The sequence below is a fragment of the Thamnophis elegans genome, chromosome 5 (genome assembly GCF_009769535.1).
Source record: "Thamnophis elegans isolate rThaEle1 chromosome 5, rThaEle1.pri, whole genome shotgun sequence".
In the NCBI taxonomy this organism is placed as follows: Eukaryota; Metazoa; Chordata; class Lepidosauria; order Squamata; family Colubridae; genus Thamnophis; species Thamnophis elegans.
The window spans coordinates 80,608,627-80,752,805 of NC_045545.1; positions in this window are offsets into that span (position 1 = coordinate 80,608,627).

Below are 144,179 nucleotides of genomic sequence, written 5' to 3' on the forward strand. Positions count from 1 at the left end.
AGAGAGGGAGGAAAGAAAGAAGGAATGAAGGAAGGCAGGCAGGCAGGCATAAGCTTTAATTGTTTATATGGATTGCCAGTCTGGAGAAAGCTGGGAGAGAATATAGACTCATGATTCTTAAGATAGGTTGCAAATCATCATTGGTCATCCCAGTCACAATATTTTGGACAATGAGAAAGAATAGAGTTCTGCTTTTATGCATCTGGGGACGTAGTTTGACTGGAGAATTGGTGTGAATCAAGCCATTTATCAAACTATGATTTTGGATGCTCAAAGCCCCAAGTATCCAGTTCAGGTTGTGTTGAGATAACAACTGTTTTCAAGCTGAATGCAACATTAAGGTCAAATCTGATATTTGTAGAGAAGAACAAAGTGGGTATTAAATGTCAAATATTGTCCTCAGCACTTTTTCCACTTATAATGAGAGAAATTGGGTAGTAAAAAAATGCACCGCTGCTCCCTCTTCAAAATGTTTCGATCTTGCAAGGTGATTGCGATGGATGTAATAAAATACTAATAATAATACATAGCACTTTACAATTTCAAAGAGCTGTAAAACATTAAACCAATTAAATCTCCTGGGCCAGTCCTGCTGTGAAGTGAAAGGCTTTCTCTATAGTTCTTCCTGCTTATCTTTGGACATATCCAGATTTTCTCTGCAGTATATTGTTAAGTACTTTTTCCAAAGTCAATTAGATCTTACCTTGAGTCATTTGTATTTGTCTCCCTGCCTTACTCTTATTATTTTCATTTTGAAAAAGTAAGGGGATTTTTTAAAAAAACAGTAACATTCCACCTGTCAATCTGGAACTTAATTCAATTCATTTGCACAGTACCCCTCCTTTTCTAAAGGTAGTTATTATATGCAGGGATATGACAATCAGCTACCCATTGTCAACTTTACTCAGATCAGACTCTGCAAATGAAGATGACAGAAAGAAAACAGAGAGAGTTTGCTAAGATCTGCAACAAGTGATCATTATGAGGGTATTGGTGAACATTTTCATTGCTGACTGATTTGGCTGCAGGAAATTAATGAGGATAATGCCCTCCCACCCAATTTTTTGTCTTAAAGCTAGGCGAATCTGGAGATTATTATTGGAGGTTATTCTGAAAACCAGAAATGAGTCATATACCCCAGTGGTTCTCAGCCTTTTCTTCACTTTTGTGGCTACGTACCATGGCCATGGAACCCCCAAAACCTAACTCAAGATTTAAATCATAATATTTCTTCAAGCCTTCCTGGACCACCTGCAAAGGTAAGCTTCAAAACTTTTAGCAAGGGGTTCTCTGCCTGGTTGCTGGATGGCCGTGGCCATTGTGGGCATGGCCTAATCAGCCTCTTGCACCATGGTGGGGGGCTTTGACCTCCCCGGGCTCCAGAAGCTTTCCTCGAGCCTCTGAGAGGGCGAAAGCAGCCACCCCAGGCTCAGGAGGCCCTCTGGAAGCCAGAAACAGGCTCATTTCTGGCCTTCCCGAACTTCTGATAGGCCTGTTTGTCACCCTCACTGAGCCTCCGTATATACTCTGCACTTACCTGCATCCAAAACACCCTATGTAGGGACTCCTAGGTGGAGCGGGGTGGGGTGGGTGGAGCCAACCAGGAGTAGGATTTGCACAGAATCTTATCTAGAGATTCTCCCAAATCCCCATGAACCCACAGCAGCCCACTCCTGAACCTGGGATGACATTGTGCCACCCCAGGGGTTCACAGACCACAGGTTGATGACTGTCAATATGCTCTATATAGACAGGGATTTCTCTCTACTAAGTTTTTATTTCAGTCAACACTGTGCTAAAAATCTAACCTCTAATTTCCCAAAGCCTTTCCTCCAATTCTGCAGCATTTTCCATTTTAGTACTTTCAAACAACTTTTGATTTTGTTTCGGGGGTTGTTTTCTGGGCTTTTCAGTTTACTTTAGCATTCTGAAGTGGTACAGGGTGCTAATAATATTAGAGCTTTTTGTTTTTGTTTTTAAAAGTGGATTGCACGTCTCTCTTTCACCTTGGTCATCTTGATTGCCTCAGATATCAATTTGAAAGAGGCCTCTGGATGAAGTTTCCTCCTGAAGACTTGTAATCAAATGGAAGATGGAAGTGTGAGAATCCAAGAAGATTGGAGTGAGACCTCGCCGAAACGTTGCCAAGACAATCTCAATCTTACATGGGAAAAGACCCGAATACAACAAGACCAGCATACCTACACCCATGAAAATCTATGTGTGTGTGTGTGTGTGTGTGTGTGTTGGGTTGCTGCTGGCATTGCTGTTGGTTTGGTACCTCAAAATTTTTACGCATTTGCAAATAAGAAGGTCTGTGCATGTGCAAAACCTTAAAAAGTGAAAAAAAATTGCCACTGAAAATTGTTCTGTGCATGTGCAAAACCGATAAACAAGATGGCAGCCCCGTAGGAGAACCGGTTTGGGGGCATGGCAGGCCTGATTCGCTGTCATTCCAGCAACCTAGGCCACCAAGTTACTACCGGCTCAGCTGAACTGATCCAAACCGGTAGGAACCCACCTCTGATATAAGTGTAGATAAAGTGTAGTGGTGTGAGTACATTCTGTTCTTGACCTATTTATTTGTTTTTTTATACAGCTGTTTCTTTCTGGGGGGGAGGGAGGGAGGAAGGAAGGAAAGAAAGAAGGAAAGAAGGAAGGAAAATGCATGGAAGCTAATGAAGAAAACATGGGACTATCCAATTTTAAGATAATGGAGCTGACTGAAACCTTGCTACTTAAACAAGTTAAATGCTTTTCTCCAGTTGGTTAAACTTCACTTTCCCCAAATGCAAATCAAACTTCATCTCAAGTTACTTGACAGTTCTGATGTATTTTAAAATAAAGCTAGAGAGATTTAATGATGTGAAAGTTCATGACTCAGTAAAGATTACTGTCAAAGCAGGGTCTTAGGACAGACACCAATACAATCAGATTATTATAATCACATGAGCCTGGAGAAAGAAAGAAAAAAGGGCATTGTGATGAAGCCTGTCCAGGAAATACTTTATTTATCTAGTTATGAAATCAAGAAATGTGTCATACAGTACGAATATTATTCAATACCCCCCACCCTATTATTTAGTATTACTAGAGACAAATGGGAGACAATAGGTTTATATGTGCTCAAGAACTGCTATATCATTGTTAAGAAATCAACACTTCACCATTTGATTGCATATCCCAAATCACTTAATATGGATAAAAGGAATGCTAAAGGAATCAGTCTGGCATGAAGTTAGTCATTGAGCACTCAAAATATTAAGGAATGAATAAAATCTGAAGAAAAAATTCATGAGATTTGTTCAGCCGCTTGATGCTTCAGAACTCCTACCCATGAAATCTCATGCAAGAATGCTGAAATCGGAATGGCTGGGGGGATTTTGTGTGCGCTTATGAAACTTAAAAAACAATAAGTCAATATTCTTCCATGAAGCACTACATGAAAAAGTACCAAAAAGCTCATGAGTTATTTTTTTGAATAAAAACATAAAAGTAAATGGGGCTCACTACAGCTTCCTAATTCATTGCTTGCCTACATAGTGTTGGAAGAAATCTCCATCTGGTTCAGTTGCAAGCTGGGAGAAAGACACCGGAAACATGGAGGCTGATTAGAAAGATGGTTTAATGATGAAGCAGAAGCACATAGGTGGTTCTGGGGAGCTGACTACAGGGAGTTGAGTGTGTGTTTGTGTGTGTGGCGGGGTATTTATAGCTTCTCTTGGGCTTTGAACTTGAGCTTCCTGTTCCTGGGCAAGAACATGTATTCTATTGGCTGTTTTCAGACTCCCATAGGGCAATGTACAAATTCTAGCACTTTGTCTGAGCTCTTGAAATACTATTGAAGGACAGTCTCAGGTTTAATTAAAAAAATGTTATGTTTTGTCACCCATGACCTTGAGTGGGAGTCAAGACACTTACAATTATTTGAATTAGTGAGTAGGTTAGGGATATAGTTGATATAGTTGATATCCAGGTTGATATAGTTCACACCAAAGTCAAGGATGGGCAGAAAGAATTTCAACTCAACAGGTGCAGACCTTTTACAATTTGTATTGTATTGTATTGTATTGTATTGTATTGATTGTATTGTGTTGTGTTATTACCAGGGATGGGCTTCAAAAATTGCAGCAACGGGTTTGCTTTCCATTTGCTGGGTGGGCGTGGCCATGGTGGGCGTGGCCTACTCAGCCTCCTGCACCACAGCGTGTGGCGGCAGCATTTTTTGCCCTTCCCAAGCTCTGGAGGCTTTCCTCAAGCCTCTGGGAAGGCAAAACCTGCCTCCCCCAGGCTCCCGAGGCCTTCTGGGAAGCCCATTTCCCCCACTCCCCAAGGGTCTGTGTGGGCCCTGCACTTACCTGGCATGATGAATGAGCCGCATGGAGATTCCTGAGAGGGGCAGGGTGGGCATGGCTAGGGGTGACATTTAGGGGTTCACTGAACTGGGCAGAATCCTAGCTTGACAATCACGCAAATCATGTGAACCCCCACCAGCCAACCCTTGGTTATTACATTACATTGCATTTCATTACATTACTTTATAATATTGTTACTGTACTAATAGTGTACTATACTACAGTACACTATACTATACTATACTATTGTATGTATGTATCCTTGAAACTGAATGGCTTTTGCAAATTAAACAAGTCTCAATGCATGGTCTTAAAAAGTTCTATTCAGAAACAACTTCTTCAAGTTTAATAGAATCTACTTCCCAGAAAAGGTGCTACTAGTCAATTCTTAGCCATTTCAGTTATGGAATACCCAGGGCATTCACAAAACAGTCTGGTACAGTGATTTTCAATCTTAGCAACATTAAGATAAGTGGACTTCAATTCCCAGAATTCCTTTCTGAGGCTGGGGAATTCAGGGAGTGGAATGCCACACATCTTAAAGCTGCCAAGGTTGAGAAATTCTCATCTGGAGATGAAAGAGGGGGCTGAAAAGAGATAAAGAAGGAAGGAAGGGGACACCTTTAAAAAAAAAACAACCTTCTGGCAATTTTTCTTTTGTAATGAAGTGAAAGAAAACTCCATTAGCTGAGAGATGTTCTTCCACATTTGATTCTCCTGGCTTTCCCAAGGCTTATATATTTTCACAGCTACTTTTTTTTCCTTATCCAGCAAGCCAGATATCCCCAGATGGATAAAAAATAGCCAGAAGAGTCCAGATCAATTTTTGGTGCATTTTAAAATGGATTGAGAAGGCTTGGAAGATGGAGAGGCTAGTCATTTCAAAGCATTCTTGGTTTCAAACATCTTCAGGGACATATCAGTTAAAGGGACCCGTCACTGCTTTGCAAAACCTTTCCTGTTCATTGAGGTATTTAATCATCCCAGTTATATTTCCGTCCATCTTCAAGCGCTTCTATTTTATTTGTTATATTTTATCTGATGTATTTTGGTCGGTGACAGTAAACAAATACTGAACTGAAGTAACCTTTCTGACTATTTGTTTTTAAATCTTAATACACCACCACAGTAAGCACAGAGAAACGAGCATTGTGATGCTTTAGCACTAGATTTAAAATATTTTTTTAAAGTATAGGCTTTTTTGTTTTTCTTCTTAACAACTTGTATATTGTTTCTTTAAGCATTTCCATTTCAGAATCAATATTGAAGAAAAAGTAAATGCTTAAATGGATATTTGCTGATGATTTTATTTCATGGAAAGGCCACACAAAGGAACTGGATATTTTCTGTTACATCTGAGGAACAGGATACAATGGAGGCACCATAGAATTACTTAAATATACTAATAATATGGAACTTTACTTTTTATAGCCCAGCTCTCTACATGTCTATTTTGAAGCAGGTCCCGTTGTGTTCAGTGAGGTTTAGTGCCAAGATGCTGATTGTAGCCATAGTGAGTTAAAAGTGGAAATGGTTATAAGATTCATTGGCTCCATTGATTTCTTGCTTATATTCTTTTGAATTATATGCCAACATTTTGGAAACTAAAAAGGAGAACAGAAGGAAGTAATGCACACTTATAAGATTGCAATCCTGCCCCCGCTTCACTATTACAAGGCTGTAAGAACACTAATTTTCCCATCAATTTTAACAATGATTTGAAGAAGTCATCTCTTTTTTCCCCATTTGAATTAACCTGCTATGGCTGAGAGTTCTTTTTTTTTTTTAGAATTTGAAATGGATGTACTACTTCATAAGCGCACTTCCCTATATTTGTTTCATTGTCAAGCAAATGGACCGAATTATTAATTATTTAATTACACTACATGATATTTATTTTTATTTATTTATTTATTGGAATTTGTCAAACAAAAACCAGAACAAGAATTGAATTTATGAATTTATGGATAGGAGTTTTGTAATAACTTATAGTGTCTCTTTAAGCTGTGCTTTGTCTTAGTTAGGGCACGTAATTACAATATTTTGTAAAAAAATTGTTTTTCTTATTCAGTCGTGTTGAGTTCTCGGGGACTGCCTGGATGAGTCCCTGAAATTTACTTGACAAGATTTTTTAGAAATGGTTTGTCCTTGCCTCTTTCCTGAGGCGGGAGAAAAAAAGACTGACTCAAGATCAACCAACTGGCTTCATGCTTAAGGCAGGATTAAAACTCATAGTCTCCCAGTTTCTAGCTTTGATGCTATATCCTTTCCTTTCCTTTCCTTTCCTTTCCTTTCCTTTCCTTCCTTCCTTCCTTCCTTCTTCCCTCCCTCCCTCCCTCCCTTTGATAATTAATGCTATATATTAATTATATACAGTAGTACTATATCATCTAGACATCTAGATTGCAGTGAGATGGAACTTCTCAAACTCCATTTTTGTGGTAGTATATGTATAATAGAACTTCAGAAAATTATGGAATAGAATAGAATAGAACAGAATAGAATAGAATAGAATTCTTTATTGACCAAGTGTGATTAGACACACAAGGAATTTGTCTTTGGTGCATGTGCTCTCAGCGTACATAAGAAGACAAGATACATTCATCAAGAATCATAAGGTACAACACTTAATGATAGTCATAGGGTACAAATAAGCAGTCAGGAAACAATATCAATATAAATCATAAGGATACAAGCAGCAAAGTTACAGTCCTGCAGTCATAAGTGGGAGGAGATGGGTGATAAGAACGATGAGAAGACTACCTAATAGTAATAATAATGCAGCCTTAGTGAATAGTTTGACAGTGTTGAGGGAATTATTTGTTTAGCAGAGTGATGGCATTTGGGGAAAAAAAACTGTTCTTGTGTCTAGTTATCTTGGTGTGCAGTGCTCTATAGTGTCATTTTGAGGGTAGGAGTTGAAACAATTTATGTCCGGGATGCGAGGGGTCTGTAGATATTTTCACATCCCTCTTTTTGACCTGTGCAGTGTACAGGTCCTCAATGGAAGGCAGGTAGGCAGTAATTGTTTTTGTTACAGTTCTGATTATCCTCTGAAGTCTGTGTCTGTCTTGTTGGATTGCCGAACCAAACCAGACAGTTATAGAGGTGCAAATGACTGACTCAATAATTCCTCGGTAGAACTGTATCAGCAGCTCCTTGGGCAGTTTGAGCTTTCTGAGTTGGCGCAGAAAGAATATTCTTTGTTGTGCTCTTTTGATGATGTTTTTGATGTTAGGTGTCCATTTTAGGCCTTGATATATGATAGAACCTAGAAATTTGAAGGTCTCTACTGTTGATACTGTGTTGTCTAGTATTATAAGAGCTGGTAGTATAGGAGGGTTTCTCCTAAAGTGTACCACCATTTAGTAGGGCTTCCAAGAAAAACTTCAGATGAAAACTCTCTAGAAGAACCAAACAGGATTCAGGAAGCATCTCCATCTTCTCTCTTGCTTGTGTAGGAAAACAAAGACCCCCCCCCAAAATTGGGGGACTTTATAAAACAGAACAATGGGACATGAAAGGCTCCTCAAAAAAAACACCCAATGCTTCTTATGAAGTCTAAGAGCCCTCTGTGACCCTCTCAGGTACTTTCTGCTCACTTCAATCCCCACGCTTTGTTCTGCCCCACTTTTTGTGCCTTTCTTGTGTACCTGCACACTTCTCTTCTTCCCTCCTGCTGTCTTTCAGATTGCCCTCATTCTTTGTGTAAATGGTCTCTGTCTGGAATTTCCTCACAACTTTCTTTGTTTCCTCCCCCTTCGCCGATGATTTCCACTGTGTCATCAAAAACTGACTCCACTCTGTCTGCCAATTAGCCTCTGCCTGTCAGCACATTCATCAGTAACCCAAAGACTGATGGTGAATGGCAGAGCACACAAATGCTATTTGAAATGCAGCTGTGCCATCTTTGCAGAGAGAGAGGTGCCGTTTCTGATGAAGCCGGAGATGGAGGATTCAGATCTGACAAAGGACACACTTAAACTTCTGGTAAAAATCAGGTGCAATTAACCACGAGGAAGAGGTGGTCCTTGACTTACGACACAATTCAGCTAGTGGTGGCATTCAAAAATTGTTTTACTGCCAGTTCTGTGGGCGTGGCTTTGTGGGCATGGCAGGGGAAGTATTCTGTAAAAATCTCCATTCCCTCCCCACTCCAGGGGAAAGTTACTGCAAAATCTCCATTTCCTCCTGATCAGCTGGGACTCGGGAGGCAGAGAATAGATGGGGGCAGGGCCAGTCAGAGGTGGTGATTTGCCAGTTCTCTGAACTATTCAAAATTTCCGCTACCGTTTTTCCAGAACTGGTCAGAACCTGCTGAATACCACCTTTGAATTGAGCCCAACGTTTCTGTGGCTAAGCAAGATAATTGTTAAGTGAAGTTTGCCCCATTTTACCCCCTTCTTGCAACAGATGTTTAGTGCATCCCTGCAGTTGTTAAGTTGGTAACATGGTTGTTAAGCGAATCGGGGCTTCCATGTTGACTTTGCTCGTCAGAAGGTCACAAAAAGAGACCACATGACCCCAGGATAATGCAATGGTCATAAGTATGAGTCAATTGCCAAGTGTCTGAATTTTGATCATGTGACTATACAGATGCTACAATAGTCATGTGAAAACTGGCCATAAGTCACTATTTTCAATGCCGTTGCAACTTCAAACACTCACTAAATGAACTGTTCTAACTCGAGGACTATCTGTATTGTGATGATTGTGACCTAGAATCATTTGATCACTATTTGTGACTTTCTCGGCTGCCTTCAAGAAAAGCAAAGTCAATGGGGGAAGCTGGATTCCCTTAACTATCACATGGTTCACTTTACAACTCCTTTAGTTAACAGTGGGAACTCTGGCCCCAACTGTGGTCCTAAGTTGAGGACTATGTGCACCTCTCTCTGAGGCACCTGGGCTATCTGTATGAACTTCCTGCTTTCTCTTTCTCCCATCCTGGGAAAATGTTCAACCTGTAATCATACTGGGATGGCATCAATGTTATTTGTCTTTCTCTTGTCACCAGATAATTTATTATGAGCTTCGTGGAGGCGTCAGGCAGCAATGCATCATTTTCTCCCCCCTTGTAGGTTTCCTGCAAGTCTTAACTTTAAAATATTGACTGGTAAGCTGACTGGCGGTCTTACATCATAACGCTTGAGTGTTTTTCAAACTCCCTTCATCAATATTGACTTGATCTCATCCTCCGTGTCTTTATCCCAAATGAGGACGTACAATGTGCTTTAAACACCTTAAATGAAAGCGAAGGCCACTGCCTCAGGCTTTAAATTGAGTATATAAAACTGTGGAGAAAGTGGGCAGAGTAGTGACATCATTTGCTACTGTTTTGGAAAACATGGTTTGTAGTCATACAACTCCTATAATAATGGGAAAACAAATATAAGCTCAACTGCTTTTGCAAAATTCTGTGAGGTCCAAGGTGGAAGGTTCATTTGAATCCGTCTCCTCCACCTTTGAATTCTTCTTTGAAATTTGAATTCTTCTGTTCCTCTTCTTTTTTTTCTCTTGCTGCTTTTTATATCCACAACATTCTTTTTGTTTTCTCATTGAAGTAAATGGCCAGGAGTGAGTAGGGAATTCCCGGATGCTTGACATTCAGACAAATTAGCCATCAATGGACACATAGAGATAAACAACATTTATACACCACTCAAAAGAGACAATAAAAAAGCTAAGATAAAAACAAAAGGAACAGAACACATCTGATAGAAGAGAGTATTTGTAGCTCAGGATTGAATTGTGGGTACTTGGTGCTCTCCGAGCTTGGTTGCTTTCTTGCAGATATTGTGCTACAAAACTAGGTAACATTATCAGTGCTAGAAGGAAGTGGGGTTGGTTTCCTTTTATATACTAGTGTCTTGCCCTGTCAGTGTTATTTGGAGTGGTGTTGGTTGTTTAAGCCAAAAAGGAAACAAAAAGACCAAAACACCTAGTCACCAGCAATCAACACCCAAATAAACAGAGATTAACACTAGACCAAAAGTCAAGAAGTAAACAATACTTCCAGTAAACAAAACTACAAGTAAACAATCAAGGATTTACCAAGAAAGATAAACATGCTAACAGTAAACAACAGCCTATACACACACAAAAAAAAACCCACCAACAACCAACAGGGCAAGTCTCTAGTATATAAAATGAGAGCAAAGCCAACTCCTTTCTAGCAGTGATGTTGTTAGCTAGTTTGGTAATGAAATGTCTGCAAAAAAAAACAAACCCAGAAAGCACCAAAGACCACACAGAACACATCTCTCCAGTAGCCAATACCTCCCCCCCCCCAAAAAAAACAACCCCAGAGAGCACCAAGGACTCCATAGAAAGCAAAGTTTTCAAGTAAAAATATGTCCAAGGACTTAAATTTTTAGATCCATTAGAAGGTCAACAAGAACAGTCAAATAGGAGAGCCCCAGGCAGAGGTCCCTGTAAAATCCAATGGCTTCATCCAACTGACGAAGTGAGCCTTACAACCAGTGGTGGGATTCAAATAATTTAACAACCAGTTTTCTGCCCGAATGACCAGATGGGTAGGTGATCATGTGATTGGGTGGGCGGGCCAACTCAACGTCACTCACATCGATGGGCGCTTTGCCTTAGCTGTTACAATGTAATAAGGGTTAACCGGAGAGGCAGTTTCTGTAAGCAGGTCAATAAAGATTAGGCTAGAAACAACACCAGAATGTTTCCCTCCTGCCTTCCTTACAGGATTAGCCCTGAAAAGTGGAAAAAAACAAAATGAGATTTCTTCCAACAATTGCTTCTCTGAACTACTTAGAAAATTACCAACCAGTTCTCCCGAATAGGTGCGAACTGGCTGAATCCCACCACTGCTTACAACATGCAAATGACATTACAATATAGATACAAAAGCAGTGGAGTTTGCATCACAGAGCTCCTATATTTGTTTCATCTATTGCTGTGATGGCAAACCTATGACACGCGTGCCACAGGTGGCACATGAAGCCATATCTACTGGCACACGATCTGTCAGCTCCAGTGTGTATGCGTGGGCTGGTCAGCTGATTTTTGGCCTTCTGGAGGGCCGGGAGAGGCCGTTTTCACCCTTCCCAGGCTTCAGGAAAGCCTCCGGAGCCTGGGGAAGGTAAAAAACTTTGTGAACTTCTGGCAGGCCCGTTGAGCCTGTTTTTTGTCCTCCCCAGTCTCTGGAGGCTTTCCTGGAGCCTTGGGAGAGCAGAAACTGGCCCCCTGGAGCCAGAAACAGATCATTTCCGAATTTCCTTTAGGCCTTTCCTGAAGCCTGAGGAGGGTGAAAACGGCCTCCCCTGGCCTCCCTGGAGGAAATACCAAGCTCAGCTTGGAGGCAAGCAGTGCAGCACATGTGGGGGGGAGCATGTGGGTGTGTGTGCGTGCATGTGCATTTGGGGGCATGCTTTGCATTATGGGTGTCAGCATACACATGTGGTATTGCACATGCACACTTGCATTTTTGGCCCCCAACAACAAAAATGTTAGCGATCACTGATCTATTGCCTTCCCTCTCCATCTCGGGTGCTTATGGTTCTTACCATGATTGAACTACCAATGAAATGGTTTTCAAGCTTCAGGAAAGAGATGTGGTTAATACCAACAGCTTCAAATCAACAAATAGGAGACAGGACCATGTGGCCTAGAAATTGAAAAAAAGATTTACATATGTACCAACTGAAGAAAAAAGATGCAAAAAGGCAGGCAAATTACTAATTCTCATCTGAGCAAGGATTTGCCCTACATAGTGAGACGAATGCCAAATAAACCATCAGGTTTTAAGAAAGGCAGAGGAAAATCGAGATCAGATAGATAACATAAGACAGCTAATGGAGAGAATATAAAACAGGGGGTTACCCATGTTTTATTGACTATAGCAAGGCCTTTAATTGTGTACATCATGCCAGAATGTGGAATATATTAAGGCTAATAGGCATGCCAGAACATCTGATTATTCTTCTAAGGAAGCTTAATGATGAACAAGAAGTTCCTGTAAGAATTGAATTTGGCAATATTATCTGCTTAACTTACATAGAGGGTATATTATAGGAACAGTAGGATACTTAACAAGGAAGAGGTGACATCAAGAAGCACAAAATAGTAACAATTTGAGATTTTCAGACAGGTTCGCTCTTGTAACCAAAACTCAGAAGGACTTAGAAGATTACATTATAAAAATGAAAAAGGAAAGTGAGAAATCTAGCTTAATATTAAACATTAAGAAGACAATGTGAGCCAGTACATTTTTTTCAGCTTACTGCTGATGAATGAGAAATAAAGGTAACATTTTTAAATGAACAGAAATAAAATTATTCAGCTTAGGTACACTAGCTCATTATTTTTCTGTGTTCAGTGTTAATTTTCTGTCCACTTTTTAGAACGTGTTCAAACATACTAGTTTCACCTGCTTGGAATGGTGTTTGTGTGTATGCCTGTTATGGTCTGTTGAGATATTTTTTGACTCCTGGTCAAAAACTTAGATCGGGGGTGTCAAACTCATGGCGTCATGTTGTTGTCATGGGTCATAGCACAACTTTTCCCCCCTTCGCTAAAATGGCCAGTGCGTGTTGCATCCGGCCTGCGACTATGAGTTTGACATCCATGACTTAGATAAGTTCAAACATTTTTGTGCAACTTTTTTTTTGAAGTTGCTTGCCAATGCTTTCTTGCTAGGGTTGAAAGGGAGTGGCTGGTCCGGCAGACTTTCTGCCTAAGGGAAGATTTAGAATTTACATTTTGTTACTCTTAGTCCAAGGCTTTTTAGTTTTTTTTTAGGTTTTATTAAACATTTATAGGCCGCCCTTTTCCCTGAGGGGACTCAGGGCGGCTTACAATAATAGGGGAGGGGAGTGCAGAACAAAACACAAAAAGAAAATGTGAGTAAAAATAATTAATGGTAAAAACACAACATTCATTCAACATTCGGGAGGGGCGAGAGTAAAGTCTTATCCCCAGGCCTGACGGGATAGCCAGATCTTGAGGGCTGTGCGGAAGGCCTGGACGGTGGTGAGGGTGCGGATCTCCACGGGGAGATTGTTCCATAGCGTCGGAGCTGCAACTGAGAAGGCTCTCCTCCACGTAGTCGCCAGTCGGCACTGACTGGCGGATGGAATTCGGAGGAGACCTACTCTATGCGATCTGATGGGACGGAGGGAGGTAATCGGCAGAAGGCGGTCTCTCAAATAGCCAGTCTCTCAAATAACCATTATGTCCGACCTGTTTGCTTGAAATGGTACTATTTGTCATTTTCCATTTTGAAACGAAATGCAAAATTGGGAGCCTGGTAACTAGATATGCTTTAGTGTTAATATAAACTCAAGTTTAATACTCTTGATTTTGGCACCTTTTGATATTCTTATTTTATTAGAACACAGTTTTAGAATTATATGATTTAGAATGGAAAATATTTATTTTATTGTATGATATAGATTCCCATTTTAGTCCTGCACTGGACTTTGCCTTTATGCCTTCTCCCCCTAGTTAACTTCTGTAACTCATATTGAGATAGGATATATAGCTGATCTTGGCATGTTTTAGCTGCCCTATAGATGTCAGTAAGCATCTCCAGAACTGATTCCCCTCCAAACCTGAGAATTTATGATCAGTGCTACTACACAATTTACTTTGTATATTCATTCATTTTAAAATATTGAAATATAGCTGATGGCCTATGGGTCAGGTTTGTCTTGAACCTTTTCAACTGATTCATTCACTGATAAATTATAACCTATAACTCAAAAGCAAACATCTCTTTCACTACTCCTCATAATATAATACTGTGGCATGCAGGGTGGACCTGACCTAACATAGTCTCAACTGTAAATGATTATTGTTGCTGTTTCTTAATGTAAGTTATGCCGCTACATATGATCGGGATATCACATCAGTTCAATACAACACCCAAATTTCTATAGGTCCTACTAGCCGATAACCCAGCATTGTCTCGGTATTTATTTATAGGGGGAAAATGTCCAGACCAAATGTAATTTCTAATGTTGGATTTTGCCCCTTACCAGAAGGAGCACCCTTGTGGAGTACTGTGAAGCCATTACCATGGCAGCTCCACTGCGCTGCACAGTAGAAGCCATTTTAAGGCACAACAGGCTGCATCAGAACACACACCCCGGGTTTTTTTTTTGGATGTCTTACCCCCACAGTATTTGTTTCCAGAGAGTAAGTCATCTGTGTACCAAGTTTGGTAATTTGGTTCCTTCAAAATTAATTTCATGTCCTGTAGCTTTAAGGTGCTGGAAAAGGGAGGAAGTTTTTTCTTCTTTTCTTACTGCGTTCTTGTGTTCTGCGATGTGTGCATTTATTATCCTGTTCCTTTGTCCTATGTATGTTGCAGGGCAGATTTTGCATGGTATTTCGTAGACTCCTTGGTTTTCTAGCTGGATCTTGTCTTTGGGGTTTCTTCAGATGTTGGCTATTTTTCGGTCAGTGCTGAAAGCTCTCTTGATATTGGGCTTGTGGAGAATTTTGCTGATTTTATCTGTGGTGCCTTTGATGTAAGGGAGGAGGGCGATGCCGTTGTCCTGTTCTGTGTCTTGGATTTTGGGGGGAGTCTCCCTTTGGATTAGATTGGTAATTGTTTTTCTTTGGAATCCGTTGGATATTAATACATTTGTGAGAGTGTGTAATTCAGTTTTCAGGTTGTCTTTGTCAGTTAGGCGTTTGGTTCTGGAGATGAGGGTCTTGGCTACAGAGTTGATCTGTGCAGGATGGTGGTGTGATTATTCATTTAAGTAGCAGGTGGTGTGTGGTTTTTTTCCGGGAGATGGTGTGTCCTAGGGAGCCATTGGTTTTTTTTGTAAATTGGGTCATCCAGAAAGGGAAGTTGGTTGTATATAACTTCTCACTTGCTCCCCACCCTGTTCACCTGCCAAACAATTAAATTTTCTGCAGGAATGAGAATCAATAATAGCTATGTTAATCAAGAGAGAGAGAAAAAGCAATATTTTTTTTGGCTATCTGAAGTTTTACACAATTTCGCCGCCCTGAGTCCTTGGGAGAAGGGCAGCATATAAATCTAATAAACCTAAACCTAAACAATTGTTCCAGGGAGAAGTTAGAAACCACAATAATGGGGAGGTGGAGGAAAACATGACTGATCTTTAAGTCATGCCAGTATTAGTTGAAATTCCTTGACTGACTGAAGGAGAACCGCCATGCATAGAAATTGGGTATTACCAGGTGCAGAATAGTGTAGGGTTGCACTAGGTGCCTGGAAGAAGAAATGAAGCATGCGGTTATTGCATCTACATAGTTATGTAGCCATATGGGATGCTCATACAATATGACGTGAGTGATAGCACAGCCCGTATTAAGATGGATGAATCCCTCCCTTCCCACTTAGATTGGTATTTATTCATTTATAAGCCCGTTTTGTCCTGTTTCCACATCGATTACTTTTAAAATCCATGCAAAAACCAGCACTTAAAAATATACCTTTCCTCATCACTGATTCCTTTATAAACACAAGTCATCTTTCCTGTTTCCCCCAAAATAAGAGCTCCCTGGATAATATGTCCAACTGGGCTTTTGAGCACATGTGCTAAAATAAGCCCTCCCTTGAAAATAAGCCCTCCCCAAAAATATTGCAACACAGCAGCAGCCATAAGGTGATCACACTCGCTGCCTCCTGGACCTCAAAAATAATAAGACCTCCCCCAAAATAAGACCAAGTACTTATTTCAGGGGTCAAATGAAAATAAGACTCTGTCTAATTATAATTAGACCCCGTTTTATTTTCAGGCAAACATGATTGTGCTACAGGACAAAACAATGATACAAGGAATAGAGAGAAAAGGAGGAAAAATACCACCACCCTGAGGTTGTGCCAACTTGTATCTACAAGATAGAAGTGGAGGACCACATCTCTCCTCATTTTTCAACTTTTCAAGTCAAATGGTCCCAGAAAAAGACCATCTGTGAAGATGGTGAAGTTCTTCCTCCATCCTGGAGCCATGCCAAGACCCAAGAATTCATGGCTCCTTTGGCCTTCCCCTGACAAGCTATGCATTTAGTGTCAAAAAATAGTGGTCCTGCAAGACAGATTTTTTTAAAGTTGTTTGTCCTTCCTAGAAAGTTTCTGCCCTTAGATGAAGAAGATTAAAGAAAACACTTTTATGAACCCCTGCCTGCTCTCCCAGGATCCATATGTCTCAAGTATAAGTAAGGTTTCTCCTCAAATGATTTCAGTACATCTTCAAGAGCTAAGCACCACATGTTCTTAAAAATTGGACACCTGCAGTATCTGAGGGATAATTGCATCTGATCCAAAAGTTTCATGTGAGGGCACAGTGTGCACCAAATTCTCAGCAATCTGGTCCCTCAAGCACTTCTCTTTCATCTACAGTATTATTGCATTTCTGATTATGTGAACCAGGAATCTGAATATTCATTAATGTTGAGAAAGCTTAATTAGGGTAACTGCAAGCAACAATGATCATTTTTAAGTTTTTGTGATTTTTTTTTGTTATTTTAACTGGAACAGTTTCAGATGGAAAGCAAGGAGAGAGGTGAAAGGTATGGCTTTGACCCTCTCCAGGTTGCTTTCACAGGAGCCACTTGATCTTATGATGAACTTGACGCTCATGAAGAATGAGACTAACTTCAAAGAAGATAAAAATAATGATTCAGAAAAAGAAATTTTTTTCAAGTAAGGGTTAGATTATCATTAGCTCATTATTCACCCATCAGAAAGTTATCCGAAGTTACCTATTACGCTCCCCCTGCTCCCTTTTTGAAATACAATTGATAGCTGGAAAGAAAAAGAGCTTTTACTATCCCACCTCAAAATAACCTCCAGTTTACAATTGCAAGAGAAATGCAACCATTTGTGAATAACACATTTTGGAGAAATTCCATCGGTAATTTTTCTTGGGCTAGGAAACAATGAAAAGAATGAACAACTGCTCAGGGAAGAATGAAAATCACCAGGAAGGTGATTTTCTTTGCCCTTAAGTCAAATTCTGTAATAATATTGATGAGAATAGCCATTTCCACCACAGACAATGCTACAAAGGAAAAATTACAATGAAATTACTCAAGAAAGTAAGACAGGTTCATAATAAAGGATTGATGGTAGAAGTGATGCAAACAAATTTCATAGTGCTGTCTTGCATTTTTGACCTATACAATTGTATTGGAACATAAATATCAGTGCAGTTATTATCCCTTGCATAAAATGAGGTGGGATGCTGAAGACCTCGTTCTACATGGGGAGATGAAGCAAAGAGGTGATCCATCTCGGGGGCTGCTGTCCCCTCAAACTATGGAACAGCACTCCTCTGAGCTGTCTGCCCCTCTCCCTGCTTTGTTATAAATTGAAATACCCTGATACAATTCTCTCCAAGTTCATTTTTACTCCAGTAAAAATAACATTAAAGTATGTTAAGACATGGCAGGGATAAGGAAGCAACAAAACAACAAAGATAGACCTGTCTTGATCCTTCAGATCTTCCAATAAACTGTGTTGCTGCAGTAATTAACATGCCCGGTTTCGAGCGGACCTGGACTCCACTCTTGCAGAGCCAGCTGAGACACAGGGGAAAGACTTGGCAAACCATCTCTGGGTTGAGTTTCAGGAAGTTGCCTCTGGGGATGTGGACAAGGCTATGCGAGCTGTGAGTACCTCCACTTGTGTACTGGACCCGTGTCCCTCCTGGCTGGTTGCCAACAGCAGTGAGGTGACACGAGGCTGGATCCAAGCGGTTGTTGTGGCATCTCTTCGGGAGGGGTACTTCCCCACCGAGCTTAAGGCAGCGGTGGTGAGACCCCTTCTGAAGAAACCGTCTTTGGATCCAGCTGTTCTTAATAACTACCATCCAGTCTCCAACCTTCCCTATGTGGGGAAGGTTGTTGAGAAAGTGGTGGCCCTCCAGCTTCAGCGTACCTTGGAGGAAGCAAACTATCTTGACCCCTTCCAGTCCGGCTTCAGACCAGGTTACAGCACAGAAACCGCTTTGGTCGCATTGACCGATGATCTCTGGAGAGCTAGGGATGGAGGCTTTGCGTCCATCCTGGTTCTCCTTGACCTCTCAGCGGCTTTCGATACCATCGACCATGGTATCCTTCTGCGACGACTGCGGGAGGTGGGAGTGGGCGGCACTGTCTTGCAGTGGTTCTCCTCCTACCTCTCGGACAGGTCGCAGTCGGTGTTGGTGGGTGGGCAGAGATCATCCCCGAGGCCCCTAACATATGGGGTGCCACAGGGGTCGGTCTTGTCCCCCCTCCTATTTAACATATACATGAAACCGCTGGGCGAGATCATCCGGAGGCACGGGATAAAGTATCACCAATATGCGGACGATACACAATTGTATCTGTCCGCCCCGTGCCAACTCAATGAAGCGGTGGACGTGATGAACCAGGGTCTGGAGGCTGTTAAAGACTGGATGAGAGCAAACAAACTGGTGCTCAACCCAGACAAGACCGAGTGGCTGTTGTGTTTTCCTCCCAATAATTTGACCACCGTACCATCAATCAGGCTGGGGGGACAAAACTTATACCCCTCAGATAGGGTCCGCAACTTGGGAGTCCTCCTGGATCCACAGCTGAGTTTTGATCACCATCTATCGGCTGTGACCAGGGGGGCATTTGCCCAGGTTCGCCTGGTGCGCCAGTTGCGGCCCTACCTGAATCGGGAGGCTCTCACGACAGTCACTCGAGCCCTTGTGATCTCTAAGCTGGAATACTGCAATGTGCTCTACATGGGGCTGCCCTTGAAGAGCACCCGGAGACTTCAGCTAGTACAGAACGCGGCCGCGCGAGTGATTGTGGGCGCATCTCGGTTCGCCCACATAACACCTATCCTCCGCGAGCTGCGCTGGCTGCCTGTGGATCTCCGGGTGCAATTCAAGGTCTTACTTACCACCCATAAAGCGCTCCATGGTAGTGGATCTGACTATCTGAGAGACCGCCTCCTGCCAATAATCTCCCTGCGTCCCATCAGATCGCATAGAGCGGGCCTCCTCCGTATTCCATCCGCCAGTCAGTGCCGACTGGCGACCACCCGGAGGAGAGCCTTCTCAGTTGCTGCTCCGACGCTATGGAACAATCTCCCCGTGGAGATTCGTACCCTGACCACAGTCCAGGCCTTCCGTACAGCCCTCAAGATCTGGCTAGCCCGTCAGGCCTGGGGATAAACTCTTCTGCCCCTCCCGAATGCTGAGTGAATGTTGTGTTTTAGTACTTTTTAGTTATTTCACGTTTTTTTTTCTGTATTTTGTCTTTCACTCCCCTTCCCTTATTATTGTAAGCCGCCCTGAGTCCCCTCAGGGAAAAGGGCGGCCTATAAATGCTAAATAAAATCTGTAAAATCTGTAAATCTGTAATTGAGAGAATACGTCCTACTGAAAAAAGAACATTCTCCCTCCCTCCCTCTCCCCTCTCTTTCCTAATCTAATCTATTTTTTTTATCAAATTTATAATTCCTAATTCCATAAAGACTCCAGGCAGCATTTAATTCAAACAGTAAGAAACAATATAACAAAGAAAGGAACAATTCATATCAAGAACAGATAAACTATTCAGATTAAAATCACACAAGAGTATAAACTAAAGCCTAGAGGAAAAAGCAAGTTTTTAAGGACCTTTCAAACATATGGTCTATTGGAATCTCTAGAGGGATGCTATTCCAGAGGGAGACACTGTTTCAGAAAAGGCTTGTTTCCTAGATCCCATGGGATGACATAGTTTCATTAATGGATTCAGAGAATTGGACCACTCTGTCCAATTCTACAGGACAGACATAAACTATTAAAGATAAGTCAGATGGTCAGGCCTTATGCCACGAAGGCCTTTATAAGTGGTAAGAATATACAGTATGTATGTATGTATGTATGTATGTATGTATGTATGTATATAAATATATATGTGTGTGTGTGTGTGCACGCACGCGCACACATATGTATGTACGTGAATATGTATATGTATGTATATATGCTGATATAGGCTTCCCCAGCAGTGCACAGCTGAGTCCTCATCCCAATAAACCCTTTTTATTTAATTTATGGTGAATTCCCCTCCAGCAAAGTCCTGGCCCACAGTCTTTCAAGATAGTTCACAATTACAAACCTTTATCAGGCTTGGAGTGTGGCCAGGTCAATATTTTTCAGACACCGCAATACTTGGCAAGAATAAACTAATTGTCTCCTGCAAACTCCACTCCCCTTTTGTTCCTCTTTTATTTCCTCTGGGAGGGGCCATTCACTGTCCACCTGTGGCTTTACTCCTGAGTCGACCCTTGTTCCTTAGCTGTTCCCTTCGTTTGGCAACTCTGCGCATGCGCACACTGGGAACAGGATCCAGCTATTCATCTGTCTCAGTGATGTCTGATTCTGAAGGCAGCTGATCACTGTCAGACGGCCCTGGCTCCCTCTCTACCTCCAACACAGAGCCCTCATCAGAGACTTCCCCAGACTCCAGGACTGGCCCGTGTTCCTCCCCAACCCCTCAGTGTCCGAATCTGGTGCAAGCTCTGTTGGCTGCTGGCGGACCACAATAAGTATATACAATTATATACTTCTACTGTTGCTAGACATGTTGCTAGAACAATAACAAATGCTCTAAGGATGATGATAGAGATGATGATGACAATGATGACAACGATAATGCTGATATTCGTTCAGTCCAACTCTTGCCATTCTGTGGGCCAGGTCTTTCCACATTGTGGCACGACAAAACCGCGCTCATCAAAATAGCGGTGATAAAATCGTGTTGCTAAAGCCGCGACATCATCACCGCGCGTCATCACCGCCGCAACAACAGCGCGGCAACAGAAGGGCGCTTTAAAACGGCGCCGTGGCAGAAAGCCAATTTCAATTAAGGTAAGGGTTAGGATTAGGTTTAGGGGTTTGTTTTAGGGTTAGGTTTAGGGTTAGGTTTAGGGTTAGATTTAGGGTTAGGTTTAGGGTTAGGTTTAGGGTTAGGTTTAGGTTTAGGGTTAGGTTTAGGGTTAGGTTTAGAGTTAGGTTTAGGTTTAGGGTACTGAGTGCTTGGGAATGCGCGGATTTGCCCTCCGCGATTATGTCATCGCGGTAGGGTTGAGTTTTTCCTTAGCACTTCGAATGGCGCAAATTAGTCTTCGCGCTTATGTCTCTGCGGATAAGGGCTTCGCGGATTTGTGGTGGAACCTTTCCACATCTTCCGATCTTGCACTACTCCTTTGAGTTTTTCTATGCTGTGGCTGGTGTCAGCTTTGATATGTGCAGCCATTGTGTTCTTTGATGGCCAGGTTTCCTTTTACTGCTAGGGTTGAAGAAGTTTTATTCCAAATTCCCACTAAGAATGGAGAAAACAATGGGTAGTGCCTTAGGAATTTTGGAAAAGGATACTAGTCAGAAATGTAATAAATAGGCTATTGTCTTAAAAGTGTTTTACTCTTTTGTAATACATTATAAAGAAGATTATTTTTGCACTTATGGCTTATGTTCAAGGCATGGAAACCAGAGGTGGGTTTCTACCGGTTCGGACAGGTTCAGCCGAATAGGTAATAACTCGGCCTGCCACGCCCCGAACCAGTTCTATTGTTGGCGGCGCCATCTTGATTTTTGGTTTTGCCCATGCGCAGAACAATCTTCATTGCAAAAAAAATATTTTTCCCTTTTCTAATGTTCTGCGCATGCACAACCTTTTTAGCTGCAAATGCACACGGATAGATTTGTTGCCCGCCGAACCAGCAGTAATGCTGGTATCAACCCACCCCTGATGGAAACTTCACTAAAGTAACAAAGAATATGGACACCATTTTACACGGACAGTAAATCAACAAGTGTTGGGTCCTAGTGTCAGGCCTGGAAGCCATCTTTTACATTGAGCCTTCAGGCCTGCCACATTTTCTGCTGTGGTAAAACAGGAGGGGGGATTATATGGAGTATGAGAGATATATCGTCTAAATAACATTCCTTTCTCAGAGAGTCAAGGACATCTTGCCCTGTACCTGCAATGACGTGACTGGGAGGCATCTCCAGTTGAGATGGTGCCTGATTGGACCATGTGATGGACATGTGGGTGTTGGGCAGGGACTTGAACTTTCACTTGGGTGGGGAAAAACCTGGAAGCTTTCAGATTCAGGTGTTCCCAGATGTGCCAATATGACATTTCTAATAAAATGCAACTTTGAGGAAACTCAAGCCTCGGAGTTTTCTTTAGTTGGGGGTGTTACTTGTAACCCTGACACATAGGAGGTTGGTCCCTATAGAACAATATCTCAGGACTGTAAACAGTATTTATCTGTAATATAACTTGCCACCAGACTTGAAATGCTGGGCTTAGGCAACTTAGAACTACGCCGCTTTCTGTCTGACCTAAGCGTAGTACATAAAATTATCTACTACAATGTCCTACCTGTCAATGACTACTTCAGCTTCAGCCACAACAAAACACAAGCACACAATAGATACAAACTTAAGGTAAACTGTACCAAACTTGATTACAGAAAATACGACTTCAGCAAGAGAGTGGTCAGTGCCTGGAATGTGTTACCTGATTCAGTAGTTTCTTCTGCAACCCCCCACAACTTTAAACTTAGACTATCTACTGTTGACCTCACCCCATTCCTAAGAGGTCTGTAAGGGGCATGCATAAGCGCACCAATGTGCCTACCGTCCCTGTCCTAACAATCCCATTTATTCGTATCCATTTCGTGTATTCATAATCTTGTATGTACTTATATCTATTATCTTATAAATGCTTGACAAAACAATCAATCAAACAAACAAACAAATAAAATAAAATCACCAGAGCACTGAATTATGTATCCACTAATGCTCCATTCTTGAGCCTTCTAAATATTGCAATATATGCAATATATTATTCAGCCAACTTCTGGGCATGTCATTGTTAGAAACAATATGAGGGAAGTGACCTTGATAGGCATTTGGTTTAAACAGCAAGGAAACCTTTATTTCTCAAGCATGAGCTATGTGTCATCTAAAAGTTTTGGATAATAAAAGAAAGCAGCATAACACAGATGTTGGTTTACCTTAGCAGGAATGACTCATCCTTTTCCCACAATTTTGGAGGGGTGCACTCTAATGCAAAACAGGCATCTGCTTTGACAGAAGGATACAAAACTAAGAGAAACGACGAAATTTGTATTGGCAGCTACCATTGTGTTGTAGTTATGAATAATACAATATAACTTGAAAGGACACCAAGAAATCAAAATAGATTATGGGTGCTGGAGACCTGGGGGAGGGGGGGAGCAGGGAGTGGGGGAGGAAGCGAAGAAACAAAAACCTAGTATTTTTTAACAAATCTGGTTTTTCTCTATTTTATGAAGCCTCTGGGTAATAATTGCTATAGCTACATTTTCCCTGCATTATTCTTTATACTATTGATTTTATTTAATGTGTAATTAGATTTCATTTGTTCACTGTGAACACACTTTGTTTGCCTCTTGCCCAAGTTAGCCTCCTATAGTTAACTCTTTCGTTTAGCTCAAGAGTGCAGGGTTTTTTGTTTTTTTTTAGACAGTGGCCAAAAGTAAAAGAAACACATTGAAAATATTTTAGTATTTAATATTTTATTCTTTAAGCAACCCAATGCTTAATTCTGTTGTAACATATAGGAGAAAAGCATTTGACATTCTAAGCAAAGCAGCTAGAAACATCTTTTAAAAAACAAGGACACTGTGTGTGGCCTTAATAAAAGCTTTGATTTAAAGTTTGGATTATCCCCCATAATTTCTGTGCAGAAGTAAAGAAATCACAATTTTGATTTTACAGTAAGCATAAGTAGCAATAATAATTGCAAAAGACTTATATTCAGGGGTAGGCTGCGGGGTGGGTGGGTTCATATGGGTTCGGGAGATCCTCTAGCTAATGATCTGCCCAGTTTGGGGAGCCTGCAAATCCCACACCTGACTGCCCCCCCCCCCCCCAGGTAAGTGCAGGGCCCATGCAAAAGTCTCCAGGAGGACGAAAAACGGCCCTCCCGGAAGTTCTGGAAGTCCAGAAATGGGGCTGTTTCCAGCCTCTGGAGGGCCTCTGGAGACGGGGGAGGCCGTTTTCACCCTCCCAGAGGCTCAATGAAAGCCTCCAGAGCCCAGGGAGGGTGAAAACATGCTCCCCACCATGATGCAGGAGGCCGACTAGGCCACGCCCATCCAGCAACAGGGCAGAGAACCCATTGCTAAAATTTTTGAAGGCCACCCCTGCTTATATACTGCTCCATAGTGCTTTACACCACTCTTTAAGCAGTACCCCACACATCTGTACTCAGGGGAATTGAATGCTTTCTTGGTGCAAAAACAAACCTTCCAATCTGATGTTTGGAGTAAATAAAATGTAAGATACTTTGTGGAAGTTAGTAAGTAAACATGACAATATGTCCAATGTATTCAATGTATTAAAAAGAATAAATACTTTTACTGAAGCCTTCCTCTTTCTAAAGAAACAGTATATTTGATAAGCTGAAACAAATATTCTACCCTCTAGATAAATTTGGAAAAACCTGAGCCATTCTGAAGAACTGAATAGAATCAACAAACTGAGTATGCCTGAATATGTCCACATCACATTAGATTGATTTTCTGAATCAGTGTGAACATTTGAATCAAATTAGATTTGATTTCTATACCTCTGAAAGGAATATATAATTCACTGTAGCCAACAAGTTTCATGGTTTTTTTTCCCCATAAGCCTTACTGTGTGGGTGTATTTCATCTATTTAACATTTGAAAGCTTAATATATTTTGTTAAAATAAAAACCTGGTTTCAATTCTTGAATTCCTTAATTAGTTCAACCAAACTGTATATACCTAAAAGCAAACATATTGGGCATATTTTTTGTTATTTTAAAAGTGGATGTAGCCACACAAGGATGGGTGGGTTGAGATAGCAAATAATCCAAGGATTGCATATATCCTGGGGAGCTAGATTTATTTCAGCCTGCCTCATATATACATATAAAATCCTTTGTTAATTTATTGGATTTCATTTAATCCTTGCATCAATGTTTCTCAGTGTTTACAATAAAAAGGCAGGGTGAGAAGTCCAAATGAAACTCTGAATATTAGAAATGAATGAAAACAAATACAAAATAAAAGTCTCTCAACTGAGAAATGTATTTCAAGGTGGAGAAAAACATCAACCACCTCAGTTCTTCAGAGCGCGCCTTCCAAGATCTGGAACAAATGCAAAAAAAAAAGGGTGGCTCAGTGGTTAAGACGCTGAGCTTGTCGATCAAAAAGTTCGGCAGTTTGGTGGTTTGGATCCCTAACGCCACGTAATGGAGTGAGCTCCCCTTACTTGTCCCAGCTTCTGCCAACCTAACAGTTCCAAAGCATGTAAAAATGCAAGTAGGAAAAATAGGAACCATCTTTGGTGGGAAGGTAACAGCATTCCGTGCTCCTTTGGCATTTAGTCATGCTGGGCACATGACAGGGAGATGACTTCAGGCAGTGCTGGCTCTTCGGCTTTGAAATGGAGATGAGCACCGCCCCCTAAAGCTGGAAACAACTAGCACAGGAATCTTCATCTTTACCAAGCCTGGAGGTTATAATATTAATTATTGTCTTTCAAGGAAAGCGCAACTGCAAAGGTTCTCAGTTCTTCTAGCCTGTATTCTGAATGGTAGAAATGTTTTCCTTGCAGAATACCGCTTCGAGGTGGCGCAGTGGTTAAATGCAGCACTGCAGGCTACTTCAGCTGACTGCAGTTCTGCAGTTCGGCTGTTCAAATCTCACCGGCTCAGGTTTGACTCAGCCTTCCATCCTTCCGAGGTGGGTAAAATGAGGACCCGGATTGTTGTTGGGGGCAATATGCTGACTCTGTAAACCGCTTAGAGAAGGCTGAAAGCCCTATGAAGCGGTATATAAGTCTAACTGCTATTGCTATTGCTATTGCTATTCTGTGCTATTAAGCATTCACCATCCATTCTGGACCAACCATATAGAAGATGACGCTCAATTTATTGGCCAGATTTTGAGATGCCATTAAAAAAAACACAATCTAACAATTATCACCTCAGTTTTTGGACAAGAAGAGGCTCTTCTGGACTGTCAGCCTCAGGCAACAAACTTTCCTGAGTCATCTTTTTCTTAAAATAACTTGTTTTTTTTCCTATTTGAGCTGACAGCTTCAGAAAAATATTTGGAGGTATAAGAGGGGAGGAGGGTTAGATCCCCCCTCATTTAATTTCACAACAATCTTTGATTCTCCATTGTTCACTCACCCACCCCCATTTAAAAAAAAATACAACAAACCACAGCTGAAATTAGACAAACTTTTTTCTTACTTTTTCCATGAAAGACAGAAATTGCTTTCTTCTGAAGGGGAGGCTTTTTCAAAGAAAAATAAAATTTTGTGAATTGCTTATAGGAGGGCATAGAACTCTTGCACACTTTTAATTACAGAGGTGTGTGGATGTCCTGTCTTTCACTGTTTAGAGTTCTGCAGGTTTTCCTGCCATCCTTTCTGTCCATGAAAGAAAGACACCATGAGGAAGTTGATCTCATAGGTCTTTTTTAGAGCTCATATCTTGAGCAATCAAGGAGAGATGTCTGATAGAAAACATAGCAATGTATCTTTAATACATAAGAACCTCATTGATTGATTCACTCATCACATTTCTACACTGTCCATTTCACCTAAGTGACTATAGGGAGTTTACAATAAAAAGATAATAGGTAAAGGTTCTCCTCGCACACATGTGTGAGTCGTTCTAGCACACATATTCACTGACTTGAAGGGCAGTGCTCATCTCTGTTTCAAAGCCAAAGAGCCAGTGCCATCCAAAGACGTCTCCGTGGTCATGTGGCCAGCATGACTAAATGCCAAGGGTGCACAGAACACTGTTATCTTCCCAACAAAGGTGGTCCCTATTTTTCTACTTGCATTTATACATGCTTTCAAACTGCTAGGTTGGCAGAAACTGGGACAAGTAATGGGAGCTCACTCCATTACGTGGCATTAGGGGTTTGAACTGCTGAACTGCTGAACTGCTGAACTGCTGAGCTTTCTGACTGACAACTCATCATTTAGCCACCGCATCCCTTTTACCTTTAAAAAGATAATATAAAAGCATAAATAAGAATAGTTATAAACAGCATTTAAAAAGTTGAAGTTAAGATATTAAAGAATTAAAAAGTTAAAAAGGCAGAGAGAACATCACAACATCAACTGTCCTCAAGGTTACATATTATGCTTTGACCCTTATGCCAATTGGCAGAACCATCTCTTAACATTCTTTCTGAAGGCTTGGAGAATGGGGGCACATCACATCTCTGGGAGTAAGGTGTTCCAAAGGGCAGGGGCAATGGCAGAGAAGGTCTTTCCTTGCATCCCATTAGTCCCACTGATTGGAACAGGTTGATCTCATAGGTCTTTTTTAGAGCTCATATCTTGAGCAATCAAGGAGAGATGTCTGATAGAAAACATAACAATTTATCTTTAATACATAAGAACCTCATTGATTGGATCACCCACTGGAGAAAGTGGGTGAACCAACACAGAACTGAACCTCCACTCCCAACTCTGATATCATGGTTGATGTATCGAAGTATTTCAGTATGGCCCTGAAGAGGAATCTTGGAGTCTAAATAATGAATGAAAGACTTTCTTGGGACAAGCAAATCTTCAGTTTCCTGGAGCTTTCGTGTCCTCAAGCAAACCATGCACCTGCTTGTTTGGAGAAAAGGCATTATGAAATCTCCCAAGGTCCAGTTGCCATGTTTCCATAAAGCCATGAACTATTCAGAGAGTTACAACAAAACTGTGGATAACGTTGCACTGGATTTTTTCTTCAGTATCCTGACTTTCTTCTTTCCTTCTGAAAGAGGCAACGTTTTAAACCAATGTCTCGGGAAACTTTCTGTGGTGTTTCCTTAGATGTTCTGAGGTTTCTTTTATCATGCCAGTGCAGGCAAAGCATGGGTATCTGTTGCTTTACTTGTTTTCTTTAAAGCAATGAAAAACAGCATTGTGCTATAAAGTCCACCTTTTTGTATGTATGTGTTATATTATGGTGCATATGCGCCAAATGAGACTTGCATTGTGGTGGAATAATGTTGCTTTTAAGAGAATGAGCAGTTAGGCCCACCCAACATCCGGCAAAGGGTCAACATCTTCAAGATGATAGGTACAGCATTACTGCAACCTACTCCTTTTCTGCACATAGGACATAAAATAAAGCTGAAGACGTCTCCGTGGTCATATGGCTGGCATGACTAAATGGCGAAGGTGCATGGGATGCTGTTACCTTCCCAACAAAGGCGGTTCCTATTTTTCTTCTTGTATTTTTAAGTGCTTTCAAAATGCTAGGTTGGCAGAACTGGGACAAGTAATAGGAGCTCACTCCGTTACACAGCACTAGGGATTCAAACCACTGAACTGCCAACCTTTCTAATTGACAAGCTCAGCATCTTAGCCACTGAGCTGCCACCTCCCTTCTGTCTATTAAGTGTGAGCAAATAAAGAAATGGATTTGAGTGGATTTCACAGTGTCATCTCTGGGATTGGCCCATAAATGGAGATTGAATTGTGCTGGATTTCCTCCTTAAGTTTTTTTAAAGCTATCATTAATAGGAGGTCTTCCATTTCCAAATTAATCAAGAAGGTTCTCCTTCCATTGCTAAAAGGAGGAGGAGGTTGGCAGAAGCTGGGACAAGTAACGGGACAAGTAGGTACCGAGGAGAGGAACAGCTAAAACTATATGTAAAGGACAGGGTTTGATTATGACACTATCACACAAAGCATTTATTTAAAAATAATAATTCTATCAGGATCTCTTATGTTTCAAACACAAAGTAAACTATTAGAAAGTGGAGAACCTAGCCTCTAATCAATTATTTAAATAGCCTAAAAATAACAACATCGGTTTAGGTATGGAACAATTCAAAGCTAACTTTGATTTGGGAAAAACTCTTTTATTCCTATTCATACTCAACTACTGTGTGTAGTCTCATAGTTACATTGGAATAGCATGGCTTTATTTTATGTCCCATGTGCTGAAAAGGAGTAGGTTGCAGTAATGCTGTACCTATCATCTTGAAGAAGTTGACCCTTTGCCGGATGTTGGGTGGGCCTAACTGCTCATTCTCTTAAAAGCAACATTATTCTACCACAATGCAAGTCTCATTTGGCGCATATGCACCATAATATAACACACACATACGAAAAGGTGGACTTTATAGCACAATGCTGTTTTTCATTGACTCTTCAGCTTTGAAATGAGATAAGCACTACCCCCTAGAGTTGGGAACGACTAGCACATATGCGCAAGGGGAATCTTTACCTCCTGGGTAACCCCCTTGGTTTCTCTATATGACAAAGATTGGCTAGTCTACAGTGATGACAGATGAAAGCATTAACAAATGTTCTTGGATCAAGAGTTATGATTGCCTAAGGCTTCCAAAACCTACTTGTGGATTTCAACATGTCTTATGGGCTCTTATGATAATCCTTCCCCCCCACCAAGTATTATTGTTGTACAACATTAAATCAGTCAGATTCATGAGCAACAAGAGGTCAATGACTGATTGAAATTCATAAGGTCAAAAAGGGAAACTAAAAATCAATTTATAAGGTATGTAGATTTAGATTCAAACTATATCTACAAGCAATAAAATTTTCACATCCATAAATGTAAGAAATCAGTTATTAAAGTTAGATAGGGATGGGGGGGGGAAGACTTATTAAGTTTGACGCACATGTAAGGCAGCTAACACATAATTTTAGCAGACATTACTGAAATCCTGTGTGTAATATAAGAGATGATGGGCTAAAATGCTAAATGGTTTAGCACTAAATTATTAAGTGATGCATCCCTAAGGCATTAAAGGATATGAAATGCAGAGCAGGTGTGTCTTCTTACAAGATCTTGATCACTAGTTTAAGTGCACACTGATAACAAATGCACTTTGGAGACAAAATAGCATTAGTAATATTTTTGCTGCATGATAGCTGGATGTCATAATGACTAAAAGCTTTTTCCTTGACAATGAAATATACTCTTATTTCTTAAGGAAGCCTTTTAAAACTTGGCTCCCAATGGACTCTAAGCATAGAAATAAATACAACAGATAGAGATCATATGTGCATACACATATAATCACAGTTTAGATTAGAAATTGTGTAACAGTATACATGGCTCATGAGAACATTTTCTGCACTCAAAGTAAAATAAAGCATTATTAGCATGAAATGTTAATTTAATATAATGGAAGTCTTGATGGGAAAGTATAAAGTACAAACAAGGACCTAATGCAACAACCACTATGTCATTGTTCATGGACAACGACATCTGAGGAAGTATTACAGGTAGTTTTATTTACTGACCACTCATTCAGTTACTGTTCAAAATTATGACACTACAAAGTAATTTTATGGGCAACTTATGACTATTTATAACCTTTGCAGTATCCTTCAGTCATGTTTGCCATTACAGCAAATACAAATTGTTCTGTGCGTGATCTGTGTCCCTTCCCCTTTTGAAAGTAAAGTGAAGAGGAAGGGTTTTCAAAGGAGTAAGTTGTTTGCTCTTCTATACATTAAAGCATGCCTCAAAGTTTTCCAATAAAAAAATCATGATAAATTGGAAAACGTTTTGGAAGTCTCTAAATCTTCAGTCTTTTTTAGACATCTAATAAAATAAGATGTCTAACATGTTGGCAATTTGTAAAAACGACGGAAAAAATAGCAATAATACTTAGACTTATATAGCAATAGCAATATCAGTTAGACTTATATACCGCTTCAAAGTGCTTTTACAGCCCTCTCTAAGCAGTTTACAGAGTCAGCCTATTGCCCTCAACAATCTGGGTCCTCATTTTACTCACCTTGGAAGGATGGAAGGCTGAGTTAACCTTGAGCCGGTGAGATTTGAACTGCCAAACTGCAGCTAGCAGTCAGCTGAAGTAGCCTGCTGTACTGCACGCTAACCTCTGCGCCATCTCAGCTCAAAAGGTTAGAATAAGAATCCCAACTTAATAAATCAGTAGTCTTGTGTTTACAAGCCAGTTTGATATAATGGTTAAGGCATCAGGCTAGAAACCAGGGGGCCTTGAGTTCTAGTCCCGCCTTATGGACAAAAACAGCTGGATTACTTTGGGCCAGTCCAGTGATGGTATTCTATTTTCTTTACTACCAGTTCGGTAGCAGGAGCACATGTCTGTGCGTGCGCAGAATCTTCTGTGCATGCAAGAGAAGGTTCTTGATGATGTCAGGATGAGTGGGTGGAGCCTCGTGCCTCCACCACTACTGGTTCACCAAAACCAGTGCGAACCAGCAGCATACCACCTCTGGGCCAGTCCCTCTCTCTCAGCCCTAGGAAGAAAAAGGCAAGGGAAAATCACTTTTGAAAAACTTTGCCAAAAAAATTGAAGGGACTCATCTGGACACCCACCAGGAATGGCACAGAGGTAAACCTCCTTGTGTTTTAAATAGTATCAAATATGATTTGGAAGATCTTCAGATGAGATTAATGCACCAAAATACACTTTTTTTCCACTTTACAAGTATTAGATTCAAGACTAGGATGATGGGTTGTGCTTCATTTGCAGGGCATACAGACACCCTTACCTGATAAAGGAAGATTATCTGATAAATTTTTAAAGCTCATTTACTGCACAAGATAAACATGAAATTTTGTTAGCATCATTTTTTAAAGTTTTCTTCTCAAGTTAGCAAGATGGATATGTATATAATTTTATAAAAATATATTGCTCAAAATGATTGAGAAATAGATGGGCCATTTTTGCATGAATCTCAAGTAATAGGAAACTAATAAAATATAACATACAATTAACATGAAGAAATCTAGACACTGCAATGGAACAACACATTGAAGCCAACTGTATCTATTAAAATAAAATTAAAAATCTATTAATGCCATAAACCAACTTAAAACTTCTCTTTCCATTCCAAATTACAAACCATGAAAGCTTCCCAGTGCTCATTTGAATGATAAAAATGAAGAAATACATTAGTGCAGGTTAAGATCAGTGTAGCATCTGGCTAGAGAAGCTCTAGAGAATTATAAAATTTCATGCTTTCATAATAAAAGGATGAAAGATTTGGTGGAAGACTTGGGGAAGTTAAAATAAATGAACATGAAGGAGCCGTAGCAGCTTGACATGACAGAATCCAAGGATAGAAAGACCAAAGGCATAGTTTGGAAGGAAAAAAAAAGGATTAAGAGGCCCAAATTAAATGCCACATTAATATGACTTGTACATTAATAGAAATTCACAGAAGGTAAATGAATTCTGCTTGGGAGTTGCAGAAAAATATTTTTAGAGCTTATTATTTTTGTCTCCCCAGCTGTTGCAAATGCAAAGGTAAAAACAAGAGGCACTTTTAAGCATGTCATGGAGTTTTAGTCACCCACATAATAAATAACTCTTCTGTATCCCAACTTCTACGATCAATTCCAAAGAAATTGTTCCTAAATTATACTTGAACATGGATACATAGTGAGCTTCCAATGAGCTGAATTAAAAGAGACATTTAAAATATAGGAAATGGAAAATTGGTGTAAATGTGTTAAACCATTGCTTTCTCTTCACTGATGATGTAAAACTATTCAACACCACCAACAATGCTGCTACCCTACAAAAAGTCCTTGACTATGTGTTAGAATGGTCAAATGATTGGAACTCCAAATCTCAACCAACTAATGCTCTGTCTTACACATTGGCAAAAAAATAATAATATCAGAACACAAAATACAAGTTGGGCGGATATGACCTCGTAGACGACCCCTTTGTCAAGGACCTTGGAGTACTCATCTCAAATGATCTAAGTACCAGAGCTCACTGTATCAGCATTGCCGAAAAGGCATCAAGAGTTGCGTAGCTTCTTCTCCTGTAATATTGTAGGTAATATGCCCAAATTAGGGCATACAAAACTTTTGCTAGACCAATTCTTGAATACAGCTCATCTGTCTGGAACCCGTAATATGCCCAAATTAGGGCATACAAAACTTTTGCTAGACCAATTCTTGAATACAGCTCATCTGTCTGGAACCTGCAGTTCATATCAGACATTAATATAATTGAACGAGTCCAGAGGTATTTCACGAGAAGATTCCTCCACTCCTCTGCTAGCAACAGAATATCTTCCGCCATCAGACTTAAAATTTTGGGCATAGACAACTTAGAACTTTGCTGTCTTCGATCTGACCTAAGTACATTACATAAAATTATCTTCTACAATGTCTTACCTGTCAATGAATACTTCAGCTTCAACCACAACAACACATGAGCACACAATAGATATAAACTTATGGTAAACCACTCCAAACTTGATTGCAGAAAATACAACTTCAGTAACAGAGTTGTCAATGCCTGGAGTGCATTACCTGACTCTGTGGTTTCTTCCCCAAACCCCCAAAACTTTAACCTTAGACTGTCTACTGTCGATCTTCCCCATTCCTAAGAGGCATTTAAGGCCCGAGCATAAGCATACCAGCGTGCCTAACATCCCTGTCCTAATAGTCCCTTGTATTTGTATTCATTTCATGTATTCATAATCCTGTTTATACTTATATCTGTTATCTAATTCATGTTTGATGAAATAAATAAATAAAATAAACCCACTAGGAGATACACCAGAACACTATTATATAGAGGAAATGAGAGCAATGAAGAGGCTTCTTTGTCTGCAATAGAAAAAAGAAAAGGAACTGAGTGAGCTGAGAGAAGATCCATGATAGTGACAGGTGAAAGGGAGAGCACAGGACTTTTCAACACATTTTCTAGTTTGGTCTTCTCTAGAAAACCTAACTATGTTCAAATGGATTAAAGCAAAACAATTGGGAAAATAAGGGAATGGTAACCAAAGGCAAATTAAGAGATAGCATGGAGCATCTGAGTAGCATGATAAATTTTTCTCTAGGACCAGACCAATTACATTGCAGTTTAGATTTCAAGGACTCGAACCACTCTGCTTAATTTTAGGTGTTCTCAGATATCATCTCAGAAACTGTTTCTGTATTGTTTGAGAATTCATGGAAGACTGGTTTGGGACAAGGATGGAGAAGGGCATGAGGAGGAGCAGGAAGAAGAAGAAGAAGAAGAAGAAGAAGAAGAAGAAGAAGAAGAAGAAGAAGAAGAAGAAGAAGAAGAAGAAGAAGAAGAAGAAGAAGAAGAAGAAGAAGAAGAAGAAGAAGAAGAAGAACCTGGCTAATTACAAAGCCAATCATCTTAACAATGTTATCATGCAAAACTCTGGACCACTTTGTCCCAAAGGTGCTTTTTCATGAGGCAACTGGGCTTTCTGATTTGTCTTTGAAGACATTTCATTTCTCATCCAAGAAGCTTCTTCAGTTGAAAAGGCTTCTTGCATGAGAAGCGAAACATCTTCAAAGAAAAATCAGATGCCTCATGAAAAAGGTAACAGTGTGGAGGTGTTTGGCCACTGATTCTTCTGGGATCTTCTACCAACCCTTCAGGTGAGCCTCAGTGATATTCCATGAATATATTTTGCTTTTTTCAGATTAGTTGTACTCAAAAATTACAGAGTATGATCAGTACAATGACATTTTGGCTTGGTCCATGTTTTTAGAAACCTTCTTTTAGAATACTTCATTCCAAAAGTTAGTAAATAGTGATGCAGCCTCAAAATACCAAAACTTGATTTTGGGGTAGGTAATATTTCAGTGTACATAGATTATTGATCCACAAAGAAGAAAATAAAAGGAGATATCAATAAAAGATGAATATTGAAAGAAAGCAAACCTACAAATATCTGTTCTGAAAGAAGATAAAATAATTCAGCTTTAGAGGTAAGGGGACCAATAATTCAGAATGAACAAAGGAAGCTCAAACCTAAATCATATATTTTGCGCTTTGGGAAATATAGAAAGTATTAGACATTTAACTGTGTAACAGTTGCAGTTGGATGTGTTCAACACTGCTGAATTATGAGAGAAGCAAGGCCTTCTCCAAATGTCAGTCATGGAATTTGGTACTGCAAAATTCAGTGCCCATTGCTAAGTTACCTTGCAACTGAGACAGCCTTAAAAGGACTATCTCAGAACTGCTTGTGTCTGTCTCATGCCTGTGCTCTGCATTTGTTTGGTACCACTCTGCCATGAACCCTGGGGTTCAATTGAATACTCCTAGCATTCCCTAGTTGGCTGGGGAATTCTGAGAGCTGAATGCCATACATCTTCAAGTTTCTAAAGTTGAGTGGAAAATAAAATAAATAATGCAATCTATATTATCTAAATACCCTTTCAAAGTCCCTGTTCAAAACATTACCATTATCAAGGACAGTCACAAAGGGAGTGGCCCTTGGTTATTATTACAGTTTTAACCCCCTATCTTTACACACAGGGTAGTAGCCAAATAGAGATGGAAAGTGGGCCACCAGGTGATCTCTCCTCTATTCTGCATCATGAAAGAAACATTTTGTCGGAGGAAGATGATATATTCAACATTTACCTGAAGTGAGAACTAGACCTGCAATAACATTTAAATATGTTATTGTGGAGAGGCTTTGTACTTTGAGGTTTTTTTAAAGAAATGTCTTAGAATTCATTGATAGGCTTAACCTGACATTAGTAAAAAAAATCTTTTTGTAGAATTTATTACTCTATATTTCTTGCTGCATCTGTCTTTCCAACGTATCTTTAGATAGATACATATTTGAATAAATGGTAATTCAGGAACATATGCCTAATTTGAAAGCACTGTCCAAATTGCAAGAGAAAGACGTCTTTTGAGGGCTCACTGAAATCCATAGCTTAATTACATCCTCTGAGTTCCTTGAACTTTAGCTGTCTTATGCTCCCTTTAAGTCTTCTAAAACTATATCAGAGGACTTCACAAAGGCCAGAGCCCTCTGGCAAGGAGTGATAAGTCATGCACCATTGTAAATATCATCAAACTTAAATTCAGGTTTGAACTAAAAAAAGGAAGACCAATTCCTGATCAACAGCAATAACATTTTGCTCAGAATAGCTTACGAATTTGGAACTCTCTCAAGTCAGCTCCATATACGGATATCACAGACATGTATAACAAGTAAACATCTTTGCACTTAGAGTTTCATAGTCACCCTACACTTGAGTAATTTAAATGACACCATCTCAAGTTGAGAGAGATTTAACTTCATCTAATGGTTCATCTAATGGTTATTTCAATTCTCAGTAAAATATGTTGGAGGAAATATCCTTCTGGGATCAGTTCCAAGTGGGGAAAAAGATACTGAAAACATGGAAGCTTCTTGGGAAGATGGTTTTAATGGTGGACAGAACCACATGGTTGGAGGTCCTGAGGAAAAAGGTGACCACATGCTTCAAGATGTTGGGTGAAGAAAAAAAGGGCTGAGATGCTGAAAGTCCCTGGTTTTATGCCCTCTCTGATCTTGATCTTCTATTCTGATTGGTTGTCAGACTCTGATGAGCCCATGCAGGGGCAACTCTATAGGCTGTGCTTTGAGTCCAAATTTGGTTGCCTTGGTGGCTGATGTAAATTTCCCAGGTGCCTTGTGGTGAGTTTTGGTAGAAGGCTAATCCTACCTTTGTTATGTAGAATAGACTGACCCAGGCCTTTAATGGCGAATTTACAAAAGTGGGAGCTATTAAGAGTAAGTCTGTTTCCTGCATAAAAACACTTTTCTCCATTTCTTATCCAGGAAAATATAATATTCTGCCTTTTTAACATTTCGAGGGGTGGATCCTAACTTCCTACAAATAGAATATTTTGGAGCTCAAACCCCCCCCCCCCCACATCTGATTCCTGATATAAATGATTTCCAAATGTTCATCTTGTCTTTGCTTTTTTTCTGAGTTTTCTTTTAGTTTTTGACTTGTTTGTAGGCCTGGATAATTTTGATTTAGTCTTTAAAAAAAAATTGCCAAGCTTGCAATAAGGTGGAATATTTCTGTTCAGCATTTTACATACAAATTGAATAATAAAGGGGCAATCCCTTTCATGTAGCACAGCAAAGTCCATAATAAGAAGTGCCCATCATTAACAGAATGTGTTCTTCCTTCTTCCCTGAGACCAAAGCTCGCACATCAATCTGGCCATTTCTAATGAGTTATAGAATAATGCTACATAGTCCAGACTTGCTGTCAGCCACTGCCTAATGGGTTTAGAGCAAGAAACGATCCTTCATTAATTAACCTTCAGTTTCTATGTAGATTTACTCATTGAGATGCAGGTAATTAAACCAAGGTCATTTCAAGGACCGGCAAGAGGGAAAGCAGTGGAGTTAAAGGCAGTAGAAACCTGGGTTCTAGAAGTCTTTTACTTTAATTTTAGCTCAAATCTTTTTTGAAGCTGTTCAGAAAATCCATTCTGATTTTAAGAAGAGGCTTTATCTTAAATAGCCAGGAATAACTTTTTGGACAACATCACATTTTAAATGTAAAACTAATGAAAAGAAATAGATGGAGGTTGATGTTGATGCCTTTTAAGGCAGTAGTAGGGGAGCATGTTTTAACATAAATGTGTCAAATAAATTAGAAAGCTTAACTCTGTTTTTAGCATTTTTTTAAAAATGTGCAGATAGGCACCAAAATGACTTTCCTTCAGGTCTTCCCTCCAAACATAGTCATTTCCCATTAACCACAAAGAACATGGTTTTGGAAGCCACCCTAGCTAAGCAGCTGCAGATTGGGAAAATGTGTCCCAAACCCTTTAAAGCAAAATTTTAATTATGATCAAGTATAGATCAGAGATGGGTTCCTACCAGTTCGCACCTATTCGGTAGAACCGGTTCGTCAAATCTACTGAACCGGTTAGAAGAGGTTCCACCAGTGGACCCGGAAAGCAGGCCACACCTACAGAAGAAGTTCCAAAAAATTTTGAAACCCACCACTGGTATAGATGCATATTAGAAACAATCCCAACAAGTATGCATGAGTAGCTTAGCCCAATTCAGAAGGATATTTGTACAGTATCCATAGCTCAGCACAATATTTTTCATCAAAAACCTACAGTCTTCCAGTACTTGAAGGGTTGTCATAGGGGAAGAGGGTGTGGATTCATTCACTATTATTTCATAAGTAGCTGCTGCAAATAGTCCTCAACTTACAACCATTCGAAGTCGCAATGCACTGAAAAGAGTGACTTACAACCCATCCTTACACTTAGAACCATCGCAGAATCCCCAGACCACATGATCAGAATTCACCTGCTTAGCATCTGGCATGTATTCACAATGGCTGTGTGGGAAACCACCCCACACTTCCTAGAAGAATGAAATATTTGGGGGAATATTTAAAAAAGGCAGGATCAAATATTCCCCCTAAAAGAGAAATGAAAAATCTTAAGGGAGATAGAAATTCAGAGGTCCCAGCTCCCTGCCCCCGGCAGATAATTTGTGCCCATTAAGAAAGAACTGGGCCAGCCTATCTACAAAGCAAAAGACCTCCAGGGTGAAAGGATTAAGACATGACCCTTCAGGACATAATAGGATTAATATACAGAAACACCGTACTCACTACCTTGTGCAATATCCTAAGGACATTGCATCACCCTCAGAAACTTTAACCAAACTTAGCTCAGACAACCTATAGAGCCAGCTATGACCCCTGCATAAGCCCTACAGGGCCCCATGGGAGTCTGGCAACAGCCAATAGAATAGATGTTCTTGCAGAGGAAAAGAAAGCTAAAGTGCAAAGCCCAAGAGAAGGTATAAATACCCCTCACTCGCAACTCCATGTGGTCAGCTGCACCAGAATCATGTGCTTCAGAAATGGCATCCTCTTATCTTCACTACGGGTTTGGTAGCAGGAGCATGTCTGGGCATGCGCAGAAGGCCCATGATGATGTCTGGGTGGGTGGGTGGAGCCTCGCGCCACCACCACTACCAGTCCACCTGAACCGGTGCGATCTGGCAGAATACCACCTCTGATGTGCTTAGTGGTTCTGCTTCATCATTAAACCATCTTTCCAATCAGCCTCCATATTTCCAGTATCTTTCTCCCGGCATGGAACTGAACCAGATGGATATTTCTTCCAACAGCTGCAGCATTCTTGGATCATCTGATCACCATTTGCAATCTTCTCTGCTGGCTTCTGACAAGCACAGTCAATGGGAGAAGGTGGATTTCCTTAATGACTGCATGATTTACTTAACAACTGCACTTATTCTCTTAACAATCCATTGCAAGGGTGGCAAGAAAAGGTTGTAAAAATCATTCGGGACCCACTTAACTACTGCCTTGCTTAGAAATGGAATTTCTGGTCTGATTTGTACTGATTTGTAAATCAAGGACTACCTGTAATTTCTTACTCCTCCTATGCTTAATTCAGCCCAGATTCCATACACTTTTGCCCACTTATCCAATACCTAAAACAATTGGTGATTGCTCTGCTATCATTCCTTACCCATGGCTGTATTTTACTTTCTGCTTGTTCTATTGCAGATTCTTTCCTTGGCTTCAGTGTATCAGAGACTTTCCTGCTTAATCTCATGGATGAGTATATGTTTGCTCTTGAAAAAAGAAATCTTATTCAATGTATGGACACTCTATATCCAGCCTATAGTTTATCAAAATAAGAGCTTACCATATTGTAATTTGTTTATGACAAAATCACTTACTTGATCATGAACATTATATTTTCTGTTGTGACCCTGGTACTTTAATTGGTGTAAGTAGCATAAATGAACTGGCATAGTAAAGCAAACCAATAGGAATAAAGTAGTAAATTAGGAACAAGTTTTGAAAATAACAAAAGCTTCCTAGATTTCTGTGAGACTAAAAGACTTTAGAGCACATAAAAGTCGTAGAATGTTGTCCAAGTACTTAAAATGTAGCCAATTCATCCTATGGGTTTTTAACAGATCAATAATCAATTAAATCTGCATGCACTTGCTTGTGAAGGAAACAAATGTACTTTTTAATTTGTTTTTATTTTAGATTATTTATCCTTTGCAGCAAACACAAGGAGGTTTGTTTTGTAAATATTTGTGTTTATTTCTAATCTAGATTATTTAGGAATTGTATTTAATATAATTCATTGACCTCTGGTTAGCTTCTTTCTTAAGATGTGCTGTTTCATATATTATGTGGTATCTGACAGAAACTCCCAAACTGCGTGCCATTCCATGCTAAAATCTCACAAGAAGATGACATTCTGCTGAAAAAAAAATCAATAAATAGAATAGAATAGCAGAGTTCTCAGGGATCTTGGAGGTCTTCTAATCCTCTACCTAGGCAGGAAACCCTACAACACTACAGACAAATGGTTATCCAGCAACTTCTTAAAGACATTCAGTGTTGGAGTATTTACAACATCTGGAGGCAAGTTGTTCCACTGATTAATTGTTCTAACAGTCAGGAAATTTCTCCTCAGTTCTAAGTTGCTTCTCTCCTTGATAAGTTTCCATCCATTGCTTCTTGTTCTACCCCCTGGTGCTTTGAAGAATAGTTTGACTCCCTCTTCTTTGTGGCAACCTATAAAGGTGCAAACCTATTGTGTCAGTACAATATTTTAGGAGCAGTGGTGGGATTCAAAATATTTTATTACCAGTTCTGTGAGTGTGGCTTGGTGGGCATGGTGTGGTTTGGTGGGCATGACTTGGTGGGCATGGCAGGGGAAGGATACTGTAAAATCTCCATTCCTTCCCCACTCCAGGGAAAGCTTACTGCAAAATTCACATTTCCTCCCGATCAGTTGGGACTCGGGAAGCAGAGAATAGATGGGGGCATGGCCAGTCAGAGGTGGTATTTACCTGTTTTCCGAACTACTCCTAATTTCCACTACTGTTCTCCAGAACTGGTTAGAACCTGCTAAATACCACCTTTGTTTAGGAGCCATAACCCTATTTTTTGTTGTTGTTGTTAAAATGTTTTTATTTTCCATTTTTCATTTTCATACAGTCACATATATACTGTGCATAACCGGGGCCATACAACATTAAACAATATTCACAGCAGTTCCTCTTGTCAGCAATACCCGCAGAAATATAAATAAAATAAAACTCAAACTCAAACTCAAATAGAAACCCAATATACCTCTTCCGCTCTCTATACACCTCTTTCTTCCGCCCCCCTCCAACTTACTATCTTCCCTCCATCATTCCCATCTACCCTACTTCCCCTCCCGCTCTACCACTCGAGCCATAACCCTGTTGCATTTTCTCTCCTGGCCTTGGAGACTGTCTCTTTCTGAATCTGCATCAGCATGACTGAAAAAAGTCACCAAGCAAACCACAAGATGGAATGTGCCAGACCAAATCTGAACAAATGTAGGACAGCCCTCAAGTGGGAGGGAAGATAGAAAGTTGGAGGGGGGCGGAAGAAAGAGGTGTATGGAGAGTGGAAGAGGTATATTGGGTTCCTATTTTGGGGGGTATTGTTGACAAGAGGAATTGCCTAATATTTTTCCTTCTTGATGCATGGTGGATGTACAACTTTTTGAAGGGGCAGCCATGTTGCTTTGCTAATCTACAATAGCCATCAATAGCCTACAATAACATCATTAGAGCAGGGGTGTCAAACTCACGGCCTGCAGGCCGGATGCGTCATGTTCTGGCCACGCCCACCCTTGATTTAGCAAAGGAGGGGGAAAGTCGTGATACATCATGTGATGATGTGACACTGTGAGTTGGACACCCATGCATTACAACATTTAAAATCCATAGATAGATGTAATGGAATGTGATAATGATCTTGGATGGCAGAGGGAAAGAGGAGAGAAGAGATACTGCCTAGTAAACAGTCAGATAAAAGTGGGAGGAACCCACAACTGACCAACAGGCAGAGGAAAAAGTTATCTATCCTAATGTAGACAGTGGGAGATTTGTACTTTCACACTTGCAAGATTCTGTTAAAGTAGCCTTACAATAAAGTAATATTAGCTCATAATTCTAGCAATTGTCTAGTCTTCTTGGGAAGGGTGTCAATAGGATTACTCTGCCCTGAAATTATTTTTCTCCCAAAATGGTTTTTATTTTATTCTTTTTTTTCCTGTTAAAATGTTTTTATTTTCCATTTTTCATTTTCATACACTCACATATATACTGTGCATAGCCGGGGCCATACAACATTAAACAATAATCACAGCAATTCCTCTTGTCAACAATACCCCCCAAAATAGGAACCCAATATACCTCTTCCACTCTCCATACACCTCTTTCTTCCGCCCCCCCTCCAACTTTCTATCTTCCCTCCATCATTCCCCTCTAGCCTACTTCCCCTCCCCCTCTACCACTCCTCTCTCCCAGTCCACTCCCTCCCTTCCTTCTCACCCTCCCTCCCATCCTCTCTCCCGCCCTCTCTACCCATCTTTCTTTTATCCCACTCCTCCTCCCCTTGGTGTATTTCTACTATATGTCAATGTACTCAACTTGTCCTATTTTTACAGAGAAATTAAAAAGAAACGGTATACATGTGAAGTCGCATTACATTGAAGTCTAACACATGGTATATATCCCCCCTCCCCCCTCCCCCCAACACCCCACCTTCCTCCCCTCCCACCTTCCCAGAGCCCGTACATGGTTTTTTTCCCAAAATGGTTTTTCAGGAGCGTGATGGAATGTGCAGCTGAAGGAGAAGTCGCTTAGAAATGTTGGCAGTAGCAGCTCAGCTCCCCAGGGAAGAGGCAGCATATTCCAGAAAGAGGCCCCAGGAAAGTGACTGAGCAATCCTGAACTGATGGTGAGGGGAGGGGAGGAAAAGGTTCAGGGTAACCACACTCTAGAATCTTCAATGGTATATGTGTTAGGTTAGAAGGTTATAGCTTTACTTTGGCAAGATTCTGCCTATTAAGTGTGAGCAAATAAAGAAATGGACTTGAGTGGATTTCACAGTATCATCTCTGGGATTGGCCCATACATGGAGATTGAATTGTGCTGGATTTCCTCCTTGCGTTTTTTTTTTTTAAGCTATCATTAATAGGAGATCTTCCATTTCCAAATTAATCCAGAAGGTTCTCCTTCCATTGCTAAAAGTAGGAGGATCAGTGAAGAAGAATTTGGCTTTAGTAGTGTGGAATGCCAGGTGACAAAACCCTATGGCTTTATCAGATGCAAAGTTGGTTCAAGAAAGAAAAAAAGTGAGAGCTGTTCATTTTTAAAAGATGCTATGTTTTCGAGATCTGGTTTCTGGAAGTATTCTCTTAGTCCTTGAAAAGAAAAACCTGCACATAATATTCGCTGGCATTTTCTACCCTTACTGTGCCTGCTATTAATTCTGCTTGAAATAAAGGAGTTCAGCCACTGTGATATTTCTATGTCAAAGGCTGCAGACATTCAGTATATAAGTGGACATGAGATAACGATTGGTTTCTTCATTGCAAAGCAAATGGAAAAAAATAAAAAGAAATCCCTCTTGGTGCACTTGGTTATTGATGTATATATTCATAAAAAGTATGAATCAAAGTTTAGAATTTTAGGCCTGCGTTTGGGGTTTATCTTTCCTGCTTATTTTTAACCCGTCCTCTAAATCATTCGCAGAATAAAAATGGGTGCCATTAGCTGCAAAGTCTCCTGTTTTGAGAAGAAGACAACCCAGAATTAATGAAAGCCTCTGGGCCCCAGGGAAGGGCTTGCTTCACACCATCCAAAATGAGATTTTTTGAATTACAGCATCAAGATCTATTTAGGGATGGGGGTGGGCACTAGTTCTGTGGAAGATACATCAGAAGAGAAAAGAATATCATTCAATTGCACTAGAAAAGGGGAAGGGGCACACAAACGGAATTAAAATGTTCTCCCCCACCTCACCCTTCCCTCCCTTACTCTGTGCAACACAGAATAACAATCATTTATTAAACTGATCGTTCCCAAGTCTCGCTCTTTCCAAACTTGTTAGCTATGCCTCTGCCAGAATTCCCTGACAGTATTGCCTTTGGCTGGTTGATCATTTTGGGAATTGCAGGATCCATAATTAAGCCAGCTATGGAATTCTGGGAGTTGAAGTCTACACATCTTCAAGTTGCCAACGTTGAGAAACACTGTATTAGAGAATGCCAGATGATGAAAAATGCACTTAATGATCATGAGTAGACCAGGTTGCTGTTTTCTAATTTTCATGTGCAACAGCTGCCATTTAGTTGTTACTTCCTCTTTAAAACTTTGCAGGAGAAGATGAAAAAGCTTCTTATCTCCTAGTGTTGTGGCCCGCCAGTGGATCTGGCAGCAGATTTGGACAGTGAGGAGGTTAGGGAGGAACATGGGCCAGCCCTTGAGTCTGGGGAAGGCTCTCAATAGTGCTCTGCTTCGGAGGCAGAGAGGGGGCCATGACTGTTTGACAGTTATTAGCTGCCTTCGGAGTCAAACATCAGTGGGGCAGAAGAACAGCTGGAGCCTGTTCTCAGTGTTCAGAGCTGCCAGGAGAAGGGAACAGCTAAGGAACAAGGGTCGACTCGGGAGTAAAGGCATAAGTGGATGGTGAATGGCCCCTCCCATAGGGAATAAAGAGGAGCGAAAGGGGAGGGGAGCTTGCAGGAGACAATTAGTTCAATTCATTAGCGTTCTGTTCCTGACTTCTTGCCAAGTATTGTCTGCTACAGAATGGTGTTTGGAAGATATCGCCCTGGCAGCTCTCCAAGCCTAATAAAGGTCTGTAGTTGTGAAATCTCTTGAAAGACTGTGGGCCGGGACTTTGCTACAGAGGAATTCACTTTAAATTAAATAAAAAGGGTTTTATCAGGACGAGGAATCAGTTTTGTGCTTTTGGGAAGCCTAAGTCAGAACACTTAGCTTAGGGTTGTCAAACTCGCAGCATCATGTTGCTTTCATGTGACATATCGTGACATTTTTCCCCTTTGTGGAGCTGGGATGGGCATGGCCTGTGCAGGATGTATCTGGCCTATGGGCTGCCAGTTTGACACTCCTGGCCTATAAACCTGACAGTTTGTAGAAGAAGTTGTCAAGCTATGGAAGTGCAAGTATTTGGGTGACTCTACAATATAACTTTACACAAATGTGCCAGACCTCTTTTGGAAAGACAACTGTCTCTTTTCCAAGCACAAATCCATAAAGAAGAAAGATGGCGGCCTCAAAGTTCCCCATCAATAGTTGGACAGACAACACATTCAGCAGTTAAGACTCATGGGCCATTCCTAGTATAAGGAGCTATAACTTCAATTTCTGTTTAAAACATTGCAGTTATTTTCAATCTCAGTGTTTTAATTAGAGTATTTTTCCCCACTGCACATATTGAATGAGTGACTGAATGAATGTCAACCTGGCAGAAAAGATGCGTTGATCATGAAATAATTGAATAAGCAGTCTGGATCCACAAAGTTAAAACTTGTAACAGGTTGTATGATTTATAAGGTGAAAAAAGACCAGTGATTTGAAAGTTCTCACCATAGCCAATACTTTGAAAGCAATACATATAAAAAGGCAATACTCAGTGCAAATTCTATACAATGAGCCTAGTAAATTTCTTTGACTCTGTTTAATTTTAAAGCAACTTTTCATCAGAACTCCTAAGTGTGCATCCTGGCTGATTCTAGTTTATGTATTTTGAAGCTCTAGTCACAAATGAACCCCTGGTTTACTCTTTGATATGATTTCCTTCCACTGTAATTCCAACATTGTAATTCTTTTTGTTTAACAATCCATTGTTTCATTTCAGTGAAGACCCAGTGGTCTTCAGGTATTATGAAAGAAAACAAAGGAAATGTAATTTCTTAGATGTTTCAGCTTTATGGTTTTGCTGTAAGTTTTGTCCTTGGATAGACAATTTATTCACTAAATAAAGCAATTGGTGTTAACTCTCTAGAGCAAGAGGGGGGTGGAATCAAAATGTATAGATGTTACATCACTTCATTTTTACAGCTTGACTTCTGAAGGGATATTTAGTTTTTAGTGATTTTTGTTCACACTTAAGTTAGTGTAATAAAAGCATTGTGATTTTTTTAAATTGAAATGTTGCTCAAACCCTAACCCCAAGCATTGTGTCCAGTTCTGCTCATAGATGTAGATGATCAAACCAGAGCAAATTCAAATAATTAAAATGAGAATGATCTTGAAGATCAGAAACTAAATTGAAGAGAGAATGAGAGGATTGGATAATTTTAGCCTTGAGAAAAGATGACTTGAAGAGATGGGAAAGATTGCACTTAGAATGTGAAGGTTTGTTTTCCATAATTGCAAAATACAAAGCACGAAATAATAACTCTGTCTTAAGTTGAACATAGGCTGATTTTTCCTTGCAAATGTTGAGACAGAAGATGGACAGCTGGTTGACATGGGTGTTCTAATTTGGATTCCTTAATTGAGAAAGGGGTTGGACTTGATGGCCCCTTCCAACTCTATGATTGCGATTTTATGACTCCATAAAATCCATCTGATATATGTTGTCAATCTAATGAAGTGTTTCAAAGATAATGCAGCCTTTCACAACGTAGAACCCTCTAAATATGTTGTGATTTCATCCCCAGACTTTATAGTTTACCAGACTGTGTGAGAATTCTGGAAATTAAATTCCCGTCTATGTGTGCTTGCTGGGAATGTAAGGAACTGAGATCATAACATGTTTGGGGTGATCCTAGATGGGGAAAAATAATAGTTGGAATGTAAAAACAAAAGAGTAGACATAACCTAGAATACCTTTTTGGGTAAATAACCTTATACAAAATGTAGAAAGACAAGTGGGATAAATTGCAAGCTGCATCTAAATCAGTATTTACTAACTTTGGCAATTTGAAGATGGGTGGTCTTCAATTACCAGAAGGCTGGCTTGGGAATTTGGGGAGATGAAGTTCATAACAATCTTACAATATTTGAGGGACTGTCATAGAGAAGAGGGATGGTCAACCATTCTCCAAAGCACCCAAGGATAGGACAAGAGATAACAGATGGAAGTTTATCAAAAAGAAATCCAATTTAGAATTAAGGAAAATTTTCCTGACAATGAGATCAATTGTGGAGTGGTTTGTCACTCTCCATCACTGGAGTTTCAAAGAAGAGATTGGACAGATTTGTCCAGAATGAAATATGGTCTCCTGCTTGAGGAGGAGGTGAGACTAGAAGACCTCCAATGTCACTTCCAACTTTACTATTCTGCATTCTGTAAATTGCCAAGGTTGTAGTAGTACCTATTGTTTAACCTGCCACTGTTAAGAGATGACATAACATTTGGGCATTCCACTAAGACTGAATCAGGGGTGAAATGCCACCGGTGTGGATCAGTTTGCCTGAACTGGTAGTAAAAAAAACCCCTACCGATTAGCCCGAACTGGTAGTAAACCAGTTGAACCAGGTGAACTGCTATTTCTGACGATCAGCTGTGACACATGATTATATTTATATTAGGATGTTCTGCTTTCTAGCTAATCTAAATTGTGTGGCACAGCGGATCCCCCCCCCCCTCGCTGTTCTACTTACCTTTGCAGGTGCACTCAGTAGCAGGCTCTGCCCATCCACCCGGATGTCATCACGTCTGTTTTTGACACACTGCGCATGGACAGAAGGTCCTGTGCATGCGTGGAAGTGGTGCGTGAGTTCACATTTGCGAACTGGTAGCGAAGGTAAGTAGATTTCAACCCTGGCTTGAATGTCTATAAATGTAAGATGATTCCTGTGCAACTACTCCACTTCATTGCCTTTACTGTTCTGAGCTTTTCAAAGGACTGCAAAACGATGGCAGTGGAGCAATTTTGCACCATAGCATGCACATCTGGTTGTAGGGAGCAAAATCTCCAACATCTTCTTCTTGACCTGCTCTAATAGCTTAAAGGAGGAAATCAGCCCTTAGGAATTAAGTTAATATGTTAGTGTAATGTTAACATTGTGCAAAAATGGCCTCTAAGCCGGCAGCACTGTTTATTGTTTCAAGTGGGATTACAACTGCCTTAACTAAATTACTTCCAAAGTACAGACTCTGATATTACACTGAGGTTTAGCCTGGCATTTTGCAATTGGCTTTCGAGAGCAGCTATGCTTGCTGAAACCCCCAGTCCCTCAATTGGCAATGGGGTGCAATTCCTACTGAGATACACCTTGTAATTGAAAGTATAATTGAGCCACTTTTCTGTAATCTACTAAACACAGCAAAGCAAAATATGTGGTGTTTCTTAGGGGCTTTGAAATAAAACCTTTCCCCATGTTTCCTTCCGTACAAATGTTTTCATTCTATCCTTTCCTCCACTAAGGTGCCATTAGAAGTCGCTTCCATTTTAAAATTCTGTTTCATAAACATTGTGAGTGAAGGTATAATTGTAAAATACAATTACAATCCTTCTCTTTTTTCCCTCAATATGAATTTTCTGATGAATCAGCTGGGAATTGCTTCCTTTCCCCATTAGCAATAATAGGGTTGCATTTTCTCCTTGGGATTATGAGAATTTACTTTCTGGGTAAAAGAAACCTCCAATAAAGGATGGAATTCATTAAGAAGTAAAGGTAAAGGTTCCCCTCGCATTTATGTACTAGTCATTCCTAACTCTAGGGAGCGGTGCTCATCTCCGTTTCAAAGCCGAAGAGCCAGCACTGTCCAAAGACATTTCTGTGGTCTTGTGGCCAGCATGACTAAATGCCAAAGGCACATGGGATGCTGTTACCCTCCCACTGCCAACCATTCTGGTCTTAGCCACAGAGCCACCGCATCCCCCATTAAGAAGTACTCCCGTGGACGTCACAATGAAATTAATCATATTCCATTCACCAATCTTCCATTCTTTTCAGTGGGACTCATATGGGAAAATTTCTAGAGGAATTTATTTTTCCAAAGACTGGAATTCACTGTAGAATTTATAAGTCTGGAAAGCTGTATTCTTCCTTCCTTCCTTCCTTCCTTCCTTCCTTCCTTCCTTCCTTCCTTCCTTCCTTCCTTTCTTAGAAAAAAATAACATCTGGATAAGAATATTAATGTTTCAATGGTATAGCATCTGATAATCTGGAAATGTGCAATGCAACAAACTCTTCAGATTGAATGGGAAGCTTTAAACCTATTTATAAAAGCCACACTTACAACCATAGGAAGATGAATGAGAACCCCCCCCCCCCTAAATTTTAAGCAGTAAAGTAAAAAAAAAACCCACACACGAAATGCTGAATATGTTAATTTCTGTGCAGGTATTCACCTACCATAGGAAAGAACTCCAAAACTAATAAGTTACAATAGGCTATTAAGGTCAAACTCCTGTTTACTGCTATAACCAAAATCAAAACACCTCCAAAGTGCAGCTGTCTAAAATGCCTATACATTCATCCGAGAATGCGATGAGCAGTATCCAAATTTGAAAAATAAAAAAAATTAAAATAAACACCTCCATGCCTCTGACTTTCTTCAGGAATTGGTTCCACTGCTGACCAGCTGTTATCATAAGAACCGTGTGATGCAGTTGTTAGAATGCAATACTAGAGCACAGGCTCTAGTCCAGTGATGGCGAACCTTTTTTGGCTCATGTGCCATAAGTGGGGGGAGCACGGGGGGGTCATATGTGGGTATGCCACACCCATAATGCAGTGTCCGACCCTCCCAGTACGCATGCTTGCACTACAGGCACTCCCCTCCATTTTTTGCATGCTTTTTTTGCCCTCCCCAGGCTCCAGAGCCTGGGGAGGGTGAAAAGAGCCTCCCCACTCCCCTGGAAGCCTTCCGGAGGCTTCAGGGCCCTTCAGGAGGTTTCCCTGAAGCCTTCGGAACAGTCAAAACAACCCTCTGAGCAAAGCGGAAGTCACTTCCGGTTTGCTCGGAGGGTCATTTTGAGTGCTCCGGAGGCTTCAGAGACCTTCAGGAGGCTTTCCTGAAGCCTCCAGAGCAGTCAAAGCGACCCTCCGAGCAAACCGGAAGTCCATTCCTGAACTTCCGGTTTGCCCCTAGGGCCAGTTTTTTGCACTCTGGAGGCTCATGAAGCCTCCGGAGGGCCTCGGGGGGGGTTATTTTCGCCCTCCCCAGGCTCCTATAAAGCTTCTGGAGCCTGGGAAGGGCGAAAAATGGTTTTAAAAAAGGGTGAACTTAGCTGGCCAGTGCGTGCATGCACGCTGGTCAGCTGACAAGGCAGCACCTCGCATGCCCTAACAAACGGCTCCACATGCCACCTGTGGCACGTGTGCCATAGGTTCGCCATCACTGCTCTAGTCTACTGATTACCAGCTGCCTGCAATTTGGCAGTTCGAATCTCATCAGGTTCAAGGTTGATTCATCCTTTCATCCTTCCGAGGTTAGTAAAATGAGGACCTAGATGGTTGGGGGCAATATGCTGATTCTGTAAACAATTTACAGAGTTAGAGACTGTTGATTCATGCAACTGGTGCCAACTTTTAATGTTACTCCCCAAGTATCCATGTTACTCCATCCTTGTACAAGCATCAGTGGTGGGTTCCTACTGGTTCGGACTGGTTCAGCCAAACCGGCAATAGTTTGACTGCCTGGAACACTGGAACCAGCAGCAACTCAGGCCTGCCACACTCCCTAACTGGTTCTCCTGACAGTGCTTATGCCACCGCCTCTTGTTCTTTGCTTCTGCGCATGTGCATGCGCACGTGGCACGCCCATGAGTGAGCCAGAGGTAATGATTGCCGGAACCCACCTCTGATGGGCATCGTATCCCCACTTCTGCCTTAACATATGGTAGCAAAGACACAGTGCATAGGGTTAATAGCTTTATGCCAGGTTTTTCCCTAAAGCATATGGACTTGATACAAACACACAAAGATCTTAGAATATTGCATTTAAAAATGTAGTAGTTCACAGTAAATGGTCTGGTTTCACTTGATTAAAGTGAACTTCCCAAACTTCTGAAAGAAAAGATAAAGTGTTCTCTATCTTTTTTAAAACAGTTTTTTATATACCTTGGAGGGCATAACGTTTTAATGGACAAGTATTGTACACAGCTGTTAATGGATAGTGTCAGGAGAAAATTAAATTTGATTTCATTTTTATTTAGCTATTTTTGTCAAGTTTTTTTTATTTTATGTTGCTTATACATATCAATGTGTGAACAGTGTGATACCTGGGTATCATATATTTTAGTACTCATAAACATAATATTATTACTCATAGTTACTTCATTTCATTTTCATTTCATATTGTTTAAACATATCTAATATTCTGGCTATTCAATTTCTGAACCTGCCTCTTATTATTACATATATCTTGGTGTGTGTGTGTGTGTGTGTGTGTGTATATACATACATACATACACACACACACACACATACACACACACAAACAATATATATTGTTGTTCCCATCTTATTTCTATTCTAACTTTTATTCATGTCACCATTGTATTTAAAGACATTTCTTTTCTGTCTTTCATCTTTCACCTGCTTTATTATTCATATTTCCCCTATTTAAATCTTCACTTCTGTATATATTAAAGTTTCTTCCTTCATTCTTTCATTTGATTTCATTTTTAGTGTAGCTACTATGAGAACTCTTATTTTGTATATTTAATTGTTTTCACTTATGTTACATTAAACATAAGAAAGTTTAGAAGTTTCTGGAGATTTAACATCCAAGATTTTTTTGGGGGGGAACTCCAGATTGGGACATCCACAGAGGGTCAAAAAAAATTCAAGATGGTGGTTGTGACTGTACAGTGGAAGCTCTCTCCCATTTTTACATGCGATAGTAAAAAGAAAGAAAGAGAGGCAACACTTTCATTGTGTGATTGTGACAGACCTCTTGTATTGTATTGTATTGTATTTGGTTTATTTGTATGCCGCCCTTCTCCAGGAGGGACTCAGGGCGGTGAACAACTCAGGGGGGAAAGGGAACATAAACAACAGTACACATAATTAAAATACACGAAAATCACACAGCCATACCAGTCGAGAGGGGAGGGGAACTCATCAACCCCAGGCCTGCTGGCACAGCCAGGTTTTGACGGCTTTCCGGAAGGCCTGGAGAGAGGTGAGGGTCCGGATCTCCGCGGGGAGTTCATTCCAAAGGGCCGGAGCTGCTACAGAGAAGGCCCTCCCCCGGGTAGTAGCCAGATGGCATTGGCTGGTGGACGGAACCCGGAGGAGGCCGACCCTGTGAGATCTGACGGGTCTTTGGGAGGTAATTGGTAGCAGGCGGTCTCTCTTGACTATGTGGACTCCCATAGATGTCCTTGAATTAGAGTTCCTATATTGGTTATCTATAATTTACTGCTGAAGTTCACAATCTTTTGACTCCCAGAACCACATCTGGAGTTTGAGGTGGAGATCTATCTATCTATCTATCTATCTATCTATCTATCTATCTATCTATCTATCTATCATCTATCTATCATCTATCTATCATCTATATCTATCTATCTATCTATCTATCTATCTATCTACCTACCTACCTACCTACCTACCTACCTACCTACCTACCTACCTACCTACCTACATACCTCTATCTATCTATCTATCTATCTATCTATCTATCTATCTATCTATCTATCTATCTATCTATCTATCTAGCTAGCTAGCTAGCTAGCTAGCTAGCTAGCTAGCTAGCTAATCTGGAGAACTGGTAGCAGAAATTTTGAGTAGTTTGGAGAACTGGTAAATACCACCTCTGACTGCCCCTGCCCCCATCTATTCTCTGCCTCCCAAGTCCCAGCTGATTGGGAGGAAATAGGGATTTTACAGTAACCTTCCCTTGGAGTGGAGAGGGAATGGGGATTTTGCAGTATCCTTCCCCTGCCATGCCCACCAAGCCACAGCCACAGAACCAGTAGTAAACATTTTTGAATCCCACCACTGGTTGGATGCAGACTTGTTCAGAAAGGATGGCTGTAGTGGGCCAGTTACAAAACACCTACTTTACAGAAAGTGAATTAGAAAAGCTGAAAGACATGTAGCTCACCTAAGAAATTAAGTATGTGACATTTTCAGTACACAAAATCAGCCATGTGAAAAATATACATGTGTAAAGGAGAGCACACAGACTGTTCTGCCTGAAGATAGAGAAGGTTTCAACCACCAGCTGATTCTGACTGACATTACAGTTATGGGTTCCTTTAAGGTTATTAATCTATCCTGCATTGTTCCTTTAAAGGGGCCAATCTTCTTAACATGCTTTGACTGTGATGACGTATCTAGTTTTATGTGGGGAACAGATCCAGTTTAGATCACAGTTATGCAGAAATATTGAAAATTAAAATCAATTCACAAACATTTAAATACCATTGTATTCATCCAGCAGGATGCCAAATTCTAAACCAAAAGCAATCTAGCATCAACAAAACTTTAGTGACACTGTTAAAAACTTAGCATGAAAAAAGAAAGACATCCATGAAAAAATGAGTAAGAACAATACAAGGGTGGAAGACACTGTTCTGATAAATTTGGAAAGGGAAAAAACTGTTCACAGTGGGTAAATCCTTCTTTCCCAGTGATAACATATATTACCAACGTAATCTCAACTTGGCAACCAATCTCCCCAGGGCAAACTGCAAGGAAAAGAAAGGCTGCAATCACACATCCTGGGGTTGTCTGGAGCCCTTGAAATATTGAGTGATGAGATAGTTTGTCACCTTACCGCAGAAGAATTCATCAAAGGGTGGACGTTTGAGGGCCATATATGTTATATGACATCATTCAACGGCTAACCAACAACTCAAGAGGCCAAGCCCTAACAAATAGTGTTGGAGCAAGAATTGTCAGATTGTGTAGGACTTTTTTTTTTTTTAGAACATGGACCTTTTATAATAGATATGATAGATCACTCTGAGTTAAAACATGGCTTCACTGGATCACACTGTACCAAAATGCAGCTTCACACCCTTGCCCACAAGAACCACAAATATCTTGTAGGAATTATTTCTCAACATCCGAATGTGAGGGGCACACTTCTTCTGAAACCATCACGTTTGGTTGTATAAATCAGAAGGGGGTGGTCTATTACCTGCAGGCTCACTACAACCTCTGCCCACTTTTTATGGCCTCTGGAGCACTGGATGACTAATGTGGCAAGTAAGCAGTGGCAAATCATTGCATGGTTTCTGGCACATGCTCCTTTGCAGTAGGCAATGCAATAAAATAGGTGTTTCAGCCTCCAACAGGTTTCATTTTATGAAATATATAGTGTTCTGCCTAAATATCTGTAAAAGAGAACGAAACGAACTTAAAAAGCTTGTTTTTTTGGACAATATCATGAATCTTGTCAGAGTTTGTTGCAAAATTCAAATCCAGAAAGCACACATGATTTAGCAGGATTCATTAACTTTTTAATATACATAATAGTATAACCCGTGATTGTTATTATGATAATTATTAAAATAGAAGATTCCCCCTTGGCTTGAACCTCATCAAAATGGAAAATCTATGAAACCAAAAGTAAGCCACATTATTGCTTCATAAAAAGGACACCTGCCCCATTATCCCTCCAATAATCAGTATATTAAACAAATTTGACTGTAACTATCAAACCAGACTGTGAAATGTTTATGGTTAATTTTTCAGTAATGATTAAGCCATGTAATCCTTGATAGCGTTTTCTGAGTCTTATAACTGAGTGCCTCCCACTTTTTTTTCTTTTTTCTTTTTGCACACCACTGGAAATTGTTCTTAAGCTATTTCAGGGGTGTAAACTCAAGGCCCGGGGGCTGGATCCAGCCCATGGGGTGCTTAGATCTGGCCTGCAGAGCCACCCTGGAAACAGCAAAGGCCCTACCAAGCTCCATTTTCTCTGGCAGAGGGTTGCAGGAGACCATTGCAGCTGAAAATGGAGCTCACAAGAACTGCATGCAGCTCTCCTGAGCTCAAATTTTCCTGGCAGGGGATTGCAGGAGGCCGTCACAGCTGAAAACAGAGCTTGCGAGAGCCATGAGCGGCCCTCCCGAGCTCCATTTTCACTGGCATAGAGTTGCAGGAGGCCGTTGCAGCCGAAAATGGATCTCGAGAGCCCGTTTTCACTGGCAGAGTGCTCGGGTTACCACAGGCGACCCCGACACAAGTGATGTAAAGCTAGCTATGCCCACCCCCCCAAGGTCAAACACAACCCTGATGTGGCCCTCAATGAAATTGAGCTTGACACCCCTCAGCGATATGTTTGCAAGTCTGGAGGGTGGCACTAAATATCATAGCCTATTGCTTTACAATACCAACTCAACCACCCCATTTATCTGAGCTCTGAAACATTCCATAAAGGCATAAAAAGGTGAGGCTTTATGAAAGAATCAAAACAAGGAACATGAAGCAGCACGAGACACAAAATTATGCTGTTCTTCATAACTAAACACTTTAAGGGTCATCTTTTCAGATTTGTTGAAGCAGTAATTATGAATGTTAGTGGCTAATCATCTGGACAGAATATAGATGAGGCAGGATCTTGAAGGACGCTTAAGTGGGAATGGCTGAATGCCAACAAAGCAGTGGATGCAACCATTCAGTTTACGTATATACAGTAACTGCCGATTAATTTGTTCAAACATTGATTTAATGATACAGATAAAATGTCTGTCCTATTAAAAGCGATGAGAATATTGCTATTGATTTTAATATGAGGTAATAGAGAATCTCCATGGTTTGCTTGTGGAGGAACAGACAAAGAAGGAAGTACCATCCAAATCGTTAACATTTTTTTTGTTGTATTTCAACACCAATTTTCCTCCATGTGTTATATAAAAATTGGCTCTACATAGGAAAGAGCCATTCCATTCCATTCCATTTCCATTTATTGAATTTCTAGGTCGCCCAATCCCGAAGGACTCCGGGCAGCTTACAGCAATGAAAAATATTTAAAAAGAATTAAAACAAGACACAACAAAGTTAAGAAGAAGCACAACATACACCCAATCAAAGGGGGGCTGGACCTCAATCAAGAGGTCAACAGCCCCAGGCCTGCCGGAAAAGCCAGGTTTTAATAGCTTTACGGAAGGCCATGAGAGTGGGTAGGGCCCAGATCTCTGGGGGCAGCTCATTCCATAGGGCCGGAGCGGCAACAGAGAAGGCCCTACTCCGAGGCGTCGCCAGCCAGTATTGTCCTGCTGAAGGCACCTGGAGAAGGCCCATCCTGTGCGATCTTTTTTTTTTTTTTTGGTGAGGGTTTTCTTTTATTACATTTTCATTTTCCTTTATACAATCACTTAAATACTGTGCAGTTAAAAAAAAAGAAGCAATAAACAACTCATAACACTTCTATCCTACATACACCCTTCCTTCTACCCCTCCAACTTTCATTTCTCCCTTCCAACAATCCCCTCTTCTACTTCCCCTCCCCCTCAGCCATTCCTTTCTCCCCTTCCCACCATCTCACCCTCCTTACATTCCCTTCTCACTCCCTCTTAATTCCCCCCTCTTCTTTCCCTCTACACCTCGCTTCGGTGTATTTCTAGTATTCATTGGTCTATTTGTTTTGTACTAAAACAAAAGAAAAATAAAAGGAAAAGAAAGAAGAAAAGAAAGAAAAAAAAAGCAACAGTATCCAAGTGCATTCATTGTTCTGAAAATTGAGTCTATACTTCCACCCTCCCCCCCACCCCCTGAACCCCCCTCCCTGACCCCCTTCCGACTTCCCAGGTCCCATTCCCAGCATCGTTCTTTATCAAGCAAAGTCTGGAGTATATTGAAACCAAATAGATTAGAAGTTACAAAATAATAAAAAATAATAAAAAATAAAGAACAAAAAAGAAAAGAATAATAAAAAGAGAAAAAAAGGGGGGGGAAACCCCCCCCCAAGAAAGAGAAGTCAATATACTCTCTAACATTAAACTCAGCTTCTCATTATTTTTAAAATCTTAAACAATGTCTTTACCTGCTTCCGCATATAAATTCTATACCTCCCATCCTGCCTTTACCCGTGTCCGCATATATATTTTATCCTCATCCATTGCTCCTCTCATATTTACTCCACCCTTGTGTAGACTCTCCAGATAATCTTTCTTAACCTTGTATTCAAATAACAATTTATACAAAAATCAGCTTACATTCTGGACCAAGATAATCTAATTGAACTTTCACTACCCTTCCATCTACCCCACGCACCCGACTCCATTCATCCCAAACCACAATCCAAGAAAACTATGATCTCCGCTCTCCTCGCCCCAAAGAATAGATCATGCGCAGTTTAAATTAAGATTCAAACAAGTCTTATATAAGTCCCATACAATATATGTCCAAATTCAGCACCGCTTCTTTCAGTCTCAATATCTCTTCATCGGTATACAGCTTTGTCATTTTATACCAGACAGGAGTCCTGAAATTTTATTCAAATTAAAAATTTAAGAAGTATTTTAAAGGCATAGCTGGATCTTTATTCTTTACTCTTCTGCCCTTCCGGAAAGGGAAAGCAACACCCTCCGCCTTGTAGCCACATGTCCCGCTGCTTATCTTCTCCTTCTCCTTGTCTTTCTCCAAGTCCGGGTGAATCAGGAAGTCCCGCCTTCAGAGTTTTGTAGTAAAAATCTCGGGCTTCGCAAACAGAATTGAGACGATATTTTTGGTTCTCAAATGTGACTGTGATACCAGATGGCACTTCCCATTTATATTGTATCTGAGAATCTCTGAGTTTTTCAGTTAAGAAAGTGTAGTCTCTCCTTGCTCTTAATATTTGAGATGGTATTTCTTTAAAAACAATCAAGTCCTGTCCATTGATTCGCAGCCTGTTATTGTAGAACTTCTGTATTATCGCATTTCTGGATTCTCTTGTGGTGAAATATATAATTATGTCCCTCGGAAGCTGTCGTTGTTTTGCTACACACGAGTTCTGGCGATAAATTTTTTGAATCTGCCAATCAAAGTTAAATCCCGGACTTCCCACCGAACGTCTGAAAGCTTCAGAAAAGGTCTGTTTCAAATTCTCCTGTTCCTTTTCACGCAATCCTCTGACTCTTATTGCAAACGCAGTCTTATTGTAATTTATCATAACGAGTTGTTTTTGAGCATTTTCAACTTCCTGTTGTAACGTTTGAATTTTAGATGTCAAATTAGAATTAGTTTTTTCCAAAAGTTCCAATTTGTCCTCCATTTCAGAAACATAGCCTGTCATAACAGTCATAACTCTGATCGTATCTTCCCTTGTTTGAGCAATCTTGGCGTCCAGTTTATCATATAAGTCCGATAAAAGTTGTTTAATTTCCTGTCTGAACTCTTTAAGGGTTTCAAAAAGAAATTCTTGCGTTAAGAGATCTCCAGTAGAGGGCGTGGGAGGCAAGGGCAGCGATTTTGTAACAATTTCTTGAGATGTATTATTAAGGAAACGCTTAGACTGCTTCGATTTGGGAGCCATTATAAAAAAACGCACAAACAAACAAAGTCTCTGCTCCCCTCGGTTTTAAATGGGATACTATTTATAGACTTTTAACAGTTAGTAAGGAGAAGTCTTCAGGAGAATAGAACTGATTGAGTGTGTCATATATCAAACGCAGAAGCTATAAAATCGCCATCTTGTAACGCAGCTGGATAAGAAAGCCTTTTACAAAATTGAAGCTGGTATTTTGAATAGTAATAAGGAAAAAATTTACAACTTCAAGTTAATATTTGGTTTTGAAGCCATTTCAAAATTTATCTGCCTGCAGTTAATAAAACTCTATTGCCTGAGTATGCCGCTTTAAGTAAAGAGGCTGGGTTCCCCTTTTATTTTGAAGTTAAGGCTTGGCAAAACTTTCAGTGAGTAAACATTGTAACAAGACCGTTCAGCAGATTCATCACCATTTAACTTCCAGATAAGCAAAGTTAATGAAGGAGTAACATTCTTGTAGAAATAAAGCTAATTAAAAAGCTTCTGCTGGCCTATTGTGAAACCAAAACATATGATAAGCAATCTCTTTTGTTTTGAATTCTTGTGAATTCTTGTGAGGATTAACAAAAAGTGTTCATTATTACCGGAGAAACCAGCCTGCTCGGCGCCATTTTAAAAGCCTCTAAGTAAATAATTTTTCGGAGGAGAAAAAGAAAAAAAGCTAAAATGTTGATAAACAAGTATTGTGCACGGAAATGGATTCAGCTCGTGATAAGATTAAATCAAACAAAACTTTGAACTGAGTGGGGGAGACCTACTTTGTCCTGCACAAGGCAGTTTGAAGTTCCTAGCACGGACAGCCGTTCTGCCTTGGGCTAGCCCCCCTTTCCCTGCAAGCACAAAAGCTGCAAAAATCGAAGAGCATTTGCCAGCAAAACAGTTTCTTCTTTCCTTCTTGCCTGAAGGATAAGAAAACCTGATAAGACGTCAGATGGAAGATCCTCTAAACAGGTACGTAGCCAGGAATTCGGAGGCAGCTGATTTTTTTGCTGCCACCACCAGCAGGCTCCTCCCAGGAAGTCCATCCTGTGCGATCTTATTGGTCTAAGGGAGGTATGTGGCAGAAGACGGTCTCGCAGGTATCCAGGTCCTAGGCTATGTAGGGTTTTAAAGGTGATAACCAGCACCTTGAATCGTGCTCAGAGACCAATGGGAAGCCAATGCAGCTCACGGAGGATAGGTGTAGTATGGGTACACCCAATATCGCTCATGCGGCTGCATTCTGGACTAATTGTAGTCTCTGAACACTTTTCAGGGGCAGCCCCAAGTAGAGCGCATTACAGTAATCCAATCTTGAGATGACGAGGGTGTGAGTGACTGTTTGAAGTGCCTCCCGGTCCAAATAGGGCCGCAACTGGTGCACCAGGCGAACCTGGGCAAAGGCCCCCCTGGTCACAGCCGACAGGTGATGTTCCAAAGTCAGCTGCGGGTCCAGGAGGACCCCCAAGTTGTGGACCCTCTCTGAGGGGAGCACATTTTCTCCTCCCAGGCTTAAGGACAGACTAGATGGACTGTCCTTAGGGGGCAGCATCCACAGCCATTTGGTCTTGTCAGGATTGAGTGCAAGTCTGTTCGCTACAAGTGATCAGTGCATTCTATGTATGTGGTGATCTGATTAACAGAACAAATATGGTGGTGGTGATTGACAGAACCTGCTTTTTGGAACTTTTCATAAACTTTCTGTTTTTTATATATTTTTCCTTTGATGGGTGGGTGGGGAAAAATTTCGGTCCCAGGCAGATTCTGACTACCATGATAAAATCTTTGAAGCAAAGATCCAGTTCAATTGCTATCACTGTTAGGAAGTTTGACCTGATGCTCAGCTGGAATTGCCTTCCAGCTGTAATGGGAGCATTATATCGTATCCTGCACTCTGTAGTAATGGAAAATACGTCTTTATTACTAGACATTGTATAGTGCTACCATATCCCGCTTTTGTCAGCTTTTCTAAAGGCTAAATATAGCCACTCCTGAGAGCCTGCAATACAGGTAGCCCTCGGCCAGGGGTGGGTTGTCCTGGCATTACTGCTAGTTCAGTGCATGCAAAAAATTTGCCCATGCGTGCTTGCTTTGCTCATGCACATGCCAGATGTACGCTCTGTGCATGTGCGCATTTCCACACAAAGAAGTCTGTGCATGCGCAAAACATTGAAAAAAATTACATTCGTGCAATTACAATTGTTCTGCGCATGCGCAAAACCAAAAATCAAGATGGTGGCCCAATAGGAGAACCAGTTCAGGGGCATGGCGGGCCTGGGTCTCTGCCAGTTCCAGTGACCCAGGCCACCAAACTACTACTAGTTAGGCCAAATTGGTCCGAACCAGTAGGGACCCACCTCTGCCCTCGGCTTACAACAGTTCATTTAATGACCTTTCAAAATGACGACAGCAGTGAAAAAAGTGACTTTTTTCACACATAACAACCGTTGCAGCATCCCCATGTCATGTGATCAAAATCCAGACTCTTGACAACTCACTCATATTTATGATGGTTGCAGTGTCCTGGGATCACCTCATCATCTTTTTGTGACCTTCTGACAAGCAAAATCAAGGGGGAAGCCAGATTCACTTAACAACCACGTGACTAACTTAGGATAGGCAGCAATTCACTTAATAGCTTAAGCCAGGCAGCGATTCACTTAATAACTGTTGCAAGAAAGGTCATAAAATCAGGCAAAACTCACTTAACAAATGTCTTACTTAGCAACTGAAATGTTGGGCTCAATTGGTGACGGTAACTCGGTGACTACCGAGTTTGTTTGGCCCAGTGTGCACTTAGCAGGCAAATTCAACTTGGAGCAAATGATCTTAGAGATATTCAGGACTCAAATCACACTGGGATTTATAATTAACGACCAGCAACTTGAATGGTACCTGGAACTATCATTGGCATCCTTCAGTCTCGAAAGACTATGGTGTCGTGCTCTGGAAAGAGGTCCTAACACAGCATCTGGTGTGGCTAAAAAGGCCAATTTGGGAGTGACAATATCTTCCACACTGAGGGCAGATACATTCTGTCCCCTGCCCAGCCCCCAGATTTCACTGGTTCCGGGACTCTTTGTCTCAGCCTGCTGAACAAGTGGAATACCTGGAACAGGTAGACATTGTAGCCCTTGTAACAAAGGCATTACATGGATGTAACAGCTCACATCTGCTAAGAGCTGGCAGCTGCAAATAAGTGGTGGGAACTACCAGACCTTGGCAACTAATTGAAGTCTCCAGTACTTGATGACTTAGACCCCAGCACATGGAAGGATCTGGCTGAAAAACTGTCAGGACCTCTGTCCAGTATCTTTGATAATTAGAACTACTACTGGACAGGAAAAGAGCAAATGTGGCCCATCACTTCAGGAAAAAGAGAGAGAGAGAGAGAGGGGGGAGGGAGGGAGGGAGGGAGGGAGGGAGAGGGGGAGGGAGAGGGAGAGGGAGGGAGGGAGGGAGGGAGGGAGGGAGGGAGGGAGAGAGAGAGAGAGAGAGAGAGAGAGAGAGAGAGAGAGAGAGAGAGAGAGAGAGAGAGAGAGAGAGAGAGAAATAAGCAATTTCCAAGAATCTAATATCAATGTCTGGGGAAAAAAAACATTAGAAGAGATAAAAAGCGGACTCTTTGCAGGCACTTCGAAAACAATGCTGTGATTGCTAAAAGTCAGCATAGCTTTGTCAAAAATGTGTCACATCAGATGAATCTCAGCTCCTTCTTTAACAAGGTAACTACTTTTGGTGGAGTAGATGAATGCTGTAGATACAATCTACCTCAATTTCATGAAGATTGGATAAGATTCCGTATGAACCTCTCATTGACAAGCTGTTAAAGTGTAGTTTGGATGGCACTACAATAAGGTGGGTTCACAGCTGGCTGGCCAACCGCACTCAGAGAGTCAGCCTTACTGGCAATCATCGCACTGAAGAAGAAGAGGAATCAGTGAGATATGTTTTGGGGCCACTGCTATACATATTTATTAACAACAAGACTAATGGGACTGATGGTCTGCTTACCGAATTTGTGTGTGATATGAAATTAAGAAGCTTGGCTAGCCCCCAGGAGAACAGGACAAAATTGCTATTTAATATGAACAGATTGTAAAACTGGATGGAGACAACCACGATGCTGTCAGAGTTTGTTGCATAAATTCAAATCCAGAAGCACACCCAGATAACAGATGCAGCAGGTTTCATTAACTTCTTTATATACATAAGAATAGATGAATAAATGTACAATACCAACAGGTGGTTCTTCCAAGGAAACACAAGGCAGGAGAGTTACAGACAAACACAAGCAGTTCGTTTCATATCAGCAGACGAGTCCAGACAGACTGCTAGTTTACTTCTCAGAGCAGCAGACTGCTTTCTTAAGTTTCTGTTTCAATTCTCTGCACAGCCTCAGATCTGTTTAAGATTGGCTAACTTAGTTACTATGCCTATTCATTGGTTGACCTTGTTCCCATGTCTCTCCCAGTCATGAATATTCTAACAGATGCCCTTTACCAGAGAGAAATACAATATGTTATGTTTAAGGAGGAAAAAATCTAGGACTCACAAGATGAGGGGTTCATGGTTTGGAAGCACTATATTAGAGAAGGGTTTGGGTGTGATTATTGACAAGCACAGTGAGACAGAATAATAGGATAGAATAGATTAACTTTATTGTCACTTTGAATGTTCATTAATTGGCATACATTAAAAATGAAATTTCATTGCATACAGCTTTTAAAGGATTACCACCTCCAATATTACATTATGTAGTTTACACTACATAAACATGACAAGATAGATGAATACATAAATAAATACAAAATTATGTATATACTCATATATATTATATGACACACAGATGATAGAAAGTTAACACAACTCCCTAATAGGTTGCTGGAAAATTCATCAAACGTCCACTGAAATCCAGAACAGACTATGACAGTGACCTAATGGGTCTCTCTCTGATGAGTTTCTCAGTCATCCAGGCCATGGTTGTCTCAAAGAGGCTTTTAAAAAGGCAACTGGATTTTCTTGATTTTTCTTTGAAGGCGTTTCACTTCTCATCCAAGAAGCTTCTTTAGTTCTAACTAACTGGTAGAGAATGGAAAGGATTTATACTATTTGCAGTTAGCCAGTCCTTAACACTGAGGGTCATTGAAGTTACCTGGGAGTTAATCTGCGTTCTTCAGAGTCACCTGAATCAGAGGACAGATGAGTGTGGAACTGTCTTGAGACTACTGAAAGAGTGCATTGTAAACAGGAGATAAGTGGTGTCATATCCCTCCTCTTCTGTTAAAAGAGGGCTGTTCAATTTTTAATATAGATAGTCTCTTTGACTCCTCTTTCAAACCAATGGTTCTCTCTGTCTCAAACGTAAACCTTGCTGTCTTCAGAGGAGTGGCTCTTTCTTTTCAGGGGCAGATGTACTCTGAATAGAGCTCTGAATACAGCTCGTCTGCCTGGAATCCTCATTGTATATTGGACATTAATACAATTGAGCAGGTCCAGAAGTATTTCAAAAGAAGAGTACTCCACCCCTCTGCTCACAATAGAATCCCTTGTGCTACCAGGCTTGAAATTTTGGGCTTGGACAATCTGGAACTGCGCCACCTGCCGTATGATCTAAGCACAGTACACAAAATTGTCTGTTACAACATCTTACCTGCCAATGACTTCTTCAGATTTAACCTCAATAACACACAGGCAAACAATTGATACAAACTCAAGGTAAATCGCTCTAAACCCGATTGCAGAAAATACGACTTCAGCAACAGAGTGATCAATGCTTGGAATGCTCTACCTGACTTCATTGTTACATCCTCAAATCCCCATAGCTCCCACCTTAAACTATCTACCATGGATCTCACCCCATTCCTAAGAGGTCCATAAAGGGGGCATGCATAAGCGCACCAGCATGCCTAATGTCCCTGTCCTGCTGTCCCCATTTATTTGTATTCATTTCTTTCATTTATGCCCATGTTCATACTTATACCTGCTATCCTGTACATGTTTGACAATAATAAATAAATAAATAAATAAATAAATAAATAAATAAATAAATAAATAAATAAATAAATAAAATAAATTCTGACTTGACACATTGGTTCACCAGTGTTGTGCCACGTGTTTGTGTAGTGGTTGATTTGTTCTCTCAATGTACACGTCTGCATATGCCTCGCTGCACTGCACAGAATATACAGCACAATATTGAAAAGTTTCAACAAGTACAACATATGTGCACACTTTAAATCCAGGAACACATTAAGACAGAAGCTAATCCATGCCAAGGACAAAACACACAGACACAAACAGAGCAGTATTATATATGCTGTGCTTCTTGGATGACAAGTGAAATGTCTTCAAGAAAAACCAAGGAAGTTCAGTTGCCTTTTTGAAAGTATCTTTGGAACATCCTAAGGGGTCCCTTCCCACGGCAAGGGTAGGTAGTGATGACAAGTCTTAATAGAATATATCATAGTTATATATTTACATAACAAAATTCCTATATCAGCAGCAGGACAATGTCTTTCTTTTTTTCTACAAACTGTTATTTCTCATTTTTTTAAAACAGAATATCACATGCACGTATAGTATGATTGATAGAAACATACTCCATCAGAAGTGATCCGCATGAATTCCACTTACTTAATGCATAGCTGCACATTAAGTATGCATAGTACAAGCATGCACACACACATATATGAAAGCTCTGATTTCTGAAACTGCAAATGTAAATGTATATGAATACTACAGGAGAGAAGTGACAGATACAGTATTTTAAAAAACCACTTTATCTATCTATCATCTATCCATCATCCATCCATCCATCCATCCATCCATCCATCCCTATCTATCTATCTATCTATCTATCTATCTATCTATCTATCTATCATCTATCTATTATCTCTTTCTTCTATTTATCATATATCATCTCTATCATCTACCCTGTTTTCCCAAAAATAAGCCCTTCCCGAAAATAAGCCCTCCCTGAGAATATTGCAACACAGCAGCAGCCATGAGTTGATCATGCTCGCCACCTCCTGCACCTCAAAAATAATAAGACCTCCTCGAAAAAAAGGCCAAGTGCTTTTTTTTGGGGGGGGGGTCAAAAGAAAAAAAAGAGACCCTGTCTTATTTTCAGGGAAACACTGTATCTATCATCTATTATTATCTATCTATACTTTTCTTTCATCACTTTGTATCCCTATAGTACAAAGATCAGCAAACAACCCAAAACTTAAAAAAAAGTCATATTTGCACTATACGAACCAAATACATACCACCCTCACCCCCACCTCTGTGATTAATGCTGGGGTGAAATCCAGCAGGTTCTGACAGGTTCTGGAGAACTGGTAGCAGAAATTTTGAGTAGTTCAGAGAACCCGCAAATGCCACCTCTGGCTGAGCCCCAGAGTGGCGTGGGAAATGAGATTTTGCAGTATCGTTCTCCTGCCACGCCCACCAGGCCATGGCCACCAGGCCACACCACACCCACCAGGCCACGCCCACAGAACTGGTAGTGAAAAAAAATTGAACTTCACCACTGGATTAATGGCTATGCAGTGCTTGTGTTTCAATCCTATTGGTATCCATACCAATCACAGCAACTATTAATCTTTATAATTTGGTATGGGATTCCCATTCGGTTAAGCAGATCCAGGCTGAAGAGGACACAATGCATGGATAATTCTCGGAAGGCCCTTTGTTGCACACACCCTTACTTTTTTTTTAGATTTTCCTTCCCAGAGTCTGGCAGGATGCATCCTTTCCCCTGTCTGTGTGAAGGGGACGGCCTGGGTATTTATGTCTGGATTCAGAATGGGGTTTTTCTTTTCCTCCCCCTTCCTATTCTCTTGACTATGCTCCCTTCTTGCACAATGAGCTCTCGTGTTTCTCTTTGTATCCTTTCAGGCTCTCAGTGCTAAAAGCCACCTCCTGTTATGTTTGGTTGCTAGGTGGAGAAATGTTATCATGGGCTTCAGCAATAATTTATCCATACAGCTAGAGGAACTGTCATGTACTTTTGACAGTGAGCTGCAGCACTTTATCAGCTTGCCTGTAAATCACCCGTGTGTGGGTGAAGATGCCAGCAATGTTTGATCTCTCTCAGACACTCTAATAATCTACTTTTGTCTGATTGATTCCTTCATATCACCAGGCACATTGCAACTGGAGAGTGAAGTGCCCTCTGTTTATCTCTCTTGGTCATCTGCTGGAGGGCACCAGGGCAGAAAATGCTGTTTCCTATGAGAAGTAAGGAGGATCCCCCTCCTTCCTGCTTTTTGGAATAAGGGCCTTTACATCATATCCCAGAGCAGGTTTGGTCCAGTAAATCAATGATAGGAGAATTGAAGGCACCATAAATACCTCACCCCATATCTTTTACAAGAATGTAAGAGTAATTCATAGAAACAGGAAAGGTAACTTTGCTGGGAAGAATTACAACCCTGAACACACCGGAGACATGCAGGTCTTTTACGGCTGTGTTTGCAACTCCCCTCTTGAACTCTGAGGAGGACTCTGCTCACTAGCATTTGGTTGGAGGCCAGTCGGAAATGAGATCCAGTTGAGGAAGAGGTTGTCAGAGCTGATTACTACATTTCAGCCGCAGCCAACTTTTCTTACATTTCTGTCAATGGTGGTGACCCAAGACGGAAGCAGATGTTCTGTATCCTGCTACCCACCTGCTCTGGGTGGATGGGTGGGATGTGTTGAGTCATTGCTGGAGCTGTCTTTCTCTTAAAGGAAAACATATTCACACACACACATACACACACGCACACATAGTGGGGGGGGAGAGGGGAGAGAGAGAGGAGAAGAAAGACAGAGAGGAGAGAGAAAGAGGAGAGAGAGAGGAGAGAAAAGAGAGAGGAGAGAGAGGAAAGGGAGGGAGAGAGGAGAAGAAAGACAGTGAGAAAGAGGAGAGAGGAAAGAAAAGAGAGACGAGAGAGAGGGAGAGAGGAGAAAGAGAGAGGGGGAGAGAGAGAGGAGAAGAAAGACAGAAAAGAGAGAGAAAGAGGAGAGAGAGAGGAAAGAAAAGAGAGAGAAGAGAGAGGAGAGGGAGGGAGAGATGAGAAAGAGAGAGGGAGAGAGAGAGGAGAAGAAAGAGAAATAGAGAGGGAGGGAGAGAGGAGAAGAAAGAAAGGAGAGAGAAAGAGGAGAGAGAGAGGAAAGGAAAGAGAGGGGTGAGAGAGGGGGAGAAAGGAGAGAGAGAGGAGAGGGGAGAGAGGGGGGGAGAAAGGAGAGAGAGGAGAGAGGAGAGGAAAGAGAGAGGAGAGGGAGAGGAGAGGAAAGAGGGAGGAGAGAGAGGAGAGGGAGAAAGAGAGAGAAGAGGGAGAGGAAATAGAGAGAGAGAGGGAGAGAGATTGAGAGATTTAGATCAACTAATCAGAAAGAAGAAAGAAAACATTGCCTTAGTGGTGAACAGCAAGTTATTATAGCAGCTGCTCATTGTTCAGTGATCTGAGCTCAGAAGCTATTGTGGCTGATCAGAGTATATAACAGCAATATATAATAACAGCAGTCACAATACAGTCTGCTATAGGTAATCCTAAAATTATCGCCAGAATTTCTGTTGCTAAGGAAGGCAGTTGTTAAGTGAGTTGTGCCCAATTTTACAACCTTTTCTCCACAGTTTTTAAGTGAACCAGTGCAATTAAGTGAATTACATAGTTATTAAGCGACTCAGGTTCCCCCCAATGATTTGTTTATTGGAAATCAGCTGGAAAGGTTGTAACTGGCAATCATGTGACCTCAGGATGCTGCAACCATTGTAAATACATGCTAGTTGCCAAGTGCCCAAATTTTGATCATGTAATTGGTTGTAACTGCTAGGATTGGACAACTCATTCATTTTCAGTGTCATTATGCCTTTGAACAGTCACTAAATGAATGATTGTAAGTCAAGGACTACCTATACGATTAAATTAAAATCCCATCATAGGATACTGTTTCTTTGCTCATGTTGGGAGAAGGATATGTTTTACACTGAAGGTATAAATTCTGCACTTGAAAAGGATATTCAAATGTGGTGATATGTCTATGCCTACAAAGATCAGAATTGTGCAAGGCATGGCATTCCCTGAGATGGAAGTTAAAGTTGGATTTTGAAGAAGCAGGATAGGAAAAAGTATTGATGACTTTGAAGTTTAATATTGGAGAAGACTTGCTGAGAATATCATGGAAATCTAAGAAAACAAACCAATAGATCATCAAACAGATCAGTTCAGAGTTTTTACTCACGGCTCAAATAACCAGGCTCAATTTATCATACTCTGTACACTTTATGTCAGCAGTGTCAAACTCAATTTCATTGAGGGCCACATCAGGGTTGGGTTTGACACTGGGGGGCCACGGAGGGCATGGCCACCTCGACATCCCTCATGTCAGGGGCACCTGTGGTGGCCTGAGTGATCTCCTGAGCGCTGTTTTCAGTTGTAACCACCTCCTGCAACCCTCTGCCAGTGAAAGCGAAGCTCAGGAGGCTGCACATGGTTCTGCACACTCCATTTTTGTCTGCTATGGCCTCCTGCAACCCTCTGCCTGTGAAAACGGAGCACAAGAGGGCCACATGCGGCCCACCCGAGCTCCATTTTCACTGGCAGAGACTGGTCCTTTGCTGTTTCCAGGGCCCCGCAGGCCAAATCTAAGCATCCCCATGGGCTGGATCCGGCCCAAGGGGCCTTGAGTTTGACACCCCTGCTTTATGTGAAGACCCAGCTCTCTTGAAAAGATGCTAAGATAGGGAAAAGTAAAAAGAAAGAGAAGAAGAGGATGGCCAGCAGCAACATGTATGGACTCATGCATGTTACAGTGGCATAAGTACACTATTGGGTGATTTGAGAGAACAGGTTAGAGATAGATTGTCATGGATAGATTGTCGTGATCAAAAAATATTTGGTGGTATATAATCAGTCAATCAATCAATAAACTCTGCCCTAAACTAGGAATATTTCTAGTTGCATTAGTCCAAAATAAAATCTAATCAGATGCTCCTCAGTTATGCATTCAGGAGTAATCCAAAATCAGGATAGGTATCTTTGAGTCCCTCTGAGGTTTAGACTGCAAGCCATATAATCTATTTGCTATTTTGTCTAGGAATTTTTTACCCCCATTTTTGCATTTGGAGGGAAACCTTATAAAGTTGCATTAGGACAAATTGCTGGATGGGACATCATTGCAACTTCTTTCACAGACACACCCAGGCAGGGGTGGGTTCCGGCTGCTGCTGCTGCCGGTTCACTCAGGGATGCACTGTGCTCAGGGATGCACAGAAGCAAAAAAACAAGAGAACTGGTTCATGGGCATGGCAGGCTGAGTTACTACCTACTCGGCTGAACCGGGCCAAACCAGTAGGAATCCACACCTGCTCCCATGGGTGTCCACAGGGTGATAATTGTGACCACCGCCTGAACCTTTTTGCCCTTCAAGGATATACATGGAGATTCTAGAAGTTAGATCTTAAAGTAGTCAAAAGAGGGTAAAATGCAATGAGATGAATGCTATGGCAATCAGAATGTGTTAGAAGACAGACAGTCCTATGACGAATTAGCATTGCAATAGCACTTTCCCTCATATACCACTTCACAGTGCTTTACACCCTCTGTAAGCGATTTACAGACTCAGTATATTGGCCCCAACAATCTAGGTCCTCATTTTACTGACCTCAGCATACAAAACCTTTGCCAACCAATTCTTGAATACATAAGGTGACCAGATTTTCAGATTGGTAAAGAGGGACACCATTGACCGGGGTGGGAGGCTTGATTAAAATTTTTATATTTTGTCAAACATGATCCCAGGACACTGAAACCATTATAAATACGAATCTGTTGCCAAACATCAAAATTTTGATCATGTGACCATGAGGATGCTGCAATGGTCGCTAAGTGTGAAAATGGTCGCTAAGTGTGAAAATGGTTATCAGACACTTTTTTCAATGCCATTGTAACTTTGGTCACTAAATGAACTGTTTGAAAGTTAAGGCTAGCTTGCATTATATAGCAATAGCAGTAGACTTATATACCGCTTCATAGGCCTTTCAGGCCTCTCTAAGCGGTTTACAGAGAGTCAGCATATTGCCCCCAACAATCTGGGTCCTCATTTTACCCACCTCGGAAGGATGGAAGGCTGAGTCAACCCTGAGCCGGTGAGATTTGAACCGCTGACCTGCTGATCTAGCAGTAGCCTGCAGTGCTGCATTTAACCACTGCGCCACCTTTGGTTAGAATAGAGTAAAATAGAATAGAATAGTTTATTAGCCAAGTGTGATTGGACACACAAGGAATTTGTCTTTGGTGAATATGCTCTCAGTGTACATAAAGAAAAATAAAATAGTAAGATAGTGGGATCCTTGCTGCACCAAGCTCAGAAAGCAGCGATCCCACAATCTCCCCCACACCTCCTCTTTCTGAAAGAGGAGGTGGGGTGGGGGATCCTTGCTCACCAAGCTCAGAAACCAGTGATCCCATGATCTCCCCCACACCTCCTCTTTCCAAAAGAGGAGGTGGGGTGGGGGATCCTTGCTCACCAAACTCAGAAACCAGCGATCCCACAATCTGCCCCACACCTCCTCTTTCCGAAAGAGGAGGTGGGGTGGGGGATCCTTGCTCACCAAGCTCAGAAAACAGTGATCCCACTATCTCCCACATCTCCTCTTTCTCCCTCTCATTCTCTTTTTGGGGGGAAGGAGGAGAAAGGACAAAAAGGAGAAAGAGGGAGAAATGGCTGCAAGGAGAGTGGTGCCCAAGAGAAGCCGGCAAAAAAAAAGAAAGAAAGAAAAACCTTCCAATGGCTGAGCCTCTTGGCCCGGGACCGAACCTCCTCCTCGCCGCACTGCCTGCAGAAAAACGGTGTGTGTCAGCGCACGCACGCGCAGGAGGGGAGGGAGCCGAGTGGAGAGAGGGAAACCACTGCCTTCTAAAGGCCACATCGGGAACGACACTTCAGAGAAATAAAAACTTTTTTTTTAACGGCGTCCTTTTAAGAATTGTTTTCTTTCTTGGAAAATTGGGACTTTTTGAACACGCTGCGGGACACAGCACAAATTATTAAAAATCATGACTGTCCTGCCAAAAGCGGGACGTCTGGTCACCTTATGAATACAGCTCATCTGCCTGGAATCCACACTGTATATCAGATATTAACATGATTGAGTGGGTTCAGAGGTATTTCATGAGAAGAGTACTCTACTCGTCTATTCACAATAGAATTCCCTATGGCTTGAAACTTTGGACTTGGACAATCTGGAACTGCATCGCCTGCGGTCCAATCTAGGCATAGTACACAAAATTGTCTGCTATAACGTCTTGCCTGTCAACCGCTTCTTCAGCTTCAACCTCAATAATACATGGGCAAACGATAGATACAAATTCAAGGTAAACCGCTTCAAACTCGATTGCAGAAAATACGACTTCAACAACAGAATGGTCAATGCCTGTTACAACTACATTGTTACATCCTCAAACCCCTACAGCTTCAACTTTAAACTGTCTACTGTGGACCTCACCCCACTCCTTTGAGGTCCTTAAAGGGGGCGTGCATAAGTGCACCAGCATGCCTACCGTCCCTGTCCTACTGTCCCCATTTATCTGCATTTATTTCCTTTGTTCATATCCATGTTCATACCCATCCTTGTTATCTTGTACATGTTCCGGCTGCTGCTACTGCCAGTTTGCTCAGGGATGTGCAGAAGCAAAAAGCAAGAGAACCGGTTCGAGGGCATGGCAACCTACTCGGCTGAACCGGGCCAAACCAATAGGAACCCACCTCTGCTCCCATGGGTGTCCACAGTTAGGGTGATAATTGTGACCACCACCTGAACTTTTTTGCCATTCCCCTACAAGGATATACCTGGAGATTCTAGAAGTTAGAGCTTAAAGTAGTCAAAAGAGGGTAAAGTGCGATGAGATGAATGCTATGGCAATCAGAATGTGTTAGAAGACAGACAAATTATGTTTGACAAACAAACAAACAAACAAATAAATAAATAAATAAATAAATAAATAAGGCATTAATGACACTGAATCAATTTAGTATTCAAATGAGACCTTGTTGCTTTTTCTTCTTTGTCCCAGAGAACCTCTAAACAAAGAAAGATGTTTATTGTCAGACTGTATCCAGACAGTTGCTTTGAATCACCCAGTCATTGAGGCATTATTATCATTGTAGCACTTTATGAATGTGGAACATATGTTTATAACACACATTCAGATTCAAGTAAATGGACAACTTTAACTCCTCCATCACTATCATTCTTTAATGGCCTCTGATTATAGCAACAGATTTCCTTCCTTCCTTCCTTCCTTCCTTCCTTCCTTCCTTCCTTCCTTCCTTCCTTCCTTCCTTCCTTCCTTCCACCACAAATGCAGTTTCAGTAAATAAAGTTAGTGCTTGATAATCTGGAACGGCCGGGAGCTTAACTCTGCCCTTGGAGATCACTTACATCAAACCAGCGATCAAAAAGTGGTGCAGCTAAAATTTGTCATCAGGGATTTCCTACAGAAGAATTACAGTGGAGAAATGGCCTGATCAATACTATGGATTTTCACTGCAGGGCTGATAGTCCAATTGCTGTGAAACACTCGCACAGATAAAAGGGCACAGCTGCCACTTTGTTGCCGACTGCTGACTCAGCGCAAAGCCTGTCAGATATTTATAGTCCAAAGTGATGTGGAATTGCAGTGCCAGGTTCTTGTTAGTTCTAAGATTACCTCCCTTTATGGGATTGCTAAATGCAGGTGAATGGAAAAATGATGGCTAACAGCTGTCAAAATGCAACAGAATGAAATACTTAAATCTTTTTTTTTAATCTATTAAAAGGGTAACAACCAAACATATATCAAAGTACAGACATTGTAATGATATTAGGGCCTGGTAAAAGAGGGTTTATAAACAAGTACATTCTGACCCCCACACCCCACCCACAAGAAAATGAATGCTATCCCTGTTATTCTTCTTCTGAATCATAATCTGCCAAAGAGCTTAATTAATTTCTTCAACATTATTCTTTCTTTTACCCAGGCACTTCCTAGATCCTTAAACAATTGCCCTGTGTTAATTGTCCATCATACAAAGCAATCCTATTCTTATATTGCTTAGAGTTTGGAGGTATGCTTTCATTGCACAAATGCAATTTTCAGATATGGTGTGGAGTGGTAGATATTTATGGGTCATGGTGGGGCCTATCTATGTCTGATGAGATGATCCATAAGAATCAGTCCGGTCAGTGAGGATAAAGTGTGGCCGTGTGCTTCTAGGTTTCGATGAAGCTCTCTGTCCTGGGGAAGAGATAGCATAGGTGAGGAAGAATTAGGGGAATTGGGCAGGCAGTAATATTTGGTGGTGATGGACAGAGGGAGATAAAATAGGGAGCTGGTTGTGGGCCACTTGCAGAGAAGGTGCTTATGGTAGGTTAGCAATAGCAATAGCAATAGCAGTTAGACTTATATACCGCTTCATAGGGCTTTCAGCCCTCTCTAAGTGGTTTACAGAGTCAGCATATTGCCCCCAACAACAATCCGGGTCCTCATTTTACCCACCTCAGAAGGATGGAAGGCTGAGTCAACCCTGAGCCGGTGAGATTTGAACAGCCGAACTGCAGAACTGCAGTCAGCTGAAGTAGTCTGCAGTGCTGCATTTAACCACTGCGCCACCTCAGCTCTCTCAGATCAATACTACAGATTCAATTGAAACCCCTCATCCTGGGCCCAACGTTTGGGTGAGTGATGGAGAAGTAACACCTCCTTAGAAAACCTTGGTCTAACTGGCCCGGCTGGTAGCACCTCGTAAGGGCCCCTTTCCAGGGTTACAGGATAAGATGATGAACGGTTTTGAAGATGGAAGAGGGCTCTACGCCCAACGGCAGGTAAAGCAGCAGAACCACTTTCTAGGAAAAGGGAAACTCTGATTACAAACCTCCACTGCCTTGTGGCTATATTTACTACTGGAAAAGGCTTCAGGAGTCAACCTCGAGGCAATATCCGGAGCCAGAATCCTGGAAGCAGAACGTGACTGGTAACTCCTGTGATGCACCTGGAATCAATCGTATTGGCTCTGCCATTCCATTGGACTATTTCAGCAATGTGGAGATGGGGGTGGGGTGGGGTGGGATCTGCTGCTGCTGCTATCCTCTGTATTAATATACCCAGGCCTCATGCTCTGGAGAGGATACTCCAGCTTTGACTTCTTTCCAGAGCATGATACCATAGTCTTTTGAGACTGAAGGATGCCAATGCACTTATTCAATTTTATATGGTTGCCCATCTCAAAACTGTATATGATTATGGGCAGGTAACTAGAAATAAAAACACAGTAACAACATCATCACAAAACAAGAAATAACAAATATACCAGCCAGGTAAAACCAAATAGCACAATCAACATTACCACAAAATGGGGCCAATCACACAACTCAAGCTCCAGGCTTGGAACAAAAACAGGTCTTTAAAACCTTATGGAAAGCAAGTAGGATTGGGACAAAGGTCTAATCAATAGGTGTATTAGATGGTACTCCCTAATGCAGTGAGTGCTAACTTTTTCGTTTTTGAGTGCCGAAAACTCACATGTGCATGCAATAGCCCACACCCACAATGCAATGTGCTGCGCCCCCACGCATGCACATTTTACCTTCCCATTCTCCTCCTGCCCCCCTGCGCATGCGCATGACTCCCGTGCCCCATTTTGGACCTAGTAGGCCTGCTTAAAGCCTCCTGTACCCAAAAAGCAGGGGGATGCGGGGCACACCGCATGCATGGCAGAGACCAAAAAATCAGCTGGGAGGCACGCATACATGCGTGATGGAGCGGAGCTGGGCAATGGCTCGCATGCCCGCAGAGAGGGCTCCATGTGCTACCTGTGGTATGCGTGCCATTTGTCTGCCATCACAGCCCTAATGCATGGGACATGGAGTATGCCTGTCTTACCAGATCTAATAGGATGGGTAGGTACAACCTGAGAGAGATGAGCCTACAAATAAAAATTCTTTTATATTTCTGTCTCTTTTTCCTTCCTCCTTCTCATAGTTTCTCCTGATGAGAACATTGCCAATTACAGAATAACAGGAAGGGACCATGGAGGTCTTCTAATCCAACCCCCTGCCCAGGCAGGAAACCCTATACCATTGCAGACATCTCTTCTTAAAAAACCTCCACTGTCAGAACACCCACAACTTCTAGAGGCAAGTTGTTCCTCTGATTAATTGTTTAATTGTCAGGAAATTTCTCCTTAGTTCTAGGTTGGTTCTCTCCTTGATTAGTGTTTATCCATTGCTTCTTGTCCTTTCTTAGGAGGACAATTAGAAGAAGCTGTGAGATGGTAATTGACTCATCCTCCTCTGATCTTTATGTCTGAGTGTGGAGTTGAGTTTGAGTCTCCCAGTGTTATCTGAATACCTCTGAACTATACTGAGGATTCACTGGTGGGTAAAAGTATGCCGAATGCAGAATGCAGTAGCAAAACTGGAACATCTGGATTTTGCCGATGGAAAGCTGACCTCTGTATGGAAGTGTTTGATCTATATTATACCTTTCAGCAACTCTCCAGATATTGCTTAAAGTGTCTTTCCAAGCCCAGGTGGAAATGAGACCTTTTGAATGCATCAAATGTTTTAGTGCTGAGCCACAGATTTTTATGAAAGGTCCAGCACGCGTATTTCGATGGCATTTCATTACTCTGAACCATAATTGTGAAGTGCACACCAGACCATTCCCCTTAGGGTCTCAAATAAGGGAAGAAAATTGCACACATCTACACTTTTTTTTTGCATTCTCCTTTTAAGCGACCCTCTAAAATATATTTACTATGGCTGGAAAAGAGTCCTCCTTTCCTAGCTCCAGGAAATTCTGAAAATCATAGTTCTTTGAAGAAGACCAGGCTCTAAGAGAACGTTAAACACTCTCACAAGTTGGAATGTTGATGTAATGCAAATATATTGTACATTTGGCTTCGCATGTCAACTCCTTCCTTAAGCATGGAGCAATCCATCAAAGCAATATTATGTGTTCTTCCTTTATCTCCATTAAATCATCACTACCACAGAGTTGGGTGGAAGATATGACATCATGTTATGTGCAACAAACAAAGTGCACGGGTGGGCTTCAAAAATGTTAGCAAGGGGTTCTCTGCCCGGTTACTGGGTGGGCATGGCCATGGCGGGTGTGGCCTAGTTGGCCTTTTGCACCATGATGGGAGGGGGGAGTTTTTGCCCTCTCCAGGCTCCGTGAAGGTGAAAACGGCCTCCCCAAGCTCCAGAGGCCCTCTGGAGGCTAGAAACGGGCCTTCCTGAACTTCCAGTAGGCTCATTTTTCATTTCCCCACATCTCCACGCATGCCCTGCACTTACCTGCATTCAAAATGGCCCACATGGGGACTCCTGAGAGGGGTGGGGCCAGTTGGGTGGGGCCAGCCAGGAGTAGGATTTGCGGGTTCTCTGAACTGCACATAATCTTAACTAGAGATTCTCCGGAACCCCTTGGAACCCCCCAGCAGCCCACCCCTGAAAAGACCATTTTATTTAAATAAGCTATTTTTAAAATTAATTTCTTAAGAAGTGTGTGTAACATGCTTTAAGCTAACAATCACCTCAGAGGCTGGCTTGTTAAGATAATACTTACTAATTTCATTTTTCATAAACATTTCTCTTCTTGTTTACTTAAAATATTGATATAGCACCTTTGAAGGACCATATAGTCATTGTACTAAAAACTGCCCTCTTCTAGGTGAAATAAACATATACAATTAATGTGCGCTACTGAACAAGGTCATCTATTAATAATAAAACAATAACGTAAAACAGTAACGTATGTAGTAGACTATAGTAACCAATATTATATTTTTAACAAATGGGAATGGAGACCTTACCTGTTCTGGGAATCAGTGCCTCCCTTTGGTGAAACAAAAGGTTTTGAAGGGTTTATAATGAAATCATATCTTGTTACATTTTCTAGGAGAGAATGTGTAATTCTGCTCGAAACATAGCTGTTACGATTAGAATAGCATTAGATGAAGGCTTGCCGTCACCAGCAATAAACTGGAGATAAAAACAAAGGGGATAAGAAAACAAAATGGAAAAGAGAAAGCAAGGAAGGGGAAATCACTAAAATAAAATTTTTTAAAAAGCTGAAAGAAAGAATATACATAAACTACTTGTTTTTGTCTCTCTAGTTGCTATGATCTGCAGAAAGGAAATAGACTGTATAAAATCACATCTCAGGAACAGCAGCATAAATTCCCTTTTGCTTTGACAAGTACGTAATTTTGTGCAGTGATGCTCTTCACGTCTAGAGAGTTATGAGGCAATTTCATTCCCATCTGACAAATTTACAAAGAAACATTAGAAAGAAGGGATTAGAAAAGCGAGAAATCTTTATAGACTTTTTCCTCGGGCGATATTTCCCTTCTGTCTTTTGGCTCTTCCTGGAGGTTCGTGTAACAAGCAGCTCTATGTAGCTCGAATGGAGCAACACCTAACACTGAACAGCTAAGCACAACAGGAAAAATGCTTTCATTCCATAAATTGTATTTATGGGGACAGTTAAACCAGCCTGATCCCTGTGTGCATTCAGGGTGGATTGTCTTCTCTGGTGCAGCCCTTGCCTGGTGAAACATATTCCTCCTGAAATCCAGATGTCCCCAAATCTGGTAGCTTTGAAGCCAGATCTATCTTTTGCCAGATGCATTGAGGCCACACTGTTAATCAAGTCAGCATAGAGGAAATCATGGTTGTGAGAAAGTTTCTAAGAGCCTTAGTTATATTGTAATGGTTTCATTAAAGGTATTGTTATAGTAATAGCACTTAGATTTATATACTGTTTCACTGTGCTTGGCAGTCCTCTCTAAGCAGTTTACAGAGTCAGCATATTGCCCCCCAACAACCTGGGTCCTCATTTTACAAACCTTGGAAGCAGGGGTGGGTTCTGGCACTCCTGCCGGTTACCTCCCAAAGACCCATTAGATCGCACAGGGCCGGCCTCCTCCGGGTTCCATCCACCAGCCAATGCCATCTGGCTACGACCCGGGGGAGGGGGCCTTCTCTGTTGCAGCTCCGGCCCTTTGGAACGAACTCCCCGTGGAGATTCGGACCCTCACCTCTCTCCCTGCTTTCCGAAAAGCCGTTAAAACCTGGCTGTGTCGGCAGGCCTGGGGTTGATGAGCTCCCCTCCCCTCTCGACAGGTGTGGTTGTTGGTCATTTTAATATGTGTATTTTGTACTTGTATGTTTCCCCTTCCTGTTTAAGTTGTTCGCCGCCCTGAGTCCCTTTTAGGGAATAGGGCGGCATATAAATAAAACTAAACTAAACTAAATTAAACTAAACTCGTGGACGCGCCATAGGCGCAGTGCAAGAAAAAGTATTCTGCGCATGTGCAGAAGCAAAAAACAAAATGGCGGCACCTATGGCACTGCATGGAGAACTGGTTTGGAGGCAGGGCAGTGACCCAGGCTGCCAAACCACTACCGGTTCAGCTGAGCTGGTCCGAACCAGTAGGGACCCACCACTACTAGGAAGGATGGAAGGCTGAGTCAACCTTGAGCCTGGTGAGATTTGAACTGCCAAATTGCAGGAAGTTGGAAGTCAGCAGTAGCAGCCTGCATTACTGCATTTTAATCTCTGCACCACCACGGCTCTTATGTTATGTTTCTATTGGGAGCTCACCAGGGTCACTAGATGAGATGATTGGTTATTAAGTTCTCACTTAATGATGGGTCACTTAGCCCCTCTTCGAAATTACAATGGAAAGCTCTGACATCCGTCCCCCTCCCTATGGTCACATGATTGCATTTGGGGTGCTTGGTAAATGGTCTGTATTTATAGCTGCTTGCAGCCTCCCAGTCACAGGACTGCAATCTATGACAGTTTTTGTCAGAAACTGGTATTTACTTTGTACAAACTGATTGAACAAATAAATATGTAAGATCATTAATACTTGATTTTCCATAGCTGTGATATCCCAATGGCATTGGGGTGGCTTGTTTGTCTGTCACCTCTTGAGAGAGGCTAACAACAAATTATTTATAGCATCTTTTTATGGAGGAGAGCACAGCAGTTAAAACTCTGGGCTTGTTAGCTGGAAAGCCAGCGGCCCAGGTTTGAGACCTGAGCATCACATGATAGGGTGAGCTCCCGTCCTCACCCTCAACTCCTGTCAAACTAGCAGTTCAAAAGCCTGCAAATGCAAATAGATAAATAGGAACCACTACAGTGAGAAGGTAACAGCGCACCGTGACTTCATGCTGGCCACATGACTGTGGAAGTGTCTTTGGATAGTGCTGGCTCAGTGTCCTTGAAATGGAGATGAGTATCACCTCTTATATCTGGTAACAACGAATGAAGTAAAATCCTCAGGGACCCCTACCCTTCTGTGGAGGCAAGTGGGTGACTTTTTTATTCTCCAATGGGCATATTTAATTGTCAGGCAGAAGTTTCCTGCTATTGGGGAATAACAGAGTTGGAAGGGACTTTGGAGGTCTTCTAGTCCAACCCCCTGCTCCACAGGGAACCCTATATCATTTCAGACAAATGGTTGTCTAAACTCTTCTTAACAGACAGGGAGGTAATCTGTTTGTTTGTTATAAACTATTGACATTATTTGGGACTCACCCTGCAGCTTCTGCAGGTTTGGCAATGCAAAGAGAAAGAAGTGCTCCGAGGACGATGAGAAATGAGGTTTATTGCTGGATCCTGAATTTCCCACATCTAAAGAACAAACCAGATTCAAAGTTGCATCCTCTTTTTTTCAGTGGAGCAGTCAGCATTGATGGATTAGATTTTCTCTTCCCCTGCAGGGAAAGGACAAAATTTAATTACATAGGCAGACATCTGCTGGCATGAAGTTAGATGAGGCCCTCCATATGCATAGAGTCTTACTTACTGGGCCCAAGTGAACATCATTTGTTTGTGTGAACTTTCCTGCCGGTTTTCTTTGCACTGAAGGCCCCAGCAAGAAAAAGACATTTCTCTTCTCTCCCAAAGTATTTTAAGGCAAACTACATGATAGTGCTTCGGAGATCCAAAGTTTATTATTTTCTTGGCATACAGGTGAAATATAACACAATGCAGATGCTTTCACACACCAAGCACAAATTAACATCTTTTGTAAGTCCAATCTAATTCTGTGCAACAGGAAAAAAAAATATTGTGACCACAGCTTGAAACTCCAAAGTACCACTGCAATTTCTATACAATGACAAGAAAAAGCAGAAGTTATTTATTATTCTCTTTTTTAAGACCCTTGTGGGACTACTGGCAGCCATGCTTGTGATTCAAGTCTTTATTTTAAAATACAAAAACTTTATAAACTGAAACTTATACAGACAGGCAATCTGCATTATATTTTTGTCTCTTCTGTACCCATTTGTCCCAGATGTAGTGTCTTACTTTCTTAATAACTTTTTAAAAAACTTTTTCTACCTCTCCCATATTTTCATGGAATGGCCAAATCCAGTTAAAGACAGATGCAGATGGATGGACAATTTTCACCGCATAAAAAGCAAGTGAATTAAATGCCCATGTTGCTTTCTTTGGAAAGCCATCTTCATGGATTTTGCAGAACTACTTTTAACTTCCTTCCTTGCAGAAGGAAGTTGACTGAAGATGAACCCAGATCACATGGAAAACATAAAAAGCACTAGATCTTCAATTCCTAGAGGAAAAGAGGATTTAAAACTGTTTTAACAAGTTTGCTATGATGTCATAGCAACTCTATTTATGAGAAAGAAAAGGACAAGACCTCCAAGTTCCCTTCCAACCCTATTATTCTATGTTTTATGGGATATTGTGTTATTACTATATAAGCATGCTACATGAATTAGGATGCAAACAGATCTGTTGGTGATGGAGCATCATTAGTAGAACATGAGGACTGGAAAATTGGAGGAAATATCAGTGAATATTTTTGGTTCTGAATACTTTCATTGGTAAAACATCTTTCACAGGATATAAACAACTGCCTGGGCATTTAACCTAGACAATTATTATTCATTTATTTATATCCTGTCTTTATTATAACTCAAGGTGACAAACATACCTAATACTCTTTCCTCCTATTTCCAACCATCTAGTGAAGTAGGTTGGGTGGAGAGAGAATGACTGGCGCTAAGTCATCCAGGCAGCTTTCATGCTTTTGTTGTTGTTGTTAGTTGTGAAGTCATGTCTGACCCATTGCAACCCCATGGACAACGTTCCTCCAGGCCTTCCTGCCCTCTACCATCCTCTGGAGTCTATTTAAGCTCACACCTACTGCTTTGATGACTCCATCCAGCCACCTCATTCTCTGTTGTCCCCTTCTTCTTTTGCCCTCAGTTTTTACCAGCATTAGGATCTTCTCCAGTGAGTCCTTCCTTCTCAATAGGTGGCCAAAGTATTTGAGTTTCATCTTCAGGATCTGGCCTTCTAAAGAGCAGTCAGGGTTGATCTCCTCTAGGACTGACCAGTTTGATCACCTTGCAGTCCAAGAGATTCCAAGGGACCTGAAGTAATTAATGCCTAAAGTAAGACTAAAACTCACACTCTTCTAGTTTCTAGCCTAGTTTCTGGTTTCAACTAGACCATAGTGGTTCTTTTTTTTTTTTGTTCTCTTTTATATTTTGTATATCTTAATGCTAACTAGCCTTTGCATATATACTGGATAATTTTCCTTTGGGAATTAGAAACAAAAGTTTTTTTTATCATAATAAGAGGAAAGGGGAGAGAAAAGAACACAGCAATCTTTGAATTATTTTGATCATAATAATCCCAGCAATTTTGAAAGTAAGCTATTTTGATGTCTCTCATGTACAGTTGCAAACTTATAGGAAGTGAAGCATTAATTAACATCCACTTTAATAAAGTACTGCTAATATTGTATAAACAAGTACACTTTGAGAAGGATATTTTAAACTTTTATTTGCATGTGCAACTTGATTATAGTCATTTACACCCAGAAAAAAAGACAATAATTCAGGGGAATGAATGCTCACAGTTGGCTTTTGTTTGAAGATACGGTATAGCAAAATGCTTGCCTTCAGAATTGAGTAGATGCAAAAAGGCTCATACCAGCATGCTTTGCGTTCTACCTGTCAATTCAGCTGTCAGTGAATTATTGATGTACTCATAGTCAAAAATAAAAAAAAATCAGCTAGTTACATGAAGTAAGTAAAATTGTCAGGAAACAGTGTAATTTTGAGCTTGATTGCATCTATCAATGACAACAGATTAGTCTTCCTTCTTTTAATTTTGATTTCCTTTTGACTCTCATAAGTTGCTGTGAGGACCGGAGCCCACCCCATCCTGTGATGCTCAGGTCATCATGAAAATATTCACTAATATTACACCTGCAACACAATGCTTCTCTGATCCACTGAACTTGATAAGTAGAAATTCACTGCTGGGGTTGCTAGTCATGCATCTTGATCTGGATTAAGGATTACGTTTACACCCAGTGGCTATATTAATATTTACTACTTTTAACTGAATTAAACATTAACATTTTGTGTCTATTTCTGTGTGTCTGTGCATGTGCAAACACACACACACATACACAAAGAGCCATTGTGATTAACACTCTTGATCTGGATTAAGTATTACATATACTGTACATCCAGCAAGAATAAAAGAAACCCAGTGGCTATATTAATATTTACCATCTTTATTTAAATTAAACAGTAACATTTTGTGTGTGCACGCACCCACAAAGAGCCCTTGTGGTTAACACTATGGTTAATAAGTGATCTATTTCATGTCTACTTCCAGTGATGGAAGCTCACTGTTTAATAGACCAGTCATTATTTCTCAATCCAACCTTCGCAAAGCAGTTGTGGTAAAAAATGGAAGAAATACATTTTGTAGTTTCTGGAGGGAAAATGGAATGTGACTCCAACTATGAAGCAAACAAAGCTTTCCTCAAATGTGATTATTCCCAATAATGAAGTTTGCATATATATGCTAGTCTTGTTGTATTCGGGCCTTTTCCCATGTAAGATTGAGATTGTCTTGGCAACGTTTCAGCGAGGTCTCACTCGCCATCTTCAGGCTGGGTTTTGGGCTTAAAGCGTAGTCGGAGCTGCCGTCTTTCTATAAATCTTGGTTTGTGTGTGTGTGGACTGCTGGCTTTGTTTCAGTAAGTGGAATGATTGGTTGTGTGGTTGTATCATTATTGGTAGATTGGTGCTGATTGGTGCTGGCTGTGTGTCCATTGTTGTTTCGTGTTGTAATGGCCTGGGTGGTGGGTGGGGCTTGTTTCTTGACTAGGGCTAGTTTCCAGATGTCTGGTAGGTGAGATGTATCGTCACGTTTATTCATGTTGTGTGGGTGTTTCTCTATTTCGATAGCTTCCATAATTATTCTCTTGTTGAAATGTTCAGTTTTGGAGATTAACCTGGTTCCTTCAAAATTAATTTCATGTCCTGTAGCTTTAAGGTGCTGGAAAAGGGAGAAAGTTTTTTCTTTTTTTCTTACTGCATTCTTGTGTTCTGTGATGTGTGCATTTATTCTCCTGTTCGTTTGTCCTATGTATGTTGCAGGGCAGATTTTGCATGGTATTTCGTAGACTCCTTGGTTTTCTAGCTGGATTTTGTCTTTGGGTTTTCTTAAGATGTTGGCTATTTTTTGGTCAGTGTTGAAGGCTGTCTTGATGTTGTGTTTGTGGAGAATTTTGCTGATTTTATCTGTGGTGCCTTTGATGTAATGAAAGAGGGCGATACCGTTGTCCTGTTCTGTGTCTTGTTTTTTGGGGGGAGTCTCCCTTTGGATTAGGTTGGTAATTGTTTTTCTTTGGAATCTGTTGGAGATTAATATGTTTGTGAGAGTGTGTAATTCAGTTTTCAGGTGGTCTTTGTTGGCTAGGGGTTTGGTTCTGGAGATGAGGGTCTTGGCTACAGAGTTGATCTGTGCAGGGTGGTGATGAGATTGTGTGTTTAAGTAGTGGTTGGTGTGTGTTATTTTCAGGTAGATGGTGTGTCCTAGAGAGCCATTGGATTTTTTGTAGATTAGGATGTCCAGAAAGGGAAGTTGGTTGTTTGCTTCTATTTCCATAGTGAATTGTATTTTGGGGTGTAGGCTGTTGAGATGTGTGAGGAAGTTGTCCAGTTTTTCTTTCCCATGTGGCCAAATCATGAAGGTGTCATCAACATATCTAAGCCAGAGTTTGGGTTTGTGTTCAGATTTATCTAAGGTGTTAGTTTCAAAATGTTCCATGTATAAGTTTGTGATGATGGGTGAGAGAGGTGACCCAAATACAACAAGACCAGCATACCTACAAAAACGTGTGTGTGTGTGTGTGTGTGTGTGTGTGTGTGTGTGAGAGAGAGAGAGAGAGAGAGAGAGAGAGAGAAAGGTTTCCCTTCCTAAATGCTAGTTGTTCCCAAGTTTAGGGGGCAGTACTCATCTCCGTTTCAAAGCCAAAGAGCCAGCATTGTCTGAAGACATCTCCGTGGTCATGTGGCCAGCATGACTAAGCACCGAAGACGCACAAAAGGCTGTTAACTTCCCACCAAAGGTTGTTCCTATTTTTCTACTTACATTTTTACATGCTTTCGAACCACTCAGTTGGCAGAAGCTGGGACAAGTAATGGGAGCTCACTCCGTTATGCGGTGCTAGGGATTGGAACTGCTGAAGTGCCGACCTTCTGATTGACAAGCTCAGCATCTTAGCCACTGAGCCACCATGTCCTCCCCCCTCTCTATATATACATTCATTCATACATACATACATACAATATACAATTCTTCTTATCATGAAGTCCAAAATCTATATATACAGAATTTAAATATGATTGAAATCCTTTTTACTTTCTGCTATGCTTGTGATATTTTCTATAGTACACTAGAGTAATATAGTTCAAGATAAAGACTTTTGGTAAAATTGATTCAATATATGGCAATAAGTGTTTGACATTCCACTAACTTGTTCCCATGATGCAATGCTGAAATGGCACCTGAAGGAAATAGAGCAGCATAGAGGCTGTAAATTCAGAGATCTCACTCCACAATTGCTAACTGAAAGAGGCTTTCTGAATTAAGAGCTAAGAAAGTTGATAATAGAAAAACACAACATGGAAGAAAACCACTAGAAGCTTAATACTGAAAAGAGGCACAAGGAGACAAGACATATTTCCAAAAGGAAATCAGAATAAATTAATGTTGTAATATAGCTCCTTGTGCAGGTGTGTGTCCTCCATGGCCTAGTTCATACTAGGGCCTGCAGGGTCATGCTGAATCACACAGGAGACAACTGGCTCCGAGAAAGCCATAACATCCTGATAGTGAATAACATAACATTCTGAGATGTGCCCTACCAATGACGCCCAGGATTTGACCATATATAGACAGAACTTCCCTGAGCAGTAGATTAGAAATTGTACTTTTACAGGCTGTTTTTTATCACATGCTATTGCTCCTCCTGCCTTTGTCCTGTCTCAATAAAAGGGGCTCTCAGACTCTCATCTGGGTCGCTCCATCTCGAGAAAGTTCGTGTCCTGTCTTTTCTCAACATTGGCCTCATGGACGACCCACGGGAACATCACATTTGGTAGCAGAGGATGGTAACTTCACATTTGGTGACCCCAACGTGATGACCTGTGTCGCCAGCCTTTCACTCATCCCCGACTTGGCAAAGTCTCGCAACCAGGGCCTGCCGTTAGCGAACGGAGCACCCTCCCAATCGTGAGTATGGGCTCAGGTTTCTCGAAGGCTCAGACTGCACACCTGCAGGAGCTTCTGGAAATCGTTAAATCGTCTGTTGCAATCTCTCAGGCGACAGGTCATCCGCTTCCCATTCCCCCGAACAAACATTTCCTCTCTCTATTGGCTTACATCTAAGAACTGTCCCATTTACCCTGAGAAGGGCTCTCTTAAAGTAACCTCGAGCCCCGCCAGAAGTTCTCACTACTTGGAGACTTCTTGTAAGATGCCTTCAAATTCATGAGGAAGATGTGCAGGGGGCTGCTTTTCAGCCCTCGGAATCACCTCCCCCACGCTACGAGGAGATCGCCTCTCCTGCTTGCCAGGCGATGGCCCTCTCCGAGGCCTCTCCAATTCCCCCGGCCTCTCCACCTCCCCTGGCCCCTCCGGAAGAGAAGGTTTTCCCTCTCCCTTCCGCCCCTTCCCCCGCCCCGCAAGTGTGGCGTAGCGCTCTCCAAGATGCTCTGCACGATGTTTTCAATCAAGGGAATATGGAATTGGTACAGGATTGTTTCCCCGTTTCCTTTCAGACCAACGCGGCTGGGGGGGTTGTGCCCACTCAATCCCCTATAGGGTTGTTAAGGATCTTAAGCAAGCAGTTTCCACCTATGGGGTGCAATCCCCATACTGCAAGGGACTGTTCCAAACCCTTTTGTCAGGCATGATTCTTACCCCCTCTCAGTTTGCCATTTGGACCTCAGAATACCTTAAAGAGATTAACAAGGAAGTTGTCAGGGGTCTGCCCAACAATGTTACTGCCCCTCAGCTAAGGGGAGGGGATGGGTTTGATACGGGGCCTCTGCAGGCCACGGCCCCCCGGGAAGCCCTTGGAATTCTTTTCACAGATGTTTCACAGAGCAATTGATTTATAGGATCCAAATTGGAATGGAGAAAAATGGTTTTGTGCATGTGTAAGTTTGTGTGTGTATGTGTTTGAGTGAGCGAAGGATCCAGTAAGGGAACTGCGCCTATTTAGTAGGTAATTTATGGGGACAGGTTGGGCAGTAGAGAGTGAAGAGAAAGTGATGAAAGTGAAGGAGGGAGGGGGAAGAGGAGAGAGAAGGGAGAAGGAGAAAGTGACAGAAGAAAGTGAAAAGAGGGAAAGAGAACGTGAAGAGAGAGAAAGAGAAAGTGAAAAGAGAGACAGAGAGAAATCTGGTAAATGGCGTTTTTTGCATGATTTGTGGGCTGTTAATAAAATTCTCCAACCCGTGGGAGCGCTGCGGCCTCCCCAATCCAAATTTGATTCCCCAAGAATGTGATCTCATGACACTTGTCCACTATTTCTCAGACACCCACCCTTTTTGCAGCCCTAATTACAAAAGCCCTTCCGCTCCAGTGGAAGCCTCCTTCAACAGCTTTTTTCTATCAAAGACGCTATAACTGTCTTTGCCGATGGAGGCAGACATCGGGGAGCATGTGCCTGGCAGGAGGATGGTACATGGCACACCCAGCTCACAGAGCCACAAAAATCTGCTCAAAGAGATGAATTGGCCGCTTCCATCTTGGCCTTTCAGTTATTTGACAAACAACCTTTAACTTAATTCTTGCTAGTCTTTATGTGACTCAGATTATAACCTCTTTGTATGAGTCTTATCTCTCTTCTTCTATTGATTCACAACTTTTGTCTCTGTTTCTCACTTTACAAGGTCTTGTCTCCTCTCGCTGTTATTTTTTCCATGTCTCCCATATCTGAAGTCATCAGCCTTTCCCTGGGCCTCTCCAGGAGGGCAATGATGTTGCTGATGCTGCGGCATCAGCCCCCCCACCCCATGTCAATATTTGTTCTGCTATCACACCTTGGGATAGCCACTCTTACTTTCACCAGAATAAAAAAGCGCTCATAAAACCATTTGGCATTACTGCAAATGAGGCATCTGCCATTATTCAGCAGTGCCCCACCTGTAGCCAGCAAGCGCACCCCCTCCCTATGGGAGTTAATCCCTGAGGGACAGAGTGTTGCCAAATTTGGCAAATGCATGTTACCCAATAGCCTCCATTTGCCCCTTGGAAATATTTGCATGTTTCCATTGATACGTATTCAGGCTACATTATGGCATCCCCCCAAAGGGGTGAAGCCACCAAACATGTTATTAATCATTGTATTCGGACCTTTGCATCGCTGGGACGCCCAAAAGAATTAAAAACAGACAATGGCCCCGCTTTATGCATTGTGCATAAATTTGGCATTCCTTATAACAGCCAGGGTCAGGCGTTGGCTGAGCGTGCCAACCAGACATTAAAACATGCCCTGGGCAGATATATTGGCAATAGGGGAAAATGCCCCCTGGCCTCCCAGCAGTGCAACACACCGGCAGCCCACCATCCTCAGCAGCGACTCGTCATTTTGCAGCTCCACCTACTGCAGACACTCCCCGTCCACCTGTCTACTATCGCTGCTTGCCTGACCTGACGTGGCGAGGACCTGCTGACCTGATTTCCTGGGAAAGGAACTACGCTGCAATCCAACTAAAAGACAAAGTTCTTTGGATTCCAGGATGGCACGTAAGACCATATTTGCCAAAACCACCTATACAACCACCTACACAAACACAAAAGCAGCCTGACCATGACCAACCAGCAGGAACCACAGCTTGAGGCTGTCTCTGTCTCTGACCTGGAACACAGAGCAGAGCACCCTTCACCCTACACTCCCCCGACCGGCTGCTCCGTCTTTCGCCGCAGATTCCCCTACTATGTGTTTGGTTGAATGCTACCTGTTGTCATTATTTGAACCAGTCCGGACAAAGTGAAACCAGTGTGGACAAATTACATGATACCGTTCAAACAGTTGGACAAACATACAAAGCCTTGGACTCCTGGTGGGATTGGATGACCTCTTGGTTACCTAATTTTATCTGGTTGGGAAATGTTTCCAAGACCGTTATAACCCTTGGTGCTTTGCTGATACTGTTGTGTTGCTGTATTCAATGTTTACCCTCTTTATTAACTATGTGTAAGAATATACTCTCTAGCTTAGCTCCACAGAAGAACATTCACATTGTCAACCACATGGAGTTACATGAACAGTCAACCCCCTTCATGGGGAAAGTTCCCTTCCGCATGCCCAGCGATGAAGAAGGAGACGCTGCCTTTTAAAACAAAAACAGTCTTGGAATCCATTCCGTGTGTGTGTGTGCAGGGCAGTTTCTGCTGTCTGAAACACACATACACAGGGATGCAAAAACATCGTACCAGAATCATTTTTCCGGCCTAAACGGCCAGGACTCACTATGCAGCCTCATGTAACATGAACTATGTGAGCCAGCTACTCCCACACATGCCCTTTCCCCTCCCAATGCCATGCAGCTTATAACTTTCTATTCCCCCTTTGCCCACCCTTTGCCATGATGTGATGTGTAGAATGCTGTGATTAGCCCTGGTAGATGAAGAGGAAAAGTCTTTTTGACAAAAAGAAAATAAAAAAGTAGGAGATGTTGTAATATAGCTCCTTGTGCAGGTGTGTGTCCTCCATGGCCTAGTTCATACTAGGGCCTGCAGGGTCACGCTGAATCACACAGGAGACAACTGGCTCCGAGAAAGCCATAACATCCTGATAGTGAATAACATAACATTCTGAGATGTGCCCTACCAATGACGCCCAGGATTTGACCATATATAGACAGAACTTCCCTGAGCAGTAGATTAGAAATTGTACTTTTACAGGCTGTTTTTTATCACATGCTATTGCTCCTCCTGCCTTTGTCCTGTCTCAATAAAAGGGGCTCTCAGACTCTCATCTGGGTCGCTCCATCTCGAGAAAGTTCGTGTCCTGTCTTTTCTCAACATTGGCCTCATGGACGACCCACGGGAACATCACATTTGGTAGCAGAGGATGGTAACTTCACAAATTAACAATCTACTTAGGATCAAATGACTTGATCCTAAATAGTTTTCCTGTTAAGAAAGTCAATTAGATGGTTAGATGGTGGCCTCTCAGCTCCGGCGGTCCTTGGATGAAACCCATTATCTAGATTCCTTTCAGTCTGGATTCAGGCCTGGCTACAGCACGGAAACTGCTTTGGTCGCGCTGATCGATGATCTCTGGAGAGCCAGGGATGGAGATCATGCCTCCGTCCTAGTGCTCCTTGACCTCTCAGCGGCCTTCGATACCATCGACCATGGTATCCTTCTGCGGCGGTTGTGGGAGTGGGAGGCACCGTTCTTTGGTGGTTCTCCTCCTACCTCTCGGACAGGTCGCAGTCGGTGTTGGTTGGAGGACAGAGGTCGACCCCCAGGCCCCTTAAGTATGGGGTGCCGCAGGGTTCGGTCCTGTCCCCCTTCCTGTTTAACATCTACATGAAGCCACTGGGTGAGATCATTTGGCGGCACGGGATAAAATACCACCAATATGTGGACGATACACAGTTGTATCTGTCCGCCCCGTGCCAACTCAGTGAAGCTGTTGATGTGATGTGTCAGTGCCTGGAGGCTGTTAGGGTCTGGATGGGTGTGAACAAGCTTGCACTCAATCCCGATAAGACCGAGTGGCTTGTGTTTTTCCCTCCCAATAATTGGCCTTGTATTCCAACTCTCAGGCTGGGGGGTGAAATTATACGCCCCTCAGACAGGGTTCACAATTTGGGAATCCTCCTGGATCCACAGCTGACTTTAGAGCATCATTTGTCAGCTGTGACCAGGGGGACATTTGCCCAGGTTCGCCTGGTGCACCAATTGCATCCCTACCTGAACCGGGAGGCACTCAGAACAGTCACTCACGCCCTTGTGACCTCAAGGCTGGACTACTGTAATGCGCTCTACATGGGGCAGCCTTTGAAGAGCATTTGGAGACTTCAGCTTGTCCAGAATGCAGCCGCGCGAGCGATTGTGGGTGCACTTCGGTACACCCATGTTACACCTATCCTCCGTGAGCTGCACTGGCTGCCTATTGGACTCCGGACGCGCTTCAAGGTGCTAGTCGTTACTTTTAAAGCCCTACATGGTATCGGACCTGGGTACTTGAGAGACCGCCTTCTGCCAATTACCTCCCTACGACCAATTAGATCCCACAGATTAGGCCTCCTCCGGATTCCATCAACTAGCCAGTGTCGACTGTCGACCCCCCGGGGGAGGGCCTTCTCTGTGGCTGCTCCGGCCCTCTGGAACAATCTCCCCATGGAGATTCGGACCCTCGCCACCCTTCAGGCTTTCCGCAAAGCCGTTAAAACCTGGCTGTTCCGGCAAGCCTGGTGCTGATGAGTTCCCAGCCCCACTCGAATTGTTGCGACTGTTGATGAGTTTTTAATTTGTCTTTTGTATTTGTCTTGTCTTCTTGTTTTTTGTACTTCCCCTTTTCCCTATTTAGTTTGTTAGCTGCCCTGAGTCCCCTCGGGGAATAGGGCGGCATACAAGTTTAATAAAACTAAACTAAAACTAAACTTTATTTTAATGTATACTTCTATACTTCTTCGAGCTGAGGTGGCGCAGTGGATAAATGCAGCACTGCAGGCTACTTCAGCTGACTGCAGTTCTGCAGTTCGGCTGTTCAAATCTCACCGGCTCAAGGTTGACTCAGCCTTCCATCCTTCCGAGGTGGGTAAAATGAGGACCCAGATTGTTGGGGGCAATATGCTGACTCTGTAAACCGCTTAGAGAGGGCTGAAAGCCCTATGAAGCGGTATATAAGTCTAACTGCTATTGCTATTGCTATTTTGTATATTTTACAATAATGGTACAACGTAAGTAAGCAAAGAAGTAAGTCAATCAATCAATCAAAATGTCCCAAAAATCTGAAAACCTTTCCTTAAAAAAGTTCAAGATGAATTGATTTTTTATCAGTTTATTAAATATGACCATGTTTTACCACCTTCGCAGAAAATCCTCAATTTCATTGAATTCTCTCCCCCACTGCAACTGAGCACAAATTTATTGGCAGAAAAATTGGGTAAATAATTCCTACACAATTTTCCAGAGACAGAAAAAAGTGTACAACACTTCTCAAGGATAGGACATCACCCATCCATTGCCTTATGCAAATACCAGAACAGAACAGAACAGAACAGAATAGAATAGAATGCAGAGTTGGAAGGGACCTTTGAGGTCTTCTAGTCCCGTGATGGCGAACCTATAGCACGTGTGCCATAGGTGGCACTCAGAACCTGAGCTGGGCGGGCACACAAGCCTTGCCCAGCTCAGCTCCACCATGCATCCTTGTGCACCTCCCACCGGCAAGCTGATTTTTGGGTCTCTGTCGTGCATGTGCAGGGGGGTGGGGTTTACGTGGGAGACACATGTGCATGCCCGGGGGCAGAGGGGAGTGCAATGTGTGTGACATGGCCCCCCACGGCCCATTTTTGCACCCAGGAGGCTGCGTAGAGGTCTATTAGGTCCAAAATGGGTTGTGCGGTGGTCACTCACATACGCAGGGGGTCGGAGAGCACGGGGGTTGCATGTGCAGGGGGCAGGGCACGTGGGGGGGCTGCACATTGCATTATGGATGCGGGTGTGCGCCCTGTCGCATGTGCACTTTCGGCATCTGACGACAAAAAGGTTAGCCATCCCTGTTCTAGTCCAACCTCCTGCTCAGGCAGGAAACCGTATACCACTTTGGAGAAATGGTTGTCTCATCTCTTCTTGAAAACCTCCAGTGTTGAAGGACTCACAACTTCTGGATGTACTGATTAATTGTTCTCACTGTCAGGTAATTTCTCCTTAGTTCTCGATTGCTTCTCTTCTTGATTATTTTCTATCCATCCACTGATTTAAGCAAAGGTGCCTGTCATGCCCATAGTTATGTTCCTTTTAGGATCTTTGGCCTGCCACACTTTCTATTATTTTACTATGCTGTTTTATTAGTGTAGTAGTTTGCAGGGGTAATAGAAAGGAGTAGAATTGTGGAATGTGTTGTCATTCTTTTCTCGAAGCCCAAGGTCATCTTTTGTCTCCGCACCTCTGCACCTGACCAGAACCAGCTGGGTGGAGATGCCAGCGTGGCCGAAGACCATGTGATGGATTTATGGGTGTGGGGATAAGATCATGAACTTTCAACTGGGTGGAATCCCAGGAAGTGTTCAGAATTGGGATTCCACAGATGGTTGCCAACATGTCTGTTTTATTAAATTGGAACTTTAAGGATAGATCTGCCTTGGACTCTGATTTAATTCTGCATGATATTTGGAACGCTGATATTATCCCAATTCTTGGGGGGAAAAAACTCCTTTGGGATAAACATGACCTGGACGACTGAGAATCTCCATAGCCCTTTTGAAAGAATGTTCAGTAACAAGAATTAAGAATTATTTATTCATTGCAACTGGTGTGTGTGTGTGTGTGTGTGTGTGTGTGTGTGTGTGTGTGAAAGAGATCTTTCTTTTGGTACAAAATTATTGTCACCGATTTTGTTTGGGACTGTGGAGTTTCAGGAATAGTTTTCTGAAATAATGGATTTGTCTTCTATGCTACTTTAAAAAAAAAGCCAGCTGCTGCTTTTAAGAAAAATGAACTCTCCCTTTGGGAAGGTAGGAATGAACTTAGGGGAAGAATCACACCATATTCTTCATTTGCTTTCCACAACTCATCTGAAGGGATAAGTACTTCTTGTCTTGACATTTAAGGAAGGAATATCAGTAAGATCAGTCAATATGTGCCTTGTATTTTCAGGGGCTTAGCCAACTTAAGCTGCTGGAACATAACAAGACCACAAGTCAGCTTCACAGTAGCCTATTAATTTCTTAATCTCTATTAGGCTTGCAAGATACCTTGAAAGCAACAGATAAGCCCTTCTGACCTAAATATCTGAAAATACAGATTTTCTCCTCTATAATCCATTTCCTGGTTGTATTAGTCAATAACAAATTAGTATGCATATCTGTCCAGATATGTTTTGTGGCTGACAAACTTCGTTCTAGCACTTGTCAAGGCTAAATGGCTTTCTTGAGAGCCATGTCTAGTTGATGTTTTTGCCAGATGTAAGTGGTGAGCTTATCGAATCAAGCATGATCATTTCAAGGCCCAGGAAGAGGATATTCATTTGAACCTCATCCATATATTAGTACTGTACTTCCTTTGTCAGCCTATTTATGGTTGGGTGAATATGGGGCCCACTGAAGCCAATGGCCTGGAAAATAATAGGCATGTGAAGAAATCCAAAAAGCTAAAATAAATAATGTGGGGGTTATAGTTTAACTGCCAGTGTCCTGAATGATGCTTCTGGTGAAAGTCCAAATATTGAATTAATAAATGGAACACTTTCATTCCAATGCTCATGGGAGAGAGAGAGAGAGGGAGGGAAGGAGAGGGAGAGAGAGGGAGAGAATTCAAAATATGGGTTCTGGAATTCTTTCAGCCCTTTTACTAACATTCGCTATATGTTTGTGTCAGTAGTGGGTTTCAAAAAATTTTAGAACCTCTTCTATAGGTGTGGCCTGCTTTGTGGGAGTGGCTTGCTGGCCATGTGACTTGGTGGGAGTGGCTTGTTAGCCATGTGACCGAGTGGGAGTGGCTTGGTACTTAGCAACTAAAATGTTGGCTCAGAAACTCTGGCATTTGAAGCACGCAAGTCTTAAAGCTGTCAAAGATACAAGACCCTTGCACTCCTAACCCTGTAGAAAAAAAATCCCAGGGGTGTTCAAACTTGACAGCTTTAAGACTTGTGGACTTCAACTCCCAGAATTCCTCCTCCCGCTCTTCATCTTGATGATGTGCAGACGGGCGGGGGTAGGGAGCTGGAACCGGTTCTAAATGGCACTGTAGATTTGTGGAACCTCTTCTATAGAAGAGGTTAGAACTGGCAGGAACCCACCCCTGTTTTGTGTGCATTGGGACCTAGGTAGCAGCCTACAGTGTGGGCCAGTTGACTGGGAACAAAGAGAGCTGGAACTTAGAATGGGGCATTCTTGGCCTGTACTCATCTGTTTGGGAAAAGATTGATTGATTATGTGCCATCAACTCATTGTCATCACTCAGCAACCACATAAATACATTTTTGCTACGACAATTTTCCTGTAACCTGCTTCTTTACCTTTTCCAATGATGCATTCATTACTGCTGTAATTGAGTCCCTCCACCCTGCAATTTACAACAGCAAATGAATAAGATACTAATATTATTGATATTGGTTATATTAATATTAATTAATATTGGTTATTTTTTTTAAAAGCCCTACATGTCCAGATCTTTCTATACTTCTTCCTAGTATCTAACGGTGTCATTAAAATCCCACATCTCTTAGCTTACTCAAAATTTATTTGAAATGATGGCTACAGAATACAGGTTCCAAGAATAAGCCATAGAGATGCAGAAATGAGAGAGTGCTTTGACATAATTTGATAGGTTGTAATAGATTCTGTTCCAGTCTTGAAAAACAACAAATATATTTAATTGTTAATAAAGACCCCAATCAACAGGAAGCAGAAGGCTTTTTCTGCCACTCTTGTTTGTTCCTGAAATCATAAGAGAACGGCTAGATTAGAGTTAACCTGAGCAGGGATGAGAATGTTTATTAATTTGTTCAAAAACAGATCTCTATGGCAAACTCAGAAATTGCCTGTTTCAAAGAATCAATCTAAAGCAAAAATCCTGGGATTTTTTCCAATTTTTTCCTTTTCCTGTGAAAGGGTTCCTGTTCCTTTGTTTGTTTGTTTTCCCCAAATGTTCTTTTGATGGTATTTTCGAACATGTTACTGCTAGCATGGTTGGCTTTTGTGACTTTGAGGTGTGGGAAGTTATCATCCAGCCTTCTCCCAGAAAAATGAAATATCCTAGGAAATATTGAGGCAGAATATTTCTCTGGATATGAAAAGAAAGAAACATGTTTTAAAAGACAGAATAGTTGCCTGTAGCTTCCTGCCCATCCCCACTATTAATGGGCCATTAAGAAGGCCAAGCTAGTTCCTTTTACATAATAAAGACTTCTCTACTGCAGCCCCAGGGGGGATGGGAGTAAAGGCATGATAGTATTGGCCCTTTACTCAACTGACCACATGGCATCTGAGAACTCAACTAAACCTGGATTCAAAACACAGCCTAGAGAGTTGCCCCTGCGGTTCCACCACAAATGCGCGCACAACAAAAACGCGCCTGACTAAACCGCGGTGTCTAAAGCGCGGTGACAAAACCGCGCGACGAATGAGCGACTAATTAGCCCTAAAGCGCGCCAACAAAAGCGCGCTGACAGAAGCGCGCTGTAACTTAACCCTCAACCTAACCCTCAACCTAACCCTCAACCTAACCCTCAACCTAACCCTCAACCTAACCCTAAACCTAACCCTAAACCTAACCCTAAACCTAACCCTAAACCTAACCCTAAACCTAAATGTAAATCTTACCTTAAATGAAATCGCGCTTCTGTTGGCGCGCTGTTGTCGGCGCGCTGTTGTCGGCGTGCTTTTGAAATCGCAGTTTTAGTGCCGCGGTGTTGTCGGCGCGCTTATGACGTTCGCGCTTTTGACGGGTCACGGCCCCTGCATGGCCCCATGGGAGTCTGACAACCAATCAGAATACATTTCTTACACAGGAACAGGAAACAGAGAGGTGGGACTGAACAGGTTATAAAAAGCCTAGCAAACCCCTCCCTCAGCCCTTCTCTTCTTCTCCACCAACACTGAAGCATGTGATCACCTTTTCTGTTCAGGGCTCAAGCCATGTGGCCCTATCCAACAATAAACCATCTTTCCAAGCAGCCTCCATGTCTCAACTGTCTTCTTCCCCACTTGGAGCCGAACCCAGAAGGACATTTCTTTCATCAGAGGCATTATACCTCTTCCACTTCTGAAACATGAGGTACTCTTACCGTATTTTCTATTGCTCTAGCTTCACATACCCAGCTGGAGAGTTCCTCCAATTAATAGATTAATTTTAATTAATAACAAAATAACTATTCTAGTCCAATTCCCCACTCAAGCAGGAAAGCCTACTTTGAATAATAGATTAACTTCAAAATTAAATTTGAAAGTGGGAAGAAATGGTCTTAGGCCTACCTATAGTGTGAGGCACTTTGCTTTGTGGAGGTTCATTGTTGTGGTTCAAGATGCCAACATGTCTTTCAGAGCAAATCAGTTCACCTCCACAGCATCCTAAGGCAGGAGTGTCTAATCTTGGCAACTTTAAGACTTGTGTACTTCAGTTTCCAGAATTCTCCAGCCAGTGTGGATGTCTGGGGAATTCTGGAAGTTGAAGCCCACAAGTTTTAAAGATGCCGAGGTTGGACGGACACCCCTTCCTAAGGTGAGATTAATCAGCTTCAATTGATCATTTAGCCATAATGAATGTGCAGAAGCCACTTTTCCTGACCAAAACAAAGCACCAAGGTTGTTTTCTTTCACTGCTTAGAAGTTGTTGCGGCAGACTTTCAAAAAGGGTGCTTTCTTTGGGCCTTTTCAAAGCAAAGCACCTCTCCAAATATCTATTCAGAACTATCTCAATCGCTTTCAAGACTATGGAAAGCAGCTTTGCAGAAAATCAATGCATTGGTTATATAGCCCGATATTATCTTCTCAGTCTGACAACAATTCACCAAACACTTGTCACATTTTCTGAGGAACTGATAATAGGAAAAAAAGAATAAAAAAAATGCACAGGATATGCATTGATATGAACTGAATGGTTTCTTTTTTTCCTATTCAGGGACAGTATCAGAAGATGTGTGTTCCTACCTAATCAGCACCAGACCTGCTTGTAAGAAAAGCACTTTCTTACTTTCAAACATTCACCCTGGTCTTTGCTAATGAAGTAATTAGAGCTATTATACTTGAAGAAAATGAGGATTGCCTGGATTTTTTTTTCCTACTGCTGCTCCCTGACACCCTCAGTTTCTGTGCAAACTCAGTGAAGTGGTAAATTTTGCCACATGTGCAAAATATTTCACACAGCTCTGTAATGTAATGTATTTTTTTGAGTTGCTACCACCCTTGCTAAATGTCAGTAATAAGAATAATATGACAACTGGTGAAAAATATTAATTTGGTGAATTTAAGAGTTGTTGCTGATAATTTCAAAGGAGCAGAGTAGCACCATTGCTATGACATTTTTTGGGTTGTTCTGGTACAGCAAAAAACCTTGGAGACAAAAGAAAGTTAGGCAATAGGATGTTCCCAAGAATAGAGGTTTCTGTTTTGATTATAATGTACTGGTGGAAAAGCATTTTCTCCACCAGTGCACTGAAATCTGCTTTTCCTTGTTTTTTCCCCCTCAGCCTCATTTATTTTGTCTAGCAATGTACGTTTGTGTGTAGAATTTAGAATGGTGAAAATGGTATAGACAAAAAAATAGGGCTGATATGATAGTGAAAATTACTTTTATAGATGAGATTTATTTATTTAGCATATGATGATGTTATATTAGCCAAGAGACTGCAGTGTGAGTACAAAGTAGTAATTAGGCTGCTAATGTGTGTTGCCCATGTGCTATTCAAAGTGCATCACAGAGGGGTGACTAGATTCACACTCAGGTTCAACAGCATTTTTTTTAATAAAAGTTTTTTTTAATGTTTAAAACAAACACAACACATCCTTCTTTACATACTGTAGAAAGTGTACCAGTTGGTTACAAAAAGACTTTCGTGCATCTCTTCCACAGTCAACAAACATAATTCATAGTAATTCAAGTATTTTAACTCAGATATTGATACATATTACCACCATCATACCTCCATTTTCATTTGACTATCATTGTTTAAACGTCCTTCATCATAAAATATACCAAGATTTAATACATAACCACATACTGGCATTTCATTTACTATTTCTAAAATCCTCCATTAATATTGAATCCTTATGTCCTATTCTAGCTAAACATCCATAATATTTAATAACAAAATTTTCTAGTCCTCCTTTCCAAATCAGTTTACAATTTACATACAGTTTCCTTATGTTGTACCCATACCTATACATACGTTGTTATCCTTATCCCTCCTTTAATTAACTATATCCTGTATCATAACATTTCCCCCCTAATAATCAAGACTTTAATGGTATCTTACTTAGTTCTTTTTTATTAACCTTTATATATAATCCAAAAGGATTTCTAATCTTCCTTTCATGGGTACCATTTAATATTCATATCCAATTATTACTTATCATAACACTACACATTGTATACATTAGTAACATTATCAATTATTTATTTAACTATATCTATTATCACTAAATTTCACTAAGTTTAACTAGCTTTAAATTGTGCTGTTCCATCTATCAACCTGTATCTTTCCAGTAGTAAAACAATCTCATATCTTCTGCCATTTGTGGTGTCAGTCCTCTAATCATCTTCTTAATCAACTTTGTATGGAGTCCTCTTAGCAACTCCTTGCTTATAAAATCTCTCATGTAATTTTGATGCCCTTCTTCTATTTCCTTAATCATCTTATCTTTGATTGTGAGTAGTGTTATCAATGATATTGCTAATAAAATTTCTCTCTTTAAATCAAATTCTTTTATTTTTTCTTCTTCTGTATCTTGCCATTTGGGGTAGATTTCCCCTCCATTTAGTTCCTCTTTCAGTATTCCACTCTTTCCATTTTCAGAAACAAACCAATCACCATAAATATCAGCAAATTTAATTTCTTTATATTCATTTTCCTCTTCTAACAACAGTTCTAACAACAAATGGTGAGAACATTGGTGAAGGCAACATCAGATGAGGAATCTTCCAAGGAGATTCACATTCACTACTATTGTTCAACATTACATTAATTCCATTGACAATAATCCTACAAAACACAAAACTGGGATACCAAATCTCAAGCCAATATGGCAAGATAAACCATCTACTATACATGGATGACTTAAAATGTATGCGAAAAGCCCCACTGAACTTAAATCAATACTCAACACAGTTCAACTGTTCAGCAGTGACATCAAAATTAACTTTGGGCTTGAAAAATGTGCTATATTATCCATGCAGTGAGGAAAAATGGACAAAACAGAAGGAATAGAACTGGAAAATGGAAATATAGTAAAAGCATTAGCAAAGGATGATGGTTACAAGAATCTAGGCATATTGGAATCAGATAACATCTTGAATGGAAAAGTCAAAGAGGGAAAGGAATACATCAGGAGAGTCCGCAAAATATTAAAATCAAAGCTGAATGTTGGTAACATAATTAAAGCCATTAATACAAGGGCAGTTCCAGTGATACGCTACTCAGCTGGAATCATCAACTGGACTCTGGTTGAACTGGAAAACGTGGACCAGAAAACACTACTCGGAACTTTTGAATATGTACCATGCTTTACATCCACGAAGTGACATTGACAGGTTGTACCTGTCAAGAAAAATAGGTGGCAGGGGGCTATTGTAAATCCATCAAACTGTAGAAGAAGAAAAATGAAGTTTGAATGTGAACCAAACTAAAGAAAAATTGCTGCAGGCTGTGAAAATGGAGAAAAGCATAAAAACAAGAGAAACAAAGACAGAATATAAGGAAAAACAGCTGGATGACAGATTAAATAGATGGAAAACTAAAGCTTTGCATGGACAGCACCTGAAAAACATTGAAGGAAAATGTGATGACACATGGCTTAAGATGGGAACTATCAAGAAAGAAACGGAAGGTTTAATACTGGCTCAAGAACAAGCACTACAAACTAACGCCATGAAAGCGAAGATACAAAAATCCACTGACAACCCAAACTGCAGACTTTGCAATAACAAAGTCGAAACAGTTTCACATTTAATATGTGAATGCAGCAAAATCGCACAAACTGATTACAAAACTAGACATGACTGAGTTGCTAAATTAATCCACAGGGCATTATGTAAAAAATATGATTTACCTGTATCCAGAAAGTCAGGGAACATAAAGTGGAAAAAGTTATCGAAAATGAGAAGGTGAAGATCTAGTGTGACTTTTGAATACAAACGGATTGTCATTTGGAGCAAAACACGGCAGATATCATGTTGTAGAGGGCCAAAGTGTACAGTTTATTGATATCGCTGTTCCTGGAGATGCCAGAGTCGAAGAAAAAGAACTAGAAAAAATCATGAAATATCATGACCTGGCCATCGAAACTACATGGCTATGGATGAAGCATGTAACAGTGATACCCATTGTCATTGGGGCACTTGGCACCATGTCCAAGAATTTTACAAGATACATCAGCAAATTGCAGCTTCCTGCAATAACACCAGAGGAACTGCAAAAAACTGCACTACTCGGAACATTTTATATTTTAAGAAGGTACTTGGTTGATACCTAGGATGCTGGCAGCAAACTGTATCAATCATTAGCACCAGTCACTGGTATTTGTAATGCATTTTTGAATGTTCAGTTGGCTGAGTTTTATGTTTAATGAATAAAGTATATATTAATCATCATCATTCATCATCATCATCATCATCATCATCTTGATACAATATAGCAGTTATGTAATCCTTGAATTATGACTGGTCACTCAGAAAAACTCTGTTCTCTATTACCTTATTTATTTGCAACATCATATGGTGTAAGGGAGGAAAATATAGAACAGTGTTTTTCAAACTTGGCAACTTTAAGGTGTATGGACTTCAACTCCCAGAATTCCCCAGCCAAAATACTGACTGGGGAATTCTGGGACTTGAACTCCACATACCTTAAAGTTACCAAGTTTAAAAAATGTTGTTTTAGAATAGTTGGCTGGGCAGATATGAAAGACTTGGGAAGGCTGGAGGAATAATGGAAGAAATGTTACACAACCAAGAAGTAAGACTGAGATAATTCAACCCCGGAAGAAAGATTTAAAAATGTTCCAAGAAACTCAGCCTTAATGAAACACATTAATAAAATAAAGTTGGAAAGTCCTATTGTAATTGCAATTGTATTTACCCCTAATACTACCAGTAGCAAGAAAGATCTCTTACTGAATTTTGTATAATTCTTTTTTCTTAGTCTTGCCCAGCTGAGTGGGGTTTGACAGGGGAGATAGCTTGTAAACATTGGGTAGATCTAGAAGTAAGAAATGGGCAGACACTGAACAAAACTAGATTGAATAGATGGAATTTAATTGCAAGTGATTTAATTAATTAATGTAATTATAGTTAATATGCTTACTGTCCAATTTTGGGTCACATTAAAAAATACAGTTTGACAGCAAGTTTTTGAAAGGATATTGCTAAGAGAGGAAATTAATATTGTGTTCAACTGGAAGGCTCATCTGCACCTCTTTCTTTCCCTAATGAATTGTTTTTGCTGGATAAGGAAAAGATAAAAGAATGGGAGGACAGCCTAAGGAAGTTACAAGCAGGTAATGGTAACATGATTAATTGAAAATGATATGCATATCAATAAAAGGGAATATACCATATTTTTTGGAGTATAAGATGCTCCGGAGTATAAGATTCACCAAGATTTTGAAGAGGCAAATTTTTTAAAAAAGAGGTTTTGCACTCTGCAGACCTCCCAAAAAAAATGGCCCATTTTTTGTGAAAATGGCAATACTTTTTTCCAGCAGTGCTCCAGGCATGTCTACAACCACCTCATGTCCCCCCCACAAAATGATATCTCCAGTCCTAGTCAAGCATTGGTTCTCTTGATTACCATGCATATCTCCTTATTAGTGATATGAACCTGATTAGTGGTTGGCACTGTATTCAATTTTTTTGTTAGTTGTGAAGTCATGTCCGACCCATTGCGACCCCATGGACAACATTGCTCCAGACCTTCCTGTACCATCCTCTGGAGCCACTTAAGCTCATGCCTACTGCTTCAGTGACTCCATCCAGCCACCTGGTGGGATTTAAATAATTTAACAACCGGTTCTCTGCCCTAATGGCTTCTTCCAACAAACATTCACCAAACTGCTCAGGAAGTTAACAACCGGTTCTCCTGAAGTGGTGCGAACTGGCTGAATCTCACCACTGATCCAGCCACCTCATTCTCTGTCATCCCTTTCTTCTTTTGCCCTCAATCTTTCCCAGCATTAGGCTCTTGTTCAGTGAGTCCTTCGTTCTCACTTAATGGCCAAAGTATTTGAGTTTCATCTTCAGGATCTGGCCTTCTAAAGAGGGTTGATCTCCTCTAGGACTGTCTGGTTTGATCGTCTTGCAGTCCAAGGGACTTGCAAGAGTCTTCTCCAGCACCTATATTCTATAGATCACTATAATCAAACACAAAGGAAGAGATTTGGCAACTAGCTTGGAGTCATTATCTTCTATAAAGAACTTTTGCTTTTTCTTTCAACCAAGGAAATTATACAAGGGATCTAATCCATGGATACACTGTTGTCATCGAAAATGCACATCAGCATACCTTAACAAAAATAAAATAAATCTCGAAACTTTAATATTCCCTGCTCTTGTCTCTAAATAGGCCCCTTTGGAAAACTATTTTATTGTTTCTCATTAAATTAGAATTGTGCTGAGATGCCAGTCTCTGCCATTTCATATTATTATTATTAATGCAGGAAAAAATGGCTACATATTCAGCATTTCCCCAGTTAAAGCTAAAACAAAAGAAAAATCCAATTTGTGGTGTTTATCTTTGGGTTTATTTTCCTTTTCATCACTCAAGGTGGTTTTATGTTTAAATTAAATTTCTTGCTTTTTCCTATTTCAAATCTGTATTTAAAAATAGCAATATCTTCTAGTGTCAATTAATTTTTTATTAATTTTTTTGTCTTTTTATTGCTTTTTTAAATGAACATATGCTTGCTAACAAAAGATTCTTAGAACTATGCATATATAAATTTGTGCATGTTTTCCCCTTTTACCTTTGAAACAAAATGGTTTTTGGGTACCTATGATGAATTAAAGAGTTTTGTTTTTCTGATGACCATTATTCTCTACATAATATTTTGCCAGGAAAGTCATATTGAAATAAAGGGAAGGGATTTTTTTGATTATTTTAATTAGTTTGATATTCTATAAAATTCCATATTCCTATTTTTGGACCAAAAAATCAACTAAAACTCCCATGGAATTAGAAAATAAAGACCTGATGATCTGCCTATACATAACAGATTTATAGATTTACATACTCTTACTTACAACTGTCCCTCAAGATAGTTCCTATTTAATTTATATGCTATGTGTCCATTAATATCTTTAAGACAAATCTGTATGCTACTAAAACTCTCATTGACATGTCTTTTAATTTGGCAAAAAGCACAGGACAACAATTTTAGAATTAAGGCATCTCAACTTATAGAATGCACCAGAAGTGGTATTCAGCAGTTCTGAAGAACCTGTAGCAGAAGTTTTGAGTAGTTTTGGAGAACTGGTAAATACTACCTCTGTTCCCCTCTATTCTCTGCTTGATCGGGAGGAAATGGAGACTTTGCAGTAACTTTCCCCTGAAGTGGGGAGAGAATTTAGATTGTGTAGTATCCTTCCCCTGGAGTAAGGTGGGAATGAAGATTTTACAGTATCCTTTCCCTGCCATGCCCACCAAGTCACGCCCACAGAACCGGTAGTAAAATAATTTGAATCCCACCACTGGGATTTAAATTTCCTATGATTCCCAAGGGAGTGAAATTTGTAGAAGTTGTGATTGATTCAGTGCAACTGGCTGCTGCTGAAGTTCATGTGATGTTAATTTCAATGTTCTGTGACATTTTCCCAGCCAATCTCACAATCCCACCCAGCAGTGGCTATTTATCTGCCTGCTGGGCAGGGCAGGGAAGAGGAGAGGAGGGAGGGGAAGGGAGGGGGGGAGAGGGAGATTTCTTATGCCAGATTCCCACAAGGAAACTCAATGGGAAAGCTGGCAGAAATTGGAAGTTGCTCCTGCCTCACTGCTTTTCTGTCCACTTTGGCCATTGTTTTTCTCTATTTAGGTAATATCTCTGAAAATATCACCCAGTGGAGCACAGGTTGTCCATTATATCCAAAAGTGGCACCATATCAATTGTAAAACAAGAATACCCAGTTATCCCAACTCCCAATAAAATCTCAATCAGAATCAGAATAGAGCTGGAAGGGACCTTTGAGGTCTTCTAGTCAAACCCCTGCTCAAGAAGGAGACCCTATACCATTTCAGACAAGTGACTATCCAGTCTCTTCTTAAAAACAGCTAAGAAATCAGGTTGACTTGGGAGTAAAGCTGCAGGAGGACGTGAATGGCCCCTCCCATACAAAATAAAAGAGGAGCAAAAAGGGAGCGGGCTTTTTCAGGAAACAATTTGTTCGTTCGTTCATTTCAGGAGTGTGAAGATCTATCCGTGAATCTCAGAGACTCTGTGCCCAGTCTTTCCTTGCAGAGCACTGCATTTGGAAAATATTTACATAGCAGCTTTCCAAGCTAGATAAGGTCTGTGGTTATAAATTCACCTTTGAAGGACTGTTTACCAGGCCTTTGCTGAATATGAATGAGCCGAATTCACATTCGTTTAATAAATGGGGTTTTGTCGGGACCAGGAATCTGCCTTATGCTTTTGGGAGAAGCCTAGATCAGAACAAATTTCATTGTTTTTATTCTTGGTTTTTGAGTGCCCAGAGTTTGGTTTAAGGAGGGTAGTCATTAAAATGTTTTAAACAAGCATATAATCTAGGCCAAAGCATGGTAGAATGTTTGAATGGGAGGTTCAAGTCCAGCTTTTATCACCTTCTATCAAAGGTGGGTTCCTACCAGTTCGCACCTATTCGGTAGAACCGGTTCGTCAAATCTACTGAACCAGTTAGAAGAGGTTCCACCAGTGGACCCGGAAAGCAGGCCACACCTACAGAAGAGATTCCAAATTATTTTGAAACCCACCACTAGTCCTTGGATATGATTATTCTACACTATCATGCTCATATTTATAAAACTCAGTGCCTCTGTGAAAGATAAGGATGACTACTGCATTTGTGGTGCAATCAAAACATTGTGTGTGTTGAAGTTGTTTTAACGCAAACCAAAGATGCCTTTTAAAAAACAAGTTTACATCATATTCTTATGCATGCCAGTGCTGTGTGTGAGGTAATTTAAGGTGGTTCTGACAAGTGTCGTCGGCATCTTCATATCCGGTCACATGGGCGGCAAGCCACTTCCATCCGGTCACATGGGCAGCAAGCCACTCCCACAAAGGAGGCCACACCCACAGAGTAGGTTCGAACAATTTTTGAAACCCACCACTGCCTTCAGTAGTAAGTAATAGGAAACGACATTGCTAAATATATTGAAGAGATGCTGGCTGACTGAGTCCAAAATAGCACTATAGCACTTAGACTTATATACCACTTCACAGTGTTTTACAGTCCTCGCTTTGTGTTTACCGAGTCAGCATATTACCCCCAACAATCTGGGTCCTCATTTTACCAACTTTGGAAGGATGGAAGGCTGAGTCAACTGAGACGATCAGGTTCGAACTGCTGGCAGTCAGCAGAATTGCCTGCAATACTGCATTCTAACCACTTGCGCCACCATGGCTCTCCATTAAAACCTTCAAAAATCATTTTCTTCCCTTGTGAAAAAGGCTGTTCTTGAGGTGGGAAAAATATCTTGTCTTATGGAGAGATCAAATATGTGCTATTTCTTCCTTATTGCTCTGAAAACATTCAGTCTCCTACTCCTAAATATCATTGCATTTATAAAAGAGGGCAAGAAAGAAAAAAAGGAAAAAGAAAAACTGTTTTTTAAAACAACAACAACAACAACAACAACAGCAAGAAGAGTATTTTCCCTAGCTGATTTTAACAACTTTTTCCAAACCATTATTGTCTTTGCCCAAATATCTGTGAAAGTTTTATGATTGGAAAGTATTTCCCTTTATTATGCTCCACTGCATAATTTGTATTAAATTATGTTTTTAATCAGCATTTCCTTTTCGTATTGGAAGGAAAAAAATAACATTAAAATATATATGATGGATTATAATACTTTTAATTTACAAGAAAACTAAAAATAAAAATCATTTTATTGCTTGGCTTCTCTCCGGCAAGGTTTTTGAAAACCAATGGCTAGAAAATATTGTTGGTGCTCACATCACACTTCATCTAATTATACTTAAGCATATCCAAAGGATTGCTGGGGCTCATGGAGAGAGATAATCAAATCACAGCCATTCAGAATAAAATAGACACTCAACAGGGGGTTGCTGAAATAGCAATTTAAATGAAACAGTTTAGCAATGAGCGATGTAAGTTCTTGGATGGCCAACACAGGTTCAAGTATCTGAATATTCAAAGATTTCTTCTAAAGCACTACACCAATGTTTCTAGCCAGCAAATGCAGTTGCTTGAGTAGGTCTTTGAATCTTCACATTCTTTCCTTGGAAAGAAATAAAAGAAACCGACGCCTTGAGGTGGAATCTGATTAAAGACCTATTGTGATTCTGTCAAATCACAGAAAGCCCTAGGACTGTGATGGTGAACCTATGGCTCCTGTGCCAGAAGTGGCATGCGGAGCCATATATGCTGGCAAGCCAGCTGTTAGCTCTGGCATGCATGCGTGTGCCGGTCAGCTGATTTTTTTGCCCTTCAGGAGGGACACGGGGACCTTTTTTTCCACCCTCTCAAGGCTTCAGGAAAGCCTCCAGAAGCTGGGGAGGGCAAAAAACAGCCCCAAAGGCTGGAACCGGAAGTTCAGAAATGATCTGTTTTTGACTTCGGGAGGTCCTTTGGGTGGGGGGCAGGAAGGCTGTTTTCTCCCTCCCCAGACTTCAGGAAAGTCTCAGGGATCTGGGGAGGGGTCGTGCGTACATGCAGAGGGAGGGTGTTGCGTGCATGTATGTGAAGGGGGGGCGGGAGGATTGAATTAGTGTCTACCCATGTGCAATTTTGGCATACCCTAAGAAAATGTTTTGCCATCACTGCCCTAGGAAGTTTAGGAAATAATGCAAAGTTGAGTTCCTTATAATATTCTCTGCCATGACTCCTGTGCTCTGGAACATCATGCTACTAGAGGTGAGCTCTGACTCCCTCCTTTTGGCCTTCTGGAAGGACCTTAAAACATGGTTCTGACAGGTGGCTTGGGGCCCCAAAGGGGGCACTCTACGCTGGAGGTGGGTGGTGGAGTAATAGAGATCATCCCATCTTCATATTGCTTATAGCACTACACTAGCACTTGGACTTATATACCGCTTCATAGTTCTTTTACAGCCCTCTCTAAGTGGTTTACAGAATCAACCTATTGCCTCCAGCAATCTGAGTCCTCATTTTACCCACCTCGGAAGGATGGAAGGCTGAGTCAACCTTGAGCTGGTGAGATTTGAACTGCCGAACTGCAGCTAGCAGTCAGTTGAAGTAGCCTGCAGTACTGCACTCTAACCATTGTGCCACCTCGGCTCCTTATAGTCTTGGCTTTAACCTTTTATTTAAGTGTTGTGAATTTTAATGCTTTTAATACTTTTTAATTTATCCTTTTACACTATCATAAACTGTCCAGAGTCAGTCTGGATAGTGTGATAAGTGATAGATGAATTAAACAAATAAACATAGAAACCTGGGAGGTATATATGGGTCCTTTTTAGACACATGTCCTAAAATTCACTTTAGAATTTATATCCACTTCTGATATAAATGCCAAAAATGCCTTCCCTTTGTGGTAATAAAAACCACCACTTTCTTTCTCCTTCATGTTGGTGCTATATTTGGTTCCGATGGCAACAATGGGAAGTGCCAGAAAAATCACGAACACTTCTTTCCAAACTGAAGAGAAGCCAGAAAGTATGTCAAACATTGCACTAGTATATCTACCGTATTTTTCAGAGTATAAGATGCACATTTTTCCCTAAAAAAAGAGGCTGAAAATCTGGGTGTGTCTTATATACTGAATATGGTATTTTTTTGCCTCCTGAAACCCTGCCCGCTTAATCAAAATGGCCATGCATAGCTTGTAGCAGGCTTTCAGAGAGCTCCTGGGGACTGGGGAAGGAAGAAATGAGCAAAAAATGGGCAATTTTTTGCTCAATTTTGTCCGCCCAACCCCCAGGAGCACTCTACAAGCTTCCTAATGCCTTTTTTTTTTTTTTTTTACAAAAATGGGCCATTGTTTGCTCATTCCCCCCCTCCCCGGAACACTCTATATGCCTCCTAAGGACTATTCATGCCCTTTTTTTGGGAAAAAAATGGGTCTGTTTTCACGAAAAGGCTGTTTTGGGGAGGTTTTCAGAGTGCAAAAACCTTTTTTTTAAAAAAAAAAATTGCCTTTTCAAAACCTTGGTGTGTCTTATACTCCGGTGCATCTTATATTCTGAAAAATACAATATTTTCTTTCCCTTTGGCTCTAATATTGTAAGGAAAGCTAAGATTCAGAATTCAGCTGGAAGGGACCTTGGAGGTCTTCTAGTCCAGCCCCTTGCTCAAGCAGAAGACCCTATACCATTTCAGATAGGTGGCTGTCCAGTCTCTTCTTAAAAACCTCCAGTGATGAAGTAACCACAAATTCTGGAGGCAAGTTGTTCCACTGGTTAATTGTTCTCACTATTAGGAAGTTTCTCCTTAATTCCAGGTTGCTTCTCTCCTTGATCAGTTTCCATCCATTGCTTCTTGTCCTGCCCTCAGGTGCTTTGGAGAATAGCTTGACTCCCTCTTCTTTGTGTCAGCCCCTGAGATATCGGAATACTACTGTCATGTCACTCTTACTCCATCTTTTCTCTAAACTAGCCATACCCAGTTCTTGCAACTGTCCTTCATATGTTTTAGTCTTCAGGCCTTTAATTATCTTAACTGCTCTTCTTTGCACTTTTTCCAGAATCTCAACATTGTTTAAAAGATCTTTAAAAAAACATATAAACATATGTATGTATGTATGTATCTATGTATGTATGTATGTATTTTGTGTCACAACCCTTGGTATGCCCAAAGTTCAAATCCCAGTAAGGGTATGGCTAGCTGATGAGAGCTAAATAGCTTAAAATAGATCTATACTAGTCTCCCTTTATTTATTTATCAGCACAACTGCAACACACACACACACACACACACACAGACTGAAAATACATTTTCTGTTCATACATTTCAAGCTGTTCCTGTAAGTTCAGCACCTTTCATGGATTCTCCCTGCAGTGAGTTACCAAGCAATTTCCTGAAGAAGATTCAGAATCTTGTAAGTCTGCAACATTTACACCTTTTCTGGGAGAAAAAAACCCAGCTGCATTTAACTGGCACAAGTTTTATATTCCTGTCCTGGCCGAGTTGTGATATATAGTGATATATAGGCTGTGTACCTTCTCTTTTTGGATCAATATGATATATGAATAGCCATTTCCAGTTTCCATTCTTCCTTCATTATTATGGCCTCTTACTGAGACATAAGTTCAATCTTTTGCTGGCCATAAGTTCAATATTATTTTGGTCTCTTACTTGAGACATAAGTTCAATCTTCTACTGGCTATTTATACCAATAAATGGCAAATCCATTTATCGGTATAAAACCTGAAGTTCATACCAGTGCTGCTTGACATATTGGTTTCTCCTATAGACCAGTTGTCTATTAGAGATACACAAATTTATGTGGTTTCATGAAATAGCCCTTTTTTCTATGTATACCTGGTATAGTCTATTTTTAGATAAAAATACACTTGTTTCTAACTATTAAGCCTCTAGATATTTAAAAGGATTTTTGGGGGCTTTGTTGAAGCACAGCACTTCTTTGCTCTTCTTACCAGTCTGGGAAAAAAAGTGCTTCACAAGATCCAATAACTTTAGTGAGCGGATTCCTTATAGTAGAGGCATTATTACTATTTTTGCTTCTCAGTTTTTTCCCCCCTGAAAAGCCTGAAAAAGATCAAGGTGTTCTAACAAGTATCAGGAAGATTTGCTGTGAGGTCTATTTAATTTTTCAAAATTTGCACAGACCTAGCAGCTGTATACTGAGACACACTTCTTTGCCACCAAGAAGGACAGTTTTGCTATTATTTAGAATATATATGATATATCCCACATTATCTATCTATCATTACCTGTCTGTCTGTCCATCTGTCCGTCCGTCCGTCCAGCCATCCATCATCTATCCATCCATCATTTGTCTATCTAGCAATAGCAATAGCACATAGACTTATATATCACTTCACAATGCTTTACAGCCCTCTCCAAACTGCTGGCAGCTGGTGATCAGCAGATGTAGCCTGCAGTACTGCAGTCTAACCACTGTGGCACCGCGGCTCTGTGTATCTCTTTTCTAATGTTATGTTGATTCAGGTTGACCTAGCCTTCCATCCTTCCAAGGTGGGTAAAATGAGGACCCAGATTGTTGGGTGCAATATGTTGACTCTGTAAACCGCTCAAAGAGGGCTGTAAAAGCCCTATGAAACAGTACATAAGTGCTATTGCGATTGCTACATGATTCCATTGCAACTTTGGGAAGTGTGCAGTATTAAAATAATTGAAAACATTACGAATGAAGGTAAATATGTATGTCCCAGGATAATGTTGCCGCATCCAATCTGGATCAGTCACCTGAGATTCCAGATTCATGCTGGAGTTCATCCTCAGGGAGCTTCTCTCTACCAGAACATTGAGTCTGCCCATATCCATGTTCATTGCATCCGTGATGTTGTCTAACTATTATTGCTAGCAGAAAAGAATGATCATGCATATTCTGCAAAGGGGCCCACTACATTCCTTAGCCCAAGTCCTGGGGGAAGAGCCAGGCTTTCAAAACTTGCTTAAACAAAATCATGGCAGGCACTGTTTGATTCTAGGGATGGTTTTCCAGAAGGCTGGTGCTTTGACAGAGAAGGTTTGCCTCCTGGATTCCATCAGGTAGTACTGTTTAATCAATGAGACACAAAGCATGCAAACTCTGTCCGATTGTATAGGATGGGCAGTGACAGCATGTGTAGAGATCTGTGAGAATAACTTTGGATGACAGGAGGAAGAGCCACAGCCTAGACAACCGTCACACAAAAGATATTTCAGATATCCCATAGATAAAAGGAACATTGGAAGCATCTCCAAAAGAGGCCTCCCTAATTTTCTGGAAAGTAAAAGAAAGGGAGGGGAGAAATACTTCCAGACTTGCAAGATTCTGTCACAGTAATCTTAAAATAAAAGTAATATTATTCATGCTTTTTGCTTCTTGTCTGTGTTCTGACCTAGGCTTCCCCAGTAGCAAGAAGGTGAGTCCTCATCCCAATAAACCCCCTTTATTTAATTTACAGTGAATTCCTCTCCACCAAAGTCCCGGCCCATAGTCTTTCAAGATATTCACAATTACCAACCTTTATCATGCTTGGAGAGTAGCCAGGCTGATATCTTCCAGACATCGCAATCCTTGGCAAGAATGCAGGAATGAACTATTTGTCTCCTGCAAACACCCTTCCCCTTTTGTTACTCTTTCATTCCCTATGGGAGGGGCCATTCACCATCCACCTGTGGCCTTACTCCCAAGTCGACCCTTGTTCCTTAGCTTTTCCATTTGTCTGGCAACTCTGTGCTTGTGCACACTGGGAACAGGCTCCAGCTCTTCGTCTGCCTCATTTATATCTGACTCCGAAGGCAGCTGATAACTGTTAGATGGCCCTGGCCCCATCCCTGCATCTGATGCAGAGCACTCATTAGAGCCTTCTCCAAACTCCAGGACTGGCCCATGTTCCTCCCCAACCTTTTCACTGTCCAAATCTTCTGCCAGCTCTGCTGGCCGCTGGCAGGCCACAACAGTCTGGACTATCTTGAAGGACTACCAATATGTGGTTGATGGTTCTCCAGATAACCAGTACCTATGGCATGATATCACTTCCTTATGTTCTTTAGCATCAATATGCTAAAGAACATATGGATTCTTCCAGTTTTACATTCAAGCCACTCTGGGCCTATCCAGATTCAACAGTATACAAATTTAACAAAAAGAAAACACAAACTTTATGTATCTGTCCATCCATCTATTTCAGGCACAAGCAACCTTCACTCCAAAGGTTAGAACTGTCACAAATCAATCACATTTTGGTGGTAGTGGCCAAGGCCGTGGCTTCCCTGTGGGTGCTGGTGGTGGTGGTGGGCATCTCCAAGGATCTGGTGCTCTGCGGCTTCGCCTACATTGACATGGTGAGGACTGGAAGGTGCACGAGTGGGCGGGACAGGTACTCACGTGGCTTGGCGCCTTCGGGATACCGATCAGTTGGTGAGTGGCACTCTGCCTGCCCGGGGGGTGGGTGTGTATTTTTGGGGGAGGGAGTATTTTCATCTATCTATCTATCTATCTATCTATCTATCTATCTATCTATCTATCTATCTATCATGTATCTATCTATCTTTCATCTATCTATCTATCTATCTATCTATCTATCTATCTATCTATCTGTCTATCTATCTATCTATCTTCTGGGGTTGCACTATTTTACAAAAGCTTTATCTTTATGCTGCATAAGCAATTATTTTGGGTGGTAGATGAAATACTTCTGGTTTTATGTCATTATCCCCACCCACTTTCTATCTGAAATGAATGTGTGTTATCTAACTAAAGTTTGGAGAGTACTACAATCTGCCAGATGTATAGTATCCTAAGACCGGAGGATTGCTTGTGACGCAGAGAAGAATCCAACAATGTAAAGGCAAAGGAAGGATGCATTTATAGAATAGGATTACTTAAATCTTGCTTAAAAATAATTTGCAAATCGTTTGCACCCAAGAAAAATACTTTTCTTTCTTTATAAATTTGTGACGTCTTTCCAATTTAGATTTGCTACTCAGGAATCTTTTGACTGGAATATAGGTTCTGAATCTTAAAGTCAGCTCTTGAAGCTAGAAAATGTACAACTGAGCTTGAATCTGGCTTTAAAGAGTATTTTAAAATATCTCTGATAGTATATATTTAGTTGCTGATAAAACACCATTTTAGATGTAAATATTTGTACAAACCAAATATTTGACAACATCCAAGCGGGATATTGAAAACAATAAAAATCAATGCAGTGTACTATTTTAACAAACAAAACAGAAATAATGCATCTCCCCAAAAAAGAAAAAAAAAACTGAATAAATAAATCCAGAGAGATAAACTATAAAAAACTTAGGTAACATAGCCATGTTTATCTGACTCTAAACAATATTAAAAGTGGAACAAAATATATATTAAGTCCAGACCAATTTTTTCTTTCTGTTTGACTTCATCTCAGTCAAGAAGGGCCAAGAACAAAAGGTGAATGGGAATGAATGTTAAAGGAACATTTTTCATGATCAGGAAAGTCTACAAATAATGTAAGCAAATTATTAATAAGTAAATTATTAATAAGTAAATTGAGGGGAAGAAAAAGAACATATGATTTGAAATCTATTTCTTCCTCAAAAGGAAGCATAATTAAGGACGTTTTCCTTCTACTATCCAAATTTTATCCTTCAAAATTAACTGGTCCATGTGGCTTTCTCTGCAAGGCTAAGTTACCATTTTATTACCAGAAAAAGAAGAGAAGAGAAACTCAAATATGTTTGCAGGGTTTGTGAAGGGTTTATTTTAAAGTAGGGAAAAATAATTTCAAAATTCCATTCATCCTCTCCTGATTTATAGAATTCTTTATAGAAATAAAAACCTCTCTGAACTCCACATTCCATCTTTTATTACTATTAAAGCCTCTGCGTATATTATTAAAGATACAGGCCATATCCTTAGTTGTCATCTTCCTAATCACTCAAGACAGAGACATGTAAGCAGGGCTGAAACTAATATTTTAACTAATTACAATATTGTATTGCATTATCAAACATTTATCACAAATACTCTCAATATGTAAGAGAATACGAGTATTTTCTTTTCTCCCAATAATTTATTTGCAACATAAAGTTCTGATTACATTGGACTACCAATTATCCATTTTTCTAAATTGTTCCCAATGTACCATAGCGCTATAATCTATTTTCTTGAAGATACTTGCATTGATAATTGTTTGAACCTATGATTGATATGCCTCCAACGGAACCAAACAAAATATAACAGCATTGACCTTTGCCCGTTAGTATTGATTTCATCAGTGAATTGGTTTATCACAGCAAAAGAAGAAAGTTGTACATTTTTCATTAGAAAAAGAATATTTAGATCTGAATTCCTCAGCTACAAGGAAGAGGGTGGGGGAGATGCAAACCTTAAAAGCAAGCAATGTGGTTTGGGGTTAAAAGTTGGATCTGTGAAAAGAGTTGTTAATAGGTTCCCTGTTGCTAAGGAAACTATTTCCTTGGTAGCTGGATGCTTGCTATGTCTTGCTAAATTGATGTCATAAAGTCGACAAAGAAGAATGAAAAATATTCAAACTGTCTCTACAAAGTGCTCTAAGCAAGAACCCCTCTAGAGAGCAGTGTTGAAATCAGCTGCCTGGAAGCTATTGCCAGCGTGGAAGTTTAAAAGCGAAACCAACAGACATGGAAATGGGAAAATCCAAAGAGGGGGGGGGATAGCAGTCATTTAGACTGCAAGGAAATATAATCCTTCACTAAGCTCCTAAGCCATTCAAGAGGTTGTAATGGAGAGCTCACATAGATCAGCTGAAAAGCAGCAGACCAAACCTGTAACAAAACAAGGAAGACACCACAGAAACCTTTCTTCATTTTTCTCAAGGATGTCATAAATTACTGGAGCTCAATCACAGCATTTTATTTATTTATTTTATTTTATTTATTTGGTTTGTCAAATATGTACAAGATAACAGGTATAAGTATAAACATGGACATGAACAAAGGAAATGAGTAGAAATAAATGGGGACAGTAGGACAGGGACGGTAGGCATGTTGGTGCACTGATGCATGCCTTTTACAGACCTCTTAGGAATGGGGTGAGGTCCACAGTAGACAATCTAAGGGGGTTTGGGAATGAAACCACAGTCAGATAATGCATTCCAGGCATTGAGCACTCTGTTGCTGAAGTCATATTTTCTTCAATTGAGTTTGGAGTGGTTTACCTTGAGTTTGTATCAATTGTTCGCCTGTGTATTAATATTCCTTTCATACACATCCAGGTTTTGTTCATCTCCAATTGAAACACAGCAGCCACTTCCCAGCATGTTCTTCTGTTTGGGAATTGTATCCCTTTCTTCCTTGTTGCTTTCTTTCCTTTTTACTCCTGCATATCTACAGTATATAGAGTATCATTCCAGTCTATGCACTTCCTACTGTGTTTAGTATGTATGTATGTATGTATGTATGTATGTATGTATGTATGTATAGTATGTATGTTATATGCTTACTATTGTTTTTATCTCAAGATAGTTAACATACCTAATAATTCTTCCTTCTCATATTTTCCTCACAACAACCCTGTGTCAGCGTTCCAAGTATCATGTAGAATTAAATCAGAGTCCAAGGCAAAACGATCCTTAAAGTTCCAATTTAATAAAGCAGACATCTTAGCGCATCTGTGTTAATCCCAATTCTGGAAATGACATCAGAATTCCACCCAGTTAAAAGTTCATGATCTTGTCCCCACACCCATAATCCATCACATGGTCAAATCTTCTTCTTCCACGCTGGCATCCACACCCAGCTGCTTCCGGTCAGGTGTAAAAGTGCGGAGACAAAAGATGACCTTGGCTTCTAGAAAAGAATGATAACAATACATTCCACAATCCTACTCCTGTCCATTCCCCCCTCCCATTGACTATACTAACGAAACAGCATAATGAAATAAGAGAAAGTGTGGCAGGCCAAAATTCTAAAAGGAATATAATTGCAGGCCTGACACCCTGTGAAGCAGGTTGGATTGAGAGAAAGTGACTTGACCTTTCATGCCTAATACAGAGCTACAACTGACAACTGGCTTTCATGCCTAAGGCAGAACTAGAACTCACAGTCTCTTGGTGATTGGGCCAAAGCTACCCAGCCAATTCTCATTCCCAAGATAGGACTAGAACTCACATCTCCTGGTTTGTAGGCCAACACCTTAATCACTAGACCAAACTGGATAAATGAAAATCTACTTTGCAAGTCCCATGGAATCAGGCTCAGACCAGAGCTGATTTATTTATTTTATTTGTTTATTTAGTTTGTCAAACATGTACGAGATAACAGATAAAATTATACACATGGATATGAACACAGGAATTGGGTACGAATAAATGGGTAGGACACGGACGGTAGGCATGCTGGTGCGCTTATGCACGCCCCCTTTACGGATCTCTTAGGAATGGGGTGAGGTCCATGGTAGACAATTTAAGGTTAAAGTTATGGGGGTTAGAGGATGTTACAACAGAGTCAGGTAGTGCTTTCCAAGCATTGACCTCTCTGTTGCTGAAGTCATATTTTCTGCAATGATGATGATGTTTGAATGTTGAATGTTTATTTTATTTATATGCCGCCCTTTTCCCCCGAAGGGGACTCAGGGAGGCTCACAACTCAAACCAGGGAAGGGGGATACAAACAAAAAATTAAAACGACACAAAACAATACATAATTTAAAACACACAACAGTCATACCATTCGAGACGGGGGCAACAATTCTTTAGCCCCAGGCCTGTCGGAACAGCCAGGTTTTAAGGGCTTTGCGGTAGGCCTGGAGGGTGGTAAGGGTTCGAATCTCCACGGGGAGTTCGTTCCAGAGGGTCGGAGCAGTCACAGAGAAGGCTCTCCTCCGGGTAGTTGCCAGTCGACACTGGCCGGCGGATGGAATTCAGAGGAGGCCTAATCTGATGATCATCCTCAATATATAAAAGTAAGGAAAAATGTCCAGCTAGGCAAACTGGACTTGGATTATTTACTGTCTTCACATGCCATCTTTTATTTCTATCATTTCTTGTAATTAGAGCATGGGCTTCCTTCCTTTTTCACATTCCATCTTTGGATGAAAATCCTAGTGACAACTATCATAGTACGACTCACAGAAGACCAAAGTCTGCTGCTTCCAACTTCCAGTTCACAAGCTGGTTTCATTTGAAGCCTGTTTCCTGTGGGTCCCTAATTTCAGAAATGTGCACATTTATGCAAAAACATGGCATGTCCTTTGACGCCTCATTTGGACAGCTACCAGAAACTCTAGAGAAAAGATGAAAAACCAAGAAATAATATGGTTTGGATATGAAAGTTGGTTTTTGTGCTGAGAGAGTTGTTAATAGTTTCTTGTTGCTAAGGAACTATTTCCTTGGTAGCTGTATGTTTGCCAGATCCTGCTAAATTGGTGTCATAATCTTAGACAAAGAATATTCCAAATGGAGCTACAGGTTCATATGTGTATGCATGTTTAAAAATAACAACTTTTAGTATGAAAAAACCAATTCTATCTCTGCTTCATAAGCAGTGTGAAAAGAAAGTATAAGTATGTACTTGATGGAAGATAAAAATCTGTGCAGCTTTCAATAGTCCACTTTCAGGAAATCTCTATAAATGCAGGTTATGTACCAGTAATATATTTGGAAACGAGGGAACCTGAATTGCATTTTCTGGAAACATTAAACAAAAGTATGCTCTTTCAGCTTGCAAGTTATTTTATAGCTTCATGAAAATGGATTACGACCACGAATTATCAAAATCTGTTAAGAATTCTAATGCACTGACTCCCCCAAAAAACACCCATATACCAAATTTATGTGCACAATTAACTGCAATTTTTGTGAGCAGTTCAGGTACATTGTTTTGTACAAGTTTCACAATGGAATGTTCTTGTTAATAACAGCTGCATATACCATGATGAAGCTGTTGAATGGATATTAAGCCCATAACAACGACTGGCAAAATTGAATCCTTGCAAATGAGACTGAACATAATGTCAGATTTGTGCATGGATGTATTTCCATCTGTCAACTGCTTGAATTTCTAATAAAGATCATTATTAGAGAAACAAGGACACATGCTTTGATTCAGATCTGGTTTTGCCTTCCTTTGTACAACCAGCCACACATCAGAAACATCTGCTATCTAGTTCAATAGCAGTGAAATCCACTTATAAATGCATATAGGAAAGATGGGCGTTTGATTTATCTAAATTCTAGATAATGAGATAGAATAGGATAATTTGGGGGTGATTTTCATTACTCCAGGATAGAGGAGATTAGTCGGAACCTACTTATTTTAAGCTCCATGTGACCTAAGTGAGTTTTTGATGATGTCTTTTAATCTGCATAATATAGCTAAACTGAACAAATGACCAGTTTAATTGTTGTTATTATGATTGGTTGCACAATCAGCCAGATGTTCAGACTGGATTTGGCATTTTTGTCAGCCTATCGAGTCCTTTCCAAGGATCTAAGATAGGCAGATGTTGTTGCTTGGTGATGTTAATTATTTTAAATAGCAATTAATTAAGTTAATTGTTATTATTATTTTATTAGACTGAATTATTTTGATCCACTAAAAAAAAAGAAGAAAAACAAAGTCTACTTGATAAGAAAAGAAGGAAAATAAAACAATTTAGAATGGAATGGAATGGAAGGGAAGGGAAGGGAAGGGAAGAGAAGAGAATTCTTTATTGGGCAAGTGTGATTTGTCTTGGTGCATATGCTCTCAGTGTACATAAAAAAGATACATTATTTAAGAATCATAATTTAAAATTAAATTAAAATATACTTCACTAACTCCAAAACTTAAGAACTCAGAACAACTAACATTAATAAGCCCAAACCCAACATTAACAATAAACAAAAGAAAACACATAATGAGGAACCAAAGAAGTACAGGATCACATCCAAATTCTGGAAAACTAGTTCATCTCCTGCACTTCCACTCTGATAATGAGCCCGATTGCATTCTGGAAATGCTGGCTTCCTGGGGACACATGCTCTGTCAATTTCACCCTATGTAGGATGAAGAGATTTTTATGAACCTGTTTATAGGTCAGGGGAGGCTTTTGACTGTGGAAGAGTTGGGGTGGCGGGGGTGACCTGAGTGACACATGGGCATTTTCTTTCTACACTATGATGCTCCATCCAGAATGCAGTGGAACTTGTTATCAGAGTGGAAATACAGGAGATGAACTAGTTCTCTAGAAAGTAGCAGAGGCTGAACATTTCTGAAGGACATTTTGGATGTCATCCTGGACCACTACAAGTTCTTCTTTTATTCCTCGTTATGTATTTTCTTTTCTTTATTATTAGTGCTGGGTTTGGGAGAGGTTTTTTTTAATTGTTCTGAGCTCTGAAGTTTTGGAGCTAGTGAAATTATTTCACTTAGCTCCAAGGTGAGCCAAGGTGGCACAGTGGTTAAATGCAGCACTGCAGGCTACTTCAGCTGACTGCAGTTCTGCAGTTCAGCTGTTCAAATCTCATCGGCTCAGGGTTGACTCAGCCTTCCATCCTTCCGAGGTGGGTAAAATGAGAACCCGGATTGTTGGGGGCAATATGCTGACTCTGTAAACTGCTTAGAGAGGGCTGAAAGCCCTATGAAGCGGTATATAAGACTAACTGCTATTGCTATAACTGCTAAATATTTTTTAAAATCTCCTACATCACTATACTATTGCTCAAGGCCAGATTGCTCATAAAATTCCACACCTTGAAAATATTCCACATTAGGAAATTTCAGCACACCCCACAGGGAGAGAGATCACTTTCCTTACTAGGCTTCACACATCCCCAGGGCAAAAATACCTGAATGAGTAGATATATATTACTGCTCTCAGCGATCTGATTTCATAGTCTACATTTTGATTGCTGTATTGCATGCTATCCTGTCAAAACAAATTCTGCCTCTGTTCCATATAACTGTCCCTGTGTGTTCTTTAAAATGGCACAGTCTGGATTTGAACCAGTGGTGGGTTGCAGGCGGTATATCCAGGTACGGGCACACCGGAGGCTTCCCGGAGCACTGGGTACTGTTCCGGTACGGTGCTCCGGAGGGCCCACCTGCCTGCCCTCACTTCTTACCTGTCCTTTAAGCCTTTGGCACTTCCGCGCACGTGTATGGCATGTATGGCGCCTGCTCGATGCTCCGCCGAACAGCTGGAGCATCACGGAGGCTTGCGGAGTCATCGCGGGCAGGTACGATGCATCCATGTGGACAATGCTGGGCCTGTTCCAACTGTACCAGTTGGAACAGGATCCGGAACCCACCACTGATTTGAACCTAGAACTTTGCTTCTAACAATACCTTTTCAAAATTGTTCTTTCTCTTTGGCAAGTTTCTTGAGGAGTTGGCATTGGTGTATTCTATCATAGGAGCAATTTTCATAGGAGAAGCATAATTTTGTCTTGGAACAAGGGGATTCCAGGTTGCTTTAAGTGAATGTAATTTGAAAAAACCTGAATCAATTTCTATGATTCTATGATTCTAGCTTTTCTCATGAAATTTCATTTAATGCTCTGAAAAGCGTTCAGCATAGGTTTTTCTGTTAACACCTCTAGTGGGCAGCAGAAAGCTCTTACACAGCAAACTGCCAGCCTTATGTGCCCAGAATTAGTCACCTGATCCCTCAGAGCCAATAAAAAGAAAGAATTATCCTGTCTGTTTTTGGGAGGGAGAGAGTATGGGGCTTTTGGGGAGTCTTAAATTAGGGTTTAAATAGAGGAAATGGAGAGTTATTTGTAGATTCATATCCACCCTCAATTATGGAAGCTCACTGAATGAAATGAATGAATGAAAGCTGAATGAAAACTGTTACTCTCTCTTAGTCCAACTCACAATACCTCACAATTATTGTTATTGTGGGGAAATTTTGAAGGAGAAAGTGTGTTAGAATATTCATGATGGGGAGAGATATGGTAACCAGGTGAGCCAATGAATAGGTATGACAACAGATCAGTCAATGGAAGCTGAAACAGATTGAAACCTGGCAGTGGTTTACCCCTACAGCTCTGTGCTGTGCTGAGCATTGAAACTGAAACTAGTATTGCCTGTATTAAACTCTGTGCTGGAAATTAAACTACTCTGTTTAATTAAGAGCCAAGGTGGCGCAGTGGTTAAATGCAGCACTGCAGGCTACTGCTAGATCAGCAGTTCAGCGGTTCAAATCTCACCGGCTCAGGGTTGACTCAGCCTTCCATCCTTCCGAGGTGGGTAAAATGAGGACCCAGATTGTTGGGGGCAATATGCTGACTCTCTGTAAACCGCTTAGAGAGGGCTGAAAGCCCTATGAAGCGGTATATAAGTCTACTGCTATCTGTTTGCTCTGAACTCTGAGATGAAACTGTTCTCGCCTGCTTATGTTCTGCTTGTAACTTGAAAGAATCTACTCTTGGTATTGTACATTTATTTATTCATCTGTTATTATGTATATAAAGAAGTTAATGAATCCAGCTGAATCCGTTATCTATGCGTGCTTTCTGGATTTGATTTTTCTGCAATAAACTCTGACAAAGTGTGTGGATTTAAAAAAAAAAATTCCAGGAAGAATTTTGTGGTAAAACTTTCCATACTAAATAATATATAATCAATACTTCTTTATTAAATAAGTGCATTTTAAACAAGATAATCGAAACAAAATCACTGCATTTGAAACAAGATAATTCCCTTGAAGGTATATTCTCTCTTAAATACATTCTGAAGGCAGAAGCTACTTCCTCTAGTAGAAGAAAAATTAAGAGAGGAAAAATTGAAGGAAATTTTCCAAATATAGTCTAAACATCTGGCTGACTATGTGACCCAAAAACAATTTATTAAATTTAAATGTCGCTTGACTCTCGGTGACTCTAAATGGAATTACACCTAAGCACGAGGATGGAGGAGAATGGTGCATATTCAGAATAGCTGGCCAGGAAGGTGGAGTTTCACATTGGCATTTTGGTATCCTTGGCACACTTTCTCGATTATTGACATTGGTGTTCGCCTAACAGCCCAGAGAGCTGAAGCCAGCATCTTTTATATTTGTCACTGTCACTTCACAAGTGTTTGCATTGTTCAGGAAATTGTATGTGTAAAGCAAAAACTGCCTGCAACCAACTTCAACAAGGGAGTAGGGATGTGAGGGTGCTTGAAACAAAAACAGAGGTTTTATGTGTCCTATTATGTGCCCCAGCCAGAGTCATAAATAATTGTGACAAGTTTTTTTCTCTCTCCCCCATTGTTACATGTAAAAGTCCTTGACTCTACCTCCTGTCTCAACTCCTCTCTCTCTCTCTCTCTCTCTTTCTCTCTCTCTCATGCACTGGAACTGCCACGATGCATGATGATAGATAGCCCTATGCAGCAAATGACAGCTGGATAGATTTTTTAGTTTGTGCTTTAGAGGGAATCAGATATGCTGTATAAAGCAATAAAAAAGCATACTCACAAGGTGGGTTAAAAATAGCACAGCATTACCCTACTTTGTTCTTTATCAAAAGCCAAATCTTTACATTCAAAGTCTGGTGGTACTGATGCTAATGATCACCTCCTTTTGCCCAGTTCCACTCCCTCCGTCCCTCTCCCTCCCTCCCTCCCTCCCTCCCTCCCTCCCTCTCCACTGTCCTCTAGCATTCTTATTAATAAGGTAATAATAAAAGGACACAAGAAGGTACATGTGGCCACCTACCTAAACACATGGATTTCCCAAAATAAAATGAATATATTCAGAAGAACACTTAGAAGTGGTGTGGAGCTCTCACCTCACAATCAGGAGGCTGTGAGTTCGATCCTAGGCAGAGGCAGATATTTCTCTCTCTGGGCACAATGAGAATATATCAGCTGAACAAAACTCCACATTGGTGACAGGAAGGGCATCCGGCCAATAAACACTCAGCTCCATTCAGTTGCCCAGCCTCCACCCCACGAGGGATTATGGGCTCATTAATGAAGACGATGATATTCAGAAGAAAAGTTACAGAAAGTGGAAAGTATTAAATGTATGGACACATCTGCACAACTACATTTAGGGTGTACATCTGTTACTGTTTTCTTTGGATTAGGAGCAGTGGTGGGATTCAGCCAGTTCGCACCAGTTCAGGAGAACCGGTTGTTAATTTTCTGAGCAGTTTGGTGAACTGGTTGTTGGAAGAAATCATTAAAGCAGAGAACCGGTTGTTAAATTATTTGTATCCCACCACTGATTAGGAGGTTCTGCTTGGTCTTGTCTTGTCTATCGCGATTCATTTGTCACAAGGCTGTACTTGGAAATCACCCAGAAGGCTCAGCTGGTCAGATTGCTGCAGTTTGAGTAGTGATGGAAGCTTCTAGGTATGTCCATGCAATGCCTCTACTGCAACACTCCTTATAGCAGAATGCAACCAAGGAAGCAAGAAAACACAGAAACTTCAATATATTTAACACAACTTGTATCTTGCCTTGAGCTTTTACTTATACAAACCCCCTGGAAGCAATATGTGTGCACTTTTGTCCTGTGCTGGGATTCACCAGTGCTATGTAGCTTGACTTTTTTTCTATGGGTTCAAACCTTTTACCAGGAATTGAACTAATGGATCATTGCACTTTATGTGACTATGTGTAATGCATTGACTTTAGGAGCTAGTGCTCCTAGCTAGTGCCTAGTGCTCATTAGTAGATGGAAGTCCACTTACACAAAGAGCTGATCAACAGCCTTGGTCAAAGATTGAACAATGAAAAACTATTTTGCTTGGGATTTCTTCAAACTGAATCAATTGGAGGTCTACCTAGATGAGGAACTAATTGGAAACCAGCTTTCTTGGACTCCTGTGACATGTAGCAATCAGAGAACAGTTTACCAGATTCAAATACAGAGTACAAAATAATAGACTTGGAAGGGACCTTATAAGACATCTAGTCCAACTGCCTGCTCAAACAGGAGACCCTATACCATTTCTGACAAGTGGCTGTCCAGTCTCTTCTTGAAAGCCTCCAATTATGAAGCATGCAGAACTTCTGAAAGCATTCAGAAGCTCCATTGTATGATTGTCCCATTGGTTGATTGTTCTCACAAGCATCAGAAAATTTCTCCTTGTTTCTAGGTTGAATCTCTCCTTGATCAGTTTCCCTCCATTATTCCTTGTTTGACCTTTGGGTGCCTTGAAAAATAGGCTGTCCCCCCTCCTCTCTGTGTCAGCCCCTCAAATATTGGAACACTGCTATTGTCACTTCTGATCCTTCTCCTCTAAACTAGCTATGCCCAGAGTTCTTGCAACCATTCTTCATAAATTTTAACCTCCAGGCCATTAATCATCTTTGTTGCTCTTCTCTTCACTCTTTCTAGAACTGCATCTTTTTTATAGTGTGGTGACCTAAAATTGATGCAATATTTTAGGTGTGGTCTTACTAAGGCTTTAAAGAGCAGTACTAGTATCTCATGTCATCTTGATTCAATCCCCCTGTTAATGCAATTTAGGATTGCTTTGGCTTTTTTGGCTGCTTCTGTATACTGCTGGCTCATATTTAATTGATTGTCCACTCCAAGATCACTTTCACAGTTACTGTTATTAAGTCAGGTTTCACTTAATTTAGATTTGTACTTTTGGCTTTTCTTGGCTAAGCATAAGACTTTACTTTTCTCTACACTGAATTTCAGTTTCTTAGATAAGGCCCAGTGTTCAAGTCTGTCAAGATCTTTCTGGATCTTGAGCCTATGAACTACGGGGTTGGCTATTTATGCCAGCTTAGTATCATCTGCAAATTTGATAAGTTCCCCTTCTATTCCCTCATCTAAGTCATTTATAAAGATATTGAAGAGTACTGGGCCTAAGATGGGAACCTTGTGGTACCCCACTACTTACTTCTCTCCAGGTAGATGTAGTACCATTAAGGACTACTTGTTGAGTATGTCTGTTCAGCTGACTGTGAAATACTGAGAGATTAAGGTTTAAGGTTTATTAAAATTTGTATGCCACCCACTCCCATCGGGACTCTGGGCGGCTCACAGCAAGACAGAAACAGTTTAAATTTAAAAATAGAAAAATACAATATTAAAAATTCACATCATCCATTACATCTAAACGGGGGCTGGATATCCATCAACAGCCCCAGGCCTGCCAGAACAACCAGGTCTTAACGGCTTTATGGAAGGCCGGGAGAGTGGTAAGGGTCCGGATTTCTGTGGGTAGATCGTTCCACAGGGCCGGCGCAGCAACAGAGAAGGCCCTCCCCCGGGGAGCCGCCAACCGGCATTGTCCAGTTGATGGCACCCGGAGGAGGCCCAGCCTGTGCGATCTTGTTGGTCATTGGGAGATGAGTGGCAGGAGGCGGTCTCTCAGGTAGCCAGGTCCTAAACCATGTAGGGCTTTAAATGTAATGACTAGCACCATGAAGTGAGTCCGGATACCAATAGGGAGCCAGTGCAGCTCGCGGAGGATCGGTGTAACATGGGTGTATCTAGATACACCCCATATCGCTTGCGCAGCTGAATTCTGGACCAACTGTAGTCTTCGAACACTCTTCAGGGGCAGCCTGAAGAGATATACCACATTACAGCTCACGCTACCTCCGAAGATGCCAGCAACTGGCAAAAGATCAGGACAATAAAAAAACAAAAACCATACCCCTAGATTCAGCCCCAAAATCATCACTGCTTCAAATAACTATTGTGACTCAGATTTGGCATAACCTGATACAGGGAAATGAGTTGGAGAGATCTGGTCAAAGCCCAGCTTGCATACATTTGGTATACCTGTCCATATCTGAGCTGCAATAAAAGCACTGTGTAATTTTTAACTCAGCAAGAATAAAAAGCACTGTGTAATTTGTAAATCAGTAAGAATAATGCACTGTCTCGTGTATTTTGCTATTGTGTACTGGCAAAACCTCTAGTATGCCCAAGAGGTAATCATTTCATTTTGCTGAATATGTTCCTTAAAAGTACAGCTACCTCCCCCACTTGTCACCTGACTGCAGCAAAGAAAGATGAAATGGAATGCAGCTACCATCAGCCTCTTCCTCTTTCTGAACTGGGTACTATATAAAACTAATTTTACACTTTTAACATGAGTGTTAAAGCTTGCTTTATTTCTATCTTTTTCTTTACCATCTTGTTTTCCACCCATGCTATATCTTTTAAACCAGTGGTCACCAACTGATGGTCCGCGAGAAAATTTTGGTGGTCCGCAGAAAAATTATTTGCATTTTTTATATTGCATTAAATCAGGGGTCCTCAAAGTACGCCCCTTGGGATGGATACATGCAATGAATGTTTGTGTTGCTGCAGAGAGCCTCCCCCTTCAGGGTCTTTTTGTGCGGGTCGGAAGGGGGCAGAAACTCCAACTTGGGGTCTGCTTCGGCCTCCTGGTGTGGGACTTTGGGTGAAGGCTGGAGGGAAGCAGCGCTGGTGGTGAAGAGCCAGAGCCACCTTGCTCCAGTGGGACAGCATCTTGGCCTGGAACTGGCTGACCATCTCAGCCCACTGAGCCTCCAGGAACCAGTACTAGGCCTTGCACTCACACAGATCTTCCCTCTGCTTGGAAAGCCTATGCTTGTAGTCCTCAGTGAGGTGCTTCTGCTGAGCCTCCTTCTCAGTCAGATTCAATTTGAACTGAGCTGTTTTGCCAACTCTTTCTCATGATGGCTGCTTAGCTCCAACAACTGCTTCCTATTGGGGCCCTAAGGGGCCTGGCGGGCAGGTGAGGAATGTCTGGGAAGGGAGGGGCAAGTAGAGGCCGGTGAGTTGTCCCTCGATGTGAGTGACATCACATTGGCCACACCCACCCAGTCACATGACCATCTAGCAACACCCACCCAGCCTGTCATTAGGCAAATCATATTAGTGGTCCACGGGATTTAAAATTATGAATTTAGTGGTTCCTGAGGTCCGAAAAGTTGGTGATCCTGTTTTAAACTGTAATGCTGAACCTAAATTGGGGAAAAGGTGGATTTGTCTGGAGAACACGAGGCAGGCCTGAAAAGCAGGGGTCAAATTGTTTTTGAACAAACATAACCAACAAACAATATCTTCTTTGTGCTGGTTAAGCTTGCCAAAATCAATAACAGGCTTGGTGCATTTTCTCCTGTTCTAAGTCATGCATGCCTTGGCATTTTTGTTTTTCAGCAGCCCGGCTCACTGGCAGCCTGTTGCTGAACTGCTAGCAGGAAGCAAAGCCCGTTTAAACCTGGTTAGTATTCAGGCAGGAAACAATCAGGGGTTCTTAAAACTGCAGGCTAGATTAAGAAGGACAACAACAAAGTAATTGACCCAGAAGACAATGTTAAATCTATTGTTGTATTCTTGCCAGAAGACAAAAAAAAGCCTGAAGTACATGGACACATCTATGAAATGGTTGTTAAGCAACTTGATGTGCCCTTTAATATGGAAGGTTTTGGGGCTGTGGAACCTTAAGCCAGAGAAGAGCATTGCAAATGAATAAGTATTAAACTTCTCTTGTCCTTCATTTTCAGTCCAATTCATCAGGCACCTGGTCAGTGGTGGGTTTCAAAAAAATTTCGAACCTACTCTGTGGGTGTGGCCTCCTTTGTGGTAGTGGCTTGCCGGCCATGTGTTTTCTCTCTCTCTCTCTCTCTCTCTCTCTCTCTCTCTCTCTCTCTCTCGCTCTCGCTCTCGCTCTCGCTCTCGCTCTCTCTTTCCTTCCTTTTATCTCTCTGTCCCTTTTTCCTTTTTTCTTTCATCTGTCCCTCACTTTTTCTTTCTTTTTTCTTTTTTTCTTTCTTCCTTTCTTTCTCTTTCTCTTTCTTTCTCTGTGTGAGTCTGTGTGTTTGTGTGTGCGTGTGTGTGTGTCAGTGGTGGGTTTCAAAAATTTTTGGAACCTCTTCTGTAGGTGTGGCCTGCTTTCTGGGTCCACTGGTGGAACCTCTTCTAACCGGTTCGGTAGATTTGACGAACCGGTTCTACCAAACTGATGCGAACTGGTAGGAACCCACCTCTGCACCTGGTCATCATCTTCTGTCAGAGATTTTGCAGCGTGATTATTATTATGAGATAAACCCAGGAGCAAAACACAGCACATAGTACACAGAGCCTTAGACAATTAATAGTGTTTATATACAAATATCAGACATATCAGAGGTGGATTGCTGCCGGTTCGGCCGAGATTGGGTGAACCGGTAATAGCAATGACGGGAGGCTCCGCCCACCTGCCCGGATGCTTCTGTACAGAAGTGTCGTGCATGAGTACGCCCGAACCGGTAGTAGAAAAAATTAGCAACCCACCTCTGAGACATATATATGGTAGATAAATCTCTTTACTATTCAGCTATAGACACAAGGAGACAAGTAAGATACACGATGAGAGAGAGAAATGCCCTCTAATGGCCACCTATATATAGACACCTCTTAAAACAGTAAATGACTTGCGTGAACCCCACCAGAAACTTAAACTGGTAATACCTATATTGCTGAATCATCCTCATTGCATCAGCTTACAGTTCACAACCTTACATCAGCAGCTATTAAATCCTCATTATCTGACATCTTCTCTTCCCTATCACCTTTCCCAGCCATTTCCAGAGATCTGGGTCTTCGCATAATGTGTCCAAAGTAGGATAATTTGAGCTTGGTCATTTGTGCCTTGAGTGAGAACTCTGGGTCAATTTGTTTGAAGATCCATATTGTGGCTGTCCACAATATTCTCCAAAGTTTTCTCCAACACCAAGTTCAAAATCATTAATGCTCTTCCTATCCAACTTCTTCGAAGTCCAACCAAGGCTTTCTAAGGAAGCGACACAGGGAAAGCCATTGCTAGTACAACGCTGATATTTGTAAATATAGACACATGCCAGCATCTCAATATTCTTTCCAAGATTTCATAGCTACTTTACCAAGTGCAAACTATGACATACTCTTTGAATGCTTGTTTCTTTGCTTTAAATAGCCAATCCTAAAAGCAGGGGAAAAAAGTTTTAGGCATCTACAATTCACAAAACCAGCTGTATTTAGTGCAACAGCATAGATATTTGACGCTTTCCTAAACTACCTACCTCAGCATAGCAAATCTCAAATGAATCTTTGTATCAGGAATACTTGCATGTGCTTTTTAATTGCATGAGTAACATTAACAAGATAGCACAGTATGCAGTGTGTGCAGATACCTCAAAGTTGAAGAAAGTGAGTGTCTCATCATTATGCTTGCAGTCTTTCCAGTTATACAACTTCAGTGCAATGCTAGTGTAAAGCAAAAGGAACACTCATTGGCCCTGATAGAAGGAATGAATGATGAGAGCAGGTTAGGTGGTTGGAGAAGGCAGATAGGAATATTGTGACAGTGATGGACAGAGGAAGATATGGTGAGACACTTCAAACAGGCTATCTCTGGACGTGACCCAACAAAAGCACGAACGTCAAAAGCACGCCGACAAAACCGCGGCGCTAAAACCACGATGTCAAACAGCGCGCTGACAGAAGCGCAATTTAAGTTAAGGTAAGGTTTAGGGTTAGGTTTAGGGTTAGGTTTAGGGTTAGGTTTAGGTTTAGGGTTAGGTTTAGGGTTAGGTTTAGGGTTAGGTTTAGGGTTAGGTTACAGCACGCTTCTGTTGGCGCGCTGTTGTCGGCGCGCTTCAGCGCTCATTCGTCGGTGTGGTTTTGTCGGTGCGGTTTTGTCACCGCAGTTTAGTCAGGCGCGCTTTTGTCGTTTGCGCATTTGTGGTAGAACCATCTCTGGAGACATTGGATCTACTGCTTCAAAGATCTCACACTTGACTTCCACCCTAGTTATCAGATCCATGTTGGTTCTTGCCTCTGGCTGCTGCTTTTAAATGCCAAATCAGTTTTCAATAAATCCACCTTCATTCATAATATTAGCACATATGAGGGTGCCCAACTGGCTTGTATAACTGAGACCTGGAAGGGTATGTATGGAGTTTTATCTGCCTAGCTTTTGCTTTGTGGCAGCTGAGATTCCAGGTAAGGGTAGCTGCCTTCTGACATTGTTTCCTTCTCAGTTTCCCACTAATTCCCACGGAAGCATTAACCAAGACTGGTTCCACTTAGCTTTCTAGATCAACCAAAGTTGGCTCATGTTGACACTTGCTGAGGCTCATGGTGTTTAGAACACCATTGTTTCAAACACCTATCACACATTCACACACACACACCCACACACACCATTCTTTCCCTGTAGCTTGCCAATTGAAGTAGAGTTACTGGTAGAGTGAATGAATCATTATTTTGAAGCCCAAAAGGTGCTTTTTCAAGAGGCAACTGGACTGTCTGATATTTCTCTGAAGACGTTTCGCTTCTTATCCAAGAAACTTTTTCAGAGCTGAAGAAGCTTCTTGAATGAGAAGCGAAACATCTTCAAAGAAAAACAAGGAAGTCTAGTTGCCTCTTGAACAAGCACCTTTGGGACAACTATGACCTGGATGACTGAGAATCTCCATAGACATTATTTTGAAGCTATGGATGAAGTGTAGAGATCCCATCAGGGAAATAAGGACAGAACTTACCCTTCTCTTCAGAGAAACTCTCACATCAGCTGTTCTTTAGGACCTTTCTGCAGCATCACTGCTACTATCATCACAAATGAGTTTTGATCCAAGATAACAGTCACACTTAATTAGTTTCAAATTCCTGTATTCCAAGATTTAGTCTGCCCTTGGAAGACCAAGAAAGAATTGGATACAATCTGATACCTAAAACTCTGCCCTACAATTGACCACTATACAAAACCCTGTGCCTTACTTCATATGACTGACAGGACCTCAACTAACACATCTTGTTTTCAGATGAAAATTAGTTCTGGGAAAAATTATGCCTGAACTGTTTATCTGTTGTGAACCTAAACAGGCCCCTGAGGGCTAAATGAGAAAATACAGTATATAAATTGTTTCATGCTGTCTTATTTCCTAAATTTATTTTCTCAAACGTAACATCCATGCAAAGGCAACCTAATCTTCCTCCAAGTCTTTTTCAAAATAACAATTTGCGGCACTTGCACCAGAGGTGGGATTCAGCCGGTTTTCTCCGGTTTGAATGAACGGGTAGCGGCGGCTGTGGGAGGCTCCGCCCACCCACCTGGACATAATGCTTGAGCACTGTGCATGCACAGAAGGCAGTGCGCATGCGTAGACGAAACCTGTGCATTCACATTTGCAAACCGGTGGGGAAGGAAAGTGAATTCCACCTCTGACTGGCAGCCAGGAAAAGGGTCCTGAAAAGGGAAGTAGGGGAAATATTAAATTCTTCTTTTCTGTACTTGGAATCTGGAATCTGGAATCAGTATACTTAAACCTGAGATAATAAATTCAGAAAGAAGGGTTGGCTCGATACAGAATTTATATACTGTCTCTTTTAGCTTTGATGAGTTTCAGCTAAGAAAAGGCAGGGGCAATCCAAGGGCCAGGTGCTCTGCAAAACATTTTAAGTTTATACTTTATAAATCTTAACTTATGAATAGTGTGATTCATTTAAAAAAAAATACATTGAGAAATACATTTTTAGATTAACTTTTTAAAATGCACAGATGTGCCCATAAAGGGTTTCTCCTGGGAACTTAAACATATTTATATCTCTTTGTTTGCTTGTTTTCCCTTCTTTCTCTCCCCCCCTACTCTTTTCCCTTCTTCTTTTCTTTTTATTATTGATTCGGACCTCATGTAATAAATGACCCAGTTTTCCAGCCACCTTGGAAATGTCATGCTGGAGTCAACAAAAATACTTAGTGTATGTTTTATAAAGAATTACAGCTAGTTCAGAATTACTCCTGCTTTCAACTCAGAGCATCCTGGTCTGGGAGCCTCCCGTAGAATCAATGGATGAGCCGTGGCAGTTGGAATTGATTCAATGAACCAGAGAGCTTTCCTAGTTCACGGACATGACAGACTGAAGGGTACTTATTCACCCTGCCTTTCTCTTCCTGTGCACTGTACTTGAAACTGCTGTGTAATTTAAGAGTGCTCACTGTATCAGGCCCCAACTATTTCTTCCTGTTGTTTTCTGGGGAATTGCCTCAGGAAAGCCCCTATTGTAGTTTCTGATGATGTGACAAGGAGCAACGCAGGCATGAAACCAAACTTGGAGCCTGCATACACCTGTTGTGATTTCATGACTGCCTTGCAGCCTGGCCTTTTGGGATTTAATGAGAAATTTCTGTCCCATTTGGATGGAAGGAATCTTGTTTACAAGATTACCACAATAACTACTTTCTTATAATTTATAGCATGTATGTCAGAGGTGGGTTCCTACCAGTTAACACCAGTTCGGTAGAACCGGTTCGTCAAATCTACTGAACCGGTTAGAAGAGGTTCCACCAGAAAGCAGGCCACACCTACAGAAGAGGTTCCAAAAAAATTTGAAACGCACCACTGACACAGACAGACAGACAGACAGATTCACACAGAGAAAGAGGAAAAAAGGAAGAAAGAAATAAAGAAAAAAAGAAAAAAAGAAAGAAAAAGTGAGAGAGATGAAAGAGAAAAAGGAAAAAGGGACAGAGAGACAAAAGGAAGGAGAGAGAGAGAGAAAGAAAACACATGGCTGGAAAGCCACTCCCACCAGGTCACATGGCTGGCAAGCCACTCCCACAAAGGAGGCCACACCCACAGAGTAGATTCAAAAAATTTTTGAAACCCACCACTGGTGTGTGTGTGTGTGTGTGTGTGTGTGTGTGTATGTATATAACATATATAAATTTAAAAGCTAGAACATTTTTCTTTCATTTTATAGCCAGAAAGGAAGAATTTGAACCACAGATTATTGACGGACAATTTAGCCATCTAAATATTCCTAGTTTCACATCACTAAACAGTAGGACACTGAATGCAACTGTTACTTATACAGAGGCTGCTATGGAAACAAGCTACCTTAATGCTCTCAACATCCACAAATGATTTTGGCGGTAGAATCAGGCTTAGATGTAATCTATGGTCTCTTATCTACATATAAACCAGCAATCAACAATAATTTTCAGATGATTGGTTTATTAGGAATGTTATGACATGTTGTATACAATTTTACAAAATGGCTGCCTTGCATGGGGGACTAGATTATATACAACATGGTTGAATCTGTCCTGTCACAAAATGTATATTTGGAGTAATTTAAAAAGGAATGGAGAATCTTAGGTGACTACTCCACAACAGTTTATGCAGCAGAGAAAGAGAGCATGGAAGTTCTCCCATTTCTTTTCTTCTTCTTGTAGTTTTGAAGCTCTGATATGGAGGAGGGATGGACTGTTTGTGAAGATCTGAAAAACTCCAAAATAAGTGCCTCTTATCTCTCCTACCTTACAGGGAGAAAACTGGTTATCCGATGGCTTCTGGAGTGCTAAAGTGTGACAGAGACAGAAATAGCGACAACACCCAAAATTTATAACAAGATTTGTAAGAGTGGAGTTCAATGGTACATATTACTCTGACCTGACTAATCCAGAAAAACAGAACTGGTAATAACCATTCCAGATGCTTGCCCTAACAAATTGGCTTTCTCATTATTCCCTCTCACTTTCCCCCAATAATTTGCTATATTTGCTATATTTATTCTTGGACATTTTTATTAACATTCTAGCATAATACAGTGTACATTAAATAGCTTAAGAAAAGTCAAGGTTAAACATAACAGTGTGAAGGAATTTTTAAAAGAAATTATAAGCATTACTTTAAAAAAGCTTATTAAACAAAAAATATATATAAAAATTTATGACCCATTTAGTAAGGGCCTCCTACAGTTTTAATGAAAAGATTCTTGCTTCCACATTCAACCCATTTTATTATTCGTGCTTTACACAGCCATGGTCTGATCAATGCCAAAACTATTGAAGATTTTCAATAATTAAGCAATGAAACTATGTTAACTAAGTTTCCCTTTCTCTTTCCTTTCAAAGTTGGTTACTTGTGGAAATATCTTGAAAAAAGACAACTCAGTCTTCTGTGTAGTCATTGGAGAGAAAAAAAACTCCAGCAAAAACACGTACAAGGATGGACTAAACATTCAAGGGGAAAAGTAACAGAAATATATATGCAATTCTTCCACAAACTCAAATGTTGCTAGGGAGCAACGCATTGCCTTACTAGCTGCCAGTACAATTATATTTACAAAGAAGTGACAAGAGTTAACCTTTGTCTATTCTTTCCTGTCTGCCTTTTAGATGTCTTGGAAAGCCTCGTAAGTTGACAGACAGATTTGATGGGCACATTTCCAGATATTGGCTGTCTAGATGGGTGAGAGAGCCCTGTTAAGAACCAAGAAAGCTTTTAGGCATTATAGTTAAGCTCTTGTAATGAAATCTGCTGTGCGAGGGAGGTGGGCATAAGTTTTCTCCCCCACACCCAATATAGAGAATGATCAGGTGATGTAGCATTTGATAATGTAATTGTTCTCTAGCATGTGGTGTTATTCTAAAACCCATATGATCCATGTCAGGATTTAAACAAATGATTGGGGGGATTATCACAGGCATGAACATAGGTGCTAAAATGTCAGTGAACAGGGCAAAAGGCGTTCACAGCAAAGCTCATCTTGCAGATGAACAGGCTGAGCCTTGCATAGGCTGGGCTCATATCTAAGTGGTATGTTTAAGCAAGGCTCTTCAGAGAAGTTGGGTGGGCTCTCATATAAACAGGTTATAAAATTAGAAGAGCCATCAGCTATGATGGTGAGGTCATAACACAACTGCAGTGATGTAATCAGACAAATGCCTCAGTTATGTATTGATAGAAATACATAAGAACGTAAGAGAATTGGAAGGGACTTTGGAGGACTTCTAATACAACCTCCTGCTGTAGCAGGAGTTCCTATACCATTTCAGATAAATGGTTGTCCAATCTCTTTTTGGAAGCCTCCAGTGATGGAGCATCCATAACTTCTGAAGGCAAGCTGTTCTACTGGGTGATGGCTTTCCCTGTTAGGAAATTTCTCCTTATTTCTAGGTTGCTTCTCTCCTTGGTTAGTTTCTAGCCATTGTTTCTCATCTTGCCTTTTGGTGCTTAGTGAATGTGACATTTCTGTGATTATATTGATATGTGAGTGTTGCCATTTGTCTGTCCAATCTATGAACACCTCTGCTACAGATCCTAGTTTAGTCAAACAACCATGACATTTTAAAATAGTATTACTTCCCTGTTTCCCCAAAAATAAGACCTCCCCAGATAATAAGCCCAATTGGGCTTTTGAGTGTGTGTGCTCTAAAATAATCCTTCCCCTAAAAATAAGCCCTCCCTCAAAATATTGCAACACAGTAACAGCCATGAGGTGACCACACTCGCCACCTCCTGCACCTAAAAATAATAAGACCTCCCCTAAAATAAGGCCCAGTACTTATTTCGGGGGTCAAAAGAAAATAAAACCCTGTCTTATTTTCGGGGAAACACGGTAGTTGTTGAATCATTCTTTGTATGAATCTTCCAGAAATGTGCTTCATCATTGTACATTCCCCAGATGTCACTCAGTTACAAAGATTTCCCCTTTGCTTGAATATTTCCAAAGAATCTATCAGAGGAAATGAATAGATGAGCCCAAAAAAATAACAACTAATTTTTGTACGATTTAAATTACTGAAACTACTTCAGAGCTACTTCTCTTCATCCCTCCCTATCTCTATACAACCATTAGAAAGTATCCGGCTATTAGAAATGAACAGTCTGTCGAATTAAAGGTTGTGCAATTAATTAAGTGCAAATTCTGTAGAGCTGGACCAAGGAGAAAATTCATCACAGCTATGAAATATGACCTCTCGTGTCCAAAAGACAAATATGTTTAAACAAATTATGAAAATTGATGACAAAATTACTGGTGGCAAAATGCACACAGAGCAAATATAAGACAGCTGTACTTGGATTCAGCATGGCTGTTCGCCCTTACAGAACTGAAGATTCATTATCTCTGCTTTCTTACAGAACTTTTCCTAGTTCAATTTCTATGATTCAGCATGGGCAGCCAAAAGTTCTCAGTTGACTCACTGAGTTTCTAATCTGGAATTTTCCTGCCAAAGTAAGAGTTTCAGCCTCTAATGAATGCCATCGCATCGTCTTGATGACAACATCCTTTTCCAATGGAAATGACCCAACTGATCTTTCCTAATGTAAGTGTACTGTATAAACCCTAGTGATGACATTTCCTAATTTATTGGTATTGTTGCCATTGTGAATTTTCTGGAATGCATTGTGTGCCTCTTATGTCCAACCCATTTGCTTAAATGATTTTTTTTTTGCATTCTACCCAATTTCAGTAAATACATATCCAATTTATTAGATATGGAGTTCCATAAAATGAATCTCTGCAATCTAGATGCTTCTGAAGTTATAAAGAATGGGATCAGTTTTGTCGTTCCCCTGTCTTTTCAACAATCTCAGGTACAATTTCAGTGGATGCACCATTACAGAGTCTGAAGGTCTGAGTTGAGGTCAGATCATCCTATAGAAGGTCTAACTTCAGGGTTGCTAAAGGTCAACACCAATTTGTTGGTATGTAATCAATCGTAATCAGCCCCTTATTAATCCATTGCTATGTAGTAGGCCATTGAAGAATAATACAACTTGGGGTTTATTGGGATAAAGGTTATTACACATCAACAACAAAAAGTGTTGAGATTTCATGGTTTTTCTATGGCTAAAAGTAGATGAATTATAATTATGCCTAAATTGCCTTCTGCATGAGTATTCTCAGGATAATATCTGAAAAATATCAATCTATTCTAGGTAGCTATTCATTTCTACCAGAATTAGAAGATGTCAAGAAAAGCCAAGGGTTTTTTTTTTTTTTTGCAATACCCATTAATTGGAAGGAGCAGCCATCCCTACACACTTTGATTATTGATTAAGCATTCAAAAGAGCCACACATTTGCCTTGCTTCTTTTCCCCCCATTTTCAATTTATGACCCCAAAGTTGCTGCTGCAAATTTTGAACCAACAAATTGCACTACGGATATAAATCAGTAACTCTCCCTGAAAAGTATTGCACATAATTTGTGCATGCCATCTCAGTGTCAGAGGTGCAGTGAGTCACTAAATCATGCTATATTAACAATTTGCAAACTGCTTTTAAAAATCACCAAATCAGCAACCACCATTAATAGGAAGGGAAGTTCGTGCAGATGCTTCTGTGTATATCATCTTGAGAAGGCACTCAAGTAGACTGAATCAAATGGACTTGATTCATCAAATTGAACCAATGATTTTACCTGATTTATCAAATCTACTTGATACTCTTCATTCTTTCACTCCCCAGGAGGAGGGGGGTCAAGCTATTGTCTAAAGCACCTGAAGGCCAGAGAAGGAATAATGGATAGAAACTGATCAAGGAGAGTTTCAACCTGGAAATAAGGAGAAACTTTCTGACAGTGAAAACAATCAACCAATGGAACAGAAGTTGCCTTCGGAAGTTGTGTAAATTCGTCACTGGAGGCTTTCAAGAAGAGATTGGACTCTCATCTGTCAGGAATGGTGTAGAGTCTCCTGCTTGGGTGGGGTTGGACTAGATGACCTACAAGGTCCCTTCCAACACTGTTAACCTGTTAATCTAGAACTAAAAACCACAACTCACATGTTCCTGCTTTAACTTTGTAACTTTGTAACTTTAATAAGATTTGTATGCCGCCCATTCCCTTGCGACTCTGGGCGGCTCACAACAAAAGTAAAAACATATAAAAATTTTAAAAATACAATTGTTAAAATTAATCTATTATCCATTCAATCAAATGGGGCTGGATATTCATCAACAGCCCCATGCCTGGTGGAACAACCAGGTCTTGGTGGCTTTACGGAAGGCCGGGAGAGTAGTAAGGGTCCGGCTTTTATGCCATAAAAGGCTTTTATGACAACATTCTGAATCACTTCTTGATGTCAATCATAAGAGTTATAGACATGTATATAATTGAGCAATAATTTACTACATGTAGTCCTTGACTTACAACCATTCATTTAGTGACCATTTGAAGTTACAACAGCACTAAAAATGTGAGTCATGATAGTTTTTCACCTTCATGACCATTGCAGCAACCCCATGGTCATGTGGTCAAAATGTGGCTGCCTAGCATACTTCCAATGTCCCGGGGTCATGCGATCAAAGTCAATGGGGAAGCCAGATTCACTTAACAGCCATGTTACTACTTTAACAACTGCAGTGATTCACTCAGAAGAAAAGTCATAAAGTGGAACAAACCTCAATTAGCAACGGTCTTGCTAAGGAAGCAAAGTTTTGGGCTAAATTGTGGCTGTACGTTGAGGACCACCTTTAAGAAATGTGAGTCTGGATCTTTTTTTTTTTTTTACAGTTTATCTCCAATGGTGGGTAGAATCAAGGGCCACAATTCAAACTGACATTAGAATGGAATAAAAAGCACAATGTTTACCTGAAATGATATAGGACAGTAATGGCTAACCTTTTTGTCATGGCGTTTCAAAAGCATGCACATGCATGCACCCATAATGCAATATGTGCACGCCCCCCCGTGTGTGTCCTGCCACCCATGCATGTGTGCCCTCCCCCTGACCCCATGCATGCCCACATGACCTCCCTGCCCTGCATGCATGCACACGTGACCCCGCCACATGTGTGCATGACCCCACCCCCCCACATGCATGTGCACCTCCCACATGCGCCCCATCTCGTGTGCATGCACAGCAGAGACCTAAAAACCAGCTGGCTGTCGGATTGGATTTATTACATTTATATGCTGCCCTTTTCCCCGAAGGGGACTCAGGGCGGCTCACAATTCAATCAGGGAAGGGAGGTGCATGTGCATGCACAGTGGAGCTGAGCTGAGGCACGCGTGCCATAGGTTCGCGGTCATGGATATTGGATCTCCTGCTTGAGCAGGGGTAGGACTAAAAGACCTCCAAGGTCCTTTTCAGCTGTATTACTCTGTAATTCTGTAAGTTAGGCTATGTCTTGTAGTGGGACAGGAGCTTCTGAAAACAGTAGCAAGACATTTGGGATTGAGGGAAATAGAAAAGAGATTAACAGAAGGTAAATAAAATGCTCGCAATGCTCCACAGTGCACATTTTAAACCTTTGCCACAAGTCCAGGGAGACAAGCATCTTAATCTCTTGCCATTTTTTTTTTCTGTCTCAAAGTCACCACAAAGCTTCAACTTGCTACCTTCTCTTTTATAACTGATCTCGTAATAAGTCATTTAGCGATGAGTGTAATCATACCACAATGTGCAGTTAGGATAATGGATGGCTTGGGCTCTATCAGTTGTCTGCATCTTGAGGATTTTGAGGTATGCCTCGGAGGAATGCATTAGATGCTATGGTTAATTAACTAATTTACTCAATCAAGTTTTAACAGTGATTTTAACTTTAATGGTGCCATTACATTCTAATATGAAAATAACAGGCTGTGTTTCTCACAGGCCCCACAGTCCACCTCCTCTGTACCATCTACTTAACAATTTGAATCTGATTTGTGAGCCTTTACATCCATTTATAATGTCAAAAGCTTCTAATACAATATCTTCCAAATCCATTGCTGGGCATGGAACTTACAGCAACAGATGTTGAATTCTATGGCAAATTCTCAGCACCAAATCTCGAGTACAGCTTGTCTGCCTGGAATCCACACTGTATATCGGACATTAATACAACTGAGCAGATCCAGAGGTATTCCATGAGAAGAGTATTCCACTCCTCTACTCACAATAGAATCCCTTCTGCCACCAGACTCAAAATTTTGGGCTTGGACAACCTGGAACTACGCTTCCTACAGTCCGACCTAAGCATAGGACACAAAATTGTCTTCTACAATGTTCTACCTGTCAATGGCTACTTCAGCTTCAATCTCAATAATATGCGAGCAAACAATAGATACAAACTCAAGGTAAACCGCTCCAAACTCGATTGCAGAAAATACAACTTCAGCAACAGAGTGGTTAACACCTGGAATGCTCTGACACCATTGTTACATTCTGAAAGCCCCACAGCTTCAACCTTAAACTTTCTACAGTGGACCTCACCCCATTACTAAGTGGTCCGTAAAGGGGGCGTGCATAAGCGCACCAGCGTGCCTACCGTCCCTGTCCTACTGTCCCCGTTTATTTGTACTCTTTCCCTTTGTTCATGTCTATGTTTACACTTATACCTGTTATCTTGTACATGTTTGACAAACTAAATAAAATAAATAAATAAATCTTGAAGCAGTGAGTGAAGTAAGGAACACCGTTTGGAGAGTATGTAGTAAAACAAAGACCTCCTCCTTACATATCGAAATGAAAGCTACACCAATGGACAAATCCATTCTCCCTTCTGATTTATTTTTGGCTAAATCTAAAACTTGCACTTTCTGTTTTACAATCCACAAAGGATGGCGAAGACGATGGAGACATGGCATATAAGGAAGCGTGCAAAAAAAAAAAAAAAGGAAGATGCAAATCATTTTCAATCCAATGGGTTTGAAGCTCAGTGTCGTAGGTCAAAGTATTCTATGTCTGCACGAAAGCAGGAATGTTGGCAACAATTAGTGAAGCATGTTTTATTAATTTATTTACAGGAAAGAAATCATAGGGTCAGGCAAAAGCCTAGCACCTAACTAATTACATCCTGTCACGAGGAAAGTCAAACAGCAAGTGTTCTGCACATGAGAGGCAGACAAGAAAGGCAGAAAGAAGTGACTTCAGGTTAGAAATACCTTAAATGAAAAACCAGATTGATAGACCAAGAAAGGACATAGAGCAAATCCTTAATTCTCTATCTATAGCAGTGTCCCCTGGTGGTCAGCAGGTTATGAGACGCTGAAGAGTTGTCAACATTGAATTTCAAGTTTCTACACTTAGACCATCCTGTCCTGAGTTTGAAAGAGCTCCTTCCTAATTTTTATTTGTTATGATCATGCAGTAGCCATTTCAATACACTGTAACAGAGGAAGATGAGTTGGGAAGCTAATGTTTGAACTATAGGGAAATGAGGTGACATGCAGTCAGGGGAGGCACAGCCTCACCACTGTCAATCATGAAAAGGAAAAAACATATAAACAGGAAAAGGCGAGTGCTGAGGTTAGGCTAGCTAGCTGCTGCCACATTGTGAATGACTGCCTGTTTAAAAACGCCTCTAAAAAAGGGCCCTCTACTATGAGGCAGGAGAACTGCATGCCTCATCTAGCCTGACTTTTTAGGCTCTCAAGCAGAGTTAAGTGAGGGTTAAAAGCCTAAAAAATCCTGAGGTAGTTGAGTCACGCAGTTCTCCTGCCTCATAGTAGAGGGCACATTTTTTAGAGGCTTCAACTCTGTCATTCTCTTTAAAGTTGCAGCGTCGTGCTCACTCTTCCTCCTCTCTTTCTCTGTTTCTGATGCCCCTCTCCCACTCCACACTCCCTCTTTTCCTTCAAATTTCCTTTTTTTCTTTTTTCTTTAATAAATGCAATGCTCAGGCATTCTCTCCTCTCCCACGACACCCCACTGACTAAAGCACTTTCTTTCGCTCGCCTGTGCTCGTGGCAGCCCGCCTCAGCTCGCAGCAGAAAGTGCTTTAGTTAGTGGGGAGAGGACTGCCTCACCAGCCATAAACCTCACCGCACATCACTGGGCAAATGAAACCTAATTCAAAAATTACATAGTTTGGTTCTGAATTAAATGGAGAATGGTTTTAGAAAAGAAATGCCCATTTCTATTGTTTGGAGTGGTGCGGTGGCCTAGAGGTGGTGCTCTCACCTCACAATCAGGAGGCTGTGAGTTCAATCCTAGATAGAGGCAGATATTTCTCTCTCTGGGCACACTGAGAATAAATCTGCTGAACAAAACTCTGCATTGGTGACAAGTAGGGCATCTGGCCATTAAAACACTTTGCTCGTTCCATTCAGTGACCCAGACTCCACCCTGGAATGGGATTATGGAGTTGTTAAATGAAGATGATGAATGCCCATCTCTATTGTTTCTACTCACCCCACCAGAACTGGCATGGATCATAGTTTGGATCATGGAATTTTGTCGTCTTCATGTTGTAGACCACCCTGAGTCACTAATATATTGTATGGAAGGCAATCTGGATTACAAGGAGGGAGAGAGTGCATTCCAGATGAGCAAGAGACAGTGAAGTTTAGACAGTTTATGTGAAAGAAAGATGGTGAAGATGGTTCTTCTCTAATAGTTCCCAAAGTATATGATTTATGGTACAAATAAACTGCTTTAGTTTGGCTAGATTTCTGCCTATAGATGAGAAACAATAAAGGATGTGGAGAAAGGTTTTTGGAACCTGACATATAATATGTAGCACTTAAACTTGTATATCACTTTACAGGGCTTTTACAGCCTTCTCTAAGCGGTTTAGAGTCAGCATATTGCTTCCACCAGTTTGGGTCCTTATTTTACCCACCTTGGAAGGATGTAAGTCTGAGTCAACCTTGAGCCTGGTGAGATTTGAACTGCCAAATTGCAGTCAGCAGTCAGTCAGCAGAAATATCCTACACTACTGCACTCTAACCACTGGGCCGCTATGGCTTACATGTATCCATATAAAAGAAAGAAAATCCATGACAATTCAATAATCCAACAACAGTTCAAGTCAAAGATACCTCGAGAGTCAACAAAGGGGGAGATAAGGATACAGATATGCATATTCATCATTACACAAATAAATTATTAGGTGCTGACAGGTGTTTTAAACAAGCAACATGCTGGTAAATGGAAGTGACTTTGTTTTTTGAGTTAAGCAGAGAGCCTCTGTTTCAGAGGCTAACTGCTTGATGGATCAGGCCCCCTTAAACGCAGGGGTGTCAAACTGGTGGTCCATGGGCCGAATGCATCACATGCAGGCCACGCCCATCCAAGCTCCGTGAATGGGAAAAACATTGTGAAACATCACATGATGGTAACATGATGTGACAACAGGTGTGGGATTCTAACAGTTTGGACTGGTTTGGGCAAACCGGTAGCTCCAACAATTAGCTGGGAGTGAACTGGTTCATTCTGACAATCAGGTGGACCCGCCTATTTGCCCCTATGCTTTACCGACCTACTGTATTTTCTGGAGTATAAGACGCACCTTTTCCCCCCAAAAAGAGGGAGAAAATCTGGGTGAGTCTTATATGCTGAATGAAGTATTTTTGGCCTCCTGAAACCCCTCCCCCTTCACAAAAATGGATGTCCAGAGGGTTTGGGAGGCCTGCAAAGTGCTGGGGAGGGCAAAAATGAATGAAAAGTGGACAGTTTTTTGCTTGTTTGTGCTCCCCCAGCCCCAAGGAGCACTCTGCAGGCCTCTCAAACTCTCTGCATGCCCTGTTTTTCCCCAAAAATGAGGTGTGCAGAGGTTTTGGGAGGCCTGCAGAGTGAAAACCCTTTTTTTAAAAAAATTACCTCTTCAAAATCTTGGTGTGTCTTATACTCCGGTGCGTCTTATACTCTGAAAAAAAATAGTATATCTTCTTAGCTGATTCGCATGGCAGAGTGGATTGCTACACCTCAGCTGCATTACTCCCCAGCAGTAACGCGGAAGGTAAGTTTTCTTAAAATTGTGCATGCATGCACAGCGCACAATCACCAAACCGGTTGTTAAATTGGAAGGATCCCACCACTGCACGGCAAGTTGGACACCCGCATAGTAGATCTCAGTTTTCCAATAGTCCCTATACAATTGAACTTCAAGAATCATTCTGAGCTCAGAATAGTTCTAATAAGATGTGAATTCTTGTTATGAATGCTGACCTCAAACATTTCAAGTTTTAAAAATCTCAATTCCACAGGAAGAAGGGATGGAGAAGGTAAAAGAGGAAAAACAAGCTGAAACCGTGTTAAGCATTTCCAGCACGTTGTGAGAGGAAAACCCAGCTCTTGTCATAACATGGATGTGAATCAGACCTTCGCATTAAACAACAATGTGGT